Source organism: Lissotriton vulgaris, chromosome 2_1 (genome assembly GCF_964263255.1).
Source record: "Lissotriton vulgaris chromosome 2_1, aLisVul1.2, whole genome shotgun sequence".
Classification (NCBI taxonomy): Eukaryota; Metazoa; Chordata; class Amphibia; order Caudata; family Salamandridae; genus Lissotriton; species Lissotriton vulgaris.
The window spans coordinates 1,100,684,197-1,100,828,375 of record NC_141687.1 but is presented as its reverse complement, the minus strand read 5'-3'; the positions used below and the strand labels follow the sequence as shown (position 1 = coordinate 1,100,828,375).

At 43.2% G+C, this 144,179-nt stretch overlaps 1 protein-coding gene across 2 annotated transcripts; it reads left to right on the top strand.

Annotated features, from left to right (window-relative positions):
- Window positions 1-54,350: 54,350 nt before the first annotated feature.
- LOC147731657 (indolethylamine N-methyltransferase-like) lies at window positions 54,351-112,157 on the top strand. Of its 2 annotated transcripts, none has more exons than XM_086958783.1 (3): window positions 54,351-54,536; window positions 73,561-73,747; window positions 110,406-112,157. In XM_086958783.1, the coding sequence occupies exons 1-3, from the start codon at window positions 54,389-54,391 to the stop codon at window positions 110,842-110,844; spliced, it is 774 nt and encodes a 257-aa protein (XP_086814909.1). In that variant the 5' UTR covers window positions 54,351-54,388; the 3' UTR covers window positions 110,845-112,157. The 2 variants fall into 2 exon arrangements, with proteins under 2 accessions (XP_086814909.1, XP_086814908.1); XM_086958782.1 differs by having other exon boundaries at window positions 73,558-73,747.
- Window positions 112,158-144,179: the final 32,022 nt, after the last annotated feature.

Here is a 144,179-nt window from a genome sequence, read left to right as displayed (position 1 = left end):
GTATGTCGTGCCTCCTAACTGTAGCGGAACTATATTCTCGTCCCTATTTAACTGATTAAGAAAGATATCTATGTATATGGCAAAAAGAAGAGGAGAGGATGAACATCCCTGGCATGTTCCTCTTTGAATAGGAAATGATGCAGATTTATTAGAACCTATTTTTTTTGCTGAAACTGGATTTTTATATAATGCTTTGAATGCCTTTATTATTCCTGAACCGAAACCTTTCATGGATAACAAGTCCCAGAGATAGGGCCACGCTACTCTGTCAAATGCTTTTTCAGCATCTAGCAGAGTAATCCCTATAGGTGTATTAGAGGCTTCTGACCAGTCTATCATAGCTATAATTCTACGTATATGGTCAGCCGTATCTCTACTAGGAATGAACCCATGTTGCCAGCGAGAAACAATTGATAGTATAATCTTTGATAGTCTTGTGGCGAGTATTTTCGAGTATATTTTACTGTCAGCATTAATTAAAGATATTGGCCTATAAGAGGCTGGGTTAAGTGGATCTTTATCTTTTTTTAAAAACGTCATAATAACTGATGTAGCCCAAGATTCTGGTGGTATACCTTTTTGTGCCTCTAAAAATATAGCAAGCATATCGTTTTTTATGTATTTTCTAAAGGACTTGTAGAATTCTAATGGAATAAGGTCCGGACCGGTTGCTTTACCTGTTGCTAGTGAGTTTAGTGCGTTTTCAATTTCTTCCCATGTAATCGCGGCATCTAACGCTAGTTTTTGGTCATGAGAAAGGGATGGCAGAAGATTTCCCATAGCAAAATTCAAGCATATATCAGATGAATAATGGTCATCTTTTTGTGTATAGAGTTTGAGATAAAATTTACGGAAGACTTCCAAAATTTCCTCTTGTTTATTATACATTTGCCCTGTTTCATCTTGAATTATGTTGATGGTATTATAGACTTCTTTTTGTCTAATTCTTTTTGCTAAGATTTTCCCTGTATTTTCACCTATCTCGTATATCTGGGTTTTATGACTTGCCATCAATTGTGCTGCTTTATCTGCAAAGAATTCATAACAAATGGATTTGCTAATTGCTAGACTTGATTCTATATCTGAAATTGGTTGTTGACGTATTATTGCTGTAATTAATTCCTTCTCCCAAAATAATACTTTCTCAAATGCCTTCTCGTTCTTTTCACGCATAATTTTCTGTTTTTTAATAGTATAAGAAAGAGTCTCTCCCCTTATCCCTGATTTGAACGTATCCCAGACAATTTGAATAGAAGCGGTTCCTCTATTAATATCAAAAAATTCTTTCATCCACAAAGCCAATATATTTAGATAGTCAGGATCGAATAATAGTTTACGATCAAAAGTCCAGGGCCTCGGTTGAATAGTTGTTTCATCAGTTTTAATTTCAATCAGTATTGGATTATGGTCAGATATTATGCGTGGAAATAACTCAAAATTTGTGTCATAAATAAATAACTTTTTAAGGAGAAAGTAATCCAAACGTACAAACTTTTTATGTGGATGGGAAAAGAATGTAAACACGGGAGATAAAGGTTTTTTTTCATAGACTACATCGACTAAACCATGATCTAGAGCCAATGACCGTAAAGACAGAAATGACTTCTTTTTAACTCCCTGATAGCAAGATACATCAAAAATATCCTTATTTGAATCTAGATGAATATTGAAGTCACCGCAAAGTATTAATGATGAAGACCAGTTAGGTAGTTCGAGATTTAAGAAATCCAGAATAGCTGGATCATCAACATTTGGAGCATATACAGCACAAATAGTCCATAATACACTATTAGTTTTAAACTCTGCTATTGCCCATCTGCCATATTTATCTGCTTTATGTCGAATTAGTATACCTGTACCTTTCCTGAATAGAATAGCAACGCCTTTTGTTGTTGAACCTTGAGATGTACATACAGCTAGCTGCATACCTAGATCTTTATATAGATGTCTATCCTTCCACATTATATGTGATTCCTGAATACACAGTATATCACTTTTCATAGACTGTATAATTTTTGCCGCTATTCCCCTCTTCTTTTTATTATTCAAACCACATATGTTCCAAGAGCACACTCGTAACTTTCCCATTTATAGCGATATTTATAACAGTATTTGCTTCGCATATAAGGCACCACCTTAAACAAAGAATATGAGTGTGTAATCAAATGAGATTTCAAATTTGTATCTCTGACAAACCACTTATCAGAACATAACAGAATAGCTACACGTAGCAAAATAATAGACAATCTGTTTTACTTGCAACTTCATTTTTATCCCTCACCCTCCCCACACCCCCCTCTGGGCTCCCCCTGAGCCCCCCCCATCCTACCCACCCCTCAGTGCTGTCAAGGCAAAGGGACATACTGTCCCTCGTATTGATGATGTGATGAGCGCTAGGTGGTTCTCATCGTGTGGTTCGACTCATGATTATTATACTCTCTTCATAATCATTAGAACCGCAGGTCAGTCAATTATACCTGATAATCTCAGAGCAAATTTTATCCTTCATTTGCTATATTCACTTGTTATATGATTTACTTACTTTTTAACATGCCTGCTTTCCCCCTTATTAGCATATTACATCGATTTCTTACTACACTCCTAACCGGGTGAAAGAGAAGAAAGCAGATTAAATAGTTTTCAAGTTTTCAACTTTGTTCATGATTCATTGCTCATAGTTCATATTTTTATAATTCGTAATCCTCTCAAAGAGACATCAGAAATTCTTTGGCTGCTACCTCGGAGGTAAAGAAAATAGACCGTTCTTTATGTATCACTTTAAGTTTGGCCGGGTTTAAGAGAAATGCTTGGGCTCCTTTTGCCTGGAATAATGTAATTAGCTGTCTGAGTTGCCATCTTAATTGCACCGTGGCATGACAATAGTCCGGTCGTACAAAGAACTCAATATCTCGAGCCTTGCGCTTCTTATTAGGTCTTGCTAGGTCGTAAAGAGCTTCTCTTGCAAGGAAATTGTTCAATGAGATCAGGATAGCTCGTGGTTTGGAGGCTGAGGCTGTATCTTGTCTTGCTTGGAACGGAAATCTGTGCGCCCTTTGAATTTCGGTCTCCCACTTCCATTGACTTAACTCAGGGAAAGCAGCAGAGAAAAGATCTATCATAAATTGGCATGGATTTGCATTCTCTTTCCCTTCCGGTATACCCAGGACTCGGAGATTATTGCGGCGAGATCTATTTTACCAAATCCACGAGTTTCCAATTAATCTCCTCTTTCAGACCCTCCATTGATTTCAGTTGTGTGCTCTGTTGTGCCATAGAGTCTTCCATTTGTGAAATTCTACTCTCCGTCTCAGTAACTCTTAGAATTGTATCATTAGAAATTTTCATTACTTTCCTCAGATTATTTTGTAGCTTTTTTACAGCTCCCTGGGTTCGGAGATTTTCAGTTTTAGTTTCCTCTCTGTGGTGTAGCATTACACAATATAATACTTCCAATGTTATTGCAGGTGAATCATCAGATGGATTGTGAGATCCAGGAATTAGAAGCGTTTGAGATGAATTAGACCTATTTGGTCCTCGCAATGTAGAATTAGAATCAAGGTTCTCCGCTTCTTCTTCCCGCCCCCATTCAGGTCTGTTCGGGGATTCCTCTGGGTCTGAATCTAACTCCTCAGAGATGCTAAGCTCTTCTTGGCCTAAATCAGAATAGGATTTCTCTTGCTCCTGCAATAACCCAGTATCTTGTACCATCTCATCTGTACTATCAAAGTCCAATGCTTGAGATAGATCAGTCATAGAATAAAAGTTACCTGCTGAGTCCAGGGACTCTGTATCATCACCTCGGGTCTCAACAGTGGTCGATGCTTTTTGTATTAATTCACAATTTCTGCCACTGCTAGACACCCCCCCTTTGGCAGACCCTTCAATAGTGTTTGATTGTTTGTCTAAGGTCTTCTGATTTGTGTCAGGGTTAACAGATTTTTTCCTGAACATAACAGGGATTTTCGGTATTGCTCCTGACCTACAACTCCCAGAATCCACCACGTTTTCAGCAACACTTGCTATAGATACATTGGAGTTACTTAACTGTGGCACAGCTTGATGCACCCCCTCAGCCACAGTTAGGACAGTTGATATAATTTCAATGTTTGAGCTCGGAGGGGCATTTGTACTCACATTAATAGAAGACTGGGTTTTAGCGTCTATCAAAGCCACCGACTGGGTTGTATCCTGGTTTGCTGCGGTGTCAGCTCTTGTTTTTGGCTTCTGCTGCCGTGAAGCTCCTGTCGGGTTCTTTGGCGCCATTGAAGCTGGGGAAGCTGATACAATGTTTCCGTGTCGTCCGTGTTGTTCCTTTTGTTCTCGCAGGCGCTCCTTTAGCATTAGGTGTCGGCGTGTTACAGAAGATTTCGTCTCAGCTCCTGCTCCTGGCGTGTTTGTGGCAGACGGTGAAGACGGTGAAAGGAAAGAAATCGGGCGTGACCACGCCGAGCGGAGGGTTCGTGTGTAACTTCTCCACAAGTCAAAGCGCATAGCCGAGCTCGGTATATGCGCTTCGCCGTCACCGTCCCCGTAGCTTTTTCCAGCACTTCCCCAGCACTCCCAATGCTCTTTCCAGCACTGAATTTAAAGTGTTAACTCGGAGCTCGGTTAGCTCAGAACTGGGAAACCGGGGATTGTATTTCTCCCAAAAATGGCTTAGCGATGGCTTACTTAATCCGCTGATTTAGTGAAAGAAAATCGGCATACCAGATCGAAGCACACGAGAGCTTGAACTAGCGTCTCCTCACTCGGACTTGCAGTCCGCCATCTTGCCTCGCCCCCAAATTGATCATTTCTTCAAGTTAAACTTTTTACAATAGGTGTCTCATTAAAAAAATCACTATTAATTGATGCCAATGTGGCAATCATGATGTAAGTTTTGTATTCTCCTCCTCCCTTTCCACTTGTGATGTAAGACAAAGTGGAGATGCAAATGATGGCCATGCAATACTACTCGTGTATTGAAGACCTGAGGGTATTGATTATCCCATGCACAATGTACATTGGTCGAATGAAGATCATATTTATCACTCAGAGCTAGAAAATCTCTGGGGAACACCTAGCGGGCTACCCTTAAAAGCACCTGTTGGTTTAAATATGTTAGAAATTATATAAGTGGCTGAAATTGTTCGCAATTATCTACAACGATGTATTGGTCATAATAAGGAATGACCAAGGGGAAGTTATATATGGATTACACTGGGCAATTCAAAAATGACACCCAACCAGAAACCTGCCATTCCATGGGATGTGTCTAAACAACAGGTTGAGATTCATAAAGATAACAATCATTTCAATCTCTATCTTTCAAGCATTGCCATAGGATGCACAACAAGTATTATTTACATGTAATAATATCAATTAACATGACTGCATAAACAATATTAGCTTGCTATTTTCCTTTGGCTGTGCTAGATCTCAAGCATATTCACGTAATAGCCATCAATTTTAGGTTTGTCTCATACTTATAAGAAGTAATGTAACTCCCAGTTAAAACCCATCTGTACAGTCCTTAATCTACCGATCCACTTAGCTTCTTCCTGTCTCAATTTAAGTTCCATGTCTCCCATCTTTGGGTCTTTCTCTATCCTTTGAATTCCAAGAAACTTAAAATCCAAGTTGTTAGGGTGATGGGCAATAACATGCTGTGCTATTGTGGGCCTCTCATCCCTATTGACTATAGCCCTACAATGTTCCTGGATCCTCAGTTTCAATGCTCTCTTCGTGCTGCCCACATAAACTATTTTACAGTTGCGCATAGTCGCATAAATCATATGACAACTATTACAATTGATGAATTGGTTTATGTTGTATTTTTTCTGTGTGTTATATTTGAATTTTTAAAGTTTATTCTCTCTGTGGCTGCATATAACTCATGAACCAAATGTGAAAAAACCTTTTGGCTGTTCGGGCAGCCAATTGGAGTCTATATCTATAGTTCTCTTGGCTCAAATACATTTCGCATTATTTTATGCCTGATGGTTTGGCCTCTCCTGTATGTTACCAAAGCTCTATCCATAATCACATTACTTAGGCCTGGTACACTCTTCAACAAATCCCAGTATCTACATAACATTTTATATATTTGATTATGAGCTTGAATGTAAGTAGAAGTAAAGGCCAAACTATCTTTTGACTTCCTCTGGACTTTTGCACTAGAGTATCTGTTCTCTTAATGTTCTTAATTCTTGTTTCTGCCTTTTCTAAGATGTGTTCTGGGTGAGAATGATCAAGGAGTCTGTTTTTTAGGTCATCCAAGCATTCAGGATGTGCACTATCTGCCCTGAGTATATTAATAGTGGTGGTTTCTTTATGAAACAATTTGCTGTGTACCCTATTCTCAGAGACATATAGCTGCACATCCTTATGGCTAGAACGGTCGACCTCGAAACTGCGGAACCGGGTTTGAGTCTCAGCAATGGCGCTCAACATCCTGTGATTCTGGGTAAATCACTTAATCTCCCTGTGCCTAACAAAAATGAATGTGTCCATCTGTAACGAAACTGGTGCTCATGTAAAGCGCTCTGACACCCCATGATTCTGGTCTAGTTCAGGGCCAGACTGGGAACCAAAACCGGCCCTGGCGAAGTGCTTGGCTGGCTCACCAGTGGGTTGGGGGTGTGGCCAAGCTATTTGTCAGGGCCGGTTTCGGCCGATTTTGTTACAAAGGCCGATATTGCAGCTATGCTGCAAAAATGCCCCTGTGACAAAAACGGCCCCACAGGGGCCCAAAATCGGCCCCCAACCTGGCAGCCCACCAGGGAAATGCCCGGTGCCCGCTACGGCCCGTCCGTCCCTGGTGTAGTTCATGCTATAAAAAACTCTAAAAAAATTAATTAAAAAAAATGTATTCTGTTACTATCATGACACATGGTGAAATTGACATTGAAGATATTGTTTTTCAGATAATTAACATACTATTTTAGACACTCACTGATGCCTTTCCATATAATCAAAATGTTGTATCTAAAATGACCCCAGAATATTATATAATTCATCCATCCGTCCGCCATGGTCAACCAGGCATGCTCCTTCTCAAACCACCCCGTGAAGAGGTTGGCGTATGAGGGAACAAACCATGGCCGTATCTTAAATCTGGTGAAACCATTCCCCATTAAACAGGAAAAAGTTAATATTAAGTATCATATAGCTCATTTCCAGGAGCATTTTTTAATATTCCAAGTGATAACAACATTTGTACATCCTGAACATCAGAGGTGGTCCATTTAGATATTTTTATGTGTCTATGTTCTGATACAACATGTTTATCATTCATGCCAAAGAAACTGGAAATGGCCCAAATTGAAACTTGGACATATCATATTTTTCCACCGAAAACGGATCCTTTCCTAGCAATGTGCCTATCTGTGATGTTGGGCCCTTGCTCAGCTGGCACCTAGAGAAACCTAGCAAACCTGTACATTTTTGATAACTAGACACCCAGTAAAATCCAGGCTAGGGTGACTTCTGTGTCTAACCAGGTTTTGTTACCCAGAATCCTTTGCAAACCTCAAAATGTGTCTAATAAAACACATTTTCCTCACATTTCTGTGAAGGAGAGTTCTGGAATCTGCTGAGAGCTAAACACTTCTACCCACCCAGCATTCCCCCTAGTCTTTCGATAAAAATGGCACCTCACTTGTGTGGGTAGGCTTAGTGCCTGCAACAGGAAATGACCCAAAACACAACACGGATACATCACATTTTTTACACTGATAACTGACCCTTATTTTGCAATGTGACTAGCAGTGCATTTTAGGACCTTGCTCAGCCAACACTAGAAATAACTAGCAAACCTGTAAATGTTGTAAACTAATCAACCAGGATAATCCACGATAGGGTAATTTGTGTGACTTTCACCAGGTTCTGTTACACCCAGAATCCCTTGCAAAACTAGAAATGTGTCTAAAAAAACAATTTCCTCACATTTCTGTGATGGGAAGTTCTGGAATCACAGGGAGCCACAAACTTCCACTTACCCAACATTTTCCCAAGTCTCCTGATAAAAATCATACCTTGCTTGTGTGGGTAGGCCTAGTGACTGCAAAAGCAAATGGCAGAAAACGTAACATGTACATATCACATTTTGCCACTGAAAGCTTGCCCTTTTTTTTTGCAAAGTGCCTAGCAGTGGATTTTGGGCCGAAGTTCAGCAGGAACCTAGGGAAACCAAGCATGCCTCTACATATTTTAGAAGTAGACACCCAGGGTAAACCATGATGGGGTGACTTGTGTGGCTTTTACCAGGTTCTGTCACCCAGAATCCCTTGCAAACCTCAAAATTTGTCAAAGCAAACACATTTTCCTTACATTTCTATGATGAAAAGTTTTGGAATCTGTGGGGAGCCTTAAACTTCCACCCAGCCAGCATTCCCCATAGTCTCCCATTAAAAAAGCTCCCTCATTTGTATGGGTAGGTCTAGTGTCCACAACTGTCTGAATTTGGTAGATGGCCGCCAAGCCGGGACCAAAAACTCAAGAAACCCACTTGCAAAACCAGGCCGCTTTGTGTTATTGATAATTTTGATGTCACTACAATACGTTGGGCCCATCTGTGTCGCAAGCATGTGGCCCACCCACACAAGTGAGGTAGCATTTTTATCGGGAGACCTGGGGGAACACTAGACAGTAGGAAATTTGTGCTTGCCCAGTAATCCCACAGCTTTCCCACACAGAAATGTGAGGAACATGTGATTTATTTAGCTACATTTAAGGTTTGCAGGGGATTCTGGGTGAGAAAACATTAATGGATCCATGTAAGTCACACCTCCCTAAACTCCACCGGGTATCTAGTTTCATAACTGTGTGGGTTTGGTGGGTTTCCCTAGATGGCCACTGAGTCCAGGACCAAAAACGCAGGTGGCCACCATTCAAAGCCAGGTTGTTTTGTGATCAATAATTTTGAAGCCTCCACAAAATGTTTTGGGCCTTTCCCTTTTGTGGGGAATCGGTCCACCCACACACATGAGGTAGCATTTTGTATCAGGAGACCTGGGAGAATGCTGGGTGGTAGGAAAGGTTGTACAGGCTCAGTGATCCCAGAGCTTTCTCGTACAGAAATGTGAGGTAAATGTGATTTGAGGTTTGCAGTGGATTCTGAGTAAGAAAGGTTTAGGAGATCCATGCAGGCCACACTTCCCTAAACTTCTTGCGTGTCTAGTTTTCATAACTGTCTGGGTTTGGTATTTTTCCCTAGATGGCCGCCGAGCCCTGGACCAAAATTGCAGGCGACCCCCTTGCAAAACTAGGTTGTTTTGTGATAGATATTGTTGATGTCTCCACACTATATTTTGGGTTGTTTCCTGTTGCGGGCACTTTTCCCACCGTCACAAGTGAGGTGGCATTTTTTTATCAGTTGATCTGGGGGAACTCTGGGTGTTAGGAAATTTGTGGTTTCTTTCTGGTTCCGGAAAAATATGGCACAGTGCAAGGAAACTGTGTTATTTTAGTCACATTTTAAAGTTTGCAGGGCATTGTGGATAGGAAAACGTATTGGGATCCAGCTGCAGCCCATGCAGGTAAGAGCAGCGGAGAGGTGGGGCCAGGTGGGGACAGATTTTGTAAGACGACGATGAAGGAAAATGAAATGAATAATAATTTTCCATTGCCATCGTCTGACGAAATCCCCCCACCCGGCCCCACCGCTCTTACCTGCAAGGGCCACTGCTGTTGGAATCCATGAGAGGCACACCACTCTGTACTTCTCTGTGTTTTTAGTTTACACAAATATTTAGAGTTGGTAGATTTCCCCAAGAGACAATGTACACCTTGGCCGGGAAATATTACTGCACAATCATCTATTCCTCAAGTGTTGAGAAGGGGGTGAGACAGGGGTGCGTTCTAGCTCCCAACCTCTTCTCAACATATATATACACGGGGTAGTGCAATACTTTGAGGATTTCCCCATGGATGCTCCATCCTTAGCAGGGACTAAGATCCTGCTACTAATGTTTGCGGATGACACTCTCATTCTCTCTAAGACTAGACAGGGCCTCCAACGTGCCCTGACAAGATTCGAGGAATTTTGTATGGACCACGATCTCATTGTTAATGTTGATAAAACAAAGTATAGAGTCCTACTTAACTCCAAAAAGGTCATCGGCGATGTTAGAATGAATGAAGGAGTCTTGGACCAAACGGAGATCTTTTCCTATTTGGGTGTAACAATAGATAGAAAACTAAGTTGGAAGCCACAAATAGACTGCCTTACTGTTAGGCATGCTCAACTAATGGGTGCTTTGCTTAAGCAGCATAGTTTGTCATATACAAAACCCATAACTCCAGTGCTTCAGATTTACAATACCAAAATTGGCGCCTCAATATTGTATGGGGCAGAGCTGTGGGGATATGCAAATTTGGATTCCCTAGTGGTGGCCCAGAACAAATTTTTAAGGTCCATAATCGGCCTCCCCCTGTCTACCCCACTAGCACCTCTTTATCTGGACTTGGGATGTCAATCAATTAGGGACGTGGCATATTAGAGGCTAGTAGCTTATTGGAGTAGACTCTGGGTGACTCCTGAGCTTACACACTATGCCCTGGCCCTTTTAGAAGCCAGGGATCTGGATATAAACAGGAATATTGTGTGGTTCAGGTGCGTCAAAAATAAACTTTCTGAGATGGGGCTGAGCCATCTGTGGACCTCCCCAGTCGGAAGTATATTTCCATCTAAAACTGAGTTCAAAGCTGCTTACTGGAACGTGATAAACACAAAGCGTCTTGTAGCATCTAAGCATGGGCTGAAAATTCGTTCCGCTCGCGGAATTTGCGAATTTTGGGCAATTTCGCAATCCGCGAATCACGCGAAATTGCCAAACAATTCGCAATTCGCGAGTTGGCGATTGTTTTTTGCTTCTTCGAGCTACAAAAATACAATCTTGCGCGCGCGGAGTTGACTTACCGTGATTCTGAGTTCGTAGAGTTGTTTTCCTCCCGGTTTGCGTGTGCTGCACCATTTTGGATCTGGCTGCGTGATCGCGCGAGACTTTTCGACCGCGAGTATGTCATGGAGTCCCGCCATCTTGCACTGCAAGACTTTCAGAACGCGAATACGTCATAAGGGCCCGCGATCACATATCGCAAGAGTAAACAATAGCGAATACGTACATGCGACGCACAGCTGACATCCGGCGAGAGATTTGAACAGCTCACTTTCCCGAAGTCGCAAAAATTGCAATTCTGACAAGAAATCTATCGCTGGCAGCATAAACCTTCTGAAAATGATGATTTGGATCAGAATAACTCCTCAGATTGATATTTGGCTGCACATTTTTGTGCAAGGAGTCCATTTTTGGGGTTGGGAGGAAGGAAGTGCCCCAGAGTCTCCAACTTCCTGTTCCTGTCCAGCAGGCTCCTCCCAGTGCTTTGTCCATGTCCTGGTCACTTTTCGTTTGGATCTGGAGCTGGAAGGATTACTCTTTGTGGCTACTGCTGGATATTTGTATTTGAGGACTTTTTGTTTTGATAACTTTTGGATTTTAGATTTTACAAGTAAGTTGGTGTTGTTTGTTTGGGGCATTGCAGTTGCTGCAACTACAATTTATAAACTTTTTTCACAACTTTAAAAAATATATATTGTGGGTAGCCACAGTATCCTGTAGACCCAGGCTTAGTCATGGGTGCATGATACAACTGTTTTTGTGAGTTTTGTTGAACTTAAATATCATTTACGGCATGGATGGCATGGAATTGAATAGCTCACTGTTATATGTGGAAGTTTTTTTTAATTTTGGGGGGCGGTTTAAAGCCACACTAGCCAGTAGGCCCAGGGGTAGTGAGTGGTGCATGGACCAAGTCTTTCTGTTGGGTCTCTTGAATTTAAACATCATTTAGGGCATGGATGGCATTGGATTGAGGTGATTTTTTTGTGTATTTCGATTTTTTGGGTGTTGTTTGGGCCTGGTCCAGGGCCTGGCCATGTGGGTGGGGGCCATTTGGAGGCCTGGTCCAGGGCTTGGCCATGTGGGTGGGGTTCTAAGGGCCATTTTGAAGCCAGGCAGTGTGCTTTGTGCCATAGGCCTGCACCCAGTCTGCCTTGCTTTCATCCATTATGCCCAGGGTTATTCAGTGTGGTGCATGGACCAAGTCTTTCTGTGGGGTCTCTTGAATTTAAACATCATTTAGGGCATGGATGGCATTGGATTGTGGTGATTTTTGTGTGTATTTCGATTTTGTGGGTGATGTGGGGGCCTGGTCCAGGGCGGATCGCGAATTCGCAAAATTCGCCCATGCTTAATTTTTACCTACGCAAAGAGATGTTGAAAAAAATAATTCCGACCAGCCTATAGACAGCCCAACTAGTAATCAATCCTCTCCACAAATAACCAGTACAGCGTGTAGCCTCTCATTGTTGGAGGAATTAAATAGTCTGTGTAAGACTAGGTATGCCCCAGCAGGATTACCCTCCCCGCCAAATAACATTAACCCGTCAGCTCCTACCGAGAGTGTGTTGGAACCCTTTTCCATTTTCACAAAAAACAATACCCAAAGTATAGTACCCGTTCAGGCTACACCTGCCAAATGGAAGCATGATGGGGATAAATACAATGGGTGTCAATCTAAAATACAAAAACTACAAAATGTGTCCACAAGTCCAACTTTGCCTCCTACCAATTCCCCCCCCAACTCCAGAGGCGGCTAAAAAATTAGACGACCTAGCACCCTCTTCCCAGATGGCTTTATTGTCTATGATCGAACAACTGATCAAATCTATTATATACCCCCTGATTGACAAAATTAACACCTTGGGGGATAGACTGACAGGGATTGAGGAAACAATCAAATTTAATTTGTTACCTTTACCCATGCTACAAATGTAATCATCCCTTGTCAACTGCTCCCCCCAATGCGCCTAAACTAACTACACAAAACAAAGTTGCCCAAACCCAAGTACTAGTTCCCACTTCTTTGCCCTCAAATGTTCCTAAAGCCCCTCTTAAACCCACTATAGTGCACAATATTGTTCCAAGAGAAGAGCGCAACAGGGTTTCTCGAATTCATCTACCTCCAGAGGCCGCTCCATTTGTGTGTGTCCTCTCGGGAGTCCCGCAACTCAAACAGGGAAAATCAGAGAGACAACATGACTTGTTAAATAAGGTCAAGTTTTGGCTGTCAAAAAATAGACCCCTGCCCCATGATCTTGACGGCAGGATTATGAGCGTGAGGAGAGTGGGCTGGCTAGGTCCCCTCCCAAAAGACATCACTGGTGACTTGACACTAATAAGATTTAGGAGTAGAAATATTGTTCCATACCTCCAAACTTGGCCACCCAAAGAAGGCGATGGCCCCATATCTACCTGGGATCGACACGATTTCTACCCAAGCACCTCATATATCCCTGCTCCCAGACCAACAGCTGAGGATAATACCAGGCTGGGTAGAGGAGTTTGCTTACCGTATTGTTGTAGTATCCCCGCGCTTAACAAATTTAATTTACCGAATAATAGTCTTAAGTACTGCAACCCCTATCAACTTTCTTTTTGATGTAATGGAAGAACTGTTAACACGAATCCTGTAGAGTATGTTATTACCAAGATAGCTATATTCACAGGGTGAGCAAATGTTTTTAACTTTTAATCCGCAGATAATTTGTGCCTTCATATGTATGTTTATTTTAATCGTGATTGTATTTTTAACTGTACGCTTTTATGATTTTAAACAAAAATCGAATAAAGCAATCTGAATTGAATTGAATATTAATTTAAACATCTATTTTTGATTAGAATTGCAATTTTTATTTTGGGTCTTTCTGTTTTTGGGTGTGTTGTGTTAATAATAATAATAAACGCCTAGTTGCAATAGTATTAATTGAAGCACGACATATGCAACATTTATTTAACTGATGTTCCTCTGGCTTCTTTGCTTTTAGGTGCACAAAGACTGAGAACCAGGAATCATCCTCATCATCATCACTTGTTGTAGTGCCAGGAAGAAGTCCTGCTGCGGTGTGTGCACAACGTCACGTGATATCATGTGTGGCCACAGACAACTCTGCAACTTGTGCAACTGCGTCCTGCTGTTCTGACATCTGAAGAAGATGGGCCAAAAGAAAGGTGGCCATAGCTCCTCTACCAAGAAAGTTTCCAGTGCCACTGCCAGTAAGAAGGAGCAGAGGTAGCAAGTGGCGCCACTTACCAAGGAGACTGGTGTGCCAACGCCACTTTTTTGAGAAAAAAAACTACGCCTGCAGCAGCGGTGTCCGCCGGGGACCAAGCTGGGAGGAGCACCTCCGCTTCATTGGTCTCAGTGCCACCACGCCATGTTAGGCCAAAGCCCATGAATGCCGCAGAGGCAGCCACTTTAATTGCTCTTTCACCATCGACCAGTGATGTTGGCGTTGACTCATCGCAAACTAGCATCCAATCAATGCATGGTGTAACTCATCTGACGAGTGTTCAACCACAGTCGCAACAACAACCACAGGGGCAAAAAGGAGAGGCGCAAGGAGAGGCGCAAGGAGAGGCGCAAGGAGAGGCGCAAGGAGAGGCGCAAGGTGAGGCACAAGGAGAGGCACAAGGAGAGGCACAACTGCCCACAATACTTGTTCCTCTAGAAGTAGCGGCACATCAGGAAATCGAGATTCATGCAGAGGTATTAGCAGAGCAAGCAACTCCTGATGATCCATTGTCTGCCATATCCCCAGCAAGGAAACACTGCACACTGGGTCTCTCTTGCGGGGGTTAGAGAGAAGATAGCTCCAGGTGTTGACAGTGTCACAATTTTTCAAGTTACTCGGAAACATGCAACAGTAGCCATGTTTGCCATGCAGAAATCTCATACTGCAGTAAACATTTTGGAGGAGTTTAACAGTAAGGTCTTTGAATGGCTGCAGCCAAGATGGCGCATGATTGGTTATGTTTCCATAGATAATTGCAGTAATATAGTTAAGGCCATGGCTGATGGTGGCTATTTCAGAGTGCCGTGTTTGGCGCACAGCATTAACATTATTGTTCAAGATTTCCTGAAAAAAGAAAACACAGTCATCAAGTTACTGACCACCTGCCGAAGAATCTGCAAACATTTCAGCCATTCTTTTAAGGCCCGGAAGCAGGTGAGGATCATTCAACGTGACCGTAGAGTGCCAGTCAGAGGACTCATCCAGGAGGTGGCAACACGTTGGAACTCAACCTTCTACATGCTTGAGCGTCTGTTTGAGCAGTACTTGGTAATCAATGAATATGTCTTTCACGCACGGGGTGCTTCTATGAAAGACATGAGGCTAGAGGTGGAGGAATGGGACCTAGTTAAAAGGCTGACAGACATGCTTCGTCCTTTTGAGGACTTCACGCGTGAAGTCAGCAGGGAGGACTGTACTTTGGGCAAAGCTATCCCAATGTTGCGCATGCTAGAACACCAACTGAAGGCGGTGTCTTCAACGTTCCGAGTTGATGCTGAAAAACAAGACGCATATCAGGTGGCAGAGAGCCTATTAAGCCGCCTAGTTGACAATGCAAGGCTTAAAGCAATACATTCAGAACAACATTACATTTGTGCCACTATTCTGGATCCACGGTACAAAAAGGCACTGGCCAGCAATACATTCATTCCTTTTTCTGAAGCAGATGTTTCCAAGTACAAACATTGGCTAGCTCTGTCAGCCACTCGGTTCAAAAAAGAGCGGCAGGAAATTGAAGTAACCACCACAAGTACTACTGAAGCAGGAGGCCATCTGGCGTCAAGGTCCACTTCTGTGGCCGAAGGCAGTCACTTTCCCTCAGAGCCGTTACCGACACCAGCAACCATATCATCACCTGCACCAGGCCGAGCCATAATATTGTCTGAAGCGGACTGGATAACTCATCAAGGGTTTGCTCGTTCCAGTGTTGATGCAAAGGCAACAGATGGTACGCAAAGTGGAGCACCCCTGGAAAACCTTGAGTGGATGGTGCAGGCCTATCTGAATGACCAAACAGAGGTCTTCTTTGATCAGAACCCATTGGTGTATTGGTATGGGAAAAGGCCTCAATGGCCACTGATCACCAAGCTGGCTATAAATTATTTGGCTTGCCCACTCGCAAACCTGTCTTCTGAACGTGTTTTCAGTGCTGCTGGTACCATTGTAACTTCAAAAAGGACCCGCCTCTCACCCAAAAATGCCGAGAGGTCAACAATGATCAAGATGAATCAGCACCTCATACCACCAGATTAAAAAATACGTGATTCCACGCAGGAAGAAGAGGACACCAACTTAGGTGACGGAAGTTCTTCTCTGTTAGCTGACCTACTCCCGGTTCAATTCACAGAGTTTGAGGACGAGCTTTACTTCCCTGACACCTAGGCTTTAAATACTTACTTTTTTTTTACCGTCCTTATTCACTTTTATTTCTGTGTGTCTTTCTTTGTTTTGCAACTTTTATCACAACAAAACTTTAATCACAACAAATCCATCAGCAGCACTGTCTTTGTCTTATTTCCATATTGAAGGTGCCGCATTCTGAATTCCTGAAGTTCACAACTCAGTCATGCTCCTCTATCCTCGTCCTCCAGACTCCCCCTATCCATTTCCCTCAAGGCAGATGGCCGTATTACGCAGAATCAAGAAGCTGTCGCTTCGTAGACGAGTCCCCTCAAAAGAAGTGGGACTGGAATGACTAACTATGCTACTGTTACTTCTGAAATTGACACGAGAGGCTGCCCTGTGGCCCTTCACTTAAGAATAAGATGCTGACAAAAAGTGGAACAGGTAATGAATGATGAGATGGCATGCAGTGGACAACACTGGCTGTCTGGCTCTGATGAAAGCAATTGCTGTTTGTTGTGCATGAAATGAATCCTATGTGTTCTGTTATTATTTAATCTTTTGCACACTAAATGTAACTCAAGTCTACTCTGTTTACCTTGTTTAATTCAAATTGTACTTCTACTGCAGGGGCCACTACGTTGCATTTTTTAATATGGAAAATGTCCTTGGACTCACTGTGTGTAGACTGTGACAGCATGAACAGCATTCAGTTTGCCATCACCATGATGATGATGAGTCATGATGACCAAAGTTACATAATATCTTCACAGTCACTCACTGGGATGGATGGATCATCATCGTCGATTTACGGAAGAACTATGGCCATTTCGTGAGTGGCAAACAGGTAAACAAGTCAACAACAACCACAGAACAACTACATGTCTGTCTAGTCGTGGTATGGAGTGGTTGAGCCAGTGTAGTGTAATGCCAGAGTCCAGACAGCGGTTCATGTAAAATTGCGGCTATGTGGCTTGCTGTATAAAATAAATTAGATCTGCTTTGTATGTCTGTGTCAAAGAGGTATGCTACATGGAGGTTGGTTCACTCAGTGGTGCCTGCCTTGACTGTCTGCATGGCCCTGGCCTGCTGTGTGCTAATTATTATCCTGGAAACAGAGATTCATAGTAGGCACTTTAGAAATGATGCATGTATGTAATACTGTCGCCTCTGAAAGTGAAGATGTTATTTTTGCACTTCACACCGTACCTTATATTTTTTCTCTGGGGTGTTTTAATATCCCTTTCTGCTTTTCCATCGATAACTACAGGTCAGCACTTACCCTGTGCAATGGGAAAAACATTGACTCAGGCTTACCATAGCAATCCGCATCCGCCAGGCAGGCAGTGGACAGTGTGGTCACCAAGATTGATCAACGGAGCACCCGATGGAATGGAGGAGTACCGCGAATAAGAGGAATGGCTGGATGCATGCAACTTCCCAATTTGACCAGGACAACTACAACATACAGTTACAGTATCCACTTCACTTGTCCTTATCTTTTAAATAATGTTATTGTTGTGAACTTCTATGAGTGTGACTCTGTGCATTTGCTCTCTGCTTCAAATTCATCCCTACAGCTATTTGATAAGTTTCCTTGCTATAGTATTTTTGAAACTAATGTAATGTACTACTAAGTGTTTATTCCCTCTGAGGGCAGATAGGCAAGTGAAATTGCATATTTACTGCAGCCTTGTACTGTCTAATTGTTTAGTACTAGTTAGTAAGTTGTTGTAAGTATTACTTTTCAGTAACCTAACCATCCATTTAGCAAACAACTTTATGAATGCACTTCCTTCATGTCCCTTAAAAGATTTATGGATATTTTCTTATCCAAAGATTTGTTTTTCTTCATTTGTTGTTTGTCCATGTGTACTGTGTTTTTTTTCTCTCTCCAAAAAACTTTCCCAAAACCCCCCATTCCCATCCCTTTTTCAAACCCTAACCCTCTTCCCCCGGGCTGTGTGGTTTTCATTGAGGCGTGACTAAATGACACCAATAATTCAATAAGTTTGCTGGGGAGGATAAAGTCAAAAGGAACAGAAAATCAATTTCAAGGCAGGTCAAGGAATCCGAGGATATATTCTTATTCTGCTTGACACACACCCATGAGTATTTGCAAATCAATTCAGAATTTCATGTCCGCCATCGAGTGGATTCATCATCAACAACATTCTCCTAGACGTGACTAAAGCTTACGCTGCTGTGTCCTTCAGTACTAGTTCTTGTAGTAGCCATAATCCACGCAACTAGTAGTTAACTTTTGATTGAATACTTTAGCATTGCTTAGGCTACAATTTATGGCACTGTTCTTGTGTACTGTACTATCGTACTGTTCTAATGCTCCTCTCAGGCCACTCAATGTCTCATTACCTTTTTTTTCATATGCTGCTACTGCCAGTGTGTACCACTACTACTACCACCACAACGATGCCATTTCATCCGTCTAGGATTCCATAGCCAACCTTAAATCTCCATTTGCCATGCAGCCAGCCCCGTGCCTAGCCCTATTCTCAAACACGAATCACAGGTAAGATAAGCATTTTGGGGGAATAAGAATAATGGAGTAGGAGGAGAGGAGATACTGACGGTAGTACTAGTAAAGTAGTAGGACAATTGAATTCACTAACTCTGTCAGTGGCATTTTTGTACAAATTTGGGCGATTACTTAGACAATTTGAATCAACCAGCCAGTTAAGTTTCAGGAAAACAAAGGTACAGTTAAACCCCCCGCCTCCCCCACAAAACAGTAAAAATGCTTATGCTATGTTTAGGTGGAAAATAAATATTTATTGAGACCCTAACAAAAATAAACTATCCCACAAGATCCTACCCAACCCTCCTCCCTAACCCCAACCAATGTCCATGAAATAAATGTTCCCAAAAGTTCAAAACGCCCAACTCCCAGTTCCCACCCCCCCAAAAGTCTTTAAAAAAGGGCAAGGGACAGTCTCTACTTTTTCCGACGGTGTCCTGTGGCCAGGTGGTCCTGCAGCTCCTTCCAGAGGGCCTTGAGTAGGACTTTCTGCCTCTCCACCTCCTGCTCAAGGTAGGCCACCCGCAGGGTTAGGCGGTGCACACGCACCTTGCAGGTACTGTGGGGGGCAGCTGTTGTTTGAGCTGCTCGGCAGCAGCGGGTGGCTGCCGGACCACGGCACCGTACCGCTGGAGGATTGTGCTGGCTGTATGACCCAGGGGCAGTGGAGGAGGATGCAGCTGTTGTTGTTGACTGAGACGACTCCTCCTCCTGAGCCACCAGCCGCCGATATTCGGCGACAATTGCCTCCAGCTTCCGGCGCCTGGCCCGGATAGCCAACTCCTTCCTCGATGATTTAGAAGGAGTATCTATATGATAAAAGGAAAATATACTGTAACCAATACTCTTTAAGATTAACACAAAATAATTCAACAGAAAGTTGTGTCACAGTAGCACTAGCAACTTGCAAGCACAGTACATAACATTTGTGGCATGTATCTATCTAACCTCCCACTTCGTCAGCCTCTGCTCTAACATTAGTGGGAGTTTCAGGAATTCTACCAGCACTTTGGACTCACTACATTAGACTCAGACAGTACACCAGTCTTCTTCTTCTCTCTTGTTTAGTACGTAAACTTGTGGAAGCCGTCATAATGCCAGCGCAGTCAGCTTGCACCCAAGAAAAACAGACGCAAGCCATGATGACGCAGACTAGCTTTACTGTTACCAGTATATGCAGGTGGGGAAGCTCTTACTTTTCTATTACGGGTGGCACTGGCCATACTCTGTTACAACAAGGGCTAATGCTCAATTAAATTAACTTTCACCCTGCCCTGCCCCTGACTACTACAAACGGAAAATGAAGGAGATAATATGATCATCTATCCCTTCACATGATATTTGCTTATATAAGGGATTACTTTAGGTGCTTTGTTTTTATTGATTGAGTGAACACCGATAGGCCACACATGAATGACAGAGTTGAAAAAAAATTATTAACATAGGTAGTGAGTGGTCCCCGTAATCGCCGGAGGAAGGCACTTGTGAATTGACTTGATAATGTGAACTATACAATATAGCTAAACAATATATGCTGTGCTTGCAAACTACTGTTAGTCAAGGGAGTATTCTGAAAAATTACAACTTCTACTTTCCTTGGCATTGCTACTGTGCCACGGACGTGGGGTGTTAGATGCTCTTCAAACTAACACTCTTCATCCAGTGACCAACTACTCTGTCTACTCTACATACACCTATGTTATCTTTAAGAAAGATACCATCCAGGCATCCATCCATTCAAAGTATATGTCAATCATTCTTCTTAATGTCTCAACTGGACAAACCTTACTATTTCTCACCGACAAACACCCTTTTTATTTTATTTTGTAAACCACCACCCATGCATCCATGCTTGACTTGCATTTGAATTGACCCAAAGGATATATTGCGCACACATACAGTTTCTGTTTCACCCACCCAGGCAGTCCTCTTTTCTTTCTCCTTCCACCCATCCTTGCTTCAACAGGCCATGCATCAGATTCCTACCAGCCACCTCTGCCTGCATTCAAAAACACGTATCATTCTTTGCCAGTCATTAATTTAACTTGCTCGTCCTTCCTCCTTCCTTACACCCTTCTTTCCCTTTTCGCTCATCCCATCCATCAAGTTCATCTCTGATCTGACTTGGCTTCTAGATAAAACTTTCACAGCTGAGCTGAAGTCAAATTAAGAGGAGGCCATTGGTTACTCGTCAACTCCCGCCGCTAATGCTATTGCTAATGCGAAGTCAAGGGTGACTGTCTTCTACCTGGTTGACAAAAACTTAGTTCTAAATTTGAAGGTCTTCTTAACAGTAAAGTGTACTTGTACTGTACAACATACATCCCTGCATCGAGCCTACTCTGCAATCTCATGAAGTAAGGAATATAATAGCTTACCACTGCCCGCCACTACCGAGGCATCCCCCACAGCAGTTCCTGCTGGCACTGGTGGCACCGCATCCGCCCCTGGAGTGACCACTTCCGCGCTGACCCTGGCACTGGTGGTGGTCTGTGTCGATAGTGTTCCGCCTAGAAAATAAATTTCATAGTTTTAGATGCCATATACACCACTCCCTATTTTGTCTAGGAATGAAAAAAAATGTTACTACATAAACACATTTAATTATTTGTGACTCTCTAGTCTAAACTAAAAATTCCCCTTTCGGAAGGGGAGGGTGTTTTTATTTATGCTTAGACATAACATGCTACACTTTTTGGCACAACTGATGAATGCTTGCTTTTTAACATGCACCTTTTTTCTCATAACAGACAGAAGACTCCCTTCTACGAACAAGAGCAATATGTTACTCATCATCATCATCATCACCAGTACTTTAAGTTCCAACCAGGTGAGGGGTCTCCCACAATTAATGAGTAAATCAGCCACTGTTCAGTTTTCATGAGTTCACCATTTCTCTTTTATGAAGTTGATTTTAATCAATGTTTTTATATAATGCACAATTGAAAATTAACATACAGAGTACACACAGAGCTAGTTGTTTTACTTTCAATAAAGCTTTAAAACTTACATAGACTCTGTGTTTTTTGGTCATGAGTGAGTGAGCGAAAGGGTTTGCAATTTGCAAGCATGATTCCGTGACTCTGAGAGGTCGGGACTCTGACTCCGTAGTCTTATGTTCTGGGTTGTATAATCATTGGGGATCATCACGGCATTCGGGAGCTAAATAATTACTCTGACACACTAGCTAGTCAGTAAGGAGATTGGGGGTTCAACTTCTGTTATGACTGAGGTATGTGGAAAGTCTAACTGTGCCTATTATCATCAATGCCCTATTTCTTGTCCATAGTTCTGTATGTGCAGAATCGTCCCTGCAACAGTAGTAGTATGTCCTCCTATCCAATCAAAAAGTAAACTAGTATCTTATTCTTGGTGACCATTGACATTTTATTGTTGGGAATTGTCAACGCATAAACATTAAGAAGACTTCAATAGACATTATGGACAACCCAGAGGACTGCACTCAGTACCTAGAGCTATTGCTGATTAGGAGTTTTGTTTAACACCTTTTGCCAACTGTGCAAGCTTAGCTAGCTGCCCAGACAGACTAATAGTAATAAATAGTAGTAGCACAAAGAGTCATAGTAGAGGCAGGATAAGAATTTAGAAACAGTCTACAAGAAGATCAAAGACGATTTAGGAAAAAATAGAATTATGATGAACGTTTGGAATAAATAGGTGCTGTAAAAGTTAGGGAAGTATAATTAATAATATTAACAGGAAAACTTACTGGGGCCAGCAGAAGAGCCCTCGGTGGACCGATCCTGGCCTTCCTGCTCGGCCGGCGCCGCCACCTCTGTCCTCCTGCCCCTGGGAGGTGCTGGTTTACATGAAAGAAAGACACAAACATAGATGATTGTTGTCAGCGAAATCAAACACAAACATTTAAAAAAACAATAACAAATTATTTCGGGGAAATAAACAACAATTGCACTAAATTTATTGACCTATCTGATGTGGTCTACTAGGATATTAGTATTGCTGGATTTGCAGACCATCTACTTGGAAAGTTATGTAACTCACTAAACCAACTACAAAAAGGTTCTACTAGGACTGGCAGCACTCAGCAGCACGCGAAGTGACAGACACAGTCCCTCATGATTGCAGACCACTAAAAAATTTCCAACTAAATAACAAGTCATAATATACTCAACCTATCAATCCACCACCACTATCTCTTCTTAGTGGCAGGAGTACAAAGGAAGGACTAGACTTGAGTCTCTAGTCTCTAGCATTACGCAGTTCTGTGAAGTACACTCATACATAATCACTCAGGCCAAATGAGCACAAAATTGAAAACAAGTAAGCATAGTAGCACCGCCACTGAGCAGGTGAGCACCTGCAATCACAGAAGCTTTTGAAACATAATTTACCTTCAATGTAATCGGCAGCATTCTTGCTCTTCGGAAAAAACATATATTTGCAATATAACACAGAGCAGAAGAAAACAAAGTAGTTATTAAATAGCTACTAGTACTCACCAAGCCCAGGGATCTCGAAGCCAAGCAGGTCGAGCAGGTCTTGTTCCCGGTCCAGTATGTCAACCGGTGCGTCACCTGGTTGTAGGTGCGCCGGACCCCTGACTCCCGATACATGGCCCGGCATACCTTACCCCATAGCTGGCAATGCTCCTGGAGGCCGTACCCGGTACCGAGCCTGCCGCCTGCTGCAATGGTCTTTGGGAGGTGGCGCTGCACAAAGAAGACAAGTGCGGCCACCTCCACCGCGCAGAAGATCTCCCTGGGACTTACAGACGCCCCCCTTAAGCGCCCGCAAGGGAGCCGGCTGCGGGGTGCGGCACTCTTCCCCTTGGACTTGCCGGCTCCCTTTGCCATGGTCCTGGGTTAAAAGCAAGGAAAAATAAATAGGAAAGAGCAGGGAAAAAGTAAATAAAAGAAAAGAGAGAGTTAAAAAAAATAGTTATTAAAGTAACGAAAAGTAGAAAAAAACACAAAATATAGTTGTACAAAAATAGAGAGATAGATAATGAGTAAAAAAGATAAAAAAAAGTTCAAACAAACAAAGGATTACAAAATTTGAAGCAGGATAGAAAAGGCATGCCCAGAACCATAGCAATGAATGAAAAACAAGATGGCCACGCCCATTGCAACCCCGTGGGTAAGTTCGCGCAATATTTTCCTTACGAGCACACAAAAACGGACGCAAACATGCAACTGCGACCCGGAACATAAAATGCGCAGCGCGAGCATGCAACTCGCGGCCGGAAACGGAAATACGCAGCTCGAACAGTGAAAAACAGATGGCCGCGCCCATATAAGACCGGATGGGTAACTTCGCGGTAGCCGTGGTGAAAAAAATCCCGCGAACTTGCAAAAAATAAAAAGATCCACAATCTCACGAAAGTTTGCGTATTTTGCAAACCGCTAGTACGCTTTTGAGCAAATTCGCGTACCGCGAATTCGCAAAATTCGCCCATACTTTGCGTCCTCTAGTTCAATTCTGTCCAAAGCCTTTCTTGACTCCAAGCAGGCACCCAAATACGAGGGGTACTGGGACATAATTTCATCAAGACAGGAAATTATTCCATCAGTTTATGGTGGGAACATTACCCACCAATGCTTTCACTGCAAAATGGTGTAACTCAAAAACTTGCAATTGCCCCTTCTGTCTGGACATGACTGAAACACCAGGTCATATTTTCTTTGTTTGTCCAGCATATTGTAAACCCAGATCTAGATGGATGAAACATGTTCTAACCTGGGTACCAGGTCCAGCAGTGAGGCTTTTAGAATCCTCAAAGCAACAGTGGATGGACCGATTGTGGTTGCTATAGCAAAGTTCCTAGGTTGGGTGTGGGTGATTCGATGGAATGAAAGGAGGCATAGGTAATTGTCTATGTTATGTCCTGTACCCCTGCTTTCTGAAACTAGCACTATGCAGTTTCCTGTATTGACATGATGTTCCCATTACATACTCAAAGTTTAAAGCTGTTTCCTAATGTAGGCTGCATGGAATGGGTGTGTTTTAAAGTTTTTTAATCTATTTATTGTTTTATCATGAACATCCAGGGTGCTCGTTCTTAAACCAAACTATTCTACAACTCTCTTCTTTTAAAAACATGTTGGATTGTCCCATTCGACCTTTATGTATATGTTGTTTTAACTTTTGTGATTTTTTAAAAATCGAAATAAAGTTTATGAACTGAACTGAACTATTCCTCAAGTATACCACATACTGGTTGGCTTTGGCACAAGGGTGAGTGAAAGGTTCCAAATGTATATTTTATTAACAAGAGATTGCACTAAAAATAAATGAACTGTTAATAATTGAACGGTCAAAACAAAGAACCATTAACTCACAGCTCTTGAGCTGTAAAGCCATGACTAGGCACCAACCACTTTACAGACTATTCACCATCTTTCATACGGGACACACACAAGACCATTCAATTCATCAGCCGCGGAACCAGCACATTACAACGTTCATTGCAAGAGACAATGTATACCCTGGCATAGAAAGAAAGGAAAGGACGATTATTATTGCACAACCATATATTTATCAAGTAATCACACATACTGGTTGGATTTGGCATGAGGGTGAGTAATGATTCCATATATAACATTTTAATAACAAGAGATTTCACAATAATGAAATACACTTTTAATAATTGAAAGGTCAAAAAACTGAGCCGGCTACTCACAGCTCGTGAGCTGTAAAGCCACCCCAAGGCACCAACCGATTTAAAGTCCAGTCACACACCTTTCAAAAGTGACACACACAAGCCTATTCACCCTGCCAGCCACGGGCCCAGAACATTGTAACACAACAACATACAGTGCCATTCAAGGCCCCATTCCTTTCATACGCCCAAATGCCTGACACAGCAACCACACTGGCTGATGGAATGTGCAGACTGGTGTTTGGCTAGCATTGTGTGTAGTGAATAGCAGCAAGTCACTACTCACACACTGCCAGCCAAGCGCCAGCTTATACACTCTTACAGCCAAGCACCAGCCCACGCACACCGCCAGCCAATTATCGGTCCATGCACCCTGCCTGCCAATCTCCAACCTACACACTGCCAGTAAATACCGAATTATAAACACAAAAACTCCAACTAAATACATCCCACTAATGCCAACTGTGAAACTGAATTGAAAAAAAAGTAAAACAATACAGATTTTACTTATATGCTAATGGTTACACCCAAAAACTTTTTGCATGTGGTACATTCTAAAACAAGCAGGGACACACAGCACAGGTTAAGAAGGACAGTCGGGGCAGTACATATGTGCACCTCTTTGCATACAGATTCTACATATCTTACTGGGAAAGTCTTTTTTGGGTGTGGGAGTAATGTGATCAGTAACATGGCAATCTTTCAATCCAGCTACATCCTCCACCACTCCAGTCCTAGGAAGACGTGCCTGTTCCACTACAACAAGACTGCCTATCACAGACTCCTGAAACTTAACAAATGTCATCTATGACTCTGGAGAAAAATCCTTAAGTACAACAAAAGCATTACATGTTGCTAAGTGTAAAAGATGTACAGCCAAAGTGTTATACCAAATGTAAGACTTGCGAAGAGCAGTGTAAGGTTCCAACATCTGATCTGATCTGTCAGCACCACCCATGTGCTTATAGTCTAAAAGGCACACAAGTTTGCTCACTTCAGCTACCTGACCCCAAACAGTCACATGTGAAGTTCTTTCATCATGGATTGTAGTCAGCATGTAGACACCTCTCCTGTCTGCAAATTTCGCAGCTAGAAGGTCATCACTACGCAACACACTGCACTGTCCCCTTTCAAGTGTTTTACAAACAAGTTATTTTGGGTAAATTTTATGGTTAGAGCAGATTGTGCCAAAAGCAACAGTGCCCACTTTGACCGATTGCCTGAACAATTGCACACCATTGTAGACGTTATCTACATATAAACGGTGACATTCGTTAAAAAGGCTTTACCAAGTACCCACACAGTTTTCTCACTAATGCCGAAAGTGGATGGACTACCAGGTGGGTCAATCCTAGGTACACCCTGAAATTATAGACATATCCAGTACAACTCTCAGACAGCATATACATCTTAATTCCATAACGTGCCCTCTTGCTAGGAATGTACTGCCTAAAAACCAAACGGCCCTTGAAAAGGACCAAAGAATCTTTCACAGCTATTTCTTTCCCTGGAACATAGATCAGTGCAAACCAATCTACAAAGTGATCAAGGACAGACCGACTATCACAATCAGAGTGATCTTGTGGCAACGTTAAACCATTACCAACAAAATGCAGCATCTGAAGCAGAAGCAAATACCAATAATGACTCATGATTAGTGGAAATATAGATATTGCCTTCAATGGACTAGTAGACCAATACGAAGACAGCCACAGTTTCCTTATCAAGTCCATCAAAAAAGTTCAACCCAAGAACTTCTTCAAATCATCCAGATTTGTGGGACTCCACCAGGTAGCTCTAGAGTGGGGCTTCAGTCTGTCAATTTGTGCCTCAAATACTGTTTTGGCTACAAATTAGTATGCTCAACAATCTCATCCATAAATACATCATCCATCAACAATTGAAAACATGTATAGGAAAATGTTTTCAGTATTCACCAGTAATGGCAGGCAGCACTGCCTGCACCATGTTTGGGGCAACCAGGGGTTCAGCTCTTCCAATGGGAAGTCTTAAACCACAGGCTGCAATCCAGATGCCTCTTGCTGCACTATTGGCACATCAGTGTCTCCTCTAAAAGAGACACTTCCTATGCACAGAGAGTGGCTTTATCATCATAGGATTCCTCTCAGAGAGAAAATTCACTGCCAGAATTTTCCACTTCCTTCTCTGCCTCACATGCAGAGTCACTTTCATAATTATGGTCAGAGGACGACTCGAAAAGCATACCAACAACCTGCAGAGTAGTCATACAGGGACTAGGCATAATGCCTACTAAGAAAAGTAACTTGAAAAACAAGTCAACAACAGCCAACACTGTGTAAAATAAGTAATACACAAAGTGAGGCTTAATCACAAAGACCTATATACTCAAAAACAATACCACTCAGTTGCCAGAGACTGCTAGACTCCGCAACACCTACTCTGCACCAATACAGCAAGCACAAGCGATATCCCACTAGAAAGAAAAAAAATGTATTCACAATACACAACATGCACACATGCAAGGAGAATTTTACACACAATAAAAGAGAAGCTAAAGATGCTGCTAATATTACACCATTTACATATTACACCATTTACAAAAAGCACATTCATGCAGTTTAATGATACTCATTTAGAGTACATAGTAAAAAAAAATTCTTACCAAACATGCAACTACACAAATTTCAGTGAAGAAACTGCAAGCAGAAATCACAAAGATTTGAACTAAAATAAGAAGTTGTAATAAAATATTACAATCACAAATGCAAATGACCAAAAATAAAACAATTAACATTATAAAACGCTATGTCACTACTTAAATGCTAGTACACTCACACCATCAGCCAAACGCTAGTCCACACACACTGACAACCGAACTCCAGGCACAAAAACACCTTTCCCTGGTGTCTAGTGGATGTCTACCCCCCTTTGGGGCAGACAGGCTTAAATATAGCCAATCCGCCACCAAGGTAGACAGAAAAATGCCAAAAAGTAAATAACACATGCCTCCCCAATTGGGGCAACCTTTACCCAAGTGGCCATCCCCAAACATACATACATACATATCCCTGGTGCTAGTGGATTTTCAGCCCCCCCCCTTGTGTCAGCACGACATCCAAAGATGGCCGATCTGCCCCAGGGCAAAATAGAGCAAGAAGTAGATAAACAATGTCATCCCCAATTGGGGCAACCCTTGCCCAAGGGGCCACCCCCAATGATTAATATATAAACATCCATGGTGCTAGTGGCATTTCTGCTTCCATAAGGGCAGATGGACCTCCCAATAGGCTGATCTGCTTCCGTGGGTGTTTAAAACAGCCAAAAGTAATAAAAAAAATTAAAACATTATTATCCCCAATGGGAAAATCTTTACCCAAGGGTATTCACTCATATATCATATAAAGATATCCTAATTGCTACTCTGTTTTCATCCCCCCACTCCCCTGAGGGCAGATGGTCCTCCAAATAGGGCCAATCTGCCCTCAGGGAGGGCAGAAAAAGGACAAAAGAAATTTTACAAATTATCGCCAATAGGAGCAATTCTTGGCCAAACATAATATGAAGACATCCCTGGTATTAGTGGGTTTTCTGCCACCCTCCTGGGGGAAGATGGGCTTCCATATATGGCTTATCTGCCCCCGGGGGAGCATAAAATGGCTGAAACAATTCACCAACTATTTTGGAAGCAACACTTGCCTAAGGGGTTGCTTCAACCACCAAAAACATATCTCTGGTGCTAGTGGTGGCATTCCTGCTGCACAATTGCGACCCCATGCATGATCATGCAGCAAGAATGTCCTGCAAAGAGACATCAGGGGAGAGGAAAACAACTCTTTCCTCTCCCCAGTGCCTCTGTGCATGCTACAACCCCCCCATTGCAGAAAATGGCTCTCCCCATCGAGTGGCTTTTCATGATGGCACATGCTGACGTCATCTGATCGCTGAGTGGGACCTCGGGGTGGCAGCAGAACCACTTCTGCTGCCATCCCTATTTTGGGGGAGAGGTTACATGGGCGGCCCATGGAGGAACACCAGTGCTTCTCCCATGGGTGGGTGTGAGGACGGAATGGTTCCGTCCTCAGTACACGCCCACCAGTGCTCATGATGAAACCATTCCATCATGAGCGTCAAAAGGGTTAGGTAAGTTTTTTTAATATATAAATATGATTATGCGGAAAGTAGGTATAGGTATCTCAAAGGTCCTAATAATGTGAGACCTTAAAGGGAAGAGACTGCTATTATACCGGCCTCCATGTTCCCTGCCGGCTCCAGGACAACCAACAGAGGAACTCTGCTCCTGAAGGCATGCGGGGAACATGATTTCATTATCCTCAATGTGAGATTGCAGAGTGGCATTCCAGCTCACCCCACCCATGTCACAGCTATTTCAACTGTGATAATCGACTATGTTTTTTTCCCTGTTTATCGGAACTAGAGGTGATAAATGATATTTGGAGTAACCACAATATCCAACTTCTTACTATCAATGAGAAGCCAGTTGACGTACACTCATGGCAATTCTCGAAGAGTGATTACTTAGTGCTATGAATGGAACGATTCTATGGACTAAGAAAGATAAGCTGTCACTATCAGTAGAATTAAAGAAAATTTCTGAAACCCTTTCTCCATCAGTTTGGTTACCTGTTGACATATTTGAGGAGCATATGGAACATTTGTGAGGGCAACTCCAAATATGGTATGTAGCCAATGTAAATAATCCATAAGGAAGTCTAGTAATTTCAATACATTATTTACTTTCAATAAGATCATTATTCATTGACAAAGAAGACAATACAAGTTTTATTCCCAAAAACGTAAGAGGTGGATCTCTCAACTGAAAATAGGAGGGTAAGAATTCAAACAAGATTTAACTCTGATACATCTGGGTAAAAATAATATAAGCGCTGAACCTTCTGGAAAATTATAGGGGTAAATACTGGCTTCTTCTCTAACCCCAAGATAAATAATATTACTAGCACAAAATGTCAGAAATATATAACTTTGCTTTATGCTTTGAATAAACAGATGGATAGTTACACTTCCTTGGTGAGATATCAGATGGGAGTTGTTCTCCCCTTACCCTTCCTTCTAGATAAGAGGTGTAACAATATATTAAGGCTCCCAGGAACACCGGTGTAAGAGGTCATGATCAATTACCCATTATCATCATAAAACTAGATCTCTACCTATGGGCCTCTTACTTAGTGGCATTCTTTCGTTACTGCAATTATACAAGAGTTGGCCCTAGCTCTTGGAGGGGTAGTATTATTCCGCAGCTACATTTAAAAGGCATCTTAAACAAACCAAGAAATTATAGGCAGATCACCCTGTTGGATGACACTCAAAGGTTTTTTTCAAAATGTGTATTATTCAACCTACTTGAATGGGCAGAGGAAAAAAAACATTACACCACTGGAGCAGTCAGTGTTCAGAGCAGGCCCTTCGACTATGGATAATATAATTGCAATACATCTGATATTGGAGAAATACATGACATGAAGGCGGATACCTGTCTAACCAGCCTATTTTGATTATTTAACTGCTTTTGATCTCGTAGACAGGCAAACCCTTTGGAGGAAGTTGAGTGCCATAGGAATCACAGGGGTCGTTGAAAACTCAATATTGCTTTTTACACCCCTACATGGAGTCATGTTCTATTATAAGGTAGGATGGGTATGACCCTAAAAATCCCCACCAGAAATGGTTTGAAACAGGGATGCCTGTTGGCCCCCCTTTTTTTCTCACTACACATGTAGTATTTGTCCAATGTATTGACCACGGTAACCGGTGATGCCCCCAAATTAGGCTCTTACCCTTTAGGTACACTCCCCTATGTGGACTATATCATCCTGTTAGACTGACTCCTAAAGGCCTCCAGAGACATCTCAATACTCTTTCATCAAACTCAGATACTCATTTCCTGAAGGTAAATATAAATACAACTACGATTATGAGGTTTCTTCCAAGGTGTGAGATAAACACAAAGTATAAGTATTTTTTCAATAAATCTATCATGGATGTAGGAACATAATATCCATAATGTAGGGAAATGGCCCTCTTTGAAGAGTTACCCCAAACCTTTTGCCTTCCTTCTCCTCTTTTTCCAACCTTGTTTTTTTTGCTTTAGGACTCTGAGCACTTTATCACTGCTAACCAGTGCTAAAGTATGTGTGCTCTCTTCTCTAAACATGTGTGCAATTTATGTACACCTGTTTGGCCTATTTAATTTTCTTGTAAGTCCTCTGTAAGGTGGTATGTCATATACACCCTTACAAGGGATGTACAATTAAGGGCATGTAAGTTAAATGCTACTAGTGGGCTGCAGCACAGATTGTGCTACCCAAAGAAGTATGCCCTGTGTGAACAGCTTACTGCCACTGCAACTTGGCATTTAAAACTAATTGCCAAGCCATTAACTCCCCATTTATTACACATATATAACTCCTAAGGTAGGCCTTATGTAACCCTAAGAGCATAGTGCTATGTAAGTAAAAGGTAGGACATATACTGTGATGCTTTGCATGCCCTGGTAGTGACAAACAGCTAAATTTGTTTTTCACTACTGTGAGGCCTATCCCTCTCATAGGTTAACATTTGTAATTCCCTTATACCCTTTTAAGTTGTAATTTCTCATCAGAGAGGAGTAGCCTTTTCATGTTTCACATGTTTTGAATGGTATTGATAAATTCTGCTCACTGGTGAAGTTGGATTTAACAGTACTATTTTAGAAATTGCACTTTTATAAACAGCCAGGAAGTAGGAGGAAGTAGCAGAGTCATGGAGAATAGTACAAGGGGCTGACCGCTTTTTTAAAGTAACCCCAGACGAAGAGCCAAGAAGGCTCAAAATACATTGGGTATTTCTACAACGGGTCAACTTCAAATTGTGATTGATTTGCGCGTACCAATGTATAAAGCCTGGAATGGCATTCAACTGATATTGGAAGAGTTAAATAAAGATTGTAGATTCCATTACACTGTCTCCGCTGTGATGAAGAGAAACAGTGTACAGATTTAATATTGGATTTTTAAAACAAAAGGTTATGTTTACAAGAGTTTACATTGAAGTACTTGGATTAATAAAATACATTAGCGGGACTGATTCCCACTTTTTGCTGTGCGACAGTGAGGGCGCGGGGGAGTACTCTTTTTTGAATACTTGAGTATTGACTGTGGTTTGGGGCGATCCACGGACACTGGACGCATGCATCTACAAATAAGATTTTGAGCTTGGTTTACAAGCAAGGGAAGGAGTGCATGCTCCATTACATATCTTCTTGACTTTTATAAAGTGGACATTTCTATGCACATACTGTTCTGTGTGCTTAACAGCCTGTCTCCTGTACACATCTGGGGTGGGTGGCAGCTACATTTTGCGCATTCCCTTCAGACTGCCACAACACAAGAAGGATAGGTGTGTCTGAGTACCCATCTAAATACATCTGCATTCAGATTGCCTTGCCTGGTTTGGATGGAAGGGAGGGGCTAACACTTAACTCGAATAGGCTGTATCCTGTCCTCATATAAAGGAACTGACTATCCCCCACAGATAGCCTGGTAGACAAGACTGGGTTGAAAGGAAGGGATCTTTGTGCATTTCAGAGAGTTGCCTTGAAGTCACCCTGCTCATCGAAGGAACATTTGTGTATAAGTACTGGTTCTCTGATCCCTAAAATCAGACATTACTGGACTTGTAACTGAAGCTCTGCCAGAGGAAATGCTGTGCTGCCTAAACTGGGCATCTTTTCTGGAAGGACTGCTATCCTGCTTGTTGTCCTGCTGCCTGCTTCTCGGTGACTCTGTTGAAGGAGAGCTAGACTCTGCCTTCTGCTAGGAGATCTCCAGGAGCTTATTGGCTTGCCTCCTGTTCAAGAATTCTCAGGGACAACAAAGACATAATTTTCCCTAGACTGTGGCTGGGCACTTCCCACATGCCAGAGTGACTGTAGAGCTTGTCTACGATAAGCACTTCATCCCTGAGTGACAGCGGAGTTGGTCTACGACCAGCACTTCATGCCCAAGTCACAGCAGAGTTTGTCTAGGATCAACGCTTCATGTCCTAGTGACAGCAGAGTTTGTCTACAATCAGCACTATGTGTCTGAGTGACAGCAGAATTTGCCTATGAGCAGCGCCTTATGTCCAATTGGCAGCGGAGTGTGTCCAGGAGCAGCACTTCGTAGCTGCGCTCTAACTGAAGTCACCACACTGCCGTAGCCTGCCTGTATAAGCAGAATCCACGCTCTGTGTGTGCTACACCGGCGGCTCCCCTTCCACCCTAGATGCTCGATGACATGGGCCCTGCATCTAAGGTACTGTGTGCTGCAGGACCTGTGGGTGACTGTAGCCAGCCTTCATTCCCTCGCGGGCGGCAGTACTTGTAAACGTACCTTAGTCTCAGTGACCGGAATTAATCATTGAATCACTAATGACTTTTGGGCGCATGGTTCCATCGCAATTGGGATCAAGTCTCTCTGATGAGTCTCTGAAGGATTTGTGTCATATTACCCCAGTTTGCATGACTGCAACTAACCTTTTTGAAACATTAGAGACCTTGAAGCAGTGTTTCACAATTATACTTTAAAGAAGCTTATTGTGAAATCCACTGGTTAGATTTTTGGCATTTTGGTATTGTTTTGATCAGAATATAATAATCTATATTTCCAAACCATGTGGAGTCTTTTGTAACGTATTCATTATGTTACTGTGTGTGTGTGTGTGTTGCACAAATGCTTTACACATTGCCTTTGTAGATAGGTCTGACTGCTCTGTGCCAAGCTATCAGAGGGTGAGCACAGGTTATCTTAATGTGTATTTAGCTTACCCTGACTAGAGTGGTGGTTCCTGCCTGGCATGGGTGCATACCTCAGTCAACCAGGAATCCCAGTTCTAACACATATCTTAGAAGAATTATTTCAGCAAACTTGGGTGATAGAGATCATATTGCACATATATCATATTAGGCGTTTGCCCATGGAAATGCACTAAAGCCACTTTATGTTGCAAAAGGTCACAGGAACTTTAGTCATCTCTTAACAGTATATACAAAGAAGATTCCATCAACAATTTATATGCTATTGAGACAATAAAAATTAATCAGGGGTGCTTTATGCATAAGGTGGAGGGGAAGGTTCTTCACACTATTTGCACTTTAAATTCCTTTGTGTTACTAGAAGCTCTAAAGTTAGACTTAGGTCAGGTGAGCACTTTCATAAGACGTTTGGCTGCTATATTATAATTGCATGATTGTCTATTACATGCTAAAGAAAAGTCCCTAACGAGTCTTATGACTTCAGTATGTGTTGCTCCAACTATAGAGACTGGATCATGTTTTAACTAATTTCGTAAATGCACTTCAACACTATTCTTTGACTAGATTAAATACTTAGAATATGGATTATGTTCATCACATAAACTGCCTAAAATATACTATGAAAATTTGCTCCATGGAAATTGAGATAGAGATATGTAGAGCAAAGCATTGTTTCTGTTATTTTATTCAATCTTGACAGGCAGCCGTGCCTCAGATGTATTTGAACTGGAACTTGGAACGTAGAGTGCAAAGATACATAATGCTGTGCAGAATGAAATGCTTACCATTAAAAACTGTGATGGATGCATGGTAGAATGTAATATGGGAGGAGGGAATGTGCACCTTAAGTAATGATGATGTGCAGACCAATGGACATGCTACATTTGCTTTTCCTGCCTTAAAAATGCATCAACAGAGATTTTTAAGACCACTTTTTAATAAATATGTTATTACAATGGCAAATGATGCACATTTAATTACGCATTTAATGAATGAATGTGTGATAAAATGCTATAATTGTTTTGTTCCTTTTTAAAACTGTAGTACGGGATGTAATTCTATATATTGTGGTTCTCATTGTAAGAACAAATCTCAAATAAAACCGTTGAACATTGACTCTGGCACATCATCAGAGCTCTTAAGTAACTAAGGGGCTCATTAAAATGGTGGGCGGAGGCGGAGGCACAACCACGATGTTGGCAGTGGCGGAAAATGACCTTTTCCGCATTCCAGCAGCGGTCCTCGCTCCCGCCATATAACAATGGGCAAACATAGCCCATTTTTTTCTGCCGCAGAGCGACGTGAACTGCCAGAAATTTCTGCCCGCCACAGATCCATGATTGCAATACAAAGTTAAACACACTTCCATCAGTACCCTCCGGACGAAAAGTCTTTTTAATGTCACAAGGCATAAGGAAACCTCATAGACTCAAATATCCATTAGCACAGGCAATATCTGTTCTTACTTCCACTTTCCAAATGAGCAATGTCACTGTATGGTTGCAAAAACACTGCATGTCACTCCCACCCTGAAATGCAGTGCAGGAAATGTGTGAAATAGGCAAGAAACTCAATTTTCCTGAAGTCAACATGCTAGGCAGTGTACCACACTCTCAGGCACATACTGCAGCACATCAACTTCATGTGTGCACTCCCTGAACTCCCCTACTTTTACTCTGAAACACTTACCATGACATCAGGAGCACCATATAGCCTCCCATCCAGTGAGAGCACCTCATCCACCAAGACCTCCAGCTCCTCTGTGGTGAAGGGCCCTGATGGTCTCAGTCCTCCCAATCCTTGGGTCCCTGAGCCAGGAACAGCAGCAGTTGGTGGTGAAGAGTGTCAGTCAGCAGTGTCTGGAAATAGTGGAAATGTGTGGCTCTCTCCCACACATATATAGCCCCCTGGGGTAGTTTCGATTTACAAAAGGGGGTGGTGATGAACAGAGTGTCTGAATTGAGCAGACCACTCTTACCCAGTCCAAAGATCAGGGCTTGATCCATCACCGTTATTTATCTCACTGCCCCATCCCAGCTCAGAACCTGGCTATATGCAAATCAGTCTGTCCCTGGCCCAGTGCATCATGGGAACAGGGCAGACTAAACTACCAAGCCAATTCTTTACCAGAAAGGAGACAAGCTACCGGGGACCGGTTTCTGGCATTTCAGCCGTCTTCGGCCCGGCTTGCTTGAATCCTGATGGAGCAGTGAGAAAGGGACTCATGTCTGAGTATACCCTGCCACACCTATAGTGGCCAAAATCGATTTACAAAAGGGGGTGGTGATGAACAGAGTGTCTGAATTGAGCAGACCACTCTTACCCAGTCCAAAGATCAGGGCTTGATCCATCACCGTTATTTATCTCACTGCCCCATCCCAGCTCAGAACCTGGCTATATGCAAATCAGTCTGTCCCTGGCCCAGTGCATCATGGGAACACGGCAGACTAAACTACCAAGCCAATTCTTTACCAGAAAGGAGACAAGCTACCGGGGACCGGTTTCTGGCATTTCAGCCGTCTTCGGCCCGGCTTGCTTGAATCCTGATGGAGCAGTGAGAAAGGGACTCATGTCTGAGTATACCCTACCACACCTATAGTGGCCAAAATCGATTTACAAAAGGGGGTGGTGATGAACAGAGTGTCTGAATTGAGCAGACCACTCTTACCCAGTCCAAAGATCAGGGCTTGATCCATCACCGTTATTTATCTCACTGCCCCATCCCAGCTCAGAACCTGGCTATATGCAAATCAGTCTGTCCCTGGCCCAGTGCATCATGGGAACAGGGCAGACTAAACTACCAAGCCAATTCTTTACCAGAAAGGAGACAAGCTACCGGGGACCGGTTTCTGGCATTTCAGCCGTCTTCGGCCCGGCTTGCTTGAATCCTGATGGAGCAGTGAGAAAGGGACTCATGTCTGAGTATACCCTGCCACACCTATAGTGGCCAAAATCGATTTACAAAAGGGGGTGGTGATGAACAGAGTGTCTGAATTGAGCAGACCACTCTTACCCAGTCCAAAGATCAGGGCTTGATCCATCACCGTTATTTATCTCACTGCCCCATCCCAGCTCAGAACCTGGCTATATGCAAATCAGTCTGTCCCTGGCCCAGTGCATCATGGGAACAGGGCAGACTAAACTACCAAGCCAATTCTTTACCAGAAAGGAGACAAGCTACCGGGGACCGGCTTCTGGCATTTCAGCCGTCTTCGGCCCGGCTTGCTTGAATCCTGATGGAGCAGTGAGAAAGGGACTCATGTCTGAGTATACCCTGCCACACCTATAGTGGCCAAAATCGATTTACAAAAGGGGGTGGTGATGAACAGAGTGTCTGAATTGAGCAGACCACTCTTACCCAGTCCAAAGATCAGGGCTTGATCCATCACCGTTATTTATCTCAATGCCCCATCCCAGCTCAGAACCTGGCTATATGCAAATCAGTCTGTCCCTGGCCCAGTGCATCATGGGAACAGGGCAGACTAAACTACCAAGCCAATTCTTTACCAGAAAGGAGACAAGCTACCGGGGACCGGTTTCTGGCATTTCAGCCGTCTTCGGCCCGGCTTGCTTGAATCCTGATGGAGCAGTGAGAAAGGGACTCATGTCTGAGTATACCCTGCCACACCTATAGTGGCCAAAATCGATTTACAAAAGGGGGTGGTGATGAACAGAGTGTCTGAATTGAGCAGACCACTCTTACCCAGTCCAAAGATCAGGGCTTGATCCATCACCGTTATTTATCTCACTGCCCCATCCCAGCTCAGAACCTGGCTATATGCAAATCAGTCTGCCCCTGGCCCAGTGCATCATGGGAACAGGGCAGACTAAACTACCAAGCCAATTCTTTACCAAAAAGGAGGCAAGCTACCGGGGACCGGTTTCTGGCATTTCAGCCGTCTTCGGCCCGGCTTGCTTGAATCCTGATGGAGCAGTGAGAAAGGGACTCATGTCTGAGTATACCCTGGGGTAGTTTCAGCGGTACTAAGCTGCTGCAATTGTTTTTCCAGGTCAGCCTTTTTCCAATGCGACCAATGACCGACCCAGCGGTAGTGGAGAACGCCTACAGTGATTTTCAAAAGTGCATTTGTCTACAGTGATTGCAGTTCCCATTGGCTGCAAGGGCATGGGCATGGGCATTGGCGGTGTCAAACTGCAGGGCCCAGGCAGTCGCTACCATGATCGTGCATCTTTCAATTGCATCCAATGACAGGCCAGCAGTTGCGGAGCACGCCTACCGTGATTTTCAAAAGTGCATTTGTCTATCGTGATTGTGGTTCCCATTGGCTGAAAGGGCATGGGCATTGTTGCTGTTTCAAACATGTGCTGTATCAACTACTCTCAGGGCTGGTTATGTAAGATGCTGAAATGTACCTATTGGCCTTGTCATAGTCTGAATCTGTTTTGGGGGACTCACTGTGAGAATACTGGACAAGTGTACAACTAGTTTAGCTCAAGGTGTCCCTACATGTAAGTTGTGCTGTACGCAGCAGTTTGATGCCAGTCATTGGTGGTGCTGTGTCAGTTAAAACATAAGATGTTGGACACATCTCATAGGGGGATTGAATTGACTTGTGTCCCATTTCATCTCACTTAGGAGGCGGCCAAATGTGCATCAACCATTCACATTGCTTGCGGACATGGAGGATGAGGACATTATACGCAAATTCCATTTGGATCGACCGAACCTTCAAGCCATTTGTGGTCAGTTGGAGCCACATCTGAGGCCGCGCAGGACCTATCCGACTGCTTTGACAGCAAAGTGTAAGGTGATGGCGGCCCTGCATTTCTTTGCAACTGGTTCATTACAGTACACAGTTTCCAGCTCAGTGGGATGTCTACACCAATGTTCAGCATGGTGCTACATGATGTCCTGTCCGCTATGATGACCTACAAGGACAGCTGCATTCATTTCTCCAGGAGACATGAATTGGCATGTATGTAGCGTGATTTTTATGACCTTGCCCACATCCCTAAAATTGTTGGTGCCATTCTGGAATGTGCACCAAACTGACCAGCGGAGTTGTGCCCCCTCCAATGAGCTGGTAGTATTCCAAAACATGACCATATATGTCCTTAAAAGTGTCTTAACTTGTGCCGCCTATCTTTTATTGCCCCAAAACTGTATATAAACGGGGTCACACCGGTGTTCGGTGTGATACCTCTTGCATTACCGAAGGATGCTGTTTGAGTGTACCACCACCCCATGGGGTCTTAATAAACTTGTTCTTTGCCTTTTACAGTTTCTGTGCCAACAGTTCTTGAGTGTAAGTGGGTTATCTCTGGAGTGTGTAGGCCTTGGGAACCCCGAATTACTTCAATTGGCGACCACGAAGGGACTCATCGGCGACTCGGATGCCCGAAGGAGAGGTCGTGACGAAGGCTTGGAAACTCGCCATGGACGCGCGCTGCCACGAGTGACCCGAGTCTTGGCTGCCACGGTGTTTTTTCCTTTCCTTCCGATCTGACCTTCCAGGTGGCACCGGTCTCCGACTGAGTTTCCGAAGTGTCTGCATCGCTGAGAAAGTGCCGTTTGGCTGATTTGGCTTACAAGACCTTGGCAGTTGGAATCTGGACATTTGGGAATTTGGGTAAGCTTTGTGATCGGTAAGGTAGTCTTCGGACGCTTACTGAGGTCCTATGATTTGTGTTCGGTAAGGTAGTTTTCGGACGCTTACTGAAATTCTGTGATTTGTGTTCGGTAAGGCAGTCCTTGGACGCTTGCCGAAGTCCTACGATCTACGTCTTTGATTTGAGTTAGCTAACATTGTGAATTCGTGATCTTTGAACTTATATGTGTAGTGCACTTCACATAGGCAGGCATGTAGAGATGTTTCTCTAACTTTGTTTTTTTTCCCCTGAGCGGCACACTTGTGTGAAGAACTGTAAGGGCCATTTTGTGTGGTGTCACGTTTTCGTGATACTTTTTGAACATGCCTGTTTTCAGCACACTCCGAGGAATGTGTTGTCTTGGAGAAGGTACCTCAATTAGATTAGCAGAAGCACAGCCGGCTCCCCCAGAGGGAACACCAAATAGGGACATGTATATAAAATTTGGCCTTCCCCCTATTATGTACAGTAAATTATGGCATAAGTACACCAAGTCCGATCCTGAATTGCAATGGCCTCTACACGGGTCGTTTGATTTAAGTAAAATACAATTTGTAGAGCAATGTTTGTTTCAACGTAGGTCTAGACAAAATATGTTTGATTGTGTGCGAATGTGGGAGAAAGCGGCGCGTGAGCGAATGAAGCGTGAAGTTGCCTTGGCGGACAAAGAGCAGCGTGAGGCTGCTCGGGATAAGGCTTTACAGCTTGAGGAAAAGGAGGCTCAGGAGAAGAAAGAAAGGGAGGAACGGGAACGTAAATTGCAAACGACTGGTCAATTTCCTATTCGTCGACCACTCTATCCTGTCCTTAATAATGAAATTGATGATTTTTCTTTGTTAGAACGGTCACTGCCTCCGTATGTTTCGCCGACGGCTCTGGATGAGGATTCAGGGGACGACGGACGGGATAAGTCGGACAAGAAGGGTATATCCGCTCTCAGGTTCACTGCGGAGAGGTCCGCTCACCTACGCAGTTGGGCTCGTAAAGTGAATAAGCGTAGTATTACTCAGGAGCAATTGTTAACAGAAAAGAAAGGGTGGTCGGATCTTGAATTGATGTACTTTTTGTCTAGTCTGGCGGATGAAGTTGTAGGCGCATATCGTGACCTTTCTGATACGTTTGAGCCCAAAGCATTGTCAGTGTATCGTGAAAATTTGACCAAAGGTGATTTTGATCTTTCAGATGTTGATGACCTGTTTGCACAATTGATCAAGCTGCGGGATGAGACAACCCGATTGCGGGAGGAGCGGAAAAAGAGGCAAAAGGAGTCCGAATTGGAGAATAATGGGCAGGCCAAAGAGTGTTCTCTCCGTGGTTCAGATAAGAGTTCTGCGTTGCATGTTATGCCTATGCGTGAAGCCGCACCTTTGTATGTTCCGCCAAAAGGGGAAGGTACGGATGATGATAAATTGTCGAAGGATGCGAAAGGGTATTTTTTGTATAATTGGGTATATACGCCGTGGAATAGAGCGGATGTTATGGCATTGAAAAATTCTTTACCTGATCTGCGGAAGAATCCGGCGGCATTTTATGAGGGGGTGGAGGGGGCTATATCATCTTGTGTGATGACTCTTGTGGATATAGATTTGTTTTTTGGGCTAATATTACCACCTGATATGTGGAGGCAGATTCGTAAAAATAATGACGAAACGATATTGGGGGGAACATGGAAGGAAATAAATGCTGCAGATTTAGACAGAGAACCAGCCTGTAAGCCTTGCCAGTTAATTCTAGATCTGCCGGCAGCTATCTTGAATAAATTAAAAACGCTTGTTCCCTCCAAAAAGATTGATTGGACTATGCTAACATCGTGCAAGCAGAAACCCGATGAAAAGGTTTCAGATTTCTTTACACGTTTCGAGGAAGCTTTTCATGATTACAGTGGTCAATCTTTAACAGATGATACGGGTCGGCATTTGTTTGTAGATAAGTATGTAGCTAATCTCCTACCAGAGATTGCAAAGCGATTGAAGTCGAGTGAAAGTTCCTGGGCCACGGCGACCCCTGCGTCCTTGTTAACTATGGCTCAGTATTATGAGCGGCAGGAAGTGGAGGCTAAAGAAAGTGTAGAGAAAAAGACGAAGGAATTGAAAACGAAGGTGATGTTGGCGCAAGTTCGGGGAACACAGGGTAGAGGGAATGATAGAGGTAGACGAGGTGGAGGAAACGCATCGTATGGTCGTACGGATATTGCGGAGGATCAGTGTGCTTATTGTAAGGAGTTTGGGCATTGGGCCGAAGATTGTCCGGTACTTCGTGAACAGTGTAGTCAGCGTGGTCGAGGAAGTGGAAGGTCGAGAGGAGGTTATACTCGAGCAAGGGGTGGCGGAGGTGATCGTAGACAGGTTGAGGAGAGGGGCCGTGGCCAGGACGAACGAAATACGTTTGATAGACGGAATCAATATCAGATTTCGGAAGGAGAGAATGTGGAACATCAGGATTATGTGCATGCATAGGACTGCGTAGGATGGGGTAAGGAATCAGTTGAAGTACCGGTAGATCAGCAGGGTCCATATGTAACAGCGGGTATTCTGGGTTCTACTGATCAATTTCTAGTCGACACTGGAGCTACTCGTAGCGCTCTGTCGAAAAACTTGGTTCCGAGGGCTCCCCTGTCTGGCGAAATGATTACGTGTGTAGGGTTTGATGGCACACCCTCCCCCAGCCCATTGTCCAAGCCCCTTGCACTATGCATTGACAAATATTTCAGTTTTGGCCAATTTTTGTTATCACCCCATACCCCAGACAATATCTTGGGCATTGATTTACTTAAATATTTTCGAGCGACAAAACGTTGCGCTCCAGAGGGAGTGCGGGTTATCCTGAATGACAATTACCCTGACCCTGACAGATTTTATGCTATTTTAGACATTCCAGCTTTGGCCTCTCTACCGCATACGTTGTGGGCGACCTCAGATACGGATGTGGGAGAGATGCGTATTCCACCAATCCACATTACTGTTAAGGAGGGGGCCCCTCTACCACGAGTACCACAGTATAAGATTTCGAGAGAAGGTGAAATTGCATTGACACACATTGTTCAGGATTTGATTTCTGCAGGGGTTGTAGAGGAGGTCCCTTATAATGTTTGCAACAGTCCTATTCTTCCGATTCTTAAGAGAGACACTGATGGCAAAATCTATCGATTTATTATCGATTTGCGAGAGATCAACAAAATTGTCATTCCCCAATACCCGGTGGTGTCTGATATTACGACCTTGCTTACCTTGGTTCCACCGACAGCCACCACCTTTAGTGTTATTGACTTAAAGAATGCGTTCTTTTCCATCCCTGTTCATCCTGATAGCAGATATCTGTTTGGTTTTACGTTCAATAATAAATCGTATAGATTTTGTCGTGTTCCCCAAGGATATACTGAAAGTCCTAGCATCTATAGCCAGGCTTTGAAAAGGCAGCTAGATTCGTTTAAATTGCAGTCTGGCGTTGCGCTCATCCAGTATGTGGATGACCTTCTGCTTGCTGCTGACTCTTATGCACAATGTGAACAGAGTACACTTGCGTTGCTTTCCTTTTTGGCACAAAACAATCACAAGGTTTCTAAGAAAAAGCTCCAATACTGTAGACCCCAGGTGACCTACCTCGGTCATCTGTTGTCTAAGGAGGGGCGTGCATTAACATCTGATCGAATTCAAGCAATTTTAGACACACCAGTCCCCCGCACGCAGAGAGATGTACGTGCCTTTATAGGGTTGACGTCTTTTTGTAGGCAATGGATCATGGGTTTTTCGCATATCATAAAACCTTTGCTAGCATTACTGTCCAAAGCCACACCAATGCCTCTTGAGTGGACAGATGAATGTCAGAAAGCTTTTGAACAGTTGAGGCAGGCCCTTTGTTCCGCACCCGTGTTAGGTACACCAGACTATACGAAACTTTTCACATTGTACGTGCACGAGAATGATGGGTGCGCGTTGTCAGTGTTAGTGCAATTACACGGGGATAAGCAGAGGCCATGTGCATACTTCTCTGCCATTTTGGATCCTGTAGCACGAGGGTTGCCTGGGTGTTTTCGAGTGGTAGCAGCAACAGCAGTAGCCATACGACAGAGTGAGGGAATAGTGTTATCACACAAATTGTTGGTGTTAGTTCCTCACGCAGTAGATGCCCTGTTAAACCAAACCAAGACCCAATATCTCACGAGTGCACGGCTAACAGGATACGAGCTGACACTCTTGGCGCCACATATTACATTGAAAAGATGCGCTACTTTGAACCCTGCCACTTTATTGCCCTATCCGGCCGAGGAGGGTCAGGAAGAAAAACATCACAACTGTGTTTTCCTGACCGAGGAACAGACAAAGGGTCGTGTCGATTTACAGGATGTGCCACTTCCAGATGTGGATGGGGAACTGTGGGTTGATGGGTCGTGCCTAAGGCTGCCAGATGGCACGACTTCCGCAGCATATGCGATCACGACACTTAAGACAGTGGTAGAAACAGCTAGGATACCACAAAAGTCGGCTCAGGCAGCAGAGCTGATAGCTTTAACAAGAGCCTGCGAATTGAGTGCCGGATTAGGTGTGAACATATACACGGACAGCCGGTATGCCTTTGGAGTGGCCCACGACTTCGGGCTTCTTTGGAGAGAACGCGGGTTTCTGACATCACACGGAGAGCACATTATGCACGGAGAGCTAGTGCGTGATCTCCTAAATGCGTTGCTTGGCCCTAAGAAAGTAGCGATAGTAAAGTGCAGTGCCCATAAAAAGATTACGGATAAAGTGGGTCAAGGGAATGCCTTTGCAGACAGCATAGCAAGGCAAACGGCCATGTCCCGAACTAGCTCCCCCATGTACGTGGTACAATCACAGGCTGAGCGATGGAGTGATGCTAGAGCAGAGATACGGGATATCCAAAAATCAGCCACAGAATCTGAACTTGCGGCTTGGGCAGCAAATGGGGTACTAGATGACGAGGGTTGTTGGAGAAGCAAAGACATGGAGAAGTGGAAATTGCCTGCGGCTTACTTGCAGGCGATGGTCCAGATGACACATGGACTGGCTCATGTCGGAGCTCTTGCAATAACTCGGCTTTTAACACGAGTTTGGGAACATCCCGAGATTGCTAATACTGCAACGAGAGTAGTGCAGACCTGCCTGGTGTGTTTGCAACACAATCCTGGAAAGGGGACCCATACTCCGAAAGGAGGTTTCGTTCCACCTTCGGCACCATTTGAAGTGCTTCAAATGGACTACATCCAACTCGAGCGCTGCAACAACCTGAAGTACGTCCTAGTGGTGGTGTGTGCTTTTAGCAAATGGGTTGAGGCCTACCCCACGAAAGACAATACGGCTTTGACGACAGCTAAGGTGTTGCTTAAGGAATTCTTTCCTCGCTTTGGAGTTTGCAAATTTTTGTGGAGCGATAATGGGCCCCATTTTGTTGGAAAGATTGTGGAATATGTACTGAAGGGGTTAGGGATTCAGCAGAAGTTCCACGCTGTATTCCACCCTCAGTCAGCAGGTTTGGTCGAGCGGTACAATGCTACGCTGAAGCTCAAGCTAGCCAAAATTGTAGCGTCTACATCGTTGAAGTGGTCAGATGCTTTGCCGTTGGCACTGCTTTCCCTTAGATCAGTACCCCACTCACGAACTGGCCTTACGCCCTATGAGGTGGTGTTTGGCCGCCCTATGAATATCTGGGGAGTGCCCAAGCCGCGATTAATACATGATGTGCCTTGTGTTATGATGAATGATTATTTGGCACGATTAACAAATGATTTGCTCTCTATTCATCAACAGGTTCGAGAAGCGCTCCCTGACAACTCTACTGGAGAAGGCCATGATCTTCGTCCTGGTGATCATGTAATGGTTCGCTCGTTTGAGAGAGCAAGCAGTTTGGAGCCCAGGTGGAAGGGCCACGAGCAGGTCCTCCTGGCGACCCGCACCGCAGTACGAGTGACAAACAGGAAGCGGTGGGTGCATTCGACACATTGTCGCCGTGTCTCACCGGATCTGGTGACTCCTGCTGTGTTGACTGATTACAAGGAGATTTTGGAGAAAGAAAAGAGCCCAGCTGTGAGGTCGGCCGAAGTGGAGGGAGCCTTCCCGGACCAAACTGCTATCGGAAGAGAGCGTTACGACCTACGTCCACGATAAGAAGAATTTTGTGTCCTTTTTTTTAATGACTGGTTGGTTACCGCTCCAGGTTTGTGAAACGGAAACCGGGAATTCCAAGGGGGGGGGGGCAGTTCTGCCAGAGTAGCGACACCCGTCTTGGCCCGGAGAAGAAAACAACGGCTACCTCGGAGTTCAGCACCGCATTTTTCTTTTTTTTAGGTATACACGTACGTGTATCTGAGACAATTTGTGGACAATTTGTGAACAATTGGTGTTATTTGAGATTTTACACGAATATTCTTGAAATATGGCATCAACGGCATCTCGTGATAAGAAAATATTGGGTGCCTTTCTCTTTGTCTTGACTATCGTGGTGATAGCTGTTATAGCCTGGGTAGTCGAACTTGTGGTGCCTGTACGTGAACATTTGCTGCCGACTACCCCGGCACCGTCTGAACATTTTCATTTCACACTGCCCTTTCATGAAGAGCGCCATCGCCAAACGTATTTAAATAACAGCTTCATCCAGATTCTTCACCACACGCATAACATGACCAATACCTCGAATTGTTGGGTGTGTGGAATGTTGCCTGGGCACCAGAAGAGAGGGGGCACCCCACTTATTCCACTCCCGTTTTCACACAATGGGTCATGCAACGCTTGGTACACCCTCCTTTTTACTTTGAGATGGCCAACTAAAGGGGGGGTGCTTTTCCGTTTGAATAAAGTATGTTTCCATGACAAGGATGGGTTTCCCCAGGCTGAGGGTACACGTTTCGAATGGGAAGAGTATAGGCCTGACAATATATCTGCCCCACGTGTATACAGCAATCAGCGGAATGTTAATGTATCTAGTGCTCATGTTATAAATGTCATTGCCACAAAAGCCGATTTATGTATTAGAAACAAGGGCACGATTGCAGTGGGGAAAAGCGAATGTAACATTTCTCTTACGTTTGATAGCCCGAATGGCATCTCATTTGTTGCATCACGAAATACATACTTTATCTGTGGAACGAAGGGATATCATCAGCTTCCAGTGGGGTGGTTGGGCACGTGCTACGTATCGTTTGTGTTACCCCCTGTATTCATTGCCCCTCCGATGTACCACAACGATTATACACTGTACCATGATTTCGTTTTGAATAGGGTTAAACGAACTGTTGCCCTGGAGGACATTGACCAAACGGACACTGCGTTACAACAGTATGTGGATTTTAATCTGGGACTATTCTCCTTTGTGGGGGCTGCACTGAACAGCCGGAAAATCAGACGAATGACACGTGTTGTTGAGGCTGTTGCAAATGACACTGCCATTGCCTTGGGGAATATTACCGAGGAACTACAGATTTCCAGAATTGTCACCCTCCAAAATCGAATGGTATTGGACGTTGTTTTGGCTGATCGTGGGGGGGCATGTAGGATTATCGGAAGCAGCTGTTGCGTATATGTCCCGGACAATTCTCCATCTGTGTATGATGCTATTTCCAAGCTTCATAAAATAGCAGCTGAAATACACCCGGACAATGGAACTTGGACACTTTCGGGATGGTTTTGGTCTATGATTACAACTTGGGGCTGGAAACTGTTGACAATTCTCTGTATATTTGTAGGAGCCATGTTTTTTATATGCCTATGTATTCAATGTGGCCCAGCTTTATGTTCAATGTGTTTATCAGCTTGTATACCATCAAGACGAGCTCTTGCCCATGACAAAATGATGCTTCACAAGGAGGTAACACAAATAATGTTAATAGACATCGAGGACGAACATCCTGACTATGTTCACTATGAGGTAGATTCAGCTAACCGCTAAAAGGGTCGTCTGTTGTAATTGGCCCGGCCGCATTAGCGATTAGCTGACCCTACACGTTGTCCTCCTTAAACTTGGCTATATATGAAAACGCCATTTTGAATGTTGTAGCGGCCATCTTAGATCATGAGCGGCCTCGTGGCTGGCGTGCCCTTTAGTCCGTTGTCCGTTCCGCTGACCACTCCTATCTGCCCAGCAACAAGCTATTTTTAGTACTGGTCAAGTCGCACATGCGCAGTTCCCACTGACCTGTAAACCTTCTGGAATGTGCACCAAACTGACCAGCGGAGTTGTGCCCCCTCCAATGAGCTGGCAGTATTCCAAAACATGACCATATATGTCCTTAAATGTGTCTTAACTTGTGCCGCCTATCTTTTATTGCCCCAAAACTGTATATAAACGGGGTCACACCGGTGTTCGGTGTGATACCTCTTGCATTACCGAAGGGTGCTGTTTGAGTGTACCACCACCCCATGGGGTCTTAATAAACTTGTTCTTTGCCTTTTACAGTTTCCGTGCCAACAGTTCTTGAGTGTAAGTGGGTTATCTCTGGAGTGTGTAGGCCTTGGGAACCCCGAATTACTTCACTGGGTGAGCTCCTGTCTCTCCACACATCTGGAGCAGAATCACATGCTGGACGACATTCAATTTGGTTTCCGCCCAGCGCATGGGACTGAAACTGCTGTCCTTACAGCCATGGAAGATCTTCGTATGCGTGCAGACAGGGGCCAAGCAGTAGCTTTGATCTTGCTGGACCTGTCTGCCGCATTCGACACGGTCAACCATGTGATTCTGATGAAAAGACTAAGGGAGTCTGGGGTTGATGGTACGGCCCTGCTTTGGTTCCAGTCCTATCTTAGAGACAGGAAGCAGGCTGTGTCCCTCCCCCCCTTCCAATCTTCCTTCTCCTCTGTGCCCCATGGGGTACCCCAAGGCTCGTCCATCAGCCCCATTCTTTTTAATGTTTACCTAAAACCTCTGGTCACATTAATAAAAACCCATGGGCTAAAAACCATTAACTATGCAGATGATACACAGCTTATTTTCTCTTGGGATGGGTTAGAATCGATTCCTCTAGAATCATTTCACGATTGCCTGAGAGACACCGCTAAGTGGCTGCACAACAACTCCTTGCAGTTCAATTCCGCCAAAACTGAGGTGTTGTTTTGTGCTGGAAGTAAGATTCCCCGCCCGCTCCCAACCGATTTCTGGCCCCCAGAGGCTTCTGAAAAACCACAGCCGGTGTCTACTGTCCGCAATCTGGGGGTTATGATAAACAACAAACTAAGCATAGAGACTCAGGTTGCGAGAACAGTGTCCACCTGCTCGGGCCTACTACGCTCTCTTCGCAAGATTATGCCACTCCTTCCGGTACAAGCCCGGGCGTTGGTAGTCAGGTGCACTATTCTTAGTCGCCTTGACTACTGTAACGCTTTGCTACTTGAGTCCCCAGCTGTTCTGTTAGACCGACTCCAAAGGATCCAGACGGCTGCCGCCAAATTAGCCCTTGGCTGGACAAGGAGATCCTCGGCCACTGCGGCTTTAGCCGAACTGCACTGGCTCCCTCTGAAGCAACGAGTGGCTTTCAAAGCACTCTGTCTTGTGTTCAAGGCTTTGCACGGAGTCGGACCTAGACCCTTGCAAGCTATGTTCACTTGGTATACCCCTACCAGAGCCCTCCGTTCAGCTTCAGCCTACCTTGTCTCAGTCCCAAGATTCAACAAGGTGAGGACTGGAGGAAGATCCTTTGGAGTTGCAGCGGCAAAACTATGGAACAGTTTGCCCCTGGACATCCGCCAAATACCGCAACTCCTTCCCTTCAGAAAATGCATCAAGACCTGGCTCTTCCCCTAACCTTTGTGTACTTCAACCTCCTCCCCTTAACCTTGTTCAATATCTTCTATTTTAGTTCACTCCTTCTTAGCCTCCTTAGCTTTTCCCCTCTGTGGAGCTACTCTCTGTTTAGCGCCAGGATGCCTGCAAGGCGACAGCTGCGCTCTACAAATATTTTAAATAAATAAAAAATAATAATAATAATAATGATAAATACTTTGAAGTGAACAATGCAATGGCTGACACATGCTTCTGGCTGGGGGTGGGAGTACTCCATCCTGATCAGCTGTGGGACAAGGGGGCCTGGTGGGAATTGGAGTGCTGGCCCCACCCACAAACACCCCTCCATGTTAAGATGGCTGCCTACCTGTTCGGGGAAGGTGAGCAATGGAATGTCTGCCATATGGTTGTGGGTGGGGAAGTGCTCCATCCTGCTCAGTTGTGGGACATGGTGGCCTGGTGTGATTTTGAGTGCTGGCCTCCCACCCACAAACACCCCTCCCTATTAAGATGGCTACCTACCTGTTAGTTTGATGAGGGCAATGTAACGCCTGCCACATGCTTCTGGGTGGGGTGCTGCATCTTGCTGAGATGTGAGACAAGGAGGCCTGGTGGGAGTTGTAGTACAGGCTTCCTCATCACAAATCCCCTCCCGGTGAAGAGGGCTATCTACCTGTTAGTTTGATGAGGGCAATGTAAATGCTGCCACATGCTTCTGGGTGGGGTGGAGTGCTCCATCTTGCTGAGCGGTGGGACAAGGAGGCCTAGTGGGAGTTGTAGTGCTGGCTACCTGTACACATGCACCTATGGTAATGTTGCTGGCTACCTTTGAGGTGAATCAGAGGGAGTGAATTTTAGATCTGTGAGACATGTGTTGGGGAGAGTGTGGTGTACATGAATGGAATTGGGCCTAGGAGATGTAGCTTTGTTGTTGTGCAAGACAGTACATAGCAGTGTGATGGTAGACATGTGCTTGTACTTACCAGCCACCACTACCCCGGGTATATCTGTCAGACTCTCTGGATGCAGTATGGCAAGCACCTTCTCCTCCCATGCAGTGAATGTTCTTTGTGGAATGAGAGGGGCACCACCAGTCATCTGAGCCAGCTGAGGGTTCTTGTTGTTCCTCTCTTTAACCTTGCTCTTGAGGTCATGCCACCACTTCACTATCTGCTTCTTGGAGCGTGAGGTGGTCCCTACTGCATTGACATTATTGACTATCCTTGCCCACATTTCTGTTCTGGTGGCTAATGGTGTATGTTGGACCAGGTTACCAAACAATTGTGGTTCTACTCTGATTATCTCATCTACCATGACTGACAACTCACTGCCAGTGAATTTGGGCATTTTCTTCTGTACTATGGTGTGTGATGTGCAAATGTGTTAAAGGTGCAGGTGTGAGAGTGGTGGTGGTGATGTAAGTGGTGTGGTTGTGTGTTGTGCTATTGAGATGTGTGGTGGTTTGCCTCTCCTTTGTGCTGTAGGGTTGTTTCCGTCAGGGGTGGAGTATTGCAAAGGATTCTGGTCAGGGAAGGGGCTGGTTTTATACTCAGCTATGTGGGTGTTTTAAAATGGAGTATTGCTATCAAGGTGTGTTGTGTGGGTTTTCCTTGGATTTGTATTTTTTTAGTTGCCATGGGGATGTGTTATTGAGGTGTGTTAGGTGTTTTTGGGGGCTAAGTTAGTTTGATGTGTACACTTGGTGGCCTTGTTGTTTTTTTTCTTGTCGACTGCCATAATTGTTCCAGAGCGTCCGCGGCGGTGGGTATGCAACCACCCTTCTGCCGGCTTTCTCATTCATCATTATTTGTGATTGCGGCAGTCAGAAACAGCAGATCATTCCGTTGTCAACTAATTGGACGTGTGGTCAATCCACTGGCTGTGCAGCGGTTTTGGATTTTCCGCTGCAAATCAGACCGCCGCAGCCAGATTTTCACCTACTCTGCCAGCTACCGGTGGTCTTTTGTGGCAGCGTTCCACTGCGGTTGGATTTTTCAGGCGGTTGATCCTAATCTGGCCGCTGGTTTTGCCTGCGGTATGTGCGGATGGTTAATTTCTGCTACCACGGTGGTCGGACTGATTTCCGCTTGCCTTCCTAATCGACCCCTTATTGTGAGGTGTGGTGCTCTACAAAACACCTTTACTAATAAATGAACATCTAAAGCATAAATTATCCCCATTGCAAAAATTAGGCTCAAGCTGATTTTTTATTCAACATCATTCATGAAAGTGACATTAAGCCCTCCAGGTGTGAGAAATTGGGTTTTTGGTTGACTGGGGTGTGAGTTTATTCAAGAAACAATCACAATCCTTGACAGTGACCACAAAAAGTCATTAAAATAACTTATGCTTAACCCTGAGTAGCTTTGCACAATAAAACAGTCAGGCTTAACATAGTGGCAATATGTAAATATTTATGAAGCGCATAAACAGTCATAACACAATACTCAAAAAATCCCACACCAATGTAGAAAAAGAAAGTACATTTTAATAAATTATTTGACAACTAAACGACAAAAATATAATCAGTAGTACCAGAGTTATGAATCTTAATTTTTTTAATTCAAATCTTGTGCCTAAAAGATTAAAGCGCCAACTGCGGACATCTAACCACGTGAGACTAGGTCAAAGTAAACTGACTGTGATGGAGTTTGGGTCAGATACAAGAAGTGGATTGGACCTGATCAGACTTAGAAGAATTTTCAAGGAAAATGTTTTGAGAAGGTAAAGTTCAGCAGGGCAAGGCTGCAGGTGGTGTTCGAGGAGGAAGTCCATGGACAAAGTTGTGGTGGAGATTTCTACATTCAGGCTTAATCACTTTTTTAGAAGTCAACAATCTCCAGAACGAATAGGAAGGAGGCTGTTGCAGAAGAATATCAGGAGGCATACCCCTTTAGTGAAGGACAGCTGAACAGGAATCGCGGCTGCAGGCAAGAATCTAGTGGGAGCAGCCATGAAGTCAGGTTAACTGGCTATGCACCTTGGGATGATCTAATAGCAGGTTGGTCCAAGTCTTCCCCTGGTTGTTGCAGCAGTTTTTAGCCATAAAAAGTCAAAGTCCTAGGTTTTGGAATTTGGGTATCTGGGCACCTTTAGCACCACAACCAAGGGCCTAGGACTGGCTGGAAACATTTTGGGAGTTCAAGATTCATTCGGGCTAGGTCCATATGTGGGTTCAGGTTGGTGAGAGCCATGTATGTCCCTGTGGATCTGAAACGGAGGCCGGCAAACTAGCCCTTGGAGCCCTTCTGGTAGCCCCGGTTTCAGGTGAAGATGGAGGGCTCAAACAGCAAGGCTGACCTCTGAGGGTTCAAGGCTTGCTCCAGGCAGCAAAGTCCTTCCAGGTGCAGCAAAGCAGTCTTGTGGAGTACACAGTAGGCCACAGCAGCAGGCAGTCCTTTGAGAGTCCTATCGCAGGTCCAAAAAGCGTTCTGAAAGTGGGTCCGAGAGCCTCTTTATATCAGGTGACTCCTTTGAAGTTGGGAGACGTTTTTAGAGGTTTCTCTTTGAAGTGCTTAGAATTTATTGACTCCTGTGTCCTGGCTCAAAGCTGGCTGCAGACAATGTGAAGGCGACAAACCCTTTGTGCGAAGACAGAGCACAGACTATTCAGTTACAAGTTGGGCTGTGCCCAGCTCTGCAGACCTAATCCATATATATTGTGTGCCTGTCTGAGAGAAATACACAAATTAGAACTGCCATTTACACCCAGTCATGTGACCCAGGAGAGGCTGCAGGCACCAATTGGCTAAGGGCAGGAAAATGCCAAATTTCTAAAAAGAGGCATTTTCAAAATTCTAATTTAAAATATGACTTTATCATTAACGAGGATTTTATATTACAATTTCAAACATACCAAACATGTAATGCTTATCTGTCTTCAATCAAATGTTACCACTTATTAAATGTAATAAGTCAAACCAATGCTATCTAATGGGACAGATATATCCTACAGTAGTGAAAAATAAATTTAGGAGTTTTTCCCTACCAGGACATGTAAAACTTAAATGTACAGGTTCAACCTTTTAATTGCAATGCACCATGTCATATGGCCTACCTTAGGGGTGACCTTTATGCAATAAAAGGGGAGTTTAAGGTTTGGCAAAGGGTTTATATTGCCAAGTCAAATTGGCAGTTTAAAACTCAATTCAGGCTGCAATGGCACACCTGGGACATATTTTAAGGGGCTACTTAAGTGGTTGCCACAATATGTGCTACGGACTGTTTAGCAGCATTTAATTTACAGGCCTTGGGCATATGGCATTCCAATCTTCAAGGGACTTATAAGCAAATTATATATGCCAATCAGGTGTAAATCATGTTTATGGTAGTAAGCCCAAGCACTTTAGCACTGGTCAGCAGTGATAAAGTGCACGGAGTCCTACAGCCAACAAACACAAATTTCAACAGACAGATGGAGGTAAGTAGTTAAATGTTTGGGGGAAGACTACCCTAAGGAAGACAGGTCTAACAACTAGTATGTAGAAGCCACATTGTTGAGCACTTCCCCATTCGGTACACCCCATGGCCCCTAACATTTTCTTGAATAGACCTCTCTTGAGTATTAAATTAAAAGCAAGCAACAGATCAGGAGACTGCACCGAGGCCAGTGAAAATACACAACAAATATGAATAAATATGCATTGCCAGCATGCCCACAAGCCAACAGTTAAGAAAGCTGACTCACTTCTGAGAAATGAAAACGGATATACCGAAGAGCTGAAGATTAAAAGGCTGTGTGCACATGATATATAAACCCCTAGAACATTCCACCAGAGAAACTTTACTTTGGAGGAAGTGTCTGTGAGATCATCAAAGAATCAGAACGGAGTATTTACAGCAGTGAAAATGGCATCAGGATTAACTTCAAAAAACCTTTATGAGAAATATTTTGATGCAGAAAGCACTATTTCAACATATTTCATGCCAAACTCTGAGTTTAGGCATGATACATTCACAGAGCGAGGAAACTTCTTTGCCAGCATCTTCAGTTCAGGTACGTTCAGTGTTTTCCCCACATTTTTCCTGCTTATGATCAATGATTTGAAGTGTATAGTAAGTATCTACAGTTTTTGAAAGAAAATGATCAGTACTGAAAAATATGTTAATTGATAACGTTAATAATTACCTGATATTAAGGCCACAAGCCCCTATTTTTGGGGGTGAATCACCCCACAGAAAAAGGGGTTTACAAGACATAGGGCCAGATGTACAATGCTTTCATTTTGCAACTTGCAATTTTGCGTCGCTTTGCGATCCGCAATTTGCGACTCGCAAAATGCAATGTACAACAGTGTCTCAGACTCTGTTTGCAATTCCCAATGGGGTCGCAAATTGTATGCCTCATCAATATTCATGAGGCAAGCGCAATTTGTGACTCCATTGGAGATGACTAGCACTCCCAGGGATGGTGGTCTGCTGGTGTCAGCAGACCTCAATGTCTGGGACTGCTTTTTAAATAAAAAAGTTTTTTAAAAAATGCAGCTAGTTTTCCTTAAAGGAAAATGGGATGCATTTAAAAAAGAAAAATTAATCTTTTCAGTTTAATTTTTTAAGAGCTGGCAGTGGTCCCTGGGACCACTGCCAGCTCCTAAAAAATATTTTCTCACACACTCACAAAGGAGAAGAGGTTCCCTGGGGACCCCTTCCTGTTTGCTGGTGAATTACCACCTACTTGAATTAGGTGGTAAACTGCAAGAGTTTTGCGGCCACAAATGTGGTCGCAAAACAATAGTACATGCCAATGAGTCTTGCTATTGGGAAGGGACCCCCCCTTGTTTCCGAACAAATCATACACATTTCCCATTGGCCAATTATCATGCAGGGAAAAGGTTTCTGCAGTCCAAATCGGTTCCAAAAGGCATTCTGACAGCCTGAGTCTTTTGGAACCAAATCGTACAGCTCTATGGACACGGTTTCCGAACAAGCGAGTATCATGACCAATTTGCACAGCTGTTATGATTTGGTCAGCCCGACACGAAATGGCTGTTGGAATGTGTCTTTGGGGGCCTGTTGCGGGCCCCCTTCACCCAGAGAGGTCCGATTGTGGCCCGTGTGGGTACACAAGGGACCCTTCTTCCCAGCCATGCTCAATGTGGCAGGCACCAAGTCGATGCGAGTCCAACCGAACGATGTTGGGAAGCATCATGATCAGTCGTTCGGACTCGCACAACTCAAATCGTTTGAAAAGCTTTCCGGGCGACATCGTAATCAGGCCCCTGGTCTTAAACATGCAATATCGGGAGAAATGTTTCATATCTCTCTGTATTTTGCTCTTTCCACTTGTGCTGCATTCTGCAGCACACATAGAAACAGCCAATTGTCAGCAAATATTGTTTATGAGCAATAAGGCGTCTCTTCATGAATGGTTCACTAATAGAATATTGACAGACAATATATCTCCTTACAGAAATATCAAGACCAAAATATCGATGTCAAAAATATCGACTTCCTATATTTATAATGGGTAATACAAAAATATCGGAAAAAAATATTGATTTAATTAATATTGTGCTATTAAATATTGTTGTTTGAATATATATATAATAATATAATAAATATTAAATATAATAAATTGTAATATTAATACATATATATAGATATTTAATATATATTTTATCAAATATAACAAATGCATTTAATTTAAAAAACGTAAACACAAATATATAATAATTAATATATACATTTACATATATCTACATAAAACAATTATTAAACTAAGAAATTTGTATTCGTATTATCATTTCACATTTTTTTTAATATTATACCAAAAAAATATATCCCATTAACATTACATCTTTAAATAACAAACCATTCTAATTAAATTAAAAAAGTAAACTACTTACAAATCTTACAAATTTGTAACAATTATTTTACACATTAAAAACATAATTAACGAAAAATATTTTAATTAACAAAAACATAACTATATAAATTAATGCAGTTCAAAATAAATCATGAAATATAATATTTAACATATACTATTGAACTACCTTTTATACAAAACTACACACATTATTATAGTAAATGTATATCAAATGTTCTAATCCCACTTTACACAATGCAAAAATAATAAAACTAACTACAACTTACAAATCTCCCTCCAGTAAATACAGCAATAATGAAAGTGTTGGATTGCGGATAGAAGGAACTCACTGTACCAATTTCAGCCAATACAACAATAAACAATCTATTGGAGTGCAGATGGGAAAATTTACTATTCCCACTCCAAACAGTACAACCGTTGGGAAAATGTTGGCTAGTGGAGGGGTACAATTTACCATTCCCACTCCAGTCAGTATGACATTAGGGAAATGTTGGATTGTGGTGGGGTAAAATGTACTATTCCCACTCCAGTCAGTACAACAGTAGTGAAATTTTTGGATGGTAGAGGGTAAAAGTTTACTATTCTCACTCCAATCAGTACAACAGTTGGGAAAGTGTTAGATAGCGTAGGGGTGAAATTTACTATTCCCACTCCAGCCAGTACAATAGTAAGGAAAGTGTAGGATTGTGAAGAAGTAAAATTTACTACTCCCACTCCAGTCTAAGCAACATGAAAAAGAAACAAAATATCTTGAACAAAAGAAAATTATTTAGAAAACAAAGTAAATAATCAAAAATATAAATATGTTGTGAAAAAAAGTACAAATATATTTAATATCAACAATGTTAAAAAAGTAAAACATATTACAATGTTAAATACATGCCAGAAATTCCGACTCCTCACCCTTTACCCCTAATAACCCCACAACCAGCACATAACATTTTTTAATTAAACAATAAATATAATTATCAATTATTTGATTAATATAAATTAACAACAGATTGTCAATTGATTAAAAATAAATTACTTCCCAACCTTTACCCATATAAACCCCAAAACGCACAGCTAAGAAATTTAAATGAGACAATTAAGATAATTATCAATTAATTAATTAATAGTAAATAAAAACTAATTATAACTTAATTAAAAATAAATGACTTCCCACCCTTTACCCGAAGAACCCCACAACCTGTACCTGAAAATAAATTACACAATTATCATAATTAATTATTAATAAAATAATGTTAATTAACTAACTATTAATTAATTAAAAACAAAATTACTTCCTACCCTTTACCCCTATAAACCCACAACCTGCACCAAAAAAAACACACAATTAACATAATTAATCAATTTTAATTAACTAATTATTAATTCATTAAAAATAAATTAATTCCCACCCTTTATACCAATAAATCATATAAAATAAAAAATGTTCATTAATATATTATAATTAAATTACTTTCCACCCTTGACCCCTGTTATAAAAATCACCTAATTTCATTAAATTAAATGTATAACCTATTAAAAAGTTAAGAAACCTTTAAAATATCCTAAACAATAATTATACAAAAAATTCACGCTGAGCTCCGCCACTTTTCTTGCAAATAAATTTGACCCATAGTTTTGCAATGAACTTTTAACAATGTTGTCTCTAAATTGTAAACTTCACTCAACCCTATTTTAGATTCTTGAATTCTATTATAGTTTTCAATTGCCTAGAGTCCAACATATTTCCTACATGCAATTATAATCAACATCTTCATTTTTAGTTTGCACTTTTGTCACAGAATGATTGTTGGAAACCAAAAATGTTATAAGAAGCATATATTCTTCCAATCTTTGGATTATTTGCTTTCCAAAAATTCTGGGATTAGTGAAATTTACAAAAAAATGTTGCTACAAACTGTAACTTGAGCTCCTGTTGGTACGGTAAGTGTTATTATGATAAAGGATCTCATCCGATAGGCGGTGTGCTATTTTGTATTATGTCTGTCTCAAGGGGAGGGGATTGAATAATATTTCTTTTTAATACACTGTGGGGCATATTAGCAAGAACCTCGTTAAAATTATCGCCATTTTAGCGGCAGGAAACTGCCGCTAAAAGGGCGATAATGGGCTTGCTAATATGCGTTATAGAATTCCAATAGAAGCCCAGGTTAGATGTCCTGCACATCTAACCTGAGCTTCTATTGGTATTCTAGTACGCATATTAGCAAGTCCTTTATCGCCGTTTTAGCGGCAGTTTCCTGACACTCAAACAGCGATAATTTTAGCGAGGTTCTTACTAATAAGCCCCTTACTTTTTCCGCCACCTCTACTCATCTCCACTTCTCTTCTCTTCCTGACTCCAGTCCGGAAAAAGCTGCAGGGAGCACCCAGGCACACAGGCTGCCCTGAGCCAATCACAATGCTGCAATGCAGCATTGTGCTTATTCTGAACGCCGTGGATCGGCACTCAGATGGGGACAGAGAGCCTGTGCATATTCCCCACTAGGCTGTGCATTACAGCATGGTGGAGAATATACAAAGTGTGCATTAATGTTTGGCTGGGCTAAGATGCTGGCCAAGCAGTCATGCGCACAAACCACTTCCAATGCCTGAGAGACAAGCTCGCCCTAACACAGCCATGCAGTAACGAAAAATAATGTTGTTATTATCATTTTATTTTTCTCTTTTTCACTGCTCTAAGAGTAGTGGGGCGACCCTCTTCCGTCTTAGCAGAGGAGCCGTCACTGACATGGCTAACATTTTTCAAAACTCAAACTACTGCTTTGAAAGTGATTTTTTGTTTTGGGAGTTGGTGGTTTTACTATTATTTACATTATGTTCACTGATTACTGTTTGGATGAAATTTTTGATATATTAACCTCTTCGACGTTCATGACAAGGCCAGCTCGTCATGGGTTTTACCTGCGCTGTGCTTATGACGAGCTGGCCTTGTCACGATTATATGATAATCAGAAAATGTCAGCGCAGGACGGGAAAACCCCGTAGCAGCCAAGGTGTTAATGAATTGTCCGGTAATTGTATATACGCTAGAGGGCGGAGTCTGCCTGACTCCAGAATGGCTGTACCGTAAACGAGCTCCCGGTGCCAGCCGTAATAAAATCCTTAAATATCCTCCAAATGTCTCTGGCGCTCAAGCAGTAAGTCCCTCACTGAGGGACAATACCCCTAGGCATCTTAAACCGGCTCTCTTGAGCACAACGTGACATCGGAGGCAGTCAGAAGCGACTGGCTCCCATTGCGGCATACCGGATCAACGGTTCTGGTGGAAGAAATGGCCGTTACCTGCTCTTTGCAGGTGACGCGGAGCCCCTGCCTTTCCTGACTGCCTGGTGGACGCTCCCGGGAGAAGTCGATTGAAGTGCTGGCAGGAGCCATGCGAGGGATCCCGACGGACCCCTTTTATGTGCTCCAACTGGATAGCGGGTGCTGCGCGGGCGAGGGGAGGTGGACTACGCTCAACTGAGGTGAGCCACCAGACAACCAAGGAGCCATCTTCCACCTCAAAGCTCGTTGCAGGGGAGCCGGTGGCTTGAGCCCACACTCCTGCTCCTGCGATGTGCACGACAACCCCACTAGGCAAGCCTAGACAACCCGGGCCTACTATTACTAAGGAGATCCCCGGGCCTGCTGGTGCTTGTCTGGGAGAGTCTAACCCACCGCAGAATAGAGTCGGGCCTGAGGCATTTATAAACACACCGAGCTGCTTGGACAATATATAAAATTAATGCCGAATTAGCATAGGGGTCTCATTGGCTGCTGGGTACCAGACTGCGAATACCTGGCTGGACAGGCAGGGAAAAGGCACAGGACTGCCACCGCTCCTCTGACCATCATGCCATGCAAAAGCCAGATAAGAACAAGCCTAAATTAAGCTCTGATCAAAGCAGATTGCAGAGGGTGTGAGACGAAGATGATACTGTTCAGGACCAGACAGACAAGGCCTCTTGAGGTGAGCAAGAAGCTGACATAAAACAATTGCTAATAAATATGAAGCAAAGCCTAGCTGCTACAGATGGGAAGATTGACTTTCTCTCTTATCGCATGGATCGAATGTCCAAAACAATAGATAAACATACGGAACAACTTGATGTAGTTGAAGGTGCATCACGGATGTAGAGGTTACCTGTGAACAAACCACTGAAAGTCATAAAAAGCAGAGAAAGCACTGGCAGCGCTACAGAGCAAGACCGAGGACCTGGAGGTGCGCTTCCGGCATAACAACCTACGCATAGTTGGCCTCGCAGAATCAACGACTACTGATAATTTTGAGACATTTACTGAGAACCTTCTAACTGGGATACTAGGCCGGGATACTTTCTTGGATATGTTTATTGTGGAGCGTGCCCACCAGTCGCTTGCCCTACGGCCGATACCATGGGCACTCCTGGGTCCAATCATAGCGAGAATACTTAACTATCATGAGAGGGATGCTGCCCTGTGCCATGCAAGGGAGCTTAAGACACTTAACTATTAAGGCTCCGAAATATCACTGTATCAAGATTTTAATCCACAGGTGCCGGAAGCCAATTTGCCCCTGCAAAGAGGAAGCACCGTGAGATTAATATGGAATATGCTCTGTTATACCCAGCGCAAATGCAAGTAATTGTGGAGGGTAAGCCAAGAATTTACACAGACCTGAACAGTCTTCAAGAACTGATAAAAAAGGTGGAATCCGCGAAGAAATGAAATGCTGACACCAGCGGCCTGGATTAGCAGGATGAATAATAACAGCCAACAGGTTCAACTGTCAACGGATCCCGAGAATAACTCGCAGATACAGGTGAATAACCCACTGCCTACAGGTCTTGCAGAATTATTGCCTTGCATACTTCTGGAACATCCAAAAACTTAGAAACAGTATATAATCGTAAGGGCTGGAAAAGTAACTTTGAATATTATGGAAGACGGCAACAATAGATCTGCCATCCCTGCAAGAGTATCAAGTTATTCAAAGCTAATTGCTGTAGAAGAGACAGGACAAGAATATGAACACTTAACATTATCGTAATAATGCCACAGTGAAGACATGGCACTCACCCCCCTTGAGTACATAATACCCGTTTACTTTGGTTGGAATGCTTCAAGTTTTTCTTTCCTTTATCTTTCCTTACTCTTTACTTTTTTCTCTAAATTTTCTAAAGTGGCTGAATCGAGGGGGGTCTCTTGTTGAGAGACGAGGCGTGGGTGGGAATGGATGGCAAGTATTGGGATTTATTGTTGTTGTACTGCAGTTGTTGGCAGAAATGACACCCACAATGGGGATTGTACTTGACAAGGCAAGACAAAGGTAGACCTAATGGGTGACATAACGGACACCGCCGGCCCAGCACAGAGGCATGGGGTCACATTAAGGTTCCTTACATAGAACGTGCGTGGCCTTAACAACCACCGTAAGATATGCAAAGTGGTAGCATACCTTCAGAGGCATAATATAGATGTGGCTATGCTGTAAGAAACACACCTGGCCCCTAAAACTATTCTCATATTGCAGCGCAGAATGAAGGGAGACTGTCTGGCAGCCGGGTTTACTTTGCATGCCCACGGAGTGTTGCTGTGGGCGACACAGAACTCTGGCATTACACGCAGCATGATACCTTCTGGTACAGATGGCAGAGCAGTGATTGCCAATTGCCAGCAGGGGCACTTTGAAGCCTTGCTGATAGGGGTATATGGCCCTAACTACGATGACCCTCATTTTTATCAATCGCTACAAAGCAAAACTATTGCATACGCTCATATATTGCACTTGTGGGGCGGTGATTCCAATTGTGTACTGTCTCCAGAGATTGGCAGGGCCAAAGGCCCCCATGCAAAATCGCAGTGGCAGCTCGTGCCATTCATGCCATAGCAGAAGCAGGTGGATGCCTGGCGCCACAGTAACTCCGAAGGCAGAAAATATACACATTATTCCACAGTCTATGACATTCAGACGCAAATCGATTATTGGTTAATATCCTGCTCCCTGTTGCCATACATGGAGTCCTCCGTGCACCTTCCCAGGACTTACTCTGACCATTTCCTAGAGCATCTTACCATATGAGTTCTAGATATGCACCCGTAAACGACACTGTGGAGTTTCCCACAATACTTACGTCTCAAGTGAATGTTCTCAATATTTCGCGAAGAAATAGCGCAAGCAGTTGACGAATACTTTAATATTAATAGTACAGGAAGTGTTGAAAAAATGTCTACACTCTAGGAGGCCATCAAGGTATATATACACGGTATCTGTTGTATCTTTACCTTTAATTGAGTACATTCCTTGTTAAGAATGTAACTAGGTCATGGGTTGGAATGTGTTATGTGAGAGTTGGTCAGTTGTAACATGGTCTATGGAGAGAACGACTTGCCTCCCTGTTGGGCGTATTAAACTACCTTTAACTCATTTGAGGAGTGCTCATCTTTATATTACTGGCGACAATGAGCCCAACAGGTGATAAAGAACCCTGCGTGATTTGATTTTTTGGGATTTCCAGTACCACTGCAGTGCGGTAGTGTATTAATTGTTTTTGGGATTTTCAATCTTCATCGAGTGACTTTTGAAGATATGATTGATTTCCGATGTGGCGCCTTCATATGCGGCAAGTACATTTCTGAAATATTTAGTTTATCTGAACTTTCCGCAGAAGTGCCTACCTTCGTAGAGCTGCGTGATTTGAATTCTCCACGCGACCGCGCGAGCTGTGCATGAGCGTCTTCTCAGCTTTCTCTGACGTTCAAATGGGCCTCCCGCGTTGACGATCAACCGCGTCTCCTTGTCGTCACACGTACTGTGACGCGCACATTTGTTTACACGCAACTTGCGGAAGTGCGCTCCGATATTTGACTTTGTTTCGCACATTGTTTACGAACATCGTTTTGATTGAGGCAAGTCATTTAAACATTTTGAAACGATTGTTTATGAACATCGTTTGGATTGAGGCAAGTCATTTAAACGTTTTGAAGTGAATTTTGACCATAAGAAGAGCATACTCAGGTGGAATTAATTCATGCCTGTTGTAAAAAATGAGGATGTTCATTTAGACTGAAGGAATTAATGGTGTATTCTAAGGAAGAAGGGAGTACCCATTGAAGAGCAGAGAAGTTTGAAATTATTATTTTTTTCTTTCTAAATGTTTAAAGGAAAAAGGAAGGCAGATTTAACTTCTTTATTTTCTCATTATTATTTTTCCTTCATTATTTTGGATTGTTATTTTAGATTGTTGTGTTAGCTTGTTTAGGTAACTTTTCCTTTCAGGATGTCATCTTTTGGGAGTGGAATGAATCAACCTCCTCAATTTTTGAGTGAGCAAGGTGAACCAATTTTACCATGGAAGAAATGGAAGCCAATTTTTGACTCTTATTTGCTTGCTATTGGTGGGGAGAAGTTTTCTGCCATCAGGAAACAGGCTGTCTTGTTGAACAATTTAGGTATCGAAGGAAGAAACATCTACGATAGTTTGGATCCAATACCTATTGGTAGGGGTGCGGGTGAACCTTCTGATGTGTATGAAATGAGTGTACTTCTTTTAAAGAATCATTTTGGTGCATGTATTAATGTTGTCATGGAAAGACATACATTATTTATGCGTACACAGGGTAAGAGTGAAAGAGTTGGAAATTATGTGGCAGCACTTAAATCCCTTGCACAGACTTGTGAATTTGAACTTTTGACTGACTCTCTCATTCGTGATCAACTCGTTCGTTGCACTAATGATCAGAAGATTCAAGAAAAACTTTTGTCGAAAAATCCAAATTTGAAGGAGGCCCTACTTATTGTTGAGAGTGTTGAACATACCTCTACTTGGGTTAAGGAGATTAGGAAGGGCCCTACTCAAACTGATCTTGTTTCCAGTATAGGTAATGAAAATCGTCCGATTTTTCAACCGGAAATAAGTGTTGCTGCTGTAAGTAAAATTCCCTCGAAGCAAGAGAAGACCACTTTAAAAATTGAAAGACCTAAACAAAACTTCAGTTTTAACAGGGAAAATAAATTTAGATGTCCCAGATGTGGAAGGGAGAAACATGGACCGAACTATCCGAACTGTTTTGCAAAAAGTACCGTTTGCAGGAACTGTGGTAGGAAAGGCCATTATGCAAGGATGTGTAAAAACAGAAAAGTTAATTGTGTAGACGACGAAGAAGAGTACTCCGAGGATTCAATTCATTGCATCACTAATTTGCAGGATGATGTTGTTAATGGTGTGAGTCAAGTTGACGATGATGTTGTAATTATGCCCTCTTGTGACATTCAAATTGCCAACAAGGTTGTTCCTGTACTTGCTGATTCCGGTTCACTTTTCACTCTTATTAGTGACTAGCAGCCCGCCCCAGCGTTGCCTGGGGCAGAAGGGGGCTGGGGGCAGCATTTCAGGCTTGAGTGCACTCCCGCCCCGGCCCCCGCCCGCCACGACATTGTCTGTGTCCCGGTGGCCGCATTTGTTCAGGGCCAACCTCCCGCACCAGCTCCCTCCCACCCCGACATCTCCCGTGTCCCAGAGCCTTACCTGAGCCGCCGCTCCTCCCCGCGCTCCTCACTTCACTGCCACTCCTCCTCGTCATGACGCATCTGAGCTGCCGCTCCTCCCCGCGCTCCTCACTTCACCGCTGCTCCTTCTCGCCATCACATACGTTGCGGCCAGCACTACGTCGCGGCCAGCGCAGCGTCGCGGCCGGCGCTACTTTCAGGGCACTACTTTTTTTTTAAAGTTATATTTTAAAATTTACGTTTTTTTTTTAATTTTCTATAGTCTATGTCCATCTGCACAACCTGAGGATTACAACAATGTATTGGGTGTGTGGATTGGCGCTGTGGTTTCCGAGTTTACCTTGCCAAAAGGTTTGTGTTCTCTCTTTATAATAGTAGTATAGATAAATTTTGGTTTTCAAATTTTGAGGGAGACAAGATCAAACTTTTGTCTCCTGACATTAATCCTGTCGGATATGCTAAACAAAAGATTGATTTGATTGGGTACTCCATCCAGACCATTACTTTTAAGGGTAGAGAAACTGTTGGAAAGGTGTATGCTGCAAAAAGGGGGGATAATCTCCTTGGTTGGCGTCATCAAAGGAACTTGGGAATTACTTTGAATCCCGATGCTCCTGAACAGGTTATGTTGGTCTCTCATTTGGGTGATTTTTTAGACATTTTTGAAAAATTTCCTGAAGTTTTTAGTGATGATTTGGGTCTTTTGAAAGGTTTCAAGCATAAGATTATTTTGAAAGGAAATGCAAAACCTGTTGTACATAAAGTTCGGAAGGTGCCTAATCTTATGTTGAAACCACTTCAAGATGAAATTGATAGGCTGTTGAAGCTGGGTGTAGTTGAGGAAATAGAATCCTCTGAATGGCTTGCGCCAATTGTTTTGGCACCTAAGGACAAGGGTACCAAAATTAGGATGTTTGTGGACCTCAGGAGTTTAAAAGGTTCAATTTGGGTTGACAGGCAGCCTTTACCTAATATAAATGAGATTTTGACTAAGTTGGGTGGGGCTACTGTGTTTAGCGTTATGGATTTGTCAGCAGCGTACTACCAAGTTTTATTGCATGAGGAATCAAGGCATTTAGCATCTTTTGTAACTTCTATTGGTGCGTACAGGTTTATCAGGATGCCTTTTGGTTTAGCCAGCGCAGCTGCTTGTTTTCAGAGGATCATGAAGAATATTTTATCTGGGATTGATTCCGTTCTCTTTTTTCAGGACGACATTCTGGTCTACGGGAATGATGTTGGCAGGCATGATGATATCTTATTTGGAGTCTTATCTAGACTCAAGGAATCTGGTTTGACCTTGAAACATGAGAAATGCAAATTCAGAGTCAAATCGGTGTCTTATTTGGGGCACAATATATCTGGGGAGGGTATCAGTCCCAAGATTGATCTGGCGGAGGCTGTCCTTCAAGCTCAACCCCCTCTAACAAGGATCAAGTGAAATCTTTGATTGGGTTATCTGAGTATTATTCAAAATTCATTCCAAATTTTGCTAGCGTGATGCAGCCTATTAGACTTCTTTTGAAAAAAGGTGCGGTTTTCAATTGGAACAAGGAATGTTCAGAAGCTTTTGAGACTGTTAAGTCTGAGATCGCGAAAATGCCAACTTTGGGGCATTTTGATGTGCACAAGAAAACAATTTTGTCTACTGATGCAAGTATACGTGGTTTGGGGGCTGTTTTGTCCCAATTTGTGGATGGTTCGGAAAGGGTCATTGGTTTCGCATCACGTTCTTTGAAGGGTGCTGAGGAGCGCTATTCGGTTATTGAGCGTAAAGCTCTAGCTTGTTTTTGGGCCATCAAGTATTTCAGGTTTTATTTGTGGGGTTTACCTTTTGTTGTGAGGTCTGATCACAAACCCCTGGTGCAGTTGTTTTCTTGTAGAAATGTTGAATGTACAACTCCAAGGATTAAGAGGTGGGTTGAAGGACTCATGGAATACAATTTCTGTGTGGAATACTTACCTGGACTTAAAAATATCCCTGCTGATTTTCTTTCTAGATCACCCCTTGATAAGTTGGTCGTGTGTGATTCTGAGCCTTCTGTTGTTTCATAGGTGAGGGAATCAGCATTGAATGAAGCGGAATGGAAGGATAGTTTTTCTAGTGATCCAGCCAGGGATTTTGTTTTGGAATCCACGGTCAGTGGTTGGCCTGTTTTAAAAGAAGTTCCTGATCCTGCTAAGGGTTATTGGAATGTGAGGGACGAATTGAACATTGTTCAAGGTGAATTGTTCAGAGGTGACAGGTTGATTCCCCCTTTTGGGATGAGGGAGAAGATAATAAATTTAGCAAATGAGGGACACCTAGGTCGTAGTCTCACTAAAGCGAGGGTCAGGGAATCCTATTGGTGGCCTGAATTAGACCGTGAGGTGGAGATTGTTGTGAGGGATTGCAATATTTGTGCTGGTAATGATAAGTCCAGGAAAGTGAGCACCGCCCCTCTTTCCCCTGTTGCTATACCTGAGCGTCCTTGGTCTAAAGTCGCTGTGGACATCATTGGACCTTTTGAGAACCTTGCTCCTTCTGAGAGATTTGTTGTTATTCTGGTAGATTATACATCAAAGTGGTTGTCTGCTTCTTGCATGGGTTCCGTGTTGAGTAGGAATGTTATTGAATTTTTGAAGGATGCTTTTACTTGTGAAGGGGTACCTGACGTTTTGGTCTCTGATAATGGTGTTGAATTCACCTCTCAGGAAATGTCAGACTTTTTGAAAGATTTATCCATCACCCACCATAGGACTGCTCTTTACTCCCCGCAGGCCAATGGGTTGGTGGAGAGCATGAATAGGTTGATTAGAGCTTGTGCTCAGACTGCTTTAGAGAGAAGACTTCCACTAAAACCTATTCTCAGGGAAAAACTGTGGGCGCACAGAAACACTCCTAATAGCGTGACTGGTTTGTCACCTTTTAAGAAACTGAAAGGTAGGGTTTCTGGTTCTAAGCTTAATCCTTTGTGGCTTTCAGTGAAGGATAGGGGCTGTGTTGTCAAAGATTCAAGGTTGGAAAACTATCAAGAAAAGTACAAGCGAAGGTTCGATGTCTTAAGGGGGGCGAAGAGTGCTACTTGGAAAGTGGGTGATTTTGTTTTTGTCAAAAAGGCAGTTTGGTCACCTAAGGGTGAGTCAAAGTATTTTGGGCCTAGGCGCATTGTAAAGGTCATGAAGAATGTGGTTATGCTTGCTGGGGGAGATGTTTGGAGTATGACTCGTTTGTCAAGGTGTGCGGAGGGGGATGGTGTTGTGAAACCTGGTTCTGGAAAAGGTGTTGTGAAACCTGGTTCTGGAAAATGTGTTGCGAAACCTGGTTCTGAAAAATTCTCTAATCACCTACCTCAGAATGTTCCTTTTCGCAACACTAGCACAATAACTAGGAGACCTCCTTTGTATCTTCAAGCTTACTATTCTGAATGAATTATTTCTCTGTTCTTTTTGATCTTGGATTTTCTGACTGTTTCTTTTCCCTTTCTTTGTTCGCTTTATCTTTTCTGTACTCTTACCTTACTCTCTTCGTCTTTCTTTCTTGTTTATTATTTCTCATTTCTTTTGTTATGATAATAAGGGAGATGTGTTGTATCTTTACCTATAATTGAGTACATTCCTTGTTAAGAATGTAACTAGGTCATGGGTTGGAATGTGTTATGGTGAGAGTTGGTCAGTTGTAACATGGTCTATGAAGAGAACGACTTGCCTCCCTGTTGGGCGTATTAAACTACCTTTAACTCATTTGAGGAGTGCTCATCTTTATATTAGTATCACCATCTCCAAGCATGGGGTGTATTATGCTTCATTAGGGACCAATGTCATAAGCTGGAAGAAGAGCTGAAAAAAATGGAAATAGAACAGTTAAAACAGTGAAATCCTAGGCTGCAGGCACAGATTAAAACTACTTTAGAAGAATATAATGAGCTAGCCCAATCTGAGCTTTTGCATCTGGGAAAGTATGCTACAGCCAGGGTGTACGGGGGGGGTGAGTGACCAAGTGCCATGCTGATAGCCCTAACTCAACCACATAGGACTGCAAATGAAGTGCACAGCAAGCAAGATAAAGGAGGCAAACTCATTATTGGATCGGCATCAGTAGTTGATAGATTCCATGAATATTACTCCGACCTCTATACATCTCGCCCCACCGTGTCAGAGGCAGACATGCTCGATTACCTAGCTCATACTAAAATGAGATGTCTCACGGATGAAGATAGGGAGCTCCTGATGGCCCCTCTTTGCCCTACGGAAATAAATGCGGCGCTCAAAGAGATGCCCAATGAGAAGGCTCCCGCAGCTGACGGCCTCACGGTAGCCTTCTACAAGGAATATCAAGATGAACTGATTCCCCCACTTATTCAATCTGTATGAGAAGATGGCCCGAGAGGGAACTATCCCTTCCACAATGCGTCAGGTGCTGCTTGTAGCAATAAGGATACTAGAGAAGCCAGAAGAGCACTGCTCTTCCTATCGACCCCAGTCGTTACTCAACACGGATACAAAACTATAAAATCCTGGTGAATAGACTGACCCCCATGCTCCCACATATTGTTGGCCCAGACCAGTCTGGGTTTGTTACTGACCAGTAACCTTAGAACACTGTTCAGCGCAATCACCTGAATAGATACAGAGAATCTAGCAGCAGCAGCATTCCTTGACTCTGAAAAGGCGTTTGATTTAGTAGAATGGCCCTTTATGTGTGGGTACGCTGCAGCAAGTGGGAGTTGGGGAGGTCTATTTTAAATTGATACAAGTTCTATATTCAAATCTCATGGTGCTCATCTACAGGAATGGGATTCTCTCATCTCCCATAACTGTTAAGCGTGGTACCCGACAGGGTTGCCCGCTTTACCCGCTTTTATACATGCCGGTTGCAGAACCACTGGCGTGTGCCCTGCACGATTACCACTCCCACCATAATTAGGCATAAGGTTTCCTAATTACAAATTAATTATATCGGCCTACACTGCTGGCACACTACTATACGTCAGAGTCCCTGAACGCATACGACCACCAATACTATGTGAAGTAGTATGATTTGGTGGTCACTCAGAATTAAAAGTTAACTGGGAGAAATTGCTGATATTCCCGCTTACACCAGTTACTACTCCCTCCCCGACTGAATTCCCACTGGTATGGGTCACCGAACCGGTGAGATATCTGGGAATACAAGTGCACACTGACCCTGCTGTAGTGATTAGAGAAAACTATGGTAAAGCAGTACACTGCTTAACAGAAGCAATAGAACATTGAATACGGCTGCCCCTCTCGCTGCTGGGCCACATAGCACTAATGAAAATGATAATCCTCCCCAGGTTTCTTTTTTTGTTTGCCAACATACCAATTCTGCTACCAAAATCGGTGTTTTAGTACGCTGTGCTTGCTCATGATTTGCCTTGCTTGGACTGGGAAACAACGCGGGTGGGTTAGAGCATGCTGACATTCCCCCACACGCTGGGCGGATTAGATGTTACTGACTTGGAAATATATCATAGAGCTGTGCAAATTATGCATACATACTACTGGATTTATGGGCTGCTGGATATCTTTCACTTTCACCTAGAGCGGGTGGCTGCTGCCCAACAACACTTCCACGCTCCCTCCGGGCTGCGGCAAAACATAAAGTTAGAACACTGGCCGCAGTAGGCACTATGTTACCTAATACAAAGAACAGCTTTTATTCACCAAGACTACCTACAGAATGGTGCACTTGGCTCCCGTGGAGCGCAGAAGGAACGGTACTACGAGCTTTAAAACAGGCTGGGCCTCATTTATGAGGCTGTGCGTCACTTTTACGCCGCCGGTGAGTCACTTTTTGTGACGCACCAGTGGGGCAAAAAATGCGCCTTGTTAAGCCATATTTACAAAGTGACGCATCTATGTAGATGTGTCACTTTGTAAACCCCTGTGCCACATTATACCTGCTCCAGGTATAATGTATGCAAGGGGGCGTTTTGACGCAAGAAAGGGTCAGGAAAGTGACGCAGTGAAATCTATGAGATTTCACTGTGCCATTTCATGGCCGCTAATGCGTCAAAATCTTACGCCTGCTTCATGGCAGGCGTAAGACTGACGCAGGCACTAACAACATGGGACTTGCCCATGTGAAAGTACACATTGCTCGAGTTGCGTCACTTTTGTGACACACTCCAGCAATGCGTCAATTTTGCGCCTACAGATACATCATAAATACTGACGTATCTGTAACTCCTTGCGACATGATGCATCATATTATAAATATGACACATCAATCATGTCGCAAGGAGTGCGCACTGAGAAGTGACGCATCGCTGCTTTCACGCAGCGATGCGTCATTTCTCATAAATGAGGCCCGTGAAATTTAATATCATGGGCGGTTTGCTGAGGCCCAGGAAGGAGGTTCTAGAACTAATTCCTGCAAATACGCTAAGCATCAGTACAATTGTCACAGAGCACACCATTCGCTTTGCACGCAGCTAGGGGCAGACAGAACAGAAACATTAGAAATAGCTCCCTTGACTTACCTGTTACAAGCAACTTCCCCAGCACACGGAACTTCCACTCTATACAAGTGAATGCGTCATACAGATGACGCAGTCGGCAAAAAAGCACAGCGAGAATGACACACTTGAACATACCGATCACAGACAAACAATGGATGCATTGCTGCTCGCTTACTAAATCCGTACCACAAAACAGCAAGCATCGACTGGTGCACTTTAAATACCTCAAAAGAGTGTATTATCCCCCGGCCAGATTTTATAGATACGGTTTGCGAGAAGACAATAGATGTTTGCACTGCAGCATGGAGGGGGCTGGATTTGCATATATAGTCTTGTTTTGCCAGAAGATGCAGGCATATTGGATGAGGGTGACGGCAGAGCTGCAAGGAATGTTAGGACAACCAGTACCAGAATCCCCAATGCTAGCCTTACTGGTAGGTAAAGTAGGTAAGTTTATTATGCATGATTAATTAAAACCGTTGCATTAAGAACATTAAAGGTAAATCTAAAAATATTGCATGAATAAAACAATTTAAGATAAAATACAAGGTTAAAAATGCTTTGGTTTTGTGTTTAAAAGACATCAAATTGTTACAACTGTGTTAGCACTGCTGGCGCATACATTAAGGCCTCTGTAAAGTCAATTATGGAAACTTTCTTGGATGTCCAATGATGTGGTCCAGATCTACATCTTCGACTCTCTGTAATAAATCTTAACTGTTGGCAGCAGTTTTTTTTTTTAGCTTTCCTGGGACTGGACACCGGGATCCCCAATCAGGATCAGAAACTAGTGGCAGTAGGTCTGTTGCTAGCCAAAAGACAAGTAGCAATGCACTGCATAAGCGGCCCAGTGCCGACAATTGCAGATGGCAAGAAGACATGATCTACTGCGATATGAACACAGATAACTACAATGCACTGAGGCTGATTCGTAGTAGACCCCGGAATACATGGAGGCCGTTTCAAACCAACTTATGCAATATGACCAGCACTGCCGCTGACGCAGATAGTCATTATGGCTGTCCACTTGGGAAGAAATGTTGTAAAATTGACAGAATAAAAATTATTTAAATAAAGTAATTTTTTGATGTGAAAAAAGTAACTTATTTGAGGAAATCGGCGAAGCTGAGTGTGGAGGCAAACACTGTGCCACAACAAAATCTCAGGACAATAATGTTGTGTGTGAACATATGATTTGCCCCTATCATCTATCTTGCTGTTCTTGGTTTCAGTATAAATGAGCCAACAGCCCCATCTTCCAGGAACCAGCCCTTTTTAGACCCACACCACATCAGCATTCTCATACTCCTTCATGTCACATTTCAACCCTATAAAACGCCTGTAGAGCCTTCTTGAGAGGCAGGGAATTGTGTTCATAGGTTCTAAGTGTTATATGCGTTCTTTCTGCATTTGCCGTTTTCTGGGTTGCCAACCTCTAACTATCCTACCTTTCCTGTGTGGATCCCAGAACACGGTCTGTAATTATGTTAAGGGTTTGTTGATGGAGTCTTTCTGTTAGATTTGAATGGAGAACTATAGCCTCATACAGAAGAGATGTGCCTCAGACCTTCTTAAACCTAAACATGGAAAACCTTGATGAAGATGCTGCCAAATAAAATATTACCATCCACAAACATGGTGTATCAACTCACAATTCCATTTCGAATCTAAAATGAAATGTAGACTTTCCCACTTTACTTTTAGGAGTGTCTGAATTGAATAAAAGGCACAGAGCCTAGTATTATGCATGCACACATTTAATGATTACCGATTAGCTGCCTTTATAAGCATACATCAGCATCAAAATTCCAGAAAAATAATACCAAAATAGCCTGTATAAACCCTTATATGTAACATTGGTCATAGCTCTCTATGACAGTCTTGTGGAAGTCACATGTTACACTGTAGTAATTGTGTCGAATGATAACACTGAGCTTGTATCATTATAAAGGAGGTTATTAAGTTGGGGATGTCTCCTTTGTGGCTTTCTGGAGTTTCACAGGATTCAGCAAAAAATAAATACATTGACAGAATAAAGTATTTCAGATCATTGAAAGACTACCAAGTAAAGTTTAAAATGAATCTTGTTTTTCTTTGTTTTGTGTGGTTATATAATTGTCAATTGTGCCTACCATGTTTGCATTAATGGATAGTTTTCTGACATTGGTCACATCAAGAGCACCAATTTAAACTGAATATTAAAGATAATAATGCAATACATCCAATCTGTTGTGTTTATTTTAACCAGGAGATGTGAAAGGGGATATCCTGATCAAGTATGGTGGAACATTAGTAACTTCTTCACTTTTGCCAGCCTGTGAATCTTTTAAAGACATCTACATAGTAGATTTTTTGGACAGTAATCTAAAACGTACTGATCAATGGTTGAAGAAGGAGCTTGGGACAATGGTTCCAAGTGAGCTTGAAAAAAAGGACAGGTAAGATTATTGTGTGAACTGTATTTGTGTCTTACATTTCTTGTCTTTTGCAGTTACTTAACTTAGTTGCCAAATACTGGAGACTGTTATGAGTCCACTGCATCAATCCTGAGGAGAATTACTATCATTTACTATTTGTACTTGTTCACAAAAAAGCAAAGACTGCAATGCTCTTTCCAAGTTGGACTTTCACATGAAAATCTGGACTTTCACAAGTATCTCATAAGCAAAGTGTAAATTATGTTGGGTTCCTGACAACTTAAGTAACATTAAGATATGTTCTCATAACTAAATGCTCAAGAGCCAAAACAACCATCTATTGCTTACACAAGAGATTATATAAAGCACTTAAGCATAGGAAATTGGGAAGCTCCATGAACTACGGGTAGGCCAATAATTTGGAAATGCATGAGTCAAGTCAAGTTTATTTTATTAATGATTCGGAACTCTAAGGAGATCCACATACAAAGAATTCATACAAGTAGATAAGACAAGTAGATACAATATATAAAATTTCTATAAAACATTAAAAGATTTTTAAAAACATTTAAGGCATATAATATTAATATCACTGGCCCAATATTAACAGCAAGATCAATATAAGTTTAAGAAACATTTTTAAAAGTGAACAATTCAACAACCGAACAATTCCCTTGAGGGATCAGTTAATAGCTTCAAAACAAATGAGGATGATCGTATGACTGTTTCAAGAAAATAGGTCTCGGCCATTTACAGTGGTTCAACTTAAGAGCGGGACAAACAAATAATACATGATTCAGGACTTAATCTCTATTTTGGCAAAAATGACATATTTCAGATGTTCCATACCATTTGCTGCGGCACAATTAAAGATAGCATATCCAATCGCAAAAAAATCCAAACATGTCGGACCCCATGGAGCATATTCCATGTTATATATGGTAGAACTTTTATCATTGAGAGAGTATTTTTTACCTTTTTGTATCCCCTTTTTTAACAAACCCTCATTGTCCAAGGTAATGCTGAGGGTCTGCAAGGGATGTTTTAAGCAGGCCTTTATTGAGGGGCAGGGATTGAGAGTACTAAATCTGGCTCCAGCCCACGTTGGATTTCAACGAACATGAAATTACTGTATACTAGAGTCTTAGCCTTCTTACCTACAATAATTTTCTTTCTCATGTAGTGCCTTAGGGTGTCACCTTCACTCTTCTCAAGACAGGCAACCCATCAAAGAACCCCCGCCAGACATTGGACATAATCACTTTTAATTCTCATGTTCAACCTTAATGCTGCCACGGAAACTGAGGTGTTACAGGAGTTAAGTCTTCTCAACACCTGCCCTTCAATATTATTCAAAAATCCCCATTGAGCAATATCTATAAACTCCAATGCATATATTAGTGTAGTAGGGATTTTAGCCTGATATACCACGAAATGGTGGAAATTCTCATGTTCAACCTTAATGCTGCCACGTAAACTGAGGTGTTACAGGAGTTAAGTCTTCTCAACACCTGCCCTTCAATGTTATTCAAAAATCCCCATCCAGCAATATCTATAAACTCCACTGCATATATTAGTGTAGTAGGGATTTTAGCCTGATATACCACGAAATGGTGGAGAAAATGTCTTCTACCTGTAGCCCCACAGAATGCACCCAACCCCTTAGCCTGGGACTAGGCTTTAAACGTTTTATTTGAGATGTAATCACTGTCATTAAATTTGCTGCACATTATTTTCCCTTGAAAGTTATAAGTCTTCACGACTTCCAATTTTTGAATACCCAAATGCCAGGGGAATATTGTTACACTGCTTCCAGTTGATTATTGAGACTCTTAGGGTTAAGATCCAGGATCACTATGTCATCCACATAAAGGAGAAATGAGACTAGCTGTCCCCCAATATTCGGTGGTAAACCTGTACTTTGGAATAAGGAGGCGGGCAGATCCAAAATATATGAAGAAAAAGGCAGCGGGGTAAGCAGGCAGCCTTGTCTCAAGCCGTTCTTTGTTGTAATTTCTCTTGAAAGACCACAATTGCCCGCTAATAGTACTCTGCATCAGATGGAGGAATGGAGGGCAATAATTAGGTGCAATATGGTACCTGGCATGCCAAGGTCCAAGAGCCTTTTTTACAGCACATAGCAATCCACTTCATCAGAAGCATTGGAACAATCTAAAAATGCAGCATATTTCACACCACTTCTTATGTACAATAATTTTCTTTCTCATGTAGTGCCTTAGGGTGTCACCTTCACTCTTCTCAAGACAGGCAACCCATCAAAGAACGCCCGCCAGACATTGGACATAATCACTTTCAATTCTCATGTTCCACCTTAATGCTGCCACGGAAACTGAGGTGTTACAGGAGTTAAGTCTTCTCAACACCTGCCCTTCAATGTTATTCAAAAATCCCCATCCAGCAATATCTATAAACTCCACTGCATATATTAGTGTAGTGGGGATTTTAGGCTGATATACCACGAAATGGTGGAGAAAATGTCTTCTACCTGTAGCCCCACAGAATACACCCAAACCCTTAGCCTGGGACTAGGCTTTAAACGTTTTATTTGAGATGTAATCACTGTCATTAAATTTGCTGCACATTATTTTCCCTTGAAAGTTATAAGTCTTCACGACTTCCAATTTTTGAATACCCAAATGCCAGGGGAATATTGTTACACTGCTTCCAGTTGATTATTGAGACTCTTAGGGTTAAGATCCAGGATCACTATGTCATTCACATAAAGGAGAAATGAGACTAGCTGTCCCCCAATATTCGGTGGTAAACCTGTACTTTGGAGTAAGGAGGCGGCCAGATCCAAAATATATGAAGAAAAAGGCAGCGGGGTAAGCAGGCAGCCTTGTCTCAAGCCGTTCTTTGTTGGAATTTCTCTTGAAAGACCACGGTTGCCCCCTAATACTACTGTGCACCAGATGGAGGAATGGAGGGCAATAATTAGGTGCAATATGGTACCTGGCATGCCAACGTCCAACAGCCTTTTTTACAGCACATAGCATTCCACTTCATCAGAAGCCGTGGAAAAATCTAAAAATGCAGCATATTTCACACCACTTCTAATAACCACATAGGTTAAATTAATTTATTGTAGAACAGCAATATTGTCTCTGGTTCCATTCTTTTTCCTAAAGCTAGTCTTCCCTACTGGTATGATTCTGCTGCTCCTCTGCCCAGGTCTTTAACTCTGTCAACAGACATTTGGAGAAGACTTTGCCAACTGCATCTAATAAAGCATTCTGGCGATAGTTTATATGGATTTTACTGTCCCCCTTTTTAAAAAGAGGAACTATAATACTTCTAGTCCAAGAAGTATTCACATGACCTATTCTCTTAGCAAAATTTAAATACTGGGAATAGTTATGTGGACCAAAGGGTAGCTTCCTGTTTTACTATGGATATTGGAACTGCATCGGGACCCATGGCAGCAGAAGAGTGCATCCCTAAAATAGCAGACTCAATTTTCTTTATAGTTGGAGAGTTATTGGTGGCTATACTGGGTTCCAAAACTAAGAGACTCTCTACCTTACCATTTGCCGAATATAGTGCAGAAATAAAAGTGACCAAACTTCTTCAATTGGGTAAGTGGTAGATCTAGCCCTCGTCCCACACCCTTCTATTACTTCATCCCAGAAGTTTCTCATATGACACTTGGAGGCAGCCTCTCTTCGATCTATCCAAATCCTATCATAAGCTAGGATTTTTAAGCTTGCCTTTAAGCGGCTTCTATGCCTTTTCAAGAAATACAGGAAAATATTTCTCTTAGTAGAGTACAAAATAAAATTATTTCCTGACCAGACAACGTATTTCTTTATTCACCTTGAGGATTGGAAGAGGAATCTATTTTATCAGGACCTTGAGGAGTTTTCTAGTAGAATTTGTTACAATCTGCTTCATAAACTGGTTAGAGAAGTTCAAAATGTTGACCTCTCAGGAATCAACATTGTTAACTACATTATCTAACATACCCTTAAGTTAGATATCAATCTGGGGTCCCACTGGTATGACCCTGAATTGTTATCACAATTTCATGTGACCTTATCACATTTTCAAGATCTAGCAGGAGTATTTTTTTGCCTCTATGATAAAAAGCAGCAATCGAGGATCACTATTAACGGAGTCGATTAATTTTAAATCACCTAACAAGTGAAAGGGGTTATATCTAACAATAGGATAGTCCAAAATAGCCTCACCCATCAGAGATTTATGGATATACTCTGCAGGACAGTCAGAGGGCATCTCCCATTACCAATTAAGCAATCAATGCTTCTCAATTGGTCAAGGAGAATCTTTCCTCTCATATCACTTCTAGTTTTAGATGGAAAGGATATGGGGTAATAAACAAAGCTTCCACTTTTTCTACTTCATGAAATAAATTGAAAGCATGGTTGAAGATTTTACAATGTAAGCCTCCTGCCAAGAAGATATGAGGGGCATTCGCCTTATCAACATTAGTTTTAATAGAAGTAAAAACCTTCTGCACAAGATCATTATACAAGGCATTGGGAGGAATATAGGTGTTTATCATTGAGATTGGTGCCAACACTTCTCCCCTGCATTAGGGAACAATGTTATTGCTATAAAAAGGTTAGAGGAATCCCTGTAGCTATCATATTTCTTATTTGTCAAAAGAGTCAATGCCCCCCTTTTACATGGCCTTTCCCAGATGGGGGGCTTTACATTATATGGAGAAGAAATCATCACACTGATGCTCACCAGCACACAAGCTCTCCTGGAGACAAATTATGTCAGCATTTATATCACTCAAAAATAACAGCTTCTATTTACTTTTCTCTATTCCTGCCACGTTCCAAGAGACCACTTTCAATTCATTGCTAATTGTAATGCTGTATTGAGGGGGGTGGCTAATTGTTTAATTTCATCATTTTCATAATCAGCGTGAGCATTAACAGATCGGCCAGTAGTTACAAGTCTTCAATTTGTTCCTATGTGAACTTGCAACCCCTTTGGATCCACCACAAAACCCCCATTTAGAGAAGGAACTTATCAATCCCCCCTGTTATTATACAGCAAATCAGACCCCTTATCCTGGCCATTGACTCCCTCATAAGCTGGAAACAGAATGATACCTTTTCGTTCAAGACATTCGCTGTTTTCCAGTACCATGTTCATAACAATTTTAGAGTGAAAAATTACCCTTGTTTTTATCCCTGGCCCACTATGGGACAGGTAGACCAATGAAATATCCCTGCTTTGGATTACATTCAAGTTCTTTATTTCTGCAAAACAAGCTAGTAAAGATGCACGATTCAGAATCATATCAGAGTCAAAGAGGGGGACACAATCTCATATGGAGGTATTGACAGGGGAGAGAAGGGTAATCTTCCTGGTCAGATGATATCAAAGTTACTTTCGCCCTACCTGAATCCAAAAAGGGAGCAGCTGCTGGATTGAGTGAAAAGGGATCAACAATGGGTGAAGGGGAGGGAGACACAGCAACTGCCCCTGGATCACTCCTCTCTATGGGGGATATGATAATTGGAGTGGTGGGTCCATATTTATCCAATTCTGTATTTTTACCGTAAATGGATGCCTAAGTACATTCTAAAATGTTCTCTCCATCTCAAGCAAAACATTTTAGGGATTTTTTTTATAAAATCTGCCGATTGGATCTGTTCGTCCCTCTCCATTTTTTTTGTTTTGTCCTTACACTTAAGTTGAGTGTTCCCTGTTGAGGCAGCCACACTCAACTTCCAACTTCAAGTTCCAGATTTGGTGATTTCACAGGAAATCCATGTGCTACAGGCTCCACAGAACAGGGGGTCAAAAATGGTTAAATCAGGGTTTTCTGCCTCAGATCCTCTTTTGTGGAAATCCTTGGGTGCTTTAACCAGAGGTTTTCCTGCTTGTGAGCAGAAGTTAAGGCTTGGAACCCGAGGAGTCAAACCATTAATCTCATCTTCTGAAGTGACCCGAGTAAATACCCTTCGACTGGTAGCTCTCAATTTACCTAGAGTTATCTTTTCCCTATCTTCTTTAGCACTAGTTAGTAGCACTAGTTAGTACCTTCAGAATCCTGGTGACACTATCTTGAATAGAATCGGACCCTGCTACAAAGTTACCTTGGAGGGCCTATATGGAGGATAGAATTGTCTGTAAACAGTGAATCCGAGACTTATGCCTCCTGGCTTGGAAGATTACATGACGAATTACCAATCAGTTCCAAGCCTGGCGTTGCCTATATTTGAGACATTATTGAAGGATGTTCCGAGGGTGTACTACTAAAGAGCTGCAGGCCAGTTGTCAGTGAGGGTGTAACCTGAGTTTTGTAAGATATTATACATCTTTTGCACCCTGCACCTGTGATTAAACTCCAGATCTATGTCCGGAAGTGTAATATTTTCTCTTATTAGACAGGGTGCTTCCTCTTGGGTTAGTACTTCGATTTCCCCCTCAGGGGTACTTGGGTATTGAGAATACACAGAAGGATTATCAACACTTTGTCCAGGAGGATATTTATTATTGCACTTCATATCATCTTGGGTTGTTTCTTGCCCTTTAGTGGGTTAATGTGCAATGATCTGTTCCTCAAAGAGTTAGATTTAGTTTTGACCCATGCCCTTGACATGGTCAGGCAACCAGAGAAAAGTTTCCTTGCTGTCATTTTGGTCCTTCTCCCCCTGTGTCTACGTTGTTTGCCAGATAGGGTTAATCGCACAAGAAACTCACTCCAGGCAAAACCCAATTATTTAAAAGGCACTCCTTGAATAGGGAAAGAGAATAGTTGCAAAGTTCTTTCCTGGCAGCTTATTATTCGAACACTTTACTTTTGCCTGAGACAGCAAAACGAAGTATGCAGCAACTAGGGGTGCACAGGGTGGCAAACCACACCAGGTTTTAGCTCGGCTGCTTCCACTGGGACACCTCAACCCCCTGGTGAGGCCCCCATTAATAGGGGGCTTATGCTGTGTTTAACAGTCCCTTCACCACCTTGTTTTTTTTCTCCACCTCCCACCACCAGGCAAATCATACCACCAAGGCCTGAGCAACCTTGTACTGGCGGCCAGACCAAGAACCAAGAGAGCCGCTGCAATGAATTCAGGCTGCCAAATAAAAGCGGCATTCCAGGAGTAGCCCTCCTACGGTTATTACCCCCTCAGGTCATACTTGTGGCCTCTCTGGCAGTCTCTTGGGATTTTTTCACAGGGCAACAGGGCTGAAGGGAAGAGGCAACCAGCAAGTTGTAGGACTCTCTAAAGGCCTCCCAAGGGGCGTTACAGGGCAGGAAAATGTGAAGCAAGAGGCTTCCAACTCGTTGCTGGCTGGAGGGGGCAGGGGACAAGTCAGATGAACCCCGCTCAATCTACCCCACACTGCTGTGAGCATACCAAGCTTGAGAACGGTCTTGAAGGCAGACTTCATTGCGTTAGAGTGAGCGGTCCATTCTTCTGCTGTACCAAAGCTGGCTTGGAACCAGGGCTCGATGCCAAGAAGCTCAGGGAGCACCGCCTCAGCGTGAGCAGCACAGGCGGCCTTGCATTGCTCCTCTCACCTCATTTCTTGCCATGCCCATGGCACAGCACAGAACAGAACTGGACATCATTCACCTTCAGTTTCTGCAAACTACAGCAATAGATGTTCATCCTCAGCTCATTCTCCTTGAGATTATTTTATGTAATAAAAACTTCACACAAACAAAAGCGCAAATTCATGAACCACAGTGGAAAATACTGAAGCAAAGATTTTTGAAATCATATGAAAAGAATCTTAGCCCCCTCAGATGTGACCGCATTGCAAATATGCCAATCTTTCCATGTTATAACATATTTAGCCCTCTAGTTTGCTCAGTTGACTAAAATAGCGTACCCTTGAGCAAGACGACCTTAAGGCTTTTTCAGAAATTAAAACTGGTTAAACATGGTTGCATCATTGCTGACCTGATTGTAGGAGACCCATGACTCTATTTCTAAATGCAGCTGATTAACTGCCCTAATATAATTAATCAGACATTTACAGCCTCACTGTGAAACACTTATAAGATATAAAAATCAGCATCCCTAAGCCCAAATTCTTAAGGGCTATTTCATGATGAGCCAAGCAAAACATTTGACTATTATTAATTGGATGAAGAAAGAAACAAATGTAATGAATTCAGGAGAGGGAAATGCAGCAGAAATGTTAAGTGGTTATATTTTCAATATTTACCCTATATTTTGTGCTTTGCCATTGGGTATATGTTCCATTGTTCCTGCTCACTACTTTCAATTTCCATTACCTATACCTTTTCAAGTCAGCCTGTCCTGTTTCCTTCCTTCTCTTTACTCTTTCACAATGTTATCTAATTTACAGTACATTACATGTCATGGAGGTCTTCCCTTTGCCATTCTCTAGACTCAGACTCAGAAACTTGATTGTTTACAACTCCACATTAGATGGTTAGTAATTGATTACCTTGGCTTTACTTCAGGAGGCATAGGGGACATTTGCCTGACCAGATGTCCTTTTTGTTTTTCTGGCTACTTGCTTTCTTAAATCCTTATATTTAATATCTAGTTGATTTCAGGGATGTCATTGCCTCGTTCTGATCTCCAACGTAATGGAAAGGTGCAATGTGTTCATTATTATCTTAAAGAGAGTGTCTACATTGAAAAATAAGGAAAGGCTATGGGAAAGTACCATACCAGCTGAAAAGTTAAGAACCAATAGTAGTATTAATTAACAGATTCTTTAAATGTTACTAGAATTCCCCTCATGCCAATGACAGAAACTTGGTGCCTCCTCTCTCAGACACAAATGATGAGGAACCCAATTCGTGCTCACTGATTTTTTGGAGCAACACACTAGAAGATACAAGAATAAACAAGCAGAAGGCTTTCACAATGAGCATAATTGTGCACAATAATTTTAAAATATTTTTAAAATATCCCAGAGACACTCTATCATTGCAGATAAGGTATTCATTTCTGCATTGAATCCTTACCATACCGTGAAATTCCAAAGGGTTAATTTTCCAATTGCAGGTCAAATAAAAAGTTAATTTCTTGCATTTATTCTAAGTGTGTCAACAGATAATTTGCATGTATATGTGGTTATAGTTAGGTCAGAGTTCCATAGGAAGAGCATTTTATTTTCACTAAAAGCTTTGACACCATTTAAAAAATCCTTCCCAAAATAGGCTCATCCACCATGACTGCTTCCTGGAAAGTTAGAGGGAGATCCATCAAGACGGGGCCAAGAAAAAGGGGTGTCACAAAAGCTTGATTTGTCATGTTAATGCTCCTAGGACATTTTGGGTAGTGATTTAGAAAAAAAATGACTGAAAGGAATTTTAATAATTGTGGAAAAAATATGGAACTTTACTCAGAGAGCATGTTTTTTGTTATTTATGTGATATCTGGACAGTATTTACAAACATTTTGCAATGAGTTTGCTTCACAAAAGTGACAAAAAACAGCAGAAAATATTATTGTTGTTAATTACTTTCCAGCACAAATCTTGTTTTGCATTGTTTTGCATTGTAAAGTTGCCTAAAGGTAATGCACAGCAGTGTTATTTAGTGTCAGTGGGGTGTTACATGGGTGTTACATGGACGTTCCCATCCCACCACCATGCTTTTTGATGCAAAACCCTATCTACTTATATTAGCAGACTGGGTTTGGCACCAAAAAAGTATGCCGCTGTGAAGCAGGTGTTAAAAACAAGAAATGCTTTTATTTCTCCTAATGCTTCCCTCTGCATGTGTGTTGTACTCTGCGCCACACATCCACTGTAGAAAATGTTTCAAAGTTAGTCTATGCATAGTATTTTGTACTGGAAGGGTATCCTACCAGTTCAAGACCTATGCTCGACTAACACACACACCGTTGCACTATGGTGCAAAGGTGTGTGTATGGACCTCAGCAGCCTAATTGTGCACTGCTACAAGGGAGAAGATGCAGCACACAATTTGTGGGCGCTGCGCTGTGTTGTGTGAAAGATTTATCAATCTGGGAATTAGTGTCCAGATATGCTCTAACTGGCCGCCTTTAAGGGGATTAGACAATTCTGATTGGATCCCCATATGCTGTACCAAACATTACAGGTCTCAAGCGCATTGTGGTTAATTTTGTATTATTACTCAAATAACGTTCTCATCCATTCAGTAAAAGATTCTGACAAACAGAGTGAAACCTACTTCCAGCAGCTGTCTGTCAGTTAACTCCTTAGCAATCAACGAGTGTCTCACAGTGATATAATAATAAACAATTAGAGTACTAACATTCTATATTTATGACAGAAGTGTGGCACATCTCAAGCATTTTGAAGCAATCAAAGATGTAAAGCCTAAAGAATTTCCTACAGGAATAAACAAAAGGTAGGGATTCTTTTTGTCATAGAAATTATGGCTAGGGTTATAGAAAGCTAATATGAGGACCCATTTTCTATGAGCTATCAAATATATTGGTCATCCATTTCAGAAACATTCTGACCTACAGAGTTAAACATGTAATTCAAACACTAATAGCATTCTGCGAGTTAACTCCTTAGTCAACTGCAGTTTCCCGGTGTTCTAATGCACAAAAAGTTCACTTACATTCTGTATTTATGACAAAAATGTGGTATATTGATGCATCTGGATGGAATCAAAAATGCAAAACGTAAAGCTTTTCCTTTAGAAATTAACAAAATGACAGGGTTCTTTTTGTCAAAGTAATTGTGGGTACTGCTCTAGAAAGCTAAAAGGAGGTCACATTTTCTAAGCGTTCTGCTTTGTCACCCTGATCTATTTCAGCAAAACATTCTGACGTGCGGAGTGAAACATATACTTTCAAAATTAGCAGCAGCCTGTCACTTTCAGCCCTTGTGAAACAATGCAGCTTTTCTACAAAGTTCTAATAAAACACTAGAGAACTATATATTGATTGAAAAAAGTGAGGCACTCCTTAAACCCAATGTTTTTGGAATAGGAGGAGTTGAATTTAAACAATTTCCTGAAGAGCAGACTGACGAAATTAAGACATGAGATGTTAATGAAGGCATGAAACCAGAGTGTTAAAAATATGAAGAGAGGAACCCAGAAAGTCCTTGAAGAAACAAAGGGTAAAGTGATGTTATAGAAATATATTGAAATAAGGTAAAAACTAATGTTCAGAAACAAAAGAGTGGAGTGGTGTGGCTCACTGGTTAGAGGCGGCAGATCCGGAAGCAGAGAACGGCCCGGGACCAGGGTTCAATTCCCGACGCGGCAGGGTCGTGAACCAGGGTCAGCGGACTTGATAATTCTCGCCTCGGTGCCTACTCTAACCAGGGATCACACTCGGCAACTCTGGGCATTAGCTTGCCTCATCTCCACAACGGCCCCCCACAAACGCCGGGGATGCCTGGTTTCACCTTGAAGATACCCAGGAGGAAACATCTCACAGGGAAAGCCAGGATGGGTTCCCCAGCGGTCTATAGCGCCAGGACGCCTCTGGGTAGCAGTGCGCTTTACAAAAACACACACAAAAGAGGCTCTGAAATTCAGCAGTTACAGTTTACTGAGCTAACTATAACTTGCACGCCACAATGCATTATTTGTGACCTCACATAACATTACTCATGACATGCTAAATACTGTTGTTGATACCATCACTGACCACATCTTGTTACATTATTGAATACATCACTGATAACAGAAGTGATAGCATCATAGTCAAAATGAAAAGTTACTGAGTGTACACAAATGGGTCATTAGCATGAAAATTGAATAAGCCCTGAGAGAAGTGTATTTGTGCGTTTTAAATGTTATATGGTGCATCACTTACACATCGCTAAATTTGGATTAGAAATACTCCATGTTAAACAAGATAAAGGCTGAGGACACCTGATGTGGGTTGCAGAGGTATCTTGGTTGTAACTGAATGACAAAACGTGTTGCTATTGACAATACATTATTCACCAAAGGATATCTAGGCTTGTGCCCATGTGATATTGCTGTAATCAGTGGTATAGAAAAATTCTATAATCTGTGCATGTTTATTCCCAGAACTTCACTAAAGATTATGGGGCATTGGAGATTATTGAATAATGCAGACTGTAGGGCAGTTGCATTTTGAGGTGGTTAAACTCATATTTGTGTTGAAAGCATGGCTCTAATCTGTTATGCCATTTTGCCCATCACAGGAATAAGTGTAGTATATTTTACTAATCTATGAAGCGTTGTCAATAGGGCCTGATAAGAAGGTGTCATTACATTGGCAACTGTATAGCTTTCAAACTCTTGACTTAAAATTGCAGATCATGTGAAGTCTTTAAGAGGGTAATCCCTTTAAGGTGAATAAAATAAAAAAAAACTCAGAGGTGGAGTGTGTTGAATTCCTTCAAAAACTGAAACCCAGGAGGACAGTGTCACAATGATTGTATAATGTCATTGGTGATGTTATTGGTGACTCCATTTGGGATGTTGCTAGTGATATCAGGAAGTTATTTTCCTATGGTCGGCATTGTGTTCCAGAAATACTAGAGGAGAGGAGTGATTACACTAATTGTATTACCGTTAGGTAAACAGCCCTGTAAATGAATGGTGTGGGCAAGGGCACCTTTTAAAGAAATGTAAATTAATTAGGCCAACCTGACAGAAAAATGAAATTTTGCAAGAGTCTTAAAATTGTATCTAATGATGCCAATTCCTTTTTATGGATTGTGTGGTACATGTATTTTTAGCTGAGATTGGTTTTATTGTGTGATTTATGCTATTCAATGGTTTTTTTTATTAGTACTTTTATGGTATTGTATTGATGCTGAATAAAGTTTATATGATGATGATATCATCAATAATATTATGTTATGTTGATTTGTAGAGTGCACTAATTACCCATGAGGGTATACAGGTGGTTGAGCATGAGAGTGGGAGTATTGTCCTCGCTGAGATATTCAAAGAGCTGGGTCTTCAGCTTCTAGTCAAACTTAAGAAGTGGGGGGGAGGCCTATATGTGCTGAGGGTGATCGTTCCATGTTTTGGATGTTATGTAGGAGAATGAGTGGCCTCCTGCCCTGTTTCTGTGAAATCAGGGGGGGTGCGAGTATAACATAGATGTCTGGTCAGCTGGGGAAAGGGTAAGAGGCTATTAATGTATGTTGGTCCAATGTTGTTTAGGGCTTTGTATGTGTGAGTGAGGAGTTTAAATTGGCTGCCTTTGTGAATGGGGTGCCAGTGAAGCTCCTTTGAGGAGCGGGCAGTGCAACATGCTTGTGGTGTGGGAGGTCCAGTATGAGTCTATCAGTGGCATTCTGGTTAGCCTGACATCTTTGCAGGAGTTGCTAAATGATTCTGTTGTAACTTGCGTTTCCCTGCTGCTCAGCTTGTATGTATGATGTGTGGAATGTTAGATGATTGGAATGTTGGTGTGCTGTGAATGTCAGTTGAGTGAGGGCTGAGCAGCAGGACAGCTGCTCCTGATGGGGTTATCATTATAACTTAACATCTTAATAAAGTAACTTAAGAACCTACAGATCCAGCTTCCTTTAATTACTTCATTTGGCGACATCTGGTGATCACTGTCAAGAAGAAACTACGCGTGCAAATTTTAAAAGTAACTATAAGGAAAAGGAGTATTGGATTGGAACTAAGAGAAGAAGAAAAAAAAGCCAAAGCCAGGTTGAAGACTGGGATGAAACTGAAAAATGAAGAAAAGTTAACTACAAGGTAAATGACCTTTATGCTTATCATACCATTGGCTAAAACGTTATTTGGCACAAAAGAAAAAAAAAGCCCATCAGTGACCATGCCATCGGTCGCCCTAATACCCAGAAGTGCCAAATTACGTTTATCTTAGCCATTAAGTCAGCTGATTGGCAGTTTGAATGTAGTTCGGGGGCAAGGAAAAATCGAGCCTCAGTGGTGAATGTTACACTTTGACAGCTGCTGTGTCATTGTATGTGGATCGAGGGCAGATGTAAAATCGAGTCTTGGAGTCTACTTAAAAAAAAAACAGCTGCTGCCTAGTTTGTTTATGTTCGAGCCACGGAGGAAAGTTTGAAATGACATTTAACCCTGTTCTGCGTGATATGTCAGCGCAAAAAAGAATGATTAGTACCAGCTGAAGTGTATGTTGAAAACTGTTTGGGAGCAAAGAACTAGCCAGTGACATTTTTCGTCTGCGTAATCAAGCTTCAAGCTCATGTGAGATATGTTTATAGCTCGGGGGCAAGGGAAAGTCGTGCCTCGGTGTATGGATTTATTTTCAGTTCCTGTTTCATCGTCTCTTGTGGGAAAGTAAAGCGAGATTAATGCCAAAGTGATGTGAACCTGCTTTGCGCGATAAAGTGCGGGGACAGTGTTGTTTTTAAAAAGGAAGGAGAAGAAGTGCGTCATTCACGAATTTTATTAAGTGAATCTTGCTTGTTACCTGAAAGTGGGGCCAGTTACCGTTAGTGCGTCTTTTGAAACTGGGCACTTACCACGAGACTCTGTTGCATGGAGGAATGCTGCCATCGTCATCCTTCGTGAGTCAGAAGCCCCAGCTCATAGTGACTCATTCAGTTACGTGTTGACGTCTTCGCGCATCTCTCAATTACGTGATTGCAGCCATTACTCTTTCCACAACAACAATGACGGTTGCCTAGCAACGTGAAAGGAACACGGAGAAGAGAGGCGGCATGATCTGTCTACTTTTCGTGAGTAAACACCGAAGTAGTTGTTGGGAAGAAGAGACAGTCCATGAGGCCTTTGTGCGTCTGCAGCGGTTTTGAGGGTAACGTTTGATTTTAGGAGCACGAGCCTACATGGGTTGAGACAGTCAGGACTCAAGAAAATAATTGTGGTAATTAGTGCTGCAGCGTATTAATCCAACACTGTTCCACAGATGAAAACTGTTTCGAGGAGCTATATGGCTCAAGTTACAGGAACTGCATAGGGGTGCAAGACACTACACTTGAAGTGACCATTTAAGGAAAGTGCCTTGTATCTGCGCATGAAGTGATTATTTAAAGGAAGATGTCCCGAAAACTGCACCAGAAGTGACTATGCCACTGCAACTGTACCTGAAGTGACTATAAAATGGAATGTGTCCCAGACATTGCACCGGAAAAGTCTTTTACATGTTTGTGTTGTGTATAGATTGCTATATAGTCTTATTTATGTGTTTGGTGGGTTTGGGCGTAGTTTTTTGATTTACCAAGAGCTGTTCCACACTTGTGGTGTGTGTGTGAGTTGGCGTCAGGGTTGTTAGGCCACTCCTCATGTTTGTGGGGGCTATGTAGTATATGGTCACCCCTTGGTTGTGTAGTTTGCGTGTTGGTACTAACGTAACAAGAGTTGTTCCACAACTAGTGTTGTGTGTGGGTGTGTCTAGATGTTAGGCGACTCATTAGCTCATGTTTGTGGGGGCTATGCGGTATATGGCCACCCCTTGGTTGTGTGGCTATGTGGTATGTGGTCACTTGGTTATTTGGGGGCTATGCTGTATATAGTCACTCATTGCTTATTTTGTTTTGGTGTGGGGGCTATGCGGTATATGGCCACCCCTTGGTTGTGTGGCTATGTGGTATGTGGTCACTTGGTTATTTGGGGGCTATGCTGTATATAGTCATTCATTGGTTATTTTGTTTTGGTGTGGGGGCTATGCGGTATATGGCCACCCCTTGGTTGTGTGGCTATGTGGTATGTGGTCACTTGGTTATTTGGGGGCTATGCTGTATATAGTCACTCATTGGTTATTTTGGTTTTGGTGTCGGTGATTGTTTCACCAAAGAGTTGTTACACAACTGGTGTTGTGTGTGAGTGTCTTTAGATGTTAGGCGACACATTACTCATGTTTGTGGGGGCTATGTGGTATGTGGTCACCCCTTGGTTGTGTTGTTTGGGTGTTGATGTTAATTTAGCAAGAGTTGTTACACAACTTACGTTGTGTGTGAGTGTGTCTGGATGTTTGGCGACTCATTACTCATGTTTGTGGGGGCTATGTGGTATATGGTCACCCTTTGGTTGTGTTTGTTCCCAATGGTTCTTGCGTGTGAGTTGGCGTCAGGTTGTTGAGCCATTCATTAGCACATGTTGTTCGCCGCAAATGTCCAGTTTGGGTTTGTTGGGTGCACGTGGTTTCCTGGCTACGTTGTACTTGTTGTGTGCATGCTGAGGTATGCTTGGGTGTGTGTGGTTTCCCGTAGTATGGATGAGTTGTTGCGTTAAGATTGTTCCTTTGTGTCTTGCTTGTTATACTGGTCTGGCCAACTTGTATAATTAGTCGCATAAGGATGTAGGATGAAGATAGTTGTTCATTTCAGGAAGGAATGCGGATTGTGTTTAATTTATTTTGTTTGTGTTGTCCATTTGTACTTTGGTACATTGTTTTAATATCTTTGACTATGTGTACTAGAGTGCATCTTATTGACAACCATTTTATTGCTTTATGCAATTGTACCCATAACGAAGGGAGATATGTTGTAACTTGCGTTTCCCTGCTGCTCAGCTTGTATGTATGATGTGTGGAATGTTAGATGATTGGAATGTTGGTGTGCTGTGAATGTCAGTTGAGTGAGGGCTGAGCAGCAGGACAGCTGCTCCTGATGGGGTTATCATTATAACTTAACATCTTAATAAAGTAACTTAAGAACCTACAGATCCAGCTTCCTTTGATTACTTCAGATTCCAACATAGTGTGCATTGAGGTAGTCAAACCCGCTTATGATGAGTGCTTGGAAGAAGGTTAGTCTGGTGTTTCTGGCAGCAACTTGCAGATCTTATGTAGCATGTGTGGATGTGTAAGCAGGAGGTGCTCACTGTGCTGTCTTGCGCTGTCATGGAGAGTTTATCGTCCAGGATAACCCTCAGGTTTCTTGCATGGTGGTTGGGTGATAGTGTTGGTCCTAGCTCCAATGCTCACGAGGTGGAGTCCCATGGGGAGAAGGTCCGTCTTAACAGAATTGAACATCAGGCAATTTGTTCTCATCCCGTCTGCTGCCATGGTCATGCAGTGGGCGAAGTTGGTTCTGGAGGTGGTTGTCTTGTTCATCAGTGGGGGTTTAATGTCATTCCACATGCCATGGGTGATGTAAGATATGTGGTCTAAAGCAGTGAAATGCAGGACCAAAAGTTATTGTTAGCTCATAATAACTGATAAAATTCTGACATTATTTGGTTTTTAGTTTTTTCCTGATTTCAACTACTAATTACAACGTATAGCATGCACGTACAGACACACATGCCCACACACACTATATTCCCATGCTTAGTAGCTAAAAGGAGAATGGCACCCAGAAAGTGGTTTAGTGCAATTTATTATTCCTCCCCTAGTGCAAATATCTATGCATTTCCAGCTACCATATAGCCTTAGTCATGATGCAAACATTCATTGCCTACGAAGTAGGTTTATAAATGCACATGCATTTTCTCATCACAATTCAAACCCCATTGTTCTCAATTATCTATAGCAAGAATGTAGTGAAGTGATGGGTGTGCCACAATGTTCTTTAAGTGCCCCCTGCTGCCTGTCCTTGTTGGTCAGCTCGCTGCCCCTTCCCCTTGCCCTCTGTTGTCCATGTCCCTGGGCCCTCCCTATTGCCATTTCTGCAGTCTGTTGTGGTGCCACTGCTCCTTTCACCAGCTTGTCGCTATTCTAGCTTTCTGGAGCACTAACTATAATTTCTGTGACAGAAGGAATCAATTCATTTTATGCATTTTTAAAGGAAATGCTTTAAGATTTACCGCTTTGAGTCTATCAAGATGGCTTCAGGTGCAACATTATTGTCATAAATACAAATGTTAGCACTGTAGCATTAACCCTTTCCATGCTCATGACGAGCTCAGCTCGTCATGAGGCACAGTGGAGCTGTGCTGATGACGAGCTGAGCTCGTCATGAAACGATGTAAATCTGAAGTCTTCAGCACCGGAGGGGAAAATGTGCAGCAGCGATGTGGTTAAAGCAGTCTTGTAAGCTGCAATAGCATATTGGTGAGTTAACGGACAGATCGCTGCGAGTGTTGATAGTATATGTTTCTGTTTGCATGTCAGAACGTTTTACTGATATGGATGAAACATTCATTTGAGAACTCATAGAAAATGTATCCTCATTTTAGCTTTCCAGAGCACTAGCCATTATTTTGATGAAAAACGAATTCCTTCATGTTGTTTATTTCTAAAAAGAAGAAATCAACTCATTTTGTGCATTTTTTGAGGAAATTCTATACAGATTGGAATCCATTAAGATGCTTCAGATGCAACTCAATTGTCATAAACACAAATGTTAGCGCCCTAGTCATTGAAGCAGTGTTGGAAGCTGCAATATCAAGTTAACCGAGAGATTGCTCCATTTGCATGTTAGGTTGTTTTACTGACAAGGCTGAAAAATCTGTTTGAGAACCCATAGAAAATATGTCCTCATTTTAGCTTTCTAGAGCACTAGCCATTTTCTTTATGGCAAAACAAATTCCCTCATGTTGCTCAATTCTAAAAAAATAATGCCTTTAGGTTCACAGCTTTTATTCCATTAAGATAGCTTTAGGTGTTCCACTCTTCTGTCATAAAGACACAATGCTAGCATTCCAGTTGCTCTTTAAAACACTGTGGGAGACTGTAGTAGAACAGTGAGAAATCCACCGCCCTCCCCAGTTCATTGTGCTGCCACTGGAACTACGACCTACTTATCCTCATTTTAGCTGTTTAGAGCACTAACTACAATTTATACAAGACCCCCTCAGTTTGTTCATTTCTAAAGAAAATGCTTTAAGTTGTACAGTATTGATTCCATCAAGATGACTTCAGGTGTGCCACACTTTTGTCATAAATACAAATGTAAGTGCTCTAGTAGTTTATCAGAGAACTGTGGTATGCTGCAATAGCACATTGAGAGTTAACTGACAGACTGCTGCTGGTGTTAAAAGTATACGTTTCACTCAGAATATCAGACTTTATTCTTGCATAGCCGAGGAAGATAGTGTGATTTTATAGAAAATGTGCTCTCATTTTATCTTTTTGAGCACCTTCCTTAACCTCAATGAGAAAATTAGGAGAGAAAACCCAAATATGGTTCATGATTCAAAACCCAGCAGAGGATAAGCCTTTTACACTGGGGAAAATAACCTGATTTGTGGCCCTCCAAACCTGCCATTCCCTATAATACGTTTCGAAGAGGACCATGACGCCAAGTCCTGTAAGGGCTGCCACAATATGTTGTCCAAAAATGCATCTTGAGGTGGTACTGTGCTTCCTCAGCCATCTTTTTGATTTATTCATTTTCAGGATGTAGGGACCATGTCCTTGGGACCTGTAATGGCTGCCACAACATAATATTCAGGTTGGGCCAGCGAACCAGGATTGACTAGTTCCCTTTAAAGTGGCCAATTGGAGCATATATGGATACCAACAGTCCAGATATACCTATTTTTCTAACCCCTTTATGACCAACCCAAACGCCTCTTTAAACATTAATTTCTCAAAAGTCGCCGAACGGATTTAGGTCTAATATCACAAAGCATGGATTTCTGAGTACAGTTTTAAGTTTTTTCAAATTTCATGTAATTCCATTCAAACCTTTTTGGTATAACTTCCCAAAGTTTCCTAAGGGAATGACTCATGGAGATCAATGTTTTGCGACACTCTTTTTCCTGGCCCCCACTTGACAAATTACCCTGAAATTTTCCACGAAGTAGCTGAAGTGCATGAACCTTTTTGGGATCATTTTCTAAACAAATACCACTCTCTCTATGTAAACACCAACCCATCAATAATTACTAACTATAACTGCACAATTGTGACCACCACTGTGCCATATTTGTGTTTAGTAGTATACACTTTATTTGGTTATCATTGACCATCAAAGTGTATGCAGTAGGAATATAATAACAATAAAACATATACTTAAAATGTACAATAACAATCCTTATATACTTCATTCAACTCAAGATAGAGAATCTATATAAAATCATAATAATCCTATCATGTTTAGTAAAAAAAATCAAATACAAACACGTCATCAATTCCCTAAAATATGTGTGAGTGTGTGTGTGTGTGTGTGCATGTGTGTGCGGGTGTGTGTGGGTGTGTGTTCATAAAAATGTAAATGTGAAGGCAAATATTTCATGATTTAATGCAAAATATTTAAATATGGCCGTTAACATAATAATACAGCCCCTAGATCCCCTGCAGAGTATTTCCATTGTCAGGACTACTAGGATTGTGCAAAATTATAGATATGAAGTTATGGCATCTTACTAGACTTACATGTCCCCAAATTAAAATTACATGGCAAGGAGTGTGGGAAAGGGCCCTTTGTGAATGATCATGCCCCACTTTTTGCCGCAATGCTGATGGTTATGACTTTGAAAGTGCATTGTAGCCTGCTGCCCATGCCCCATTGCCAGTGGTCTATCCCTAAAACAAACACAAGTGAATTAGTAACCCCTACTAGCAGATGATCTCCACATGTTTGTGGATTGCACAAAAATCAAGCTCTTTTGGACTGAGGTATGTGGTTTTCTTGAGGATGTGCTGCTCCAGCAGATTGAGGTTAGCCCATGGTTAATCTTTTTAGGTCTGATGTCGGACTATGGTATAAACGCACCGGCTTCAAAACTTGTGTTCTATGTAGTAACTATCGCCAGAAGGGAAATTTGTAGAGCTTGGAAATCCAAAATTTCTCCTTCCTTTGCGGATTGTTTGAAGTACACCATCTTGATTAGTCAATCTGATATGGCCTGTGATGAAACGAGCATACATAAGATTTGGGCAGCTTTAGTGGCCTGGAGGGAGAAGTAAAGTTGGTCCTATGATTATGCCAGGGTGCTGTTGGTCCGGTTCTCCCTAGTAATACATGGTTTTCCAGGCGCTGTGATCGGGAGTGGGTCTAGGAAACAGCTTTATCTCGAGAGATAACTTCGCTCCCCTCTCACAGGCATTATACAAGGGTCGACATCGAATGTGTCAGTTGGGAAGGTGTGGAGGAACCCCATCTAGAGAGCCAGATGAGGCCAGATTCCGGGCAAAATTAAAAACCTATCTCTATAGTAAATAATGGCCCGGGCTGCTTTTGTGCTCCCTGTTATCTGCCTACTCCCCACTTTTAGCGCGTGGACACGCCGGTGTGCGTAAGCGCAGCGCTCAATAAATGTCCCAATAATAATAATAATAATAATACCTGATAGCATGTATGAGGACAAAAAAAAAGTGAATTAGTAACCCAAATTGGCAAGGATTTTAACCCCCTTAAAAGTCCCTTGTAAATGGTACCCAGTGCATGGGAGTTTAAGGGGTCACTAGGGCCTGAAGCACTGGTTGGGCCACCCTGAGTGACCCAAGTAAACAGCATTCCTGCCATTGCAGACTTCAGGAGCAGTGCAAACTGACAGGGTCAATCCACTATTTTTAATATATGCCAGTCACCCCTAATGAATGCCTTCAAAACCCAGGAGGCAGGGTGTATTTTTTTAAGAGAGAGGACATATAAGTACAAGCATATATGTCCCTATAGTGACTTTCCTCATTCAAAGCTACTATAAGTGATCAGTGGTCCGTAGGATAACATGGGCTGGCACTCTGGCATTTTCTGGGTTGGCAGCACCACTACGGTGCTGCTGAAATATGTCATGTTTGGTATCAAACAACGTGCATCATCAACCCTGGCATGATTCTTGTGCAAAAGTTGATGTGGTATGCACCAATGGGGCTACCTTAGAGATTGCCGACAAGGTTGCCACAGCGTTTCCTGTGCTCTGACTGGCAGCCAATGCTTGCTGTTGCCAAGACAGGAACCTGACCTCCTGCCAGGTAGTGTGAACTCTCACAGGAGTCAGAAACAATGGGCTGGACAGGAAGGAGGTGACACCTCCCTCCCTGACAAGATGGCTACCAAAGTGGTACATCAAAGAGGTGAGCTTCAAAGCATGCCCCGCCTCTGATATGCAAGCAGGCTGCCTGACAGAGGAGGAAAAATTTTCATCTGGGCAGGTGGGAAAAATGATGTAGTCAGGAGGTGTACTCCCCAGAAGGCTAGCCACACCCCTAGGGTGCGCTGCCTGGTCTGTACAGTCAAAGAAGGTTTCTAACATTTTTAGAAGTGGAAGAATATAGGGTTCTGGGTAGAAAGGTTGACCCACACCCCCGGATGTAGTCACCTCTGGGGCAGACTAGCTGTAGGGACCAGCATCCCATTGGCTACTTACTCCCACACCCCTGACTCTCCTATATCCAGGATTTAAGGGACACTCCTGACATCAGAACCTCAGTTCTGAACTAACTTGCATCAAAGAGGACAACCCACTGCAACACTCACTGCCCACCCCAGTCACGCTAAGTATAGTGTGAAAGGGTGCCTTATTTACAAGTAAATAGGGCAAAGCCTGTATCGCCACAGGAAAATTGTAAAATGTGACTTTCCTGTGGCTATAGGGGCTTGTAATTATGCCCCTAAGTGTGCCTCTTTGGGCCATCACAGGCAGGATGGGGTTGAAGCTGGGCACAGCCCCACGTACACTTAAATAGACTATGCCCTGCACTCACACAAAGAACGTCATACTAGCCTTTAGTGCCTTTTTAAGAGGCTGGAGCCAGATTAGGGAAGCAGGAAATTCTAGGCACTTCAATGGGGGAACACCCAGATGGTTCTCACACTTCAAGGAGGGCACCAAATATAAAAAGGGGATCCTCAGACCCACTCTTAATTCACTTTGTGGACCAGTGGAAGGACTCTCTGAGGACTGCTTGTTCCAGTGGCCTGCTGTGTACTTCAGAAGACTGCTTTGCTGTACCAAGAAGGACTATTTTTCTACCTGAAGCCTGCTTTGACACCCCATGCTCTGGACGGATCATAGGCTGATCAGGCTCTCTGTGCTTGAGAATGGGCAGCCGGATGACATTGCCCCCATGCTACCTAGACCGGCCTCAAGAGCGTTCCATAGAGTGACACCTGATATGCTAGAGCAGGCGCTCGCGGAACATCCCTGCCACCTCTCGGGTGATCTGGAAAGAGACACGGAGGCACTGCAGTCGTGGCTGACTGAAAGGCTGGACGATCTTGCCCCACTGGCAGCCCCTCGGTCCACGGCATTACGGCAATCTGCGCCGTGGTTCACTGAGGTGCTGCGGGTGGCTCGCAGCCAATGCAAGGTTGCTGAGCGGGCCTGGCGCCTTCAGTACAACGAGGAGGCCAAACTCGCCTACAGGGCGGCTATAAAGGCCTATCACCGGGACATCTTAGGTGCCAAAAAAGAATACCTTGCTAAGAGGATTGAGGTGGCAGCGAACTCCTGCAAGGAGATCTTCACGGTGGTGAAGGAGTTCACGACCCCCAGTTCCCACTCACCCCCACCAGTGCCATCGGAGGCGTGGGCGAGTGATCTCGACAGCTTTTTCACTAATAAGATCAAGGCGATTCAGGCCTCCTTCTCGGAGAGCGTTGAGGAAGGTGGCTGTGGCCCCGGAGCGGAACTTGAGCTATCGCCCACGCCTGCCGCAGTGTTGGCAGACTTTCCTGCTGTCACTAGCGAGGCATCGTGGGTGCTGCTTGCCAGCCTCAAATCAGGCTCGCCACTTGACCCATGCCCTGCCAAATTCTTGGCTGGGATGGCGGCGGTGGTGAATCCCCTGGTTAATCCCATCCTTAATGCCTCCTTGAGGGAGGGGAGGGTGCCTAGCACCTGGAAGAGGGCGATGGTGATCCCCCTCTTGAAAAAGCCGGGTCTTGATGCCGAGGTCTTGGCCAATTATAGGCCAATTTCACTTCTCCTGGCTCTGGCCAAGATCACCGAGAAACATGTCCATGGCGTCTTGTCGAGCTTTCTTGAAACCAACCATCTGCTCCATCCTTCCCAATCCGGTTTCCGCCCCAACTTCAGTACGGAAACTGCGTTGTTGGAGGTCTCTGAGATCATCAGGGAGATCTTGGATGTTGGTGGCAAGGCCATGTTAGTCATGTTGGACCTGTCGGCGGCCTTTGATACCGTCCCCCACGCGGCGCTCCTCGCCAGGCTCCATGACATCGGCATTAAGGGGACGGTGTTCAAATGGTTCACATCCTTTCTTGAAGGCCGCCGCCAGACGATCTGGGTCTCCCAGAGCTCCGCCGAGATGCCGCCTTTGGGGGTTGGGGTCCCACAGGGCTCTGTGCTGAGCCCATCGTTGTTTAACATCTTTATGTCCCCCCTGGCGGCGGCGGTGGAGGCTTACGGGGCCCAGATCGTGTCCTACGCCGACGACACGCAACTCCTCTTCACTTGCGGTAAAGATCAACCATTTGACGGAGAGAGTATTCGGGGTTGTTTGGGCATGGTTCCAGCACAACAACCTGAAGGCCAACTCCAGTAAGTCGGAGGTCCTCTTCTTCGGCTGTGTCACCGACCCTGAGTGGCGGCAATGGTGGCCATCTGAAATGAGCCCTCCTGTACAGTCATCTGCGGTTGCCAAAAATCTCGGCGTCAAACTTGATAATAAGCTGTCACTGAGAGCGCATGTCCTTGGTCTGGCCGGAACCTGCTTCGGCATTCTGAAGATGCTCCGCAAGTTTCTTCCACTGCTTTCTGCGGAGCACAGGAGGATTACCGTGCAGGCGCTTATTGGGTCCAGGCTCGATTATGCCAATGCCCTCTTTCTTGGCCTCCCGGATTACCTGGTCCAACGCCTACAGGTGGCACAAAACTCTGCTGCCCGCGCCATCTTTGGCTTGCACAGGCGTTCACGAGCTTCTGGGTTGTTGCAGAAGCTCCATTGGCTGCCTATCCGTAAGCGGATCATGTTTAAATCCCTTACGTTGATGCACAAAGCCCTGTTTGGCTCAGGGGCCGGGTATCTATGGCGTAGATTGGCCTTCTATCGCCCAGCCCGCTCACTACGGTCCGAATCTCTTTTTACTGCCGTGGTTCCACGTGTGCGGAAGGTCCGCACTGGGGGCCGTTCCTTCAGCTTTAAGGCGCCCCAGCTGTGGAATTCTCTGCCACTGGCGTTACGCAGTACCCCTAATCTGCTTCAATTCAGGAAGAGCCTGAAGACTTGGCTGTTTAATGTTTAATTGTTTTCTTTGGTGGGCCTTTTCTTTCTTTCCTGTATTAGTTTTTTCTTGTTATGTTATTACACACTGAGCCGCCTGTGGAAAGCGCCGGGACACTCTTTTAGAGTAGCCGTGCGCTATATAAGCTTATTTTAACATAACATAACATAACATATCTGCCCAGTAAGTTGAGCTGTGCATTTCATCTTGAACCCAGGACTTCCAGAGTGCCTCCATAGCCTTATTGGCTGACCTCCTGATCAGAGCCTCAGGGACAGAAAATCCTCAAACCATCTTGAACCCGCACTTGTTATGTGTGTTATGTTAACCAATTTGTAAAGCGCAACATATACCCAAACATGTCTTGCCGCTGATTCCATGAGCAATGATGAGCAAAGCAAGAGCCTACTGATTGAGAAGTCATGTTTTCAGATGTTTCCTAAACTGAAGCAAGGAAAGGGCCAACTCTATGCTGAATGGAAGGAGGTTCCAGGATGTGGCTGCTCTGACCGTGAAGCTGCTGCCACCCCATTTAGATTTTTTAAATCTGATCAAATTTATTCTGAACATGCCTGATAATCTTAGGTTTGTAGTTGGTGTGTACCAGGACAGGACTTTCTTCAGGAGGGTGGGTCCAGAATCGTGGAGGGCTTTATAGGTTGGACAGAGGTCCTTGAACTTGATTCTATTTTTGACCAGTGAAGGTCTTTGACTGTGGTGGAAACTGAATGGTGCCTGGGCACTTTTAATAAAAAGTCTGGCTGCAGAATTCTGAAGAACTTGCAATTTGTTCAGGTATTGGGCCTGCAGGCCAATGTAAAGGCCATTGCAATAATCTATTGTTGATAGTACTAATGTGGAAATCACTGACTTCCTAATGGACATTGACAGAAAGATTAGTATTTTAATAAGTATTCTCAAGGTGTTGTAGGAAGAGGAGACTACTGTGTTGATTTGATTGCTTAAAAGTAGGCGATCATCGATGACGACCCCCAGACTTTTGGCTTTCCTGGTAGGGTCAGGAAGGAATCCCAGGCCAGCAAGGGGCAAACCAGAAATTGGGGTTATTGCCGAGTATAATCACCTTGTTCTACCTGGCATTAAGCTTAAGGCAATGCTTGTTTATCAAGCCGTTGATGTGTTTCATGCAATTATGAATGTGGAGGCTGGTGTTTTATACATTATTAGAGGCTGATAGCACAATTTGCCTGTCATCCGCATACGAAGTGAGAGAAAACCTGAGGGATTGAACCAGTGGAGCCGGATCTGCAACATAGACATTAAAAAGTGTGGGGCTAAGTGAAGAGCCCTGCAGTACACCACAGGGCAGGCGGAAAGAGTTCGAAGAGAAGGCATCAATGTCTGTAACATTTTCCCTGTCTCACAGGAACAAAGAGACTAATTTCAAGGACCTGGAGATCAGGGTTCGAGTCTCTGTAACGACGCCAAACATCCTGTGATTCTGGGCAAATCACTTAATCTCCCTGTGCCTAACAAAAATGAATGTGTGTCCTCATGTAACGTAACTGGTTCTTTGTAAAACGCTCTGATACTTGATTCGGTTCGGGTCAAGTTCGCGCTATATAAAAAAAAACTCTGCAAGGTTTTTAATACCCTTTGCTTCCAGACAGTGGATCAGAATGGAATGATCCTCCGTATCAAATGCCACAGACAGGTTCAGCAAGATGAGAGCAGCTGATCCTCCCCCCATCCAAGAGGATCTTTAGTTCATCAGTAGCCTTGATTAGGACCGTCTTAGTGCGGTCTCCGTTCTAAACCCGAATTGGGTGGGGTCTAGGCAATTGAAATCCTTGAGGAATTGATTTAGTTGAATGTTCATCACTTTTTAGACTATTTTAGCGGGAAAGGGAAGTCTGGAAACTTGCCGGTATTTGGCAGGATCTTCAGGTTTTTTCAATAGAGGCAAAATGGAGGCTCGTTTCCATAGGGAAGGAAAGATGCCTGTTCTAAACATGTTGTAGAACATGTTTGAGACGTCGGCTGCAATATTGTTGGGGACCAGCTTAATAACTGAGGGCGGGCATGGATCATCCAGAGAGCCTGATTTGGTGGTCAAAATTAGATCTTTTATTTGCGTGGTAAAAACAGGGAAAAATTAATCGAAGACATTTGTGGACAGATCATTATCGGGGATGCCAACCCTGTTGTCTTGAATGCTGGTTGGAGAATGATAGTGAGTGTGATCAAAGGAGTTAAAAATGTAATCAATTTTACCTCTAAAATGTGAGACAATCTCATTGCAGAATTACTAAATAATAACCCAATCGCCTTTATAATCAGGTTGTTTAGTAAGCTTATTGATGACTTGCTAGAGTTCTTCAGCTGAGTTTTTAACAGATTCAGTTTGCGATGAGAAGTAAGCTGCTTTTTCTGTTATCAAGAGGTATTTATATTTGGTAAGTGAGAGTTTGTAAGTTTATCTCTCGTGGGAGTCATATAGGGCTCTCCATTTCCTCTCTGGGCCGGTCACCCCACACACCGTGCGCACTCCCCGTAAGTGAGCCTGTTCCCGCCTAGTGCCGCCACTGCTCGCAGCTGTACTTGGCCCTCGACCGCCGGAGCTACCTCCGCCGCATTTGCATTCTGTACTCCTGCTAACCTCGCATTTTGCCTCCGTGTATCTCTGCTTTGCTCTGTGACTCTCCTCCTGTTCTCCCCTTTTTTTGTGCTGACCTCGCATTTTGCCTCCGTGTATCTCTGCTTTGCTCTGTGACTTTCCTCCTGCTCTCCCCTTTTGTTGTGCTGACCTCGCATTTTTGCCTCCATGTATCTCTGCTTTGCTCTGTGACTCTCCCCCTCCTGCCCCCTTGTTGTTGTGCCCGGCCTCTGCCGCGTCATCCCCCTGCGTATTTTTATTTCTGCATACTTGCTTTCTTCGCCGTGTGTGTAAAGTTTTTCCTCTGTGTTACCCTTCGCCCGTTGTTTACCCCTTGTTTGCTGTTCCCAGTCCCTGCCGCTTTTCCCGCCACCTCCCCGTCGCTGCGCCCCCTGCGGCACCGCCCCCTTCCCTCGCTCGTCCTTCCCATTCGCCACCCCGCTCCCGCCTCCCAGCTGACCCTCCCTCGCTCCGCCCCCCCCATTCTCCACATATGGCAGAGTGGCAAACGTGCAGCGTTGACACGCAGCGGGCGCGCCGACTGAGCGCCGAAGGTGCGCCAAAGGTAAGCCCGTCTGCGCCTGTCCGCGCCAGGACCACGCCCAGTGCCGGGACCCCTGGCCCCCGCAGACCCCAGCCCGCCCGCCGGACGTACGACGCCGCCACCCTCAACGCCCTCAACGCCGGTCGAGTCCCGGGCTGCTACCGAGCCACCCCGAGACGCACCCACGGACCCTTCTGCTGCTACTCCTGCAAGTTCACCTGCATCCGGACCTGCACTACTCCAGCACCAACCAATACCAAGACGAGCGACAGCAGCAGCCACCTGAAGTGCATCCTGCTCAAAACCCGCTCCGCCCACAGGCACGCCATCGAGATCTGGAACCTACTCGACACCAAAGCCCCAGACGTCGCCTTCGTCACGGAAACCTGGATGAACGCCTCCTCAGCGCCCGACATCGCCATCGCCATCCCAGACGGCTACAAGATTATCCGAAGGGACCGCATCAACCACACCGGAGGAGGCATCGCCATCGTCCACAGGAACACCATCCGCATCACGACCAACACCGACGACACCCTGGCAACCGCCGAGCACCTGCACTTCCAGGTCCACATCAACCCTAGGACCACCCTCAGAGGCACCCTCATCTACAGACCCCCGGGACAACGCACACAATTCAGCGAAGACATCGCCGACTTCATCAGCCCGCACGCCCTCTGCTCCGCTGACTACATCCTCCTCGGGGACCTCAACTTCCACCTGGAGAACAACAACGACCGCAACACCACCACCCTGCTGGACAACCTCGCCAACCTGGGAATCAAGCAGCTGGTCACCACCCCCACCCACCACGCCGGACACACACTCGACCCCGTCTTCTCATCCAGCAAGGACATCGCCTTCAGCCACGCCACCGGACTCCACTGGACAGACCACAGCTGCGTCCACTTCAGCTTCGGAAGGACCACGATCCACCACCACCAGCAACAGGTTGCACGCAGGAGCTGGAACAAGATCACAGCCAACCAACTCGCGACCTCCTTGAGCATGAACCCTCCCACCAGCACCACGAACCCCAGCCAAGCGGCCACCAACCTAACAAAGTGGATCAGCGACTGCGCAGACGAGCTCGCCCCCCTGAGGACCCCGCCTAGCAGACCCGGTAGCAAGAAAGCCCCATGGTTCACCGACGAACTCAAGAGCTCCAAGAAGAACTGCCGAGCCCTCGAGAGAACCTGGCGCAAAGACCCAACACCGAACAACATGACTGCCCTCAAGCTCGCCACCCGAAAACACCACCAACTCATCCACGCCACCAAGAAAACTGCATTCAAGGAACGACTGGACAACAACGCACACAACAGCAAGGAACTCTTCAACATCGTCAAAGAGCTCTCCAACCCCAACGCCGGAAACAACAACATCACCCCTTCGCAAGACCTCTGCAACTCCCTCGCCTCCTACTTCCACAACAAGATCGCGGACATTCACAACAGCTTCAGCACTCAACCGACGAACGCCACGACCGAACCACCGCCCCCCACCACCACTCTCCACGCCTGGACTCCGATCAGCACCGAAGACACCGTCCGCACGATGAACTCCATCCACTCCGGATCTCCGACCGATCCCTGCCCTCACCACGTCTTCAACAAGGCCGACGCTGTCATCGCACCCCACCTGCGGGACATCATCAACACCTCCTTCGACACCGCTACCTTCCCGGAGAGCTGGAAGCACGCCGAACTCAGCGCCCTACTCAAGAAGCCATCGGCCGACGCCACCGACCTCAAGATCTACCGCCCCATCTCGCTGCTCCCGTTCCCTGCAAAAGTCATTGAGAAGACCGTCAACAAGCAGCTGGCCGCCTTCCTCGAGACGAACGGATCCCTCGACCCCTCGCAGTCTGGCTTCCGGGCCAACCACAGCACCGAGACCGCCCTGATCGCAGCCACCGATGACATCCGAGCGCTGCTTGACAACGGAGAAACAGCGGCCCTCATCCTCCTCAACCTCTCCGCGGCCTTCGACACTGTCTGCCACCGTACCCTAGTACAACGCGTCAGCAACATCGGAGTCCAGGAGAAGGCACTGGAGTGGATCATCTCCTTCCTCGCCGGAAGGACACAGAGAGACCGCCTCCCTCCGTTCAGATCCGAAGCCACCGAAGTCATCTGCGGCGTTCCTCAAGGCTCCTCGCTCAGTCCAACCCTCTTCAACGTCTACATGAGCCCCCTCGTAGGCATCGCACGCCAGCACAACCTCAACATCATCTCCTACGCCGACGACACCCAGCTGATCCTCTCCCTCACCAACGACCCCGCCACCGCCAGAGCCAACCTTCACGAAGGGATGAAAGAGGTAGCCGAATGGATGAAGAACAGCCGCCTGAAACTGAACTCGGACAAGACGGAAGTCCTCATCCTGGGATCCTCACCCGCCACCTGGGACGACTCTTGGTGGCCCCCCGCCCTAGGCAGCGCACCCAAACCAACAGACCACGCACGCAACCTGGGCTTCATCCTGGACTCCTCCCTCTCCAAGTCCAGACAAGTCAACGCCGTCTCCTTGTCGTGCTTCAACATCCTGCGCATGCTATGTAAGATCTTCTGGTGGATCCCCACCGAGACCAGGAAGACGGTCACCCAGGCCCTTGTCACCAGCCGTCTGGACTACGGCAACTCCCTCTACGCCGGAACCACCGCCAAACTACAGGAGAGATCCAGAACGCCTCAGCATGACTCATCCTGGACATCCCCCGTCGCAGCCACATCTCCGGACACCTGAGAGACCTGCACTGGCTCCCGGTCAACAAGAGAATCACCTTCCGCCTCCTCACCCACGCACACAAAGCCCTACACAACCAAGGCCCAGGATACCTCAACAGCCGCCTCAACTTCTACGCTCCCAAGCACCAGCTTCGATCGACCAGCCTCACCCTCGCCGCCGTCCCCCGCATCCGATGAGCCACCACAGGGGGACGGTCCTTCTCCTACCTCGCCGCCAAGACATGGAACTCCCTCCCCACCCACCTCCGCCTGACCCAGGACCACTTCACCTTCAGGAAGCAACTCAAGACCTGGCTGTTCGAGCAGTAGCGGACCCCCCTCCCCCAGCGCCTTGAGACCCTCTGGGTGAGTAGTGCGCTATATAAATGCGATGATTGATTGATTGATTGATCTCTTGGAGTCTGCAACATTGTTTTTCAACCCTAAGGGCATCTGAAAACCAGGAGCCAGATGGACGAGTCCTGCCATGGCCTCTTTTTAGGTCGAGCCTAAACAGAGCTTGTGCTGTAGGCGATCTGTAACCTTTACTTTGTGGGGTCTAACTCCTCCCACACTTTGGATTGGCTTTCCTTTGTGACCTTAAAAAATTGTAGCCTGCAAATGGCTATTAGTGGGTGCATGTCCTACCTTTTCTGGCAAGTTCACTCACATGGAGTATTGCCATGGGAGCGAGCAGGAACACGCACGCTGTGTGCATGCCTTTCTCTTCTTATTTTCTACTGCTGATGACTGACCCAGAAGCCTGTGCATATGCTGCCCTTCTCCTGTTACCGGGCGACACCCTCCAAGCTCCGCCCTCTGAGGACAAACTGTATAATAGGGTACCTTGAATCACGGTCATCCTCCTTTTGCCGCCCACCCTTTTTGAAGTTCTGCAAAGCTCCTCCTCCTCCTGACCTCGCCGCTCTCACTGCAGTGGGATGAGGCGATGGATTTCAGACACTAACGTCAGCTGCAGACGACTTTCCTTATCGGGAGTTAGTGAAGAAGATTCCCTTTATTTGTACCGATATTTGGGTGGGTGGACTGGTTTGCCCATTTGGGTAGGGGGAGGATATGGATCCGATGCCATTTCATTATGGACATGAAGAGAAGTATAATTACAGCATGATCTTGCGGTGAATACTGGATATAAACCTTGGGGCGGTCCGGGTGGAGAAATAGCCGCGATGTGGAGAACTTGATGTTGTATTGTTTTGGGAGGTGCACATGGGTACGGTCCGTCATTGTTTTCTGGTATTTAAATGTTGTTCTCGCATGGGGAGTTTTTCAAGAGACAGCATTATCCTAAATCGGCACGTAGTTAGATTCGGTGGATAGACTCCATTTGTGAATGAGTAGGGAACACATGAGGCATGAAAAACTCATGGGATGCATTTTTTTACAGGAAGGATGTTCCCATCAACCTTATGGGGAATTCACACTGGTAACATAGAGAGTTGATCATATGCCACACTAAATGAAAGTGGATGATCGATTGATGAGTGATATATGGAGCTAAAGATGATATTGTGATGGTATTCTGTGAAGGGGAATATGTAATTGGACCTAATTTATGGTGGTTTAGATTTGGTTGGATTAATGTTAACACTTTATAAGGTTAGTCTGGGTCAGATACTGCAACCAGGAGTCAATGTAGGCAAGGTGTTATATGGCAATGATGTTCCTTGTGTGGATACTACAGGTGGACATTTGGATTGATTGTATTCTCCCTTGCAGGAGAGGTTGATGATACACACATGAATATAGACCAGCACCAATACGCAAGTGCTGAGATTGGGAATAACACATGAGGTGTGAATTGCATGTAGTTTATGGGACTGCACTCATAAGATTGGGTACTGACAGGCTTGACAATGAGTTGATGGTTTGGTAATTAAGTATGATATCACTAGCCCCTTGCTTTGATGGGTAGCTGAATTGTGAATGACAGGTTTACTGTATCCTTGTACTTTTTTGTTACTTTTCATTATAATATCAAGCCTTGGAAGGCATCTCAGATTAGAGATCGTTTACACCCCACTTGAGCTCAGGACAGTGGTGTTCATCGTTGTGTTGTTGCTCCCTTCCTTCAAAGCAGCTTCCGCCTATGGCTGCAGGATAAACCCATGCACCAGGAAAGAAACATGGGTAATCCCATATCCCTGCTCTCCCAACCTCCATATCCCTCATCTTCCACCCGCTTGCCGACAAACCAGGTAGGTCAGACTTGTAAACCAACATCTGAACTGTTTTACATTATTCCTTATTGTATTTTAAACTTCCACAGACCCCACATTAAAAATCCCACAGATCCATTTGTTTATAGTTGGATGCGTACAACTGTTCATAGTACTACTGCATCAACATCAACAACCATTGATCCTAAAATAAATAAATAAAATAGGCCCATTGTTAACCTGTACTACTGTATATAATGCAGCATGTTGCCCAATAGCATCAAACCAGCCTGGAGTCTCATATGTTCCAGTTCGGAGGGTATCTGGCTTGATGCTTCTGGCAGGATTGTTCCTATTGCTGCAGGATCAAGGCTGATTTGCATATAGCTAGTCTCTGAAGTGGTATAGCAGGTGAAAAACTATGGACTAGAATGCGACCCCAGCAAATATCAGCGGCTAAGACTTTTGCAAGCATTCCACCCAACTGCGTTGTTTTTTCCTTAGCATCAATCGAGAATGTCAATATTTAAGAAGGATGCAATGGGGACAAATTATAACTGTCCTTTTAGTAACTTTTTAATTTTTTTACAATACCCGAACGTAATGAGGGCAAAAATACCAAACGTGGATTCACAGGAATAACCATCATTTGCATAAAGAGTCTACATGTCCTACAGATGCCACGGCCCAAGCACTCTACAATGAAATAGCCAGATTGGATTAATGCGTGACTGTAAAATCTCAGCCAAAGGTAAAACAGGCAGAAGAGAATGCATTTATTTCAGTACATCATAGTGGTGCAACATTGCCTTGCACCCGCTTTAGGCAACTAGTATGAAAGGTATAGAACAACCCGAAATGGAGCATGTGCTCCTATGTTGTTTGACTCAAATCTGTGCACAGAACCCCCCCAAGTCTATAGAGTTCAGTGGTAGAAAGTTTTTGGATCTGGAGGTAGTTAGGCCCTGTTTTCCCACTACGGTTCAGCTAATTCAAAGGTCTGGGACTTAGACTCCCAGTGATCTGCCTCAGTATTTCTTGCTTTGTAGATCCCAAATAATGTGCACTACCATAAGTTCCTGGTCAAGCCAAATCCTTTGCTCTAGGGGTCCTGATGGACAGTGGTTACATTTTGATTGTTATCCTTCACTCCACCATTTCCAGTGGAGGGCCAACAAAACTAGTTTTACATGTCAAAATGAAAAAAAGATTTAAAAAAACACTCAAGCAACAACTTGGCTGCCATATTAAACAAGCATTTGCAATGCAATAGGTCTTGCACTTGCGAGAGTTTAAGCTATTGGCATTGTAAATGAAAATGCCCTTTATTTATGTGTTTTGAAAACTGGTAAGTGGTGAGTAAGCACTCACTTTGTACTTCTAGTCCTTGCTTACGAGAAGCAAGGCTAGCAGTAAAAGAGGCACAGTTACTGCCAGCCCTGTTTCTTGTAAGCAATGACTATAAGTGCAAAGTGGGTGTTTACTCACCACTTGCAGGTTTTCAAAACACATAAATAAAAGGCATTGTCATTTGCAATGCTAATAGATCAAACTCTGGCAAATGGGAGACCTATTGCATGGCAAATGCTTGTTTTTATAGGGAATATTTGAGAAGAGTTGAGCCAATTAGAAAAAGACTCTGCTGCGACCTACAGATTTTCGACAGCTGGGGAGGTTGATGAAATCAGTAACTTCTGTAATTGATTTTAATCAATTTTAGCCCAGGGTCTATGCTGAGCTGACATATGCCTCTTAATCGGGGCTATATTAGCTCTAGGGCAGTTAATTGTAAAAAAGATGGCTGAGTGATCCCAGCAGGCCAGAGGAAGCACTTTGAGACTATTGATATCTTTGTTATTAGAAAATAATGCATCAAGTGTGTGCCCAGTGCTATGAGTGGAAAACATGGTAAGAAGCTTAAGGTCAACGTCGTCCATAGGTTCTAGTAAGGAGACAGCCTTGGACCCAGCCTGAGTGAGTCCTGACCCTCAAAGTGGTGCTTCCCCCATCCTGGACCCTTGTAAGTGGTACTAAAGGTACTGATATAGTCCAAATACAAAACCTTGGACTTAAGACATTTTTGGCCAACACAAGTACCTGTATACCAGAGAGGAAACAAGGACTTACCCACTCATTGATCTGCCCAAGTTCTTATTGATCTGCCCAAGTTGCTTCGCCAGTCTGACTTTGCGGCAGCTCCAACGAAGTTATTTTCCGCTGCAGCAAATCCTGCTCAGTGGTTCCCCACAGAAGGAGTTTACGACTTTGTGGAGCCCTCATTGGCTAAGGCCGGCAGCTTTGTCCCACAGGAGATGTCAACTTCAAAAAAGAGACTAAGTGGGATAGTGGGAATTTTTACCCGTACTTTATCAGCGGCTCCTTCTCCTCAAGCATCACAATCTGCACTTTACCTTCTCAGACAGTTTTTCTTGAAATTTCTTTTAAGTCCACAGGTAAGTGTAGACTGGCCCAATTACCTTTGTGTATCCAAACCATGCTCCATCTCGGGTGACCATACCTTTCAACTTTGCCGCTGTTTCGCACAACTAGATGTTTACAGTTGGCGGTTGATCTTTTAGGTGCTAGTTTTCACTGTAAACTTTAATAGTTCAAAACTCTGGTTCTACTGATTAGATTTTTGCTTTTTCAATGTCAAATACATTTTACAAATTTACTCTATTTTTCTAAATTTGTGTTTCATTTTTCTAGTGTGTTTTCACTTAATAACTGATTGTGTTCTGCATAAATACATTACACATTACCTCTACGTCAAGTCTGGCTGTTTTTGTACCAAGCTGCCAGAGGGTTAAGCACTGGTTAATTTAGTGACCATTTGAGGTTCACCCTGACAGGCTTCGTGGCTGTTGCTTGAGAAGGGCTCACACGATTCAGAACCAACAACTCAATTTCTCACAGTGAACAACATAAAAGTTCAAATTCGAATCAGTGCCTGTTTGTTTGCCAGCATTAAAACAAAAAACATTGTAATGTGTATTATAGTCCCATATTGCCATCCCAGGTTTGATTTATTTTACATTTTGTATTTATATATGTTGGCCTATTTTTCAGTTTACATCTGTCTCGTTTTTCTGTCTATATTGTCATCTTATTTTTCTTATGACATTTACAAAGCACTTGGTCTTCCACCTTGTGGTTTATGATATAACCAGAATCTGGAATAGAATAAGATAAGGTAAGGTAAAATAAGATAAGATAAGATAGTTTTTTCTGGCAGATACCTACTTAGCTCCCAGGAGGCTCCATGACCCAAGATAAATACAACTCTGATGATGACGATGCTTCTTTCGCAACATTGCTTGGATGTTTTTTATGCATGCAGGCATGCAGCTACCTCACTTCAGTATTGTGCATGACTGGGGAGAAAATCTCGCCTAGTGAAGAGACATGAAATCCTATGATTTGTATCTGAACGTCAATGTATGAAGCAAGTGTATTCACTAACCATCAGCCAAGTTATTGGGGGCAGGTTGGGGAAACAATAAGAGGAATGAATCTGAGACCCAGGCTCCATTAGCTCACTCTGGCCACATTATAGTGGGATGTAAACCTTAGTCAGTCCATGACAGTTTACTTCAGTGACCTTAATGCACGCCTGGCCTGGAGCTATAGTAACACATGTGAAAGTTATGAAAAGAAAATGGCATGGTTACAATGATATCATGTAAATCTTTTTTTACAGAGAAACGTGGATTGAGAAAGAAGAGACGATTAGAAAAGCCATAAAAGTTGTTATCAAAGGTGAACTTGCTGAGTCTCACCCAGTAGCCCCAGCTCTTCCTGCTCAAGCTGACTGCATTTTGAGTGAATTTTGTCTGGAATTTTTGAGCACGGATAAAAAGGGCTACTGCAAGGCCCTGAAAAGTATGTCTTCTCTGCTAAAGCCAGGTGGTTGTCTCATAATGTCTGTGTTACTCGAATGCACCTTTTACATGCAAGGCAATGTCAAGTTCCCAGTCGTATCCTTGGATGATGAGTTTGTGAAAAAGGCTGTAATAGATGAAGGCTTTGACATAAAAGACATTCAGGTCGCTCCTAGAATTATAATTAGTTTGCATTCGATCTGCGATTTTTCAGCTAAAATGTTCCTTTTTGCACGTAAGGGAAAGGACAAGGAATAGTTCCACAGGGGACCATCAAAAAATGCAAGTTGAAAACAAAGACGTAGATTATTTTGTGTTCTAATTGAGCTGTGTTCACTGAATTATGTTAGAGATCTAATTTTAATATCTACAATAAATATTTGGTGTTTATCTAATATCACAACGCAGTGTTGAAGGGCAGCACATATGATTGGATATGATTGTAATTTGATGTTAAATTGAACACTGATTATTATTCTTTGCTAAGGATCAAGATCTATAAATTATTATTTTTCCTGGATATTGCAGTGTCAGAGGTTGAGACTTTGGGGCAGATTTTAAAGAAAAGTGTGCAATGCAACTACGTTGTGTGGGGTTAAAAGCACCGCTCACAGCCATATCTACAAAGATATAGCGCTGCTACTGTGATTCACTGCACTCACACTCAAACAGGCTCCCTAGCACCATGCAGCCACCTTTGCAACAAAACATAGGATCTGTACTGGTAGGGGACCCTTGCATGCAAAATACAAATTTTGAAGCTTTTCCTACATTGTGTGTGTGCTGTACAATGAAGCACACATGCAATGTGGAAAAGGTTTGGAGACGTCAAATAATTTGTCCAATTTAAAGCCTGTGTATTTATGTTCAAAACCTCTCTGTCACTGTTAGTAGACAGTGATTGGCGCACAAATATTGGGTGGTAGTGGGGGTATACCCAAGTTGCACCTATGGAACTCTCCCTTAATGCACCTAGCACAAAATAGATTAAATTAAGCACAAGGCACTATTTGTGTTACTTTAAGCCTACTTTGCAGATCAAAAAATATTTTGCAATATAATATAAATACCATATCACAGTAACATTGTACATCCATTTTTGTGATTTTTCACCAGAACAAATTAATTCTAAATCTGCCCCTACCCTTAAAGGGCCAGATTTGTCGAGGGATTGCATTGCTCTAGCATCAAGTAGGTTGTCAGAAGGGCAACACAATCCCTAAGTCAGATTTACCAAGCAACACATGGCCACCTTGCATGGCACTGCATTGTTTGGTAAATGTGGAGTAACGCAAGGTGGCACGAGTCGCTGCCTTGCGGTACTCTGCCCTGAGAAGGCTTTCCATAAGTGGAGAGTGGGTGTTCCCAAGCATCCACCCATGCATTTTGGTACATTCTTAGATGACTGGTAACCCTGAGAATGCGTCAAAATTGTATACTATCCAAGGAGAGGCACAATAATGAGAAATATCTTTATTTCTCCTTGTTGTGTCCTCTTTCTAAGTGCGTTGCTCCCTGCAGCACACATAGAAAGAGCAAAATGCCTCTGAGGATTGTTTTTGTGCAGGAAGGTGCCCAATTTTGCCTACAATGCAGGCATCATAGTGAAAGGGTAATCAATAAGTCCAGAAAGAATCCCTGGAATACTTTTAAAGGTAACAGTGTGTGAGGACCACCCATATAGGGACACACCAACAACCAAAGTATAACGTTTACAGTCTTTTATTAAAACAGAAAAATACAATTTAAAATTTCAGAAAAAATAAGTAGTAAATTTTTCTGAAAATATACAGTGTATACAATGCGCATTACCATTTCATATTGAAAATATGCCTTAAAAACACAAGAATAACATTTCATAATTAAAAAGACATTTCATAATTAAAAAGACATTACATGTAGACCTAAAAGTGAAACAAATACAACATAATATGAGAGTATCAATGACATAAATTATACAGGACAGAAACACCCCAAGAAAGTACTTGCTCAAATGATATTTCAACCAATTAATGGGATCCAATAGCCTTACTGCATTTGTAACATGATACCACAGTTATTAAATTTGTGTATAGTTGGTATCTTCTAGGCTTAGTTGGATTCTCTTTTATTCCCTTGCGTCGACGCGTTTCGGTGTAAATACCACAGATACGGTCCCACCTTCCTCAGGACGGTTTATAGTGGCGTCCTCAATTTCATACAAGAGATCTCCTTCTGCGTATCAAAAGAATATATATCTATCAGTGTGATTCACTCTAGGTTTTATATTATGCATCGTTGACATGTATATTTAGTGAGAGATTTTCCACATTCCAACTTTTAACTACCACATATTTCTCTCTTTTATTCTTGCTCTTGATAGAACAGTGTCAACCTTTCTCCGTGTGTGGTTCCCTACAATCTTGACATTAACATACCTTTGGTCAACCAAGGCTATATTTGTGGTCTAAAGTTACATGTCATTTTTCTGATGGCATTCGCATACATTACTAGTGCTTTCAAAATTATACAGTTTACAGTACATTGCATTCACAGACTTATGGCCCTCCGTTACACTTTGGTGTTTGCCCTTGTATACCCGAGCGTGTATACGGTACCACTGTCTTTTTAAACATATTGATCTGGACTAAAGTAATTATTGCACAGGTCTGTTACCCTGGTATACAAATTATGTTGAGTCTTTACGGCTTTTGGCTAGGTTTTATATTCTTTACTAACCTTCTAAAGTCTAAGAAGCTGTAGCACCAAGGCGTTAGTCAGTATCCTTGGGTGACAGGCTTCACAGTTATGGGAGTATCTTTTTCTGACAAATTATTGATTGAATTTCTCTGTGGATTTAAGTTTTATGAAAATTAAATTAGGGCTAATCTTATTATATGCTCATTGTTGTTAGCGCTTTTTGCCTAGCATGTCGCTTACCTGCTATTAATGAGTTCAGCAACTGCATTTATTCCATATTATTTAAACAAATGTTTTCCCTCGTGGTTTCATTGTTCATTCAGTGTCCACGTGTGTCTACTTAGCGGGTGTCTGTTTTCTGAAAAATGATTGTAAAGTAGACTTAATTTCTAATCATATAAGTCTCATTCCCCACATGGATGTTCTATTAAGCATAGGTTTTCTTACCTTCTCTTCAAATAGAAGACGGCTTCCCGCTTTTTACAATATCTACAGGGGGTGGCTGATGTACGTGTTTTCTGCGCTTCTGAACGGATGTGTTCTATAGGGAAGAACACAGTCATAAATGTTCTACTCCTACTCATACCTTAAACATTGTGGGTTAATAGTTTTGAACTGTTTGTTTGTTACCCAGTTGATTCTTAAGAGAGTCGTGGGATTAGGCTGGTCTATATATACCCACCCACGAGTCCTTATTTCCTCCATTTTAAAGTATTTACCTCAGGCTATTCCCAACTCCCCGTAGTTATCTTTATGGTCGGGTTCTCATTAGCATACTTTCTCTATATTACAAATGCTAATCTTATTGACAATGTCCCCTTTATACTTAATAGATTACAGGGATATTCTGAATATCAAGTCCCAGAAACCTGTATCGCCAAATATTCACGATCCCAGAAAAACTATTAACCCACAATGTTTAAGGTATGAGTAGGAGTAGAACATTTATGACTGTGTTCTTCCCTATAGAACACATCCGTTCGGAAGCGCAGAAAACACGTACATCAGCCACCCCCTGTAGATATTGTAAAAAGCGGGAAACCGTCTTCTATTTGAAGAGAAGGTAAGACAACCTATGCCTTATAGAACATCCTTGTGGGGAATGAGACTTATATGATTAGAAATTAAGTCTACTTTACAATCATTTTTCAGAAAACAGACACCCGCTAAGTAGACACACGTGGACACTGAATGAACAATGAAACCACGAGGGAAAACATTTATTTAAATAATATGGAATAAATGCAGTTGCTGAACTCATTAATAGCAGGTAAGCGACATGCTAGGCAAAAAGCGCTAACAACAATGAGCATATAATAAGATTAGCCCTAATTTAATTTTCATAAAACTTAAATCCACAGAGAAATTCAATCAATAATTTGTCAGAAAAAGATACTCCCATAACTGTGAAGCCTGTCACCAAAAGGATACTGACTAACGCCTTGGTGCTACAGCTGTTTTAGACTTTAGAAGGTTAGTAAAGAATATAAAACCTAGCCAAAAGACATAAAGACTCAACATAATTTGTATACCAGGGTAACAGACCTGTGTAATAATTACTTTAGTCCAGATCAATATGTTTAAAAATACAGTGGTACCGTATACACGCTCGGGTAAACAAGGGCAAACACCAAAGTGTAACGGAGGGCCATAAGTCTGTGAATGAAATGTACTGTAAACTGTATAATTTTGAAAGCACTAGTAATGTATGCGAATGCCATCAGAAAAATGACATGTAACTTTAGACCACAAATATAGCCTTGGTTGACCATAGGTATGTTAATGTCAAGATTGTAGGGAACCACACACGGAGAAAGGTTGACACTGTTCTATCAAGAGCAAGAATAAAAGAGAGGAATATGTGGTAGTTAAAAGTTGGAATGTGGAAAATCTCTCACTAAATATATATGTCAACGATGCATAATATAAAACCTAGAGTGAATCACACTGATAGCTATATATTCTTTTGATACGCAGAAGGAGATCTCTTGTATGAAATTGAGGACCCCACTATAAACCGTCCTGAGGAAGGTGTGACCGTATCTGTGGTATTTACACTGAAATGCGTTGACGCAAGGGAATAAAAGAGAATCCAACTAAGCCTAGAAAATACCAACTATACACAAATTTAATAACTGTGGTATCATGTTACAAATGCAGTAAGGCTATTGGATCCCAATAATTGGTTGAAATATCATTTGAGCAAGTACTTTCTTTGGGGTGTTTCTGTCCTGTATAATTTATGTCATTGATACTCTCATATTATGTTGTATTTGTTTCACTTTTAGGTCTACATGTAATGTCTTTTTAATTATGAAATGTCTTTTTAATTATGAAATGTTATTCTTGTGTTTTTAAGGCATATTTTCAATATGAAATGGTAATGCGCATTGTATACACTGTATATTTTCAGAAAAATGTACTACTTATTTTTTCTGAAATTAAATTTTATTTTTCTGTTTTAATAAAAGACTGTAAACGTTATACTTTGGTTGTTGGTGTGTCCCTTAAATACATGTTTAGGGGTGGTCCTCACACACTGTTACCTTTAAAAGTATTCCAGGGATTCTTTCTGGACTTATTGGTTACATAGTACCCTGTTCCCTGGAACTTGAGGGGTCTTCTCTCTAACTTTGACTGAATCATAGTGAAAGGGTGCCTGCATTGGCACAAGGCAGCACATTGTGTGCCAGCACAAGGAGAGGACAGGAATGCACCAAATATGGCGCGTTCCTCCCTTCTCACTTTCATGCAGCGCTCCACAGCAAGGTATTGTGCAGTGTTTCACCACGTGAAAGGTCAATAAATCTGCCCCATTTTTTTTACGCCTTCCGCTGAGTGCTTGGATAAGTTATCACTGCAATTTAAAGTGAGGTGTTTGAGTACAGTAATACACCACAGTAACAGCAATGGAGTCTACTAATGGATGCAAACCGAAGAAAACAACAATGCAACAATAATATAGGAAGAAATATACACCACAACAACTTGACAAAGGTCAGTGACACAATGCAGTACATTAGCAACACAAAAGCACAATTTAACAACACTGCAACACAGTAGTACAGTGAATATCAACAACATGAACCAACACAGAAACACCAAATAATAATACACCTAAAAAAGGCAATACAACATCAAATATTTGCAATATAAACAACAGCATATTGCAATGCACAGACAAAATGGAACAAAATACCAATACATTGGCAACAGGAAAATTCAACTTAACTATACAACAATACACTGAGCCCAGAGATTTTACCAACTCAATATACCAACACAGTAACACAACACATTAATACACAAACACAAAACAACACAGCAGCAGAATTGTGCAATTGTGTTATGCTGTGATTGTCTGTTCTGGTGTTCTAGCACATTTCATCATGATCTGTTGTGGTTGTAGTTTCGTTATGTTGTGTTGCTATGTTACAAATTATTGTGGTGTAAATATGTGTTATGTATTGATAAATATGTTATTATTGTATACTTTCAGTGAATGGTATTGATGTATTTATCGGGTCTCCCTGGTATTATCCTCTTGTTTAAGTGTTTTATGTTTGTGCTGCATTATTGTGTTGTGTTTTTCAGGTGATACATTGTTTTTGTGCAATTGAATTGCATTTTGTGTTGGTCGTGATTTATTGTGCTTTTTTGTGCTAGTGTGTTTTTGTGTTGCATTGTTGCATTGTTTTGTTATTTTTCTCTTACTTTTATAGTTGTGTTGCACTCTGGTGAGATTGTTTTGTTATGCCCTGTTATGATTTCATGTTCTATTTTGCCTTGTGTTATGTTTGTTTTCAATCATGTTGTGGACTGTAAATACTAAACAGACCTCAGCAAATACTGCTAAATTTCCACGCAAAAGCAGCAGATTTGCTCAAATATACAGTGACAAATAACCAGTAATCACTTTCTAGGGAGGAACATACCAATGCTCCAGCTCTTTAAATATTTATGATATCGGTCAGTGCCATACTGCAGCAGAGACAAAGCCCTAAATTAGCTGTTTTCGATTTTGTTTCTTCTCATTCTCCACTTACAATGTGGCTAATTGTGGTTAATGTATACTAATTTCACCTGTAAATGTCAAAAATGCAGAATCATTTACACAGATCTCATGTTTGAAGTTATTTCATATTCACTGCTGTCTTGGATGTTTTCTTGGATGTTTTCTAATTGTATGTCATGCTTGTGAAAATAAACAGCTACAATAACACACATCAGTATGATGGTTAAATTATGGAATTACTATTTGCAACATAACTGATTTGAGAACTTACTATCGCCTGTTTTGTGTGTCACCGTAACTTTATATAGGAAAGTGAACCTTCTTATAGTCATGTGGCCTATACATTGTGATTTTAGTGCAATGCACAGGTTTGACCCTTTGCATCCCGCTTCTCATTAAATATCTTTGTTTATATCTACAATATGGGTAAAACAGGCTAGCATAGAAGTTATGCAGATCTTTATTGAGTTAAATGCTATTTATTACAATAATCGAGGGAGAGAAAGGGCTGCCTTACCCCTGAGGCTTTCTCTCTCATGAGTCAGGTCCGCTCTCTACACTCAGGAATATTAGTGAATACCACTACATCATATGGACTACATTGTCTTCCATCTCCTCTTTTATTCCAGGTTTTGGGTTATATTATCGGTGGTTGAGTACTCCTAACCCATGCACCGAGCTTTTATCGACATGATTTTCAAACATATTTTGGAAATGTATTCCTGCAAGAGTTTTGAATAACAATTTCTTCCTTAAATCCATGTACTTCTTGGAAACTGCCACTGACTTTTCTTTTCAGTCAAATTTTATTATATTTTCATACATATGTAAATGTAACAGGTATAAATGCATATTTGAAAAAATATTATCCTGACTTATTTGTAAATGGTTGTTTGCGCACAGACATTACAACTAGTGCATATATTTCATAGAGACCATGTAGTTATTCCTGTAAATTTTTTCACGTAAAGCCAGGTGAATTCTTCTCAGTAAAAAACTGCAATGTTCTTTGGTTTGCAGCTTGGAAGATATCAAAGCTTTCAGTGTTATCATATTATCTCTCATTCTGACATTTAGAATTTTGAATGAAGGTTTAATGGGGCACATGAGTAAAACCAAACACCATACATTTGGGGGTCGATTCCGATTTGGGAAAAAAAGCATCCATCCGAATCGGATCCGGAGCCCTCTCCATACGAATCATACACGTCCGTCCGAATCGGGTAGTACGATTCGTACAGACAGTATCCGTTCAAATCGTCGCGACCCATATGAATTGCACTGGTGATTCCGTACGACTCGTACCCTCACAGTGGACAGTACGATTCGTACAGATGCTCTATGACCCAACGAGTATGATCTGGACCGTGGAATGGAGACGCGATTCGTACGGTACACGTCAGGTAAGTGCGATTCGTATGGAGGGTCACACATTTACATACACACCATACGGTGCGTACACCACGTGATCGCAGGGGTACAGTGCGTACCCCTGCGATTATGGGGTGTACGCACTGTACCCCATGATCGCAGGGTGTACGCACCCTACACCTTGCGATCATGGGGTACGCACCGTACACCCTGCGATCATGGGGTACGGTGCGTACACCCCATGATCGCAGGGGTACGAACCATACCCCTGTGATCATGGAATGTACGCACCATACCCGGGGGGCTCCGTTCCGTACCGGTTTCGAGGCGTACTCTGCTTTTCTGACAGTTTTCAGCTCCCATAGGAAAATAGTCGTACGGAGGGTCGGCGGGACGAATCGTACTTTCTGGGTCGGGAAAACCTGCTTCGAACCGTACAAACGTCGCTTGCTGCGTGTTCCGGCGGCGAGTCGTACGGGAATTTGAGTCATACGGTTCCTGGTACGATTCGTACGGGGAGCTGAATTGGGTGAGAATCGTACTACGTTGTACGTACGGGGACGTTGCAGGGTACGATTCGTATAGGAAAAAGACTCGGAACGGCTATTCGGAGTGCTTTTTCCCGAATTTTGAATCGGCCACTTGGTGTTTCCGCCTCCATTATTTCCTTTCAGCATTGTCTCTGCTCCTTTAAGGATAACCTTAGAGCAGGATTTAGGGTTGGGTTTATGGTTTATGTTTAGATTATGAGTAAGTGTTTGCTTTAAAATTAGGTTTGGAGTAATGTGAATGTTCACTTTTGGTTTTAGAGTTTGGCTTTGGGGAAATTTTGAGTAGGTCTGAAAACTTAGGATAGAATTAAGAGAAAGGCTATGCTTGGGGTTGCATTAATATAAATGTTAAGATTTGGGGGCCCATTAGGATGGCGGGCGGTTTTCCCCCGCCAGGCTGGCGGTAACCACCGCCAGCCTGGTGGGGGCAATCCGCCTGTCATCTGCACCTAAATTCCCCCCGCCATATTAGGATGGCGGGGGGACAGCAGCGGACGGAAAGACCGTCCGCCGCTTTTCCTCCCTGGTCGCAAGGTTTAATATGGTGGTGGTGTCTAATAGACACCCCCAGCCATATTATGATGAGCTTGTGTAGATGTCTTTCCGCGGCGGCGATGCCGCCACAGAAAGGCATGCGGTCTTCACTCTGGGGGCCCCCTGTAGGCCCCCAGAGTGAAGGAGAGGTGGGGGCTGCACACGGGGGGTACCTGTGGTACCCCCCTTCATTTGCATAAACAAAGCGGCAAGCACCGCGTGGTGCCTGCCGCTTTGTTTATGCAAATGCATTAATGCATTTATAGCATTGTGGCGGGCGGTGCAGAGAGCACCACCCGCCACAATGTAATAAATGCAGGATGTGCCCGCCACTGTGGCGGGCACATCCTAATACCCTCCACGGGACCCCCGCCCTAATGGTGGGCGGTCCCGAATTCCGACAGGATGGTGGGCGGACAAATTCCCCCCGTCATCCTAATGAGCCCCTAAGTCTCAGAATTTTTAATTAAAGTATTTAGAGTAGGGATTAGGTTTTGTACTTGTGTTTTGGTTAAAGTTTAAAGTTAGGGTTGTGATAGCGTGTACAGTGATATAAGTGTTAGCATTTGATGTCCAAATCATGTAGAATACTGTTAGAATTTGGTTTAATTTTGGTTTATTGGTAAGAGTTAGGTTTAGATTTAGTAGTGGATAAAGGAGACTTGTAAGATTACCATCAGGATTTGAATTTAGAACAGATTTAGATTACTGGTTAGGGTTATTGATTAGGTTTACTATTAGGGTTTGGGTAATGAGAACAATGAGATTGACTGACATGATTTTGATTTTTAAATAATTTAGGGTAACGTGCAACATTAGAATTAGGTTCAAGTGTATAGTTATAAATAAAGGCCTGATTTAAAATTTGGCAGCTTATTTACTTTATCACAAATGTGACAGTCATCTCATTCATTTCCACCATAGGATTAGTGGTGGGTGGAACTTGTGAAGCATCACTCTGTGGAATTCCATGGAGTTACATAAAAACTCAGAGAAATTATGCAAATTGGCAGAAAATATGCAGCTCGCACGGCTTACGCTGTCAATTAGCAGCAGCAGTGCGGTCAGCACTTAAAATCAGTGCGAATGGCACCATGCATTGCTCTACTAGAGCGGCAGCAAATCTACTAGAACACCTGCCCATTGACACCAACCGCCCGCGTTAGAAAATCTTGCTATGGAATGCCAAATCTTGCTTTGCTTGCCAGCTCGCATTTTCTGGAGCCTCACAGGAGAAACATTCTAGCACATAGCAATTGGTGGAATTTGGCCAGAATTCTGTGTTAAAGAGTAATGAAGAGTGACCAATTCAGTGGGTGGAGCGGAACATCAAAACATTCCACTCACCCCTACAGAGGATATAATGCATTTTTGGTAAACCAGACAAGACATCTATCACATTTGTGCCAGATTAACCGTCTGTCAAGCTCTAAATGAGGCCCTAAATTTAGGGTTAGGCTAGGGGTGTTGGATGCAGTAAGATTAAGTATTAATGTTGGGATTCATAAATGATTTACAATAGGGAGTTGGGATAATGCTTAGTGTTAAATTAAGGACTTTGGGTTAGATGTAGTCTAGTCTAAGAAATAGTGTACGATTAGCAGTTTAGATAAGATTTCCCGTTTTGGTTAGATGCTAGGTTTGCGTTTCTGTACTGGATTGTACAAAGGTCAGAATTATGGTGATGTTAGCTTAGGTGAGGGACAATTTACTTTATATGTTCAATACCAGGAATACATGATAACATAATTGACATGGCTTTGTGTGTAGCTTTAATCCAAATGTTTGTTCTTATGATAACTCTATATAGGGTGTCCAGAATTAGATTCTTTACAATGGTATAGTTTTTACCATAAAGATAATTTTGCCCATCTCATCACCATCTTCTCCTTCATGTAGTAGACCATGAAGCCATGTTCAGTCTGAAAACTGAATATAATGGAGGCCTGGGTATTTCTAAGTGCCATGGATGGGATTTTTATGTTTTGTAACCATGAGGAAGAAATGCATAGATATAGGGCAGTAAAGTAGGTGTTTGTTGGTCGGCTACATTCAATTTGGTGCCCAATTAGAGATGAAGACATGATGAGTGTAAGTATGCTGAAAAGAGGTGAAAGGGGATTAAAGCAAAAATGTAGATCTGAAGGGGATTTGAACCTTCATAGCAATAAAGACAAAGATTTGTTGTTTTCTCTATTCATGTACATTGATGTTTACTGCATTGATAATGGCTTGTAAGGTGTTTCTATTTCACATACACTGTTCTGAATGAAAAAGTTTTTCACAGAGACAGTTAGCAATCTGACAGTTTTTTCCAAAAAGATACTGACTAGTTTGATGAGTTCCAAACATATTCATCTTATGTTCCAGGTTCCATCTTTGGGCCCATTTCACAAAGTTAATTTTGTCCTATACATGTTTACAACCAAATGTACAGTTTCATGGTAGGCATAAATACAGTTAACTTGTGTTTCTCCACCACGAGTGGTAAAGTCCCTCTGAAGGGGTTGCTCATGTCACGTTACCAATTCCTTTACATAACATGAAAAAAGATATATATGAAAAAGGATTACAAATTGTCATGAAATACAAGCTGCAAGAATTTGTTGTGCAAAATTTGCTATGCAGGGTTGTCCTTCAGTTAGGTTTTTATGCGGGCTTGTGGATTGTGAATGATTATTTGATTTACCAGGATTATTGGATAGGAGGTCTGTGTGTGTATTGCATAGAGTGATGGCATCCTCAAGGGTTTAAAAAGTTGTTATGTTTGGAGAGGTAAGGTTACTCCTGGCTGCTGTTATTTTGCTGACCTATTACTTCATAGTAAAATGGCATTTGGGACAGTCTCCTTTCTGCTATGCTGAGGTATCTTGTGAAGTGGCAATTTAGTTGAGTCACGGTTGTTTTGAAGCAGAGTTTCACTGCCTGGCTACAGGCCATAATGCCTTTGTGATTGAAGAAGTGAGCGGAGTATTGCCCATTTGATGTCCAGTAGGCTTGGGCAGATGCAGATTATATGTACTAGATCCTCACTTCCTTTTCTGCAAAGATGGCAGGTGTGATTTTCGGGTTTCCTTTGCAGGGAGGTAGGGTTGGGAATATTGTAAGTATGTCCAGGTGGTGTCTTAAAAATGTCTCCTTTGTCCTAATATTGATTCCTGCGCTCAGGTATGGTTGTGGTTTAAAGACTGTATAATCATTGAGAATAGCCCAGCTGTGTGCCCTTTTCGCCAGAATTGTTTTGCCTTTGATTCAGGATATTACTTTTGTAGGTTTCGTTACTGCCTTTTTGAAGCTCATATGAGTCGCTGTGATCTTCCATAAATAGAATCAGGCCTAATTTCAATAGAAAATCTAGGAAGTACTCTCTGGCTAAAGAGTTTTCCGATGTGAAAATTCAGCACATAGATGTGAGTTTAGTGACCCTTGCTGTGCTCCCCTGATCTTATACCATCTTTTTACGAATGGCCCCCTTCTGGCCATGATCTGTTTCTGTAGGCCGAATTCTAGCCATTTTTGAGCTGGGGAAGTATAGTTTGGGAGGGGGAAGATCGTTCTATTGGCACCAGCACGATTGCGTACCTCCCTTGCATTAGCTCGCTTCCGTAGGTTAACACTGGCAGTAGCTTATCATAGAGGCCCTCAAGTGTGAATCTTAGGTCAGACCTGGTAGTGCTTTTTATCAGAGGCTTCATGGCTAATGTTGTTGTGATGCCTTTTCACCACAGGGCCCCCATCTGGGGTTTGTAAGAGGCTTTGCTGTCTAGTAAGACTCCAAGATATTTGTATTCAGTTACTGGTTCTAGGCGATGCACTTCCAGATGCCAGTGCAGTTTTTTCTTCTTAGTGTAGCTTTTGCCATTGTTTTTGTTTTGCTTAAATTGATAAGTAGTGCTACACAATAAAATTGATAAGTAGAGCGTTTTCTTGTGAGAAATCTTTAGTAGTGTCCAACAGGTGCTGCAATCCGATTGGTGTTCTACTTATTAAGACTAGGTCATCTGTGTTGGGGAGGTTGGAAAAGGACATGTTTCCAAGTTTCAGAACGTGTGATATGCTTTTATCTAACGTAGCTGGGAGGTCAGCCATGAAGAGGTTAAAGAGGGTGGGAACTAGGACACACCTTGGGGAAACATATTTTTCTAGGGAGAATAAAAAAGAAAAAGTGTATTTTTTTTTTTATTTAAGTCCTCATTCGCCTAGAAAAAACTAAGAACAGAAGTGTACTCTGGGTCCCCCCTTAACAAAGCGCCATCCAGAGATCTTTGTTTTGAGCCAAGGGCAAAGCACTTTGCACAGAACTTCTCTATTGGAGGACTGCCTACTCCGGCACAGCCGTTGTAGGGCAGCCACCAGAGTAGTGAAGTAATAAAGGCTTAATCATAGGACTATATTTGAATCCAATGTGTTTACTCAGTGTTTACACGGTACCCAAAACTCATTTCTCTTACTTTTCGCACCTCTATCTAACTGGATTGTGTATTTTACAGAATTGATCCAGTCTGCCTTGGTAGAGGGGATAGCTTTTATCCAATTTTTGCAGATCTCCCTCGGGGTAGGAAGCACCATATAAAAAATCAATTATCTTACTTTAATTGGTACCAGCTCATTTGCCTTTTGGGCATTTTGGCGTGGTTCCTTTTCCCAATTTAGACAGCCCTAGTGTTGTCCAGTAAGCACTGTGAAGACAGAAAAGGTGGTTCCTCCTTAAATTTTCAGCGCAGACTGTGGAGTACAGAATGTTATAGGATACTTGCCATAAGTCTTCTAACTCCGTCCCTGCCTAGTCGCTTTCCCACAGTTCCATTGGTAGTTTAAATCGAAGTCCGCCAGATCCACCAAGAGCCAATACCAGTTTGCCAGTTCCTTCTTCCTTTTGATATTGCTGGCCATCATAATCTCTAATTCGTTTGAGGAGCCAATGTCTACCTCAACCGAGTGGTACCAGCTTTTAATTTGTAAATATTTAAACCTGGATAGCTTGTTGTTGGTAAGAGCCTGACTCATCCCAGGCAGCAAATAGCTTTGCAGCCTGCCTGAAAGATCTGGCAGGATGGATGTCAGATAACTGTCTGAGCCTGAATGGCAGTAGGACAGAGGTGTTAGTAGTGGGGAACGCCCCACCTACTCCCGACCCAAAGACGGAGGTAAAAAACCTGGGAGTATGGATGGACCCGAAACTGTCTTTCGAGGCCCAAATTATTAGAACAAGAGGAACATGCTTCAGAACTATGAAGATTATCAGGAAAACCCTGGACATCCTTCCTATCACTGCCAGAAAACCCTAATCCATGCCCTTGTTACATCAAGAATGGACTATGGGAATGTACTGCTTCTCGGTGCAACAAAAAAGGGTCTTCAGAAGCTGCAATCCATACAGAATGCAGCCGTCCATTTGGCCCTGAATTTACCGAGAAAGGCACCATCTAAAAATGCACTGAAAACACTGCATTGGCTGCCTGTGCAGAAGCAGATTAAATTGAAGGCACTGTGTTTTGGCCATCGTATTTTGAAGGGGAAAGGCCCTGCCTACCTGCACAACCTACTCCTACCATATAAAACAGTACGTCAGTTAAGATCTACAGGGACACACCAAGTAGATGTCCCGAAGATAAGAAGAGAATGCATGGGTGCACGTTCTTTCAGATATTTGACAGCAAAGGGCTGGAACAAGCTACTCTTTTTTCTCTCCGAGCGGAACAATCACATACAATCTTCCGCAAGAGATTAAAAACATGGTTGTTCACACAGGTGAACTGAAAGCAGCATAAACTGCAAGAAAATGGGCCTTGAAGTTTTCAGTTGGTATTGAAAGAGCGCGGGGACACACCAGCTGTGTAACAAGGCGCTTCATAAACCCAAACTAAACTAAACTAAACTAAACTAAACTAAACTAAACTAAACTAAACTAATTTCTCCCATGGAATAAAAAACACACATTGACAACTATCTGATCCCATCTCATACCTCTGTCGTTTTTAATACTATGGCAAGGCTATCCTTAGTCTACTTGGGAGAACCTGGAGCATCCCAAATAGGAGCCGCCCTCTATAATAGCTGAGTTTTGTCTCAATTTTGATTTTATACCATGTGGCAGCAAACCCTTGCAGAATCTTAAGGCGCAGTTTTTGAAAGAATCTCAGATCTCCAAATTAATGTAGGAAACCTTGCGCTACCCCTTTCACCCTCAGTAGCATTGCCCTGAACATTTTCCCAACATTCGATCCATCTGGATCATTCAGGAGCATTCTTCCATTTTTTAGGATAAAATCCAAGCACAGTATGATAAATCTGGTAGACAAAGACCCCCTTATCTTTCTTTCATCTGAGCTTATTTCAAGAAATCTGTACTCCCTAGAGGCCCAAATAAAACTAGAGAGCTTAGCCTGAGCCTTTTTAAACCACTCTTCCTTAAAAACCATAGGTATATTTAGGAACAGAAAGGTGAATTTCGGAAGGATCAACATTTTTACAAAATTCACCCTTCCAATAATCGTCAATGGAAGATGGGGCCCGCTTGATAATAACTCCCATACGTCCTTATTAATATTCTAGGAATTACCTTCCGGAATTCTTTCTATATCTAGTGTAATTCTGATGCCTAAGTATCTCATTTCTCTTGTGATATGTTCTTGCTGAGTACTTATGTTCCAGGCCATTATTTCCATCTTAAGTTTATTCACCTCGTAACCCAAATCCTGAAGTCGTATCGTATATTAACGGATTAGAGGAAAGCAGATCAGAGGTATAGATCACCAGGTCATCCGCATACATCCCCACCTTCTTCTCCAAGCCTCTATGCCTAAAGGGGCATATTCCTTCATTCCCCCTAATTATTACTGCCAGGGGTTCAATATATAGGCTGAATAGGAGGGGAGACGGTGGGCAAACTTGTCTAGTTCTCCTTGAAATTTTGAAAGGTTGGGAGAGATTCCCGTTCACCAGGACCATAGCTGAGGAATTTTTATAAATCCGTTCTACTGTCCTTCAGAAATTCTCATCCAGGTTGGTCATCAAGTATTTTCAAAAGATACACACAGTTCACCCTATCAAAGGCATTGGTGATATCCAAGGTAATAATCACCAGGGGGGTGTATAGGGAGAAGCTATATCAATGGCTCCTATTAGATTATACATAAGATCTTGTATCCACCTCCCCCTAACAAAGCTTTTTTGGTCTTCATTTAATAGACCTCCTCCCATTTAATGTTTCTGCTAGTATTTTCGTGAAGATTTTATAATCGCAATTTGGCAGCGAGATGGGTCTATAAGAATTGCAGATATTCAACGGCTCATCTGGTTTGGGTATCAGGGTACCTGTAGCCTCATTCCATGAGGCTGGCAACTCACTGCTATTCTTAAGGATTGCTCTAAATAGCTTTTCCAATACTGGTAAAATAAATTTGCCTGATTTTTTATATACCTCAACAGGTAGTCCATCCAGACCAGCTGCTTTACCTAGTTCTCCCCCGTTATTACTTTTCTGATCTCACCCTCTGTGATACTGCTATTGATGGCTTCTCCCTCTGTCTGGCTGACTTTAAGAGGCCATCCTCCCCAGCCAACCCTTGACCTATTCCTCGGTTATGGTCAGATCTTCCTGATATACTTCCTCCAGGTGTTTAAGGAGGGCCTCTTAAATGTCTTCCCTAGTCAAAAGGGGAATTCCTATTTCTTCACACTTAATTTCTTTAATAAAACTTCTTGCCTGGCCTTTTTTCATCTTCCAAGATAAAAGATTTCCACACCCTTCTCCATATTCAAAATTGGCAAGTCTGCTTGCTTGCCATCTTTTACGTACTCTCTCATCTACTACACCAACCAGGTCTATTTTTAGGGCTTGAAGAGCTGTTTGCAGCTGTCCCTGCCCCCGCTGTGTCCCGCACTTTATTAGCTGCATTTCCTTGTGTCGTATATTGTTTTTGATTTCCCCTATCTCAGCTATTTTTTGCTTTTAAATACTTGAATGGAGATAATTCTCCCCTTAAGAAGGCATTATATGCATCCCAGACCACCCCCAACGAGGCACTATCTCAATTGCTCTAAAAAAATCTCCTGGTATTCTAAGCCTAGTTTCTCAATTACCCCATCCTCCAGTAACATTGTTCTGTCCATAGTCCACCTCCTCGGCGGTGCGGGTTTAGCAGCCTCTAAAACTAAGGTTATAGGTGAGTGATCCAGCTGATGTGCTCCTACATGCCTTATTTCCTGAGCCTAGTCTTTTAATTCCTAATGAATCAAGAAGATGTCAATCCTTGATTGAGTACCATATTTTTTATTAGTGAAGGTAAAGTTCTTCATAGCCCCCATTTTCACTCTCCAAATATCACACCACCCCAGCTGTTTCATGGTGGTTTTTTATTAAAGCCCACATCTTGCTCTTTACTACCACTCTGCTCTTTACTCAGCAGTCCAAATTGCTGTTGAGCACGAAATTAAAATCCCCTGCTAGGACAATTCAATCCGGGAAATCTAAAAGATCTCTCAACAAACCACTAAATAGCCCAGGGTCATCTAAGTTAGGGCCGTAAAAAAACCAACAACTGTGTACATCTGCTGGTGGCACTCTACTTTAGCAATGGCCAATCTGCCTCACTTATCTGCTCTGCTTTCCTCTTTTGTAATGTAAGGATTTTTTAACAAGGATTGACCACACCTTTTACAGTGACCTGTTGGGAGGTAAAAACTATTTCTTGCACCCAACTTCTAGATTTAAAGATCTCACTCATCTCTTGACAAGTCATGTGGGTTTCCTGCAAAATCATATTCTGAGCAGGCACATCTAGTAAATACTGCAGGATCTTTTCCCTCCTATAGTTTACTCTGAGTCCGTTTATGTTTCAAGACAGAAACTCCACCTGAGCGCTCTTCTCCAGACTCATCCCTTGTCCCAACACCTAAATAAATTGGGGGTACCAAGATTATAGTTGAATGAAGAAGACTTATTTTTTTTAATATTTTTTCCCACTGCTCCCCACCAAGTGACCCTACCCTTCCTGTGACTCCCCTTACCCCCTCCCCAGAGAACGCTCCTGCTGCCGAGTCCCATGTGGGTCCCCAGAGTAATGAAAATACAAATAGCTGTTCTTTTTCACTAGGACTAACCACTGTTATGCTAATCTTATCAGTACACCGAAGGGGTGATCAGGTGCAAAGAGACCCAAGAGCCTGAATGCGAAAAAGGGATAGAAAAAGAGATCAATTATGCTTTTCTTGGCTCCCTCAATCCCCACTAGAGTTGTTCTGTGTTTTATAAAGACTTTACAAACTCCTCTGCCTCTTCCACACGCCTGAAGTTCCACATCTTATTGGTATGCATTACACGAAGGGTGGCGGGGAACTTAAGTTGGGCCATGGTGCCTAATTTTCTGAATGGGTCCAGCAGCTTTCCCAGCTTCCGCTACTTATTTGCTGTTATCTGTGATACATCAGACCTAATCTCTAAACTGATGTAACCCACGGTTAGCGTCTTCATTTTTAGGGCCTTGGTGAGAATTTCTTCCTTCATTCTGTATACATGAAAGTAGACCAGGATTTTCCTTGGTTTCGTTATTTTCGGATAAAGGGATCTCCATGGACCCTCTGGATATCGTTCACTATGTCCTGTTCCGTAAAGTTCATCTGGGTCCCTACTTTAATCAGTCTCAGCAAAAATGATTTTACATCGCCCTCCTCTGACCCCTCCGGCACTTTTAACAGGCACAGATTCTTTCTACTCTAGTTTTTCTCTAAAGAATCCAATTTTACTTGTAACCCCATTCCGTTGTCTTTTAACAGAGTGATCTCTTTCTTGTTGGCTTCCGTTTGAAGAGCCAATTCTCTCACTGAGGTTTCCAATATTAAAGTTCTGACAGTAAGATCATCCAGCTTCTTCTCTACTTTGTTACAGGCTGATCTCATCTCCATTTTATTCAGTGACTTCGGTTGTTAGGAGCTGGATTAGATCTGATACTGAATGTGCCTATGCTGGTACATGAATGGTACGTGGAAGTACTGACTCTAAACCTGTCTCCTGAACTAACCTCTTATCTGAAACATCATGTCCTGTTGTGCTAAGCTGCGAGTCCCCCAAACCCACTGTCTGCTGGGATAATGCCATGGGTCACAGTCTTTATCAGCCGCTGACATCATTTTCCTCCCTTCCAGTATCAAGGTATCAGATGCAACCATCACCACAAGTTGAGGAGCCTCAGCCAGAACTTAGAATCTCTTCGGGCCTGCTATGCCATCTCCCAAAGACAGTAGGGTGTTAGACAGCAAGGAAATACCAGAATTGTTTAGGGTTAAGGTCTTTGGTATCACTTTGAAAAAAGTCCTCAGAGAGGGGTTATTTTTCATTTCTGCGTTTGTAAGTCTGCCTTTTTCTTTCTGGGTCTCATCTTTTCTTTTTACTAGGAAGAACCCAATCCCCAGCTGCAGCTGCAGCTACTGCCTGCTCTGAGTGTAGACCTATGGCTTCCCTTACGAAGTTTACAGTCTTGCCTTTTTCTCCTGTTACTCCTTTTAATTGCCCTCTACCTTGCCCTCACCAACCCTCAGTCTTTAGACTTCTTCGGGGATATATGCGCGGAGGGGTAATATTCTCCTGTACTTTCCCACTATCCAGTTTTCACTCTCACTTGCACAATATTTCCTCCTGCCCCTCCTTGGCTGCTTTGCCTGTTACTTGTCTTCAACACTGTTCTAGAGTTGTTACCTTCACTTCCAAAAGTGTTTCTAGGTTTTTCTGGCCCCCCTATACTGGTGTCCTCCTTACTTGGCACGAGGATTGTAGCCCTCTTCTCTACTTCGTTCCAAGGGCTAACAGTCCTTGTGCTGCCTCTGCCTCTGTTCCCCCGAATCGAAAACTGTGCGATTGCTCTCCGCCCTCTGCTCAGCTGGAGAGCAGCTTGAGCCCAGTGGGAGTCCCATTTGAGTAGCCCTGCTGAGAGTGGGGCTGCTGACAGAGAAGGTGGAGAGATTGAATTATTCATCCAGCCCATGAATGAGGTAAGCAGCTTGCTTTTTAAACCCCTACAGAGGAGTTAAAAGAACCGCCCTAGCAAAGAGCGCAGTGAATTTTTCATGGCTCCCAGATCCTCCACGACTCGCTACTTGCTGGCCACCATGCTCTCCGAAAAAGTGAATATTTGCACAAGGAGCTTATTTCTCCCATTTTTGACTTAGGGGCTGTGAAGTGCTCCATACAATTGAGCAGAAGTCCTTGGGAATAGTCACGTGACATTCCTTGAAGTACAACTGGAAACCTGCATATGATGTTGCTTTCCAGGCTTATTACTTGGAAAGTTTTTGATTTCCAAATTTAAGTAAATTAGAATTCACACATAGCCAAAAATATATAGATGCATATTTACCACATCTTTCATTAACTGGACCCATTGTTTTGTGTTTTACATTTTCACAAATGTTATTTGTACTGTGCAAGTTATTACAGTATGTCTGTCTGAAAATGTGTTGGAATTATCCAATTTTGTATAAACGTTTTCCAAGTTGCCTATTCAGTTTACTTTCCAAATCATCATTAAAAACACACTGTGAATGTTGTTAACATAGTGCATAGGGCTGTGCTGCACATCCAGTTCCACAGTTCCCTCAAGGCATTTTCTGCTCAAACCAGTCTCCACTATGAAAAAATTATGTAGAAAGCATATTTGAGAGACAAATAAAATTATGCCAAATCCCAGTAATTGGTATTTACGCAAGATTATATTTGTATAAAAAAATTACTGAGGCCTAATAGCAATGTATCATCTTTGAAAGAATGCATTAATAATTTTATCAATATTTAAAAAGTAAATCAAATTTAGCAAATAATATTTGAGATATAAATATGATAAATATTCAACATCCTAAACATAAATAAGTAAATACACATTAACCTGCTACTTCTAAGCATAGTACTTTAATAATTTTATGAAAGAGGGAAATTATAGTCAAATTCATCTCTATTAGAAGGACAAGGAGGCATTCTATAAACATTTTCAATATGAATCGCTTCTCATTAAAAACTGAACAAACTAAAATCTAATATTAAATGTAAGTAAATGATTTTAAAAGTAACCACATTTTTATACATTTGTAAGAAGAGTTAAGAGGAGGTTCAGTTGTATTGAAAGGCTATTCATGGAATAATTTAATTAATCTACATTCATTTGATGAACTAGAGAGACATGTTGTTAGAGAAACTATGAAACACTTCACTTTATTGGTAAAGTAAGTGAAGAAAGATTAGCAATGTGTAATCTGTAATGATAGCATATGCCTTCCATTGGTGGTCTATAATTTGCTTGAAGGATAAGGTTACTTAAAGATCTAAGGGCATATTACCAAGGCAGGCGAAATGAAATTATCGCCACTTTTGCGGCCGTTTTTGGCCACAACGCAGCGATAATTCCATTGCCCTATTAGCAAGCTGTCGCTAACATCAGTTAGCGACAGCTTTTAGGTGATCGCGAGGGGTTTGGGGCTCGCTTTGCATGTCAGCAATATTTATCGTTAATGACATGCAAAGTGGACGTACCCAACCTGTTAGCGACTGAAAGCAGTTGCTAACATCGCTATCTCCTATTATCAACGCAGGCGTAGCGATTGAAATATTCGCGCTAAGTGCGAATATCACCAAATCCTAACGCCTGCCCAGACCACTTTTTAGCCTGTATATCCAATGTGAGGTGGATATTCAGGTTAAGTCCCTAGTAGCGATAATGCCTGAATATTGCTGAATTTCCAGCGATATTCATGCATTTCGCCGCTATCGCCGGATATTTTATCGCTTTGTTTATAAACGTTGCTAATAGCACGTTATCTCTGCGATAATTTCCGCTGATGCACGGTGATAGCAAAAATGTCCCTAAGATTATTTAGCGATAAATATCACTAGTTGTTGATAATATGCCCCCTTGTCTCTTAAGAGTAAACTATACCAAAACTCCTATAGACTAGCCCCAAAAATATTTTGAAATGGCAATGCGTAGTCAGTAGTGAAAATATGATTAATTTAAGCCCAAAATTATTTAGTCCAAAGTTCAAAAATATTGACAAAATACCTGGTGAACACGACCAAGGCCAAAACTTGCTATTTCACTGATGAAGAATTGTTTAGATTTAGAAATCTTTAAAATCTGTACATAAATTCACTAAAAATAATCATTATATCTTCCCGTCCTATACTAGGTATACCACTTACATTTCTCAGTAGCACATTGCACACAATCCATGAGAGAATCCTTACTAAATAATAGTTTCTCTGTCCTATTGTGCACCCCCAAATTTACAAGCACTGTTTCTCAAGCATGTACATTTAATATCAACATAAAAGAGGCAAAGAGAGAAAATGACACTCATCTTCCTCACTTTCATCATAATAGTGGCAAGTGAATGATAGTATGATCCCCTAGTGATAAGTAAAATATTTAATTGCAAAAACATTAAACAGAAATATATTTATAGTGACTGCAAATACTGGGGTTGCCACTATCCAGATATTTCTTCTTACTCTGATAATTTTTATAAGTCAAATATTTTGCGGCAACATTGTGTAGAATAATGTTCTCCTTTATTTTATTTTGTTCATAAAAAATGCTTAATAGAATCCTTCATAAGTCTAGTCAACCTCTCAACATCAGATCAGGGTGCTAGTTGTCCTAAATCAATAAAATAATACCTAATATACTTTAAGAAATGGAAGTTTCATACAGTTATCTATATGCAAAAGAGCTTTAATCCCATCTTGATACACACCAGATCTAGGACTTAATTACTGACATACAAAACATGAATGGCCTCTGAGTAACATTGAAAGGCACACCAGAAACCTCCAGCTTCTTCCTTAATGATACCATGAATGAGAATTTAGGAATGTCTAAGACTGTACATAACAACACATTTTGACAAATTTATGAAGGTTTGCTGTCTTCAAAGAACAAAAACTACCCTTATGTAAAGCCCTCAATTCTAGTTTTGCTGAAAAGTGAAAATCAGGACTTCCCTTATCAGTTTTAAATTATAAATAGAATATTGCACCAGAATATTGAAGTCAAAAGATTCTTGGGCTAAAATATTGAGGCTTAAATATAAAGAACCAAAATATGGTAAATGTAAGCATATTTATTTATTTATTTATTTCAATTTATATAGCGCATTATCACCCGGCGGTCTCTAAGCGCTTGTACCAGGCAGACAGACAACTCCATAGAACAGGCAGCTCCCCTACAACTCTCCCCAAGCTTCTCGGAACAGTATTGTTTTTATCATCCGTCGAAATGGCAGCAGCTTTGGTTCCTTACGGAGATCTGGTGGAAGTTTATTCCATGCTGCCGGCAGCAGAGTGGAGAAAGCTCGACCGCCCTGGGTCGACCAACGATAACGTGGGTTAGTCAGGAGCGTGGCCTCTGAAGACCTCAATGCCCTGCCTGGAATATAGCTTGATAGTCTACTTTTAATATAGTTCGGTGCGTTGCCATAAATAGCCTTATGGGAGATACACAGACCTTTGAACAATGCCCTCTGTTTAACAGGAAGCCAATGCAGCTGGTGCAAAAGAGGAGATGCATGCACCTTCCTGGGCTTCCTGTAGATTAGTCTTGCTGCATCGTTCATCACTGTTTGAAGCCTCGACAGTTGTTGCTTGGGCAGACCCAAGTACAACGCATTCCCGTTGTCCAGTCGCCCCAGAATCATGGCTGTGACAGCGCTCCTTAGAGTAGAAAAGGACAGTAGATTGGAGATTTTGCGAAGTTGCCTAAGGAGGCCTATGCATGTACCCACCACTGTGGACACCTGCTTTCTCATGGTCAAATTGCCGTCAATGAGGATGCCAAGGCTTTTTACCACAGTTGCTGGAGCCGGCGTCCTGCCCAACTCCCTGGGCCAAAATCCATCGTGCAAGGGGCTGCCTGCGGTGGTAATTGGCAGCACCTCTGTTTTGTCAGGATTGATCTTCAGGGAGTTGGCAGTCATCCAGTTTACTGTGTATCTCAGAATGTTATGCAAGCGTGCTTGAGCATCAGGAGTATCCTCTATTTGAATGATGATCTGTGTGTCGTCAGCATAATTATAAATCTGACAATCCATCTGATTGAGCGCTGAAATCAGAGGCTGGAGATAAATAGTAAAAAGGAGCGGAGAGAGCGCCGACCCTTGCGGCACTCCACAGGTGATGGCCGCTGCTGCTGATACTAGGTCTGAAAGCTGTACTTTCTGCGATCTATCCTGCAGGAAAGAAGTAAGCCAGCCTATTGCGGTTCCCCTGCTGCCTATGCCTAGGGTTACTACGCATAGCTTCAAATATATGCACCTTAAAAAATATATAACTTTAAGGTATGTATTGGAGGAGTTACAGCCCCCATAGCGGCTGCCAACAACATCTGAGCCCTACTAGACAGAGAAGAGACTGTAGCTCTGATCCTCCTAATCCTCTCGGCAGCCTTTGATACAGCCTTTCATTACATACTCATCACAAAACTGAACAATATAGAAATCCAAGGAGCCACTCTCAGATGGATCTCCTCTTTCCTTACCAGGAGAACGCAAAGTATTCCAATAGTGAGGTAGAATTAGACAACAGCCGCCGAAAACGGTCACCGTATTGAAGTGGTGTTTCATGCATGCGTGATGTATACATAATATAAAGCTATGAGTGCATTGTAAATATTAGTACCTAGGGAGGTGCTTTTATTGAAAAATACTGCTGGAACATTAAGCCGATGGTGAAAAACCAAAGTATTAAGGTACCAGGCAGTTGAAAAACAAAGAAGTAGAAGTTAACAATAAAGCTTGTTAAAAGCTTTGACATTAAGGTTTATTTAAAAAAAGAATGAGGTGCAAGCATAAGAAGCAGTTAGAAAAGGGAACAGAAAATAGTATTAAAGCAAATGAAATGAATAAAAAATATTGATAAAAAAGATGATAAAAAAGAAACTAATACAAGGAAAATAAAGGCAGTTGGAGACGGGAACAGAAATGGCAATAAAGTAAATGAGAGCAAATTTGAACAAAAGAAAAAAAAGAAAAATGATAAACAAGATGATAAAAAAGATGATAATACAAGGAAAATAAAGAGGGTAATGGAATTAGGAGTTTGAGTAGTTGAAGAAAGAGGATTGAAAAAGATGTTGGTTAAATATAACAGCTATATTCAACGTGGTCATTTAGACCATGGGGCAGCAAACTGTTCATTCTCCTTATCAAAAATGTTTTGTGTTGTATAAGGAATTTTCGGTTTTCTCGTCCTTCTTTTCGTTCCATCATTTCCAAGACCATAAAACGCAGTTGACTGATGCAATGGTTGTGCGCCATAAAATGTGTTGTTACAACTGATTTGATGTTCTTGTTTCAAATGTTAATTTTATGATAGTTGATTGTTGTTTTAATTTTTTCCATGTTTTTCCAATGTAGGTGAGCCCACATGGGCACCTGAGCATGTACACTAAGGGGCCAATTCCGATCCGGAAAAAAAATCCGCTGTACGATTCGTATTCGTAGCGGAATCCGTACGAATGGGAAAGTACCGTACGACCTGCGTAGTACGATTCATTTTCGTCGAGTACCGTACGAAAATCATCGCACCGTAGGAATTAAAGTCGGTGATGCCTACGAATTAGATTCGGAAATCCTTCCGTACGATTACTAAACATGCCGTACAACAACACTAGTACGATCCGGTGCGAAAAGCCTGTACGCGATTCGTACGGGCCAAAGTAGTCGCGCATGAAGACTGATTTGTACGGAAACATCTCCTAACAGCAAGCAGCAGCGAAACATACCAACCGTGTACCCCTCGATGAAGCGAACGAGAACCCCAACACCCCTAACGGCCCGTACATGTCACCCGCACGCATGCACACCACACTCACACCCCCCTCTCAAGTGAACGCGACCCCCAACACCCCACACGGCCCGTACAAGTCACCCGCACGCACACCACACGCATACCGCCCCCTCAAGCGAACGCGAACCCCAACACCCCCAACGGCCTGTACAAGTCACCCGCATGCACGTATACCACACGCACATCCCCCCTCAAGCAAACGCGACCCCCAACACCCCCAACGGCCCGTACAAGTCACCCGCATGCACGCACACAACACTCACACCCCCCTCAAGTGAACGCGACCCCTAACACCCCCAACGGCCCGTACAAGTCACCCGCATGCATGCACACCACACGCACACCCCCCCTCAATCGAACGCGAACCCCAAAACCCCCAACGGCCCGTACAAGTCACCCTCGCGCACGCACACCACACGCACACCCCCCCTCAAGCGAACGCGACCCCCAACACCCTCAACTACATGTACAAGTCACCTGCACGCATGCACACCACACGCACACCCCCCCTCAAGCGAACGTGACCCCCAACACCCCTAACGGCCCGTACAAGTCACCCGCACACACGCACACCCCACGCACAACCCCCTCAAGCGAACGCGAACCCCAACACCCCCAACGGCCTGTACAAGTCACCCGCACGCACGCACACCACACGCACACCCCCCTTAAGCGAACGCGACCCCCAACAACCCCAACGGCCCGTACAAGTCACCCGCACGCATGCACACCCCCCCTCAAGCGAACGCGACCCCAACATCCCCAACGGCCCGTACAAGTCACCCGCACGCACACGACACGCACACCCCCCTCAAGCAAACGTGAAACCCAACACCCCCAATGGCCCATACAAGTCACCCTCACACACGCACACCACACGCACCCCCCCTCAAGCGAACCCCAACACCACCAACGACCTGTACAAGTCACCCGCATGCACTCACACCACACGCACACCCCCCTCAAGCGAACGTGACCCCCAACACCCCCAATGTCCTGTACAAGTCACCTGCACGCACAAACACCCCCCTCAAGCGAACGCGAACCCCAACACCCCCAAAGGCCTGTACAAGTCACCCACACACACACCCCCCCTCAAGCGAATGCGACCCCCAACGGCCAGTACAAGTCACCTGCATGCACAAATACCCCCCCTCAAGCGAACGCGAACCCCAACACCCCCAACGGCCCGTACAAGTCACCCCCATGCACGCACACCACACGCACACCCCCTCGCAAGCGAACGCGACCCCCAACACCCCCAACGGCCAGTACAAGTCACCTGCATGCACAAACACACCCCCCCTCAAGTGAACGCGACCCCCAACACCCCCAATGGCCCGTACAAGTCACCCGCACGCACAAACACCCCCTCCTCAAGCGAACGCAAACCCCAACACCCCAACGGCCCGTACAAGTCACCCGCACGCACGCACACCACACGCACACCCCCCCTCAAGCGAACGCGAACCCCAACACCCCCAACGGCCCGTACAAGTCACCCGCACGCATGCACACTACACGCACACCCCCCTCAAGCGAACATGAACCATAACACCCCAACAGCCCATACAAGTCACCCGCACGCACAAACACCCCCCTCAAGCGAACGCGAACCCCAACACCCCCAACGGCCCATACAAGTCACCCGCACGCACAAACACCACACGCACACACAACGCAAACTCCTAAACCAACACAAGGACTATTCAAACTAGTCAAACAACAACAACAAACATGTCTCCTGTGTACACACCATTGACAAACAAAGTTCTGGCCACAGCCAAACAGAGGGCACAAGTCACACCCCCCCATATAACACACACACACCACCAATTCAAACTAAGCCACACCCACAAATGGACCAATAAAAGTAGATACACATACAACCCAGCATCCCTTGCAACATACCTACTTGCAAAAAGAAGAGCCTGCCAGCACATCACCAACTGCACCCATTAACCTTCACACATACAACCTATTACATATACACCCACACCACCCCCTTCACAATCAGACACACACACCCTCTTACATGCACACCATCACCCTCTCAATCACACACACCCCACACCATGACCACTCAAAAGAATCCAAAGTTCACCAATCCGGAAAATGAGATCCTTGTAGATGAAGTCATCCGAGTCGAGCCCCAGCTGTTTTGCCCTTTGGTCAGACAGACCAGCATAGCTGACAAAACTCGCATGTGGGAGAGGATCGTTGACAAGGCCAATGCTGTTGCACCCATCAGCATTAACTGTGTCTGCCTCTCACACACACAGGGCAACGTGTGGAAACCACCCCCAACCAGGGGGGAGAAGGATCCCAGTCCCAGGCTCAGCAGGACCCTGACCCCACTGACATCAACGCCACTCAAGGCACTGTGGATAACCCCAATCAACCTGGCCCCTCTGGATCCCAAACCCCTGCAGCAACTGTCCCAGCTACATCTGTGCCATCACATCCCAGCAGACAGGTCAGAGCCATGCCCATGATCCAACAGACAGCCAGTCTGAAAATGAGGGACACTCTTTGATGGGCACCCTTGAGGTGGCAGACAACATCCACCCTGCCAGCACTCGGAGGTCCCGTCGATGGGATGTGCCCACAAGCGCAGGCCGTGCTCGTTTGGGTCAGGGTGGTGGGAGTGGCGCAAGGCGGAGGCGAGATTCTGGCCAGTCAGCTGCAGGGACTGGTCTGACTGAACTGACTACCATACTGGAGGCATACCGGTGGGACATCAGGGAGGTTAGCCAGGTAGCGGAGGCCCTCACCGAACTCAAACAACAGCAGGCTGAGCAACATGCCAGGCAAGAACAACATTATGGACGGGTGGAGGCAACACTGGCTGAGCTCTTGACGGTGCATCTGGACATGAGCCAACCACTACGTCAGATTGCTGGCAACATGCAGCACCCTCCCTGTGTCACCAGGTCACAAACATCAAGGCAAAGTGCAACACCAGCCACAGGGACGGAGGAGGAGGAGGAGGAACTGTCTGACGTAGCGTCCCATGCATTGCCCAGGCCTGCACCTGAGGGTCCCCCAAGGAAGAAGGGTCATCCACGGCTAAGACGTTGAGAGGCAGTGGGTCATGCACAACTCCCAGGACACCTGACCTGGCATATTGCCCTTGGGTGCAACAGCATCACCCATCAGACTCTCCCACATGGACTTGCTGGTCACAATCTGCCCAATGATGCCAAGCACTGTGTGCTGGACTCTGTTGACTTTAACTGCAAGGCATCTCATCTCCAGCAGTGAACTTTGGATTCACCCCCTTTCTGTACAGCACCTACTCACGTTTCCTGCACAAGATCACCTAATAAATTCAAATTTCATCACACGCATTTGTGTAGTCATCCTGAAACGACAGTATGAAGAATATGTGTGTGCAAATGTATGAAATGCAAGAGTACGCAACAAACTGTAGCCATCCACACACTTGGATATGAGTCTGGATGAGGACACACATAGGTAACAATATTCCAACAACTGGATACATGGATGGAAACACAAACCTGTGATGGTTAGTAAATGGTGGAGGGTGGTTTGCCTCACAAAACTGCTATTAATGATAGGCACAGGAGAGTCACTTGGAGGTGTATAGATCAGGGCTATAAAGCTAGGTGGCCACGTTGGGAGTACCTACAACTGTGTCCTCAGGTATGTCAACTATCATCAGCATGCTGCTGTACTGTGGATGTGATGAATGGTGCACAGGCAAAGGGTGGCAGCACAGACTGTGGCCTATGGGCTGTATCAGTCTACACAAGCTCACCTGATCACGTGACCTCCCCCTATGGAGTTACAAGTACACAACTGATGTGATGTGTGCAACGCCTACAGAACACCTTGCCACGTATGACAATTATCTTCACCAGAACGGCCACATCACACCACACCACACCCAAGAGACGTGGTAATGGTTTGTGTACCCGGTGGCAAATCCACTGGCTGTGAGGGAAATGTAGAATAGGTCTGCCAAGGTACTGTACTGCCACGTTACTGTAAGGAAGGCGAGGTGTGCTGCTGTGGTGCTGACAAGGTAACACTGTCCATATTTTGGTGGAAGGAGTGTGTGTGCCCTACGAGGCACATTACCTGGTTGTACGTCGACACACTGTCATGTGTCTCTGCATAGTCTTGCCAGTATGTGTTGCGCACACAGGCAGATGATCCGTCATGGGTGAGTTTGAGGTCTTCAGATACCAGGTGGATGATTGTCTTGTGTTCCCTGTGTGTAGGATGGCTGGAACATGCTCTACTAATGGCTGAAGGAGGGGTAATCAAGCAAGCCGGGCCGACGATGGCTCAAATGCCAGAAACCGGTCCCCGGAAGCTTGTTTCCTTCCCAGTATAAGAATTGGCTTGGTAGTTTGGTTTACCCTGTTCCCATCATGCACTGGGACAGGAACAGACTAATTTGCATATAGCCGGGTTCTGAGCTGGGATGGTGCAGTGAGCTAAAAAACGGTGATGGATCAAGCCCTGATCTCTTGACTGGGTAAGAGTATTCTGCATCATTCAGAAACTCTGTCCATCACCACCCCCTTTTCCAAAATCGGTTTGTCCACACTATGTTTGGGAGGGTATACTCAGACGTGAGTCCCTTGCTCATTGCACCATCAGGATTCAAGCCAGCCGGGCCGACGACGGCTGAAATGCCAGAAACCGGTCCTCGGAAGCTTGTTTCCTTCCCAGTATAAGAATTGGCTTGGTAGTTTGGTTTGCCCTGTTCCCATCATGCACTGGAACAGGAACAGACTAATTTGCATATAGCCGGGTTCTGAACTGGGATTGTGCAGTGAGCTAAAAAACGGTGATGGATCAAGCCCTGATCTCTTGACTGGGTAAGAGTATTCTGCATCATTCAGAAACTCTGTCCATCACCACCCCCTTTTCCAAAATCTGTATGTCGACACACTGTCATGTGTCTCTGCATAGTCTTGCCAGTATGTGTTGCACACACAGGCAGATGATCCGTCATGGGTGAGTTTGAAGTCTTCAGATACCAGGTGGATGATTGTCTGGTGTTCCCTGTGTGTAGGATGGCTGGAACATGCTCTACTAATGGCTGAAGGAGGGGCAATCTGTAGGCGTGTGTGGTCCTGGATCTGGGTAGTGTGCGCAACATAGTGGCTGTGTATGCAGCAGCAGTAATGAGTGAAGACATTACGGCTGAAGGTGTGCGACAACTTGCAAAACAAGCACATACCACAAGGGCATTGTCAAGCCACTAACTTACATGTGTATGTCTACATCACTCAGGGTCACTGCAAATTAAATGACACAGTAATCAGCAAAGATGACAGTCACAGGACCTGGCCCCTTAGGGACAAGTGGGGCACAGGACACACACCATCAGCAAGTGTAGTCTACATGTACTGTGTCCAAAGCAAAACAGCAGCTACACACCCATCTACCTCACACACAATACTATACTTAATCCTCAACCTACACCATCCATGTTGTCACAGTACACGTAAACACCTATCATCAATGATCCTACAATAGTTCATATATTATACATGCACATTAGAAGGACATGTGCATTGACATCAAGGATGCACAATATTCGTTTGGAATGACACGTCATGCACAACATGATGATTTACCTTGTGAGGTCATGGAGCAAAATACAACATACATGGTCAGTGCCATTGACCAGTAGACAAAATAAGTCATTGAATGATCTCACCTGGAATGCAGCTGAAACATTCGCCACTAGACTTCCAGGGACTGGCCGTACCTTACTCCAGCAGAGTGGTGTGCTGCTCAAAGGGTTCCACCTCCAAATAGCCTCTTGGTCTGAGTACAAATGACAGACACAAAAGGGTGATCAGGCAAGGGAAGGAGAGGATGGGAACTGCAGGGAGGGAGACCTGAAACAGAGGCAAACAAGCCTTAGGAGTACAATCTCATGTCACAGACACTACAAATACTACATGATATTCACTGTACCAGTCACACCTGTGAAGTGTACCAACTGTAGCCAATTAAAGATCAGTCATCATGCTATCATATAAGAGCAGATGCCGTTACACGAACACATGAAACCTAGGACAGCCTGTCACCTATTTCAGTCTTGTGTAAAGGTCACAAGTCTGCTACGATGCAATGAGATTTGTGTTCACAAATAATCATTCACAATGTATGATGATGTGTCCCCTGCAAACACATGTAAACATATGGAAGTGGTACTTACGCAAAGTTTAACATCTGTATATGTTCATGTGTACCCGTAGGGCCATGAGGGCAGACTGTGCATCACCAACAACAGCTGTCAGCATCACATATGATGAGGAAGATAATTACCTAATTGCAATACAGGCACTCTTTAGCAAGTATTTTGCTATAGTAACTGTGCCTCACCATGGTAAACATGACAAGCTGGTGGAATAATAGTCAACACCAATCAATGAGGAGCCAAGCCACATAAAGAACCCGACCGTCGCACATAAATGCTGCACAGGACAAGAGAATCGTGGGAATGACCGCACCCCACTGGTGGCACAGAATATTTAACATGTGCATCAGCACACCATTGTGATGTCATCAGCCCAACATACATGGCATCAGGTCAATGTAAACAGAACTCATACTCACAGTGAAGGCTGGTGTAGTGTCGCGTTATAATCTAGGACCCCGATCAATACTGTGACCTTATGCCACTATACGGCTATAATCCATTTATTCCCCTATAATGGCATAAACGATCAAGAGCGATATTTCAGAAACTCGTCTCTGGCCTAACACGATCAGAGCCACATTTCAGAATCTCTTCCTCTGCAACTCATTAGAGCAAATGACACAGCAGAAGCCACTATCTAAGATTTCTAGATTACACTCCGAGTTCTTCAACAAGATAAAACTCAGCAACCTGGGAAAGCCCCGCTTGCTATGTTTTGATTAGTAATAGAACTCTAATGAGCACTGAGAGACGATCACTTCCTAGTGACATCTTTATTGATGTCTTATGTCCAAAAACTTACGTCAAACCAGGCACCTTTCAGGTATAAATATTACCAACGTTGCCTTAAGCAAACGCTGCCTCAACGACATCGATGATAGCGATGGTGTTGTGAACACAGGAGCAGATCAGCTGTCCCTTACAAAGCCCAGCAGATGCAATCTGCCCACGGACGCTGCCCCTCCTCCTCCTTGACGCGCTGAGAGAGACGCTGTCTTTTCCCCTGCCGGGAAAATCCAGCTCTGGCGTTTCCAGCCTACTCTTGCGAGTGACTGGGATAAAGAGTCCTGGAAGGAGATACAAGACCTCCAACATTCTATTCCAGAGGTATGGTGTTGACTAAACCCTTAGAGAGAATTCTTGAAGCAAACCTTGGCAAAACCAACTTAACTAAAACTGCTACTTACTTACTCCCTCCCAAGTATTAGGCTTAGGTCAGGTACACTGGGGTAGGCGTAGTTAGAAGCACCAGTTGAGTACATTAGCTGAATGTATATATGAATGTATATATTTTATTCATTTTAACCATTGTATGGCTAAGAAACATATCACTGCTTTTACAGTATTATTTCGCAATCCTCATTTTACTGTACGCACTTTTTATAATAACTAGTATTGCAATTGTGACAATTCATTTCTCTT

Excerpts from the sequence above, each read along its gene's own strand:
- LOC147731657 (XM_086958782.1), top strand. The coding sequence starts at position 54,389 with ATGGCATCAGGATTAACTTCAAAAAACCTTTATGAGAAATATTTTGAT. Across the intron at positions 54,537-73,557 it reads TGCCAGCATCTTCAGTTCAG|GAGATGTGAAAGGGGATATC; the intron begins GTACGTTCAGTG and ends TATTTTAACCAG. Across the intron at positions 73,748-110,405 it reads GAGCTTGAAAAAAAGGACAG|AGAAACGTGGATTGAGAAAG; the intron begins GTAAGATTATTG and ends CTTTTTTTACAG.